A 144179-nucleotide genomic window follows, 5' to 3' on the forward strand; every position below is an offset into this window, starting at 1 on the left:
CAAAAGAGTTACCTCTGTTAAGTTTGTCTTCTATTTCAGGCTTCTTACAAGATCTAAAACCCTGATTTTAGTCTCTGCATGTAAGCAGAGACTTCTACTTAGATGTTTGCCCTACAGCCCATGTAGGAGTCCATATTGATAGAAAATTATACGGGAGGGGCAGGGCTTGCCATTATGTATGTTCCCAGTCTCTCCTCCATGACCATGTGAGAAAATAATGTCTAAGTAGATGCTAATTTGTCAATGTTTTCTCAGCAAAGGATAGTTCCATCATAAAGTAGAAACCTGTGTGTTCTAAGTAAACTAAAACATTTACCCAAGGCACATCTTGTCTCCTGTCCTCTGCCATTTCTTTCTATTTACTCTTTTAAATGCATGAGGTAATTGCTGTGGGGAAAAAACTACATTAAATAGGATTCAATTTTATTTTTAAAAAATGAGCTTTTGAGGAACATTTATTTTAACATTTCATAGTTGAAATACAATGAATTTGATCAATAATCTCAAGTTTACAGATTTTTACCTACAATTGTGCCTGCATTAAATAAAATGTATGACTCAATGTAGTATCTTTTTCCAGCAAACAGTGCATTTTCTATAATTTGAAATTGTGTATATGTAATTACAGCTTGTTAAACAATGGAAAATTAATAAAAAGTTTTACAATGAATTAGACATGGAGAGAAACCATGGGCATAGTGATACATAAAAGCTCAAGTACTATGACCTGGGAGCACTTGACTAAATTTCTAATTTGTCCATGACATTAACAATTTTTTTCAATTTTCAATCTTTTTTCAATTCTAGGACAATGTAAGCACTATTCATTCTTTTTCTTCTATTAATAAAAAAGCTTTAAGGATTGGACAATAAATCTCAAGTCTTAATTACCTAACTGTAAGTTGGAGAATAATAAGAGCATCCTACATCAAAGAGATGCTGCAAAGAAATTCATTAGTGTTTGTATATTAGAAATGTATTGTTAGGTTTTATTGTGATAAAAGCTACATAAGAAAATCAGTAGGGCTTCACGGTAGAAAACAATCACAAGACAATTGTGTTATATTTTAGGCCTTTATGAAAAGATTGAGCTACATATTATTCAAAACCCATCCAGTGCTTTGAATCTTTACAAAATGATGAGGACTAGAAAAATCATTTTCATATAAACACATTTTCAAGCTTTTGATGTATAGGATCTTATTTATTGTACATATCAACCCGATATGCTTTAATTAAGTTATATCATTTTTTTTTCTCCAGCAACATAGAGAGGAACTGAATCTGTAAGTTTTAAAACAGAATGAGATGTTTAGAAATAGCTGATCGCTGCTGTTGGTATCATTTTTGCTAAATACTAAATAAAGACATTTGGGTTGGGTGATAATTACTTTATTGGTTGAAACATGCATATAACTCCAGATATTATGGCCACCAGTGCAGCAATAAAAATGTTATGAAATTTTTTTTTCCAAACCCTCAGAAGATAAAAATACTCAAATTCCAGGCAAAAAGAAGAGAGAAGTAACCCTTATAAGAGGCTAAAGTAGCGTTAACGTGAGTACTAGAAATCATTTTGTTATTTTAACATCATTACAATTATAGACCCCTTTAAAGATATTTTTTCTACATCATTGCTTCAGAGGACCACCCCAGTTTTTAATCTCTATTTTGATACAGAAACATAGGTAAATGCAAAAAAGCAACAGAAAATACCAGATGTAGGTTGAACTGAGAGGAATTGCAGTTTTCATAGCCTTATGTATTTATATGGATTGGGAGACAGTTAAGAGAAGGAGATGCGAAACTGAAACAACTGTTCTTTCAAGAAAGCATTATCTACTTTCCACTGTTACAATACTGTAGCATAAAACAGTGCTGAAAAAAAATACCTTGTTATATAATCCATGGGCATCTTAGATTTTTTTGTATAAAGTGTAAAGCCTTCAGGATGTGTGAACCATCCAGGCATGCAAGAGAGCTCACCGGAGCTCCATAAACATTCTAGTTTTGCATCTAGGCTTTGGGTGTTCTGGTATATTTGGCAAATCGCTCTGCAAAGGGGGTGGCTACCTCTTACAGCTCTGCTAGTTTGCTTAAAATACATGAATTGTAAATGTTATTCTTATCTCCTGTTCCTAACCATGAAGTATACCAATTTTTTTTTAATATTGTGCTGTAAGCCCCACTGTTTTCCATGAGTGACAATCTTGATTCTGAAATCACTGTACTGTAACAAAATTTCTAAATACGTGTGCTTCATATTTTTCTGACAAGCACTAGAAGGCATACCTCTGATTTAGAAAGATACCAGTGAACCATATTTGCTAGCACTGAGACTTCGTTATTTTAAAAAATGAAAAGAACCCCATACAGTCAGCAGGTAGCCAAATGTATACATGTTTCATTAAAATCGCTTAATCCTTAAATACAAAAGCACCACAGATTATTGCTCTAGGGAAAAAAAATGGCAAGGAAAATCTGAACACCCACAGTAAAAACACCACCATATGCACCAAGACTTACATTTCTGAAAGGCAAATATATGGAATGCTTGTACAATTTTACAAATACTTTTTTTTTCCAAAGTTGTGTTAATGATTCATTTTTTTCTTAACTTGACAACGTTGGGAATTTCTAGAAGCATTGATACGGAAGGAAGAAGTGTTCATATATAGTTTTATCAACTTATTGTAAGTCCTAAAAAATTAGCATTTACAAAATACTTGATAAAAATATCTTTTAAAAGTTGTCAAGAGGTACATAAAAACATCCTCAAATGTTCATGTCATTTCACATGCACTTGTCATCTATTGATTCAATTCTGTGCCTGTAAAAGGGAAAGGGGAAAATGTTATACCAGTCTGCTTTTTATAAAGTAAGACAAACCCTACTTCATCATAGCTAAACAACTTTTCAGCACTCGCCACCTTTCCTTTTGCTACAAAGATCTGAAGCAGATAAAACAGGTTATTTAACAACTACAGTATTATAGACAGAACAACTATAAACACTCTTAAAATTGACAGGTTCCTGGTTTGCAAAAGCCATAGAAACCTTACCTGCTAGCTTCCATTGTTCACAATGAAAAGCACCACACTACTACCTGTTCCTATTCACTGCATATGCAGAATGCTCTACTGTACCCTTAACTTTCACTGTTTCAATCTGCCCTTTTACTGACATGTGCTGGGTGGGACACCTCTGGATGTTGAAACACTAACAGTTGAGCGAGATGCGAATCTGTAATAACATTACGGGGCAATAAAAAAAAGTATTATGAACATGCTTTCAACGGCTCAGAAACTGAATTGTAAAACACACTGACTGAATCAGCAGGATATATAAAGTACCTCTTCAGCTTTACTGTCACCGTTTTCAGATGGTGTAGTACCTTCCTTTGCAGCTTCCTGTTTTTCATCCTTCTTCCCTTTAGAACCTTTATTAGCCTTTGTTCCAGGTTCCTTCTGATAACAGATCAAATGTACAGAGTGATTTATTATACAATGGAGAAAGCACCCAAGTAAAACTTCTCTCCAGAAATAGTACAGGCTACTTGCTTTTAACTGTAGTTCTTTGAGAACACATTGGTGCATGTTTGTGGACATAAGTTTCTGGAGTTATACAAAGCCACAATCAATGTTACAGAGTAGAGAAAATTTTGGTGAAAGCCCACCCTACCCTTTGATGCACACCTTCAAGGTATCTTTTGCTGTCATGTCACATTCAGGGTTGGAACTCTGATGTTATTTAATTTGTTGTGTTGTTGTTGTTGTTATTATTATAGCTGGAATAGTGTGGACTTTAGTTGAGTCAAGACTATGAAGGCTCCAAGAAGAAACCAGCATAGCAAATGGCAGGTAACAACCTGTTTGGGTAGTATCTAATAACTAAATGAGAATCCCTCATCAGGAGAGAAATACAGAAATGGTTGACCGATGAGATAGTGGAGCTCTTTACCTTCATAGAGGAGACATCTGCTAGAGGGCAGTAAACAGTCAAAATTTTGCTGATTGGCAAGGATTACAAAATATTTTACAGGAACAACAAATGACTAGCTTCTGAGACCTCCCATATTTTTAGTAGAAGAATCAGGTTGGTTGTATTTCCCAAGAAACTGAATATCATAGCAGTATACTTATCCTGATGTTATAGAGTATCAATAGGACGACTGGATTTAGGTCTGACGTGATGGACTGTGACTGCAGTAGCCAGCAGTGCCTCACAAAAACACAGTTCACATCCTACTCTAACTTGAATCACTATGGTAGGGAGTGGAATAGTAGGGGTGCACAAAGAAATGGAATTGACCCTTGCCAAAGTTTTCTCACATCTAGGATGTTCTGACTGAGGCTCTGCCCATAGATATATACAGAATCAATGACAAAGAACCATGTTACTTTTACAATTAAAAATCAAGTCTTCAAAAAACACCAAAATGCTTTTTAGCAAAACTTACTGATTTCATTTGTTAAAATGAAATCTATGTGATTTGTCACGGCTAGAAACTTTTCTCTACCATTAAATCTGAAAGATGTAAAAGTACTATACTTTGCCCATGATCGATTGTACTTCCCCCCCACCCCCGCTTTTAGCCCACTTCCAAATAGAAAGGGAAAAGATGCATTTAATATGTTTCTGTCATGGGAACATGCTTCTCTCTTTTGTATACAAGAAATGAGATAACTCATGCTTTTTTTTCTCCCCACTTCTCCAGAAGACAATGAAATGGAATATTTTATTATTGTTGGTTAATCTTGCCCATTAAAATATTATCTAATGTGGGATTATTTCAGCATAGCAAATAATAAATGGGAAAGGGTAGAGGAAATTGATTGAAAAGAACATGGAATACACTGTTGGGTGAAATTCTAAGAAATAATCCTCAGCAACATTCCCAGCCTGTAGCTTGTTTATATCTTAGACTAAACACACTAATGTAGGATTGGATCTGGACACTGCCTCAATTAGATAGAGACTTCAGACCCAAGGAAGAATGTTGCTGCACAATGGAGGCACACTTTTCTCAATTCCACTGCACTCCTTTATATCCTACTTCCTGGAGACCTTCTAAAAAACAGGGGAGATGGGTTTGAGCTGCAGGGATGGAAAATTGGTTAAAATCACCCTAGACCATCCTTTCCACTCAGAATTGCTTGTTGATGGAAAAGAAGCTGAATCCAACTATTTGTAAGCAAGGACTGAAAGAAAATGGGATCTATTTCCAGGTCAGTGGGCATAAGATTACACCCTAAAGAAAGTTGGAATGGTGTCATCTCAGATTGAACAACTACTCTATGATACACATTTTACTGAGCTAAAAGCAGGGAGACCTGTTTCTTTATAGACATACATAGGATTCCACTGTGAGTTCTCTTACACCACGAAGGCTATTCTAACCAACTTTAACTATTTTTAACAAGGTGATTGCTAATATTTCCTGTTGGAAGACCTCATTAATCCAAACTAGATTTGTGGGGTTAGAGGTCTCCTTCCTGCATCATTATTATTGGTGCTTTCTCCTAAAAATGTTTCCTTATGCATGGTGTTTGGACAGAAAGGAATGCTCTGTGCTCTTCTTCCCTATGCCAACATGGAAAGTGCTCCAGCTAAGCATATGTATAGAAAGAGCTTTGATGTAGAGTTTGGGAGGAAGGTGCAGAAGGTAGGGTAAGTCAGATGTGGGACTGAATTTAAAAAGCTGTAAGAAGAGATTAGATATAGCATTGAATTATCGAGGGTAGACCTTGCAACTGTTTCATAAAATATGCTTTTCATTAATTATGAGGTTTTTATCACCATATTATCTCAAACCAATTACCTTGTCATGGCTACACACAAAACAAATGGCACTGTCAACTGTGATATTTATTATGCTTATATCCTGCCTTTCCTCCATGAGCAAAGAACTAAGTACAATTTTCTTCCTATTTTATCTCAAAAGGACCTTCTGATGATAACTGTCTCAGCAACACCCAGTGGGCTTCCTTGGCATACTTCACATTAATACACGTTAATTATCCGTGTACTAGACCCATGTCCTTCCTGGTTGGTCAAGGCCTCCTGAGAGGTGACATGCAGCTGGGTCCAACCAGTGGTGAATGCTTCCTTGCAGGAAGGGATGCGTCCACCTGCCCTAAAGGAAGCAATAGTCTACACCCTCCTCAAGAGGTCATCCTGGACCCAGCAGTACTGGACAATTTTTGTTCAATTTCCAATTTTCCCCTTTAGGGGAAAGTTGTTCAGAATGTGGTAGGCCTGTAGCTTCAAAAGGCTCTGGAGGAAGTGGATTATCTGGACCCACTGAAGCTGAGTTTCAGGCTGGGATATAGTATTGAGACAGCATTGATTGCACTTGTGGATGTCAGGTGGGCCCAGGCAGGGGACAGTGCATCCATCCTGGCCCTTGTTGATCTCTCAGAGGCTTCTGATACCATTGATCATGGTGACCAGTTCAGGGGATGGGAGTGGGTGGCATAGTTCTTTGGCAGTTCTCCTTTCAAGGTCAATTTGGCTTTTTGGGGGGCGGTGGGGGCAAGAGGTCTAGCCCTAGGCTTCTGCTGTGTGGAGCACCACAGGGTCTTAATTAACATGAAACCACTAGGTAAAGTCAGGATTAACTATCATCAGTATACTGATGATAATCAGTTGTACATCTCTGCCCTAGGCCATCCAAGTGATGCCACTGAAGTGCTTTCTCAGTGCCTGGGGGCTGTGCGGGTCTGGATGGGAAGAACCGGCTTCAGGTCAAGCCTGAAAAGACTGAATGGCTGTGAGTTTTAGGGTCCCATATCTAGTGATTTTCCATCATTAACTCTGGATCAGGTAACACTTCCCCAAGCAGTGTTGGTGCGCAATCCAGGGGTTCTCCTGGACTTGCAGCTTGTGCTTGAGGAGCAGGTGGCAGCCGTGGCCAGGAGGATTGTTATACAGTTCCATCTTGGCCACCAGTTGTGCCCATTCCTAGACTGGGAAGCACTACTCAAGTCACTCACGTCTTAAGTCACCTCCTGACTGGACTATTGCAACATACTCTCCATGGGACTGCTCTTGAAGAGCGTTTGGAAACTTCAGTTGCTCCAAAATGCAGCAGCACATGCAAAATTGGATGCACCATGATACATCCAGGTACCACTATTGGCACATGAGCTGCACTAGCTCCCAGTGGGCTTCTAGGTGCAATTCAAGGTGCTACTTGTCACCTTTAAGGCCCTACGTGACATGGAGCCAGGTTACTTGCAAGATCACTTATCCCCAATGGTTTCTGCCCATCTCACTGGATCTGGAAGAGTGTGCATGTTCCAAGTCCCATCGGAAGCAGTGTCATCTGGTGGGCTGCAGGAGGTGTGACTTCTCTGTCATGGCACCTATCTTGTGGAACAGCCTTCCTCCAGTATATGGACAGCCCAACCCTGTGGGCCTTCCAGAAAGCTGTGAAGTCCAGGCTTTCCCCCCAAGTACTGGAGCTGGGATGTTGATGGAGCTCTGGTGGGGATATGGTTTATTTGATGAGTTGGTAATGATTTTTAGGGGCTGTGACCCAGTTTCTTTTTAACAATTCTGTATAGATGGTTTGCTTTTATTTCTATTCACCACCCAGAGTGCCTTGGGTAGATGGGCAGCTAAATAAATTTGCTAAATAAAATAAAAATAAATAAATAGCAACATCTCTGTGGAGCATTCATGAAGCAAGCCTCCATTCTCCCTTTCCAATTCAATACAGAGTAGTTGGTACCTGAAATAGCTTGTTATACAGCTTCAGGTACTCACAGGAAGAAAATACAATTATCTATTATTCCTGGGGTTATTTTGCCTATACAAGAGACTATGATATTTTTGCTTATGTGATATACATCTGATGGAAGTTATTTCAGTAAAATAATTACTCTCCACACGCACTTTTAATTTGTATATCCTATGAGAATTAGATGTGTTTGGGTTCTCATAAAAAAAAAGAAAGAAAGTTGTAATGTTGTACATTTACATCAGCAATAAAGTATTATAATATCTTTAACTTGTAAAAAAAATGCAGCTAATCCATTTTCCATAGACTTGTCCAAACTCTGAGTCCAATATGGAATCTCTTCAGTTTGCAGAGTCTTCAGAAGAGTCAATAGGCTCTTCAGTTATGATTTCATAAAGCAGAATAAATTGATTTATTGGTCCCTTTTCCACAATAATTAGTGTTTTCTTCTTTGAGTATGGATATAGGTGATCCTCACTAAATGACCACTCATTCAGTGACCATTCAAACTTATGATGGCACTGAACGAGTAGTACTTATGACCAGTTCTTGCACTTACAACTGTCACAGCATCCCCACGTTCACGTGATCCTGATCCAGGCACTCAACAACCAGCTTGCAATTATGTTGCAGCATCCCATGTTCACATGACCACTGTTTGCAATCTTCTTTGCCGGCTTCCTAAAGCAAAGTCAATGGGGAAGCCAGCAGGAGGTTGCAGATGGTGACCACGTGACATCACGCTTAACAAAGGCATGGGATTCGTTTAACAACAGCAACTGCAAGTGCTGGAATTTCTGTCACTAAGTGATGGAATCACATGACATCGTGCTTTATGACGTCACTTAGTGACGGAAATTCCGGTCCCAATTAGCATTGATAAGTGAGGACTACCTGTACAGTTTATGCCGTTAATGATGCCTTACATGGCAATAATTTCTACAATCCAGTATTATTATTTCCAATGTTAACAATAATTGTGTTTTAAATATTGATGGAGAATAATGGAGAATAATCTCCTGAAACAATGATCAGGTGACTGGAGAAATCCAACTTCTAGCCTGTATGACTGCAGTGTTCACTGAGTGATTTTAGGCCAGTCTCTTTTTCTCACCTCAACCTACCTCAGAGGGTTCTTACTGGGAGGATGAAATGAGGGATGACCCCTACACATACCTCTTTGAGCTCCTTATACAAAAAGAAAGACTAGAGCAGACCAAAAAGGATGATTAAGAACCATATGAAAACATTCATTGTGCATGGTAAAGAAATGTAAGCGTTTTACCTTAGCGGTTTTTCTTGGCTTAGCCTCAGGTTTTGGTGGGGCTGGTTTCTAGAAAATATTTTCAGAAAATTCAACCATTAGCACAAGTGCTAACAAATGTCAATCCTTTTCCTCTCCTTATTGTGATAAGGAAAGAGCTAATGTCTGTAAACAGTGTTCTCCTTTGTGAAAATTAGCTTCTATACCTCATCAGAACATTTGAAGTTTCTTTCCCTACAAATTATAAACGCATTGCAAGAAACTCTTCCTAGTCATCTGAATTGGGTGTATCTCTCTCTCTAGCTCACCAAATATTATTTCCTGTAAAGGAAATAAAACCCCAATCAACAAATATTTATTGGATTAGTGGTCATTACTGTGAACTGACTGGTTATGAATGAGCCTGCACTTTAACAAATCAAATTTAATGTGATCGGTAGCATCTTCCAAATATCCTGAATTTTTTCTCCAGCCAGAGGGTCTGTGGAGGTTGTATGCCCCAGTGGGTGTGCATGTCCCACATTATGTCCACAAGAACTTCCCATGTGTCTTCCTCAGAGTGAGAGGGTTTTAACTTTTTTCTTCGTTTAAACTTTTATGAAAGTTGAGCTGGCCTATGTGTTTTCTTTCTTTGGGACTACTTTCCCAAGCATTTCTGAGACCTAGACTGGCTCACGCAGAAAAGCCCTCCCTTTGCCTCATGAACTGGCTGCTTGCTTCCTGGCTCTGTGTTAACTGGGGTGGGGGCGCTTGAGTCAGAAAGCTGGGAGACAACAGCACCTATAGTTGCAACTGTTTTATTTTGCTTGAAAGGGGTGGGAGAGAGAGATAAAGAAAAATTAGTTTGGTTGATGCTGCCACTAGCTGCCAAAAGGCAAAGAAAGAAGAAGCAGGAAGAAAGCAAAAATTAGAAACAAGACAAAAGGAGTTTACCATTAATGGATTTTTCCTAATCTGCTGTGGATAGCCAGGGCTCTGAGGCAGCTGTTTTGTGTTTACTTGTCTTGCAGCCACTGGTCATCACATCTACAAAACAACCAAGTGTTCCCCAAGAGCCAAAAGGGTAAGGGACCTCTGCTCTAGCCTCTGGCTAGTGACACCTTCATTCAAAAGAAGGAAACAAACCTAAGCTGGCGCTTAGGAAGAAAGAGGCAGAGGTTTTAGTAAGAGATACGGCTTTTTGCAAATCTTAAGCAGAAGCAATATTGATTAAATGTGCAGGAGAGTTTGGGTTTTTTCCCCCAACAAGTTGTGTTCTGCATGCATATTTATAGGTATGCTAAATGTTGTAACAGTGTCCTACATGTCTAGGGTTCTCAGCTTCAAAATAAACTTCAACAGAACAAAGCTGCTTTGGGACTTCCCAATGTTCACGGAAGAGAAAAACACAGCAGTCCTCAGTTATTCCAGACATAAGAATTAATCTGCATTATTCTCTTTTGTGGGTAATATTTAAAAAAACAGAACAAAACAAATTAAGGTATCATTATCTTACCTATCTCCATATGGCATGACCAACGCCAACTTGTATGGATTGGAATAAGAGATATTGTGGCTTCATATTTACAGAAACAGCTCTTATAAATACTTACAGCTGATAATCTTGCAGATCGTCTTGTTGGCTATAAAAGAGAAATAAAATTTCTTTGTAGATTCATGGTACTTGGTAAAAGGGGATTTTGGGGGGGTTGTCATTCATTTGCCAATGAAGTAAAATGTACATCAAAAGCAGCAGAAGCCTTTCTTATGTTATGCCAAGGTGTTTACAGCTTGTGGAATTCTTTTAGATACATGCAATATACTTGATTAGGATAACTTAATGATTACATTTTGAAATTTTATCTTCCATTTTTTTTCTCCATTGTAATGGAAATATCTTGTGGTGGGATCAGGGCTAAAGATTTGACAGACTGTACTCAAAAGTACAGTATAAATTGACAGTACTTTAAATCACTGTTTTGGTAGCCAAATAATATTCATTGTGTGATTTCTGGAGCTTTCTAAAAATGAAGATGTCAGATTTCATTGTATTAACGTTCAAACACAATAAAGATAATGAATATACAGGTAAATATTTTGCTTAGCTAAACAGCTTCCCCACCTAACCCAGGGCGCTCCAAATAAGATTAGACTACAACTCCAGGCAGCACAGCTGTAGTCCAACATATGTAGAAGGCACTAGATGGAGGAAGGGTACATTAAGATGAATACAGATAGACCCACACACACAAATACACAAACATCTCACTACCCTTGAAATAGAATTTGGATTCTTTATACCATAGTCTAAACAGCACTGATGATTAACACCTGGTACTCATGACAATAGACATTAGTAAATATTTTTTTTGTTTGATTTACTATTCCCTTTGGGGTGCAGCCTATAAATTTGAAAAGTTGTAACTGGATGCTGGTATTGCATGTAAACTTACATGGAAAATCTTGGGAAATCAAAATGAGGCAGGAGGATTTTAAAGATTTGCTTTAGGACATTTTAGCTCTAAAAATAAAGGCCAAATACCATATTATAAACATGGATCACTTCATTTTTTCTCCTGTTTTAACAAAAAATGGAACATAGACTGGAAGAAGAGCTTGCCTATAGATATGTCTTATTGGAAGAATAACAAATTGCTATATATGGGTGAGAAGGGGAAAACAAGCTCATATACAACGGGGAAGGTGTTACCGTGTGCTGTCGCACTGCTTAAGAGACAGCTCTCATGCTGCCAACTGTTTATTTGCACACAATAAGCAAATGAATCACTGTTAGTGCAACTCCTCTGCCCCAGTGTCAGTGATAAGGCTCACCAGGAACACACCAAAAGGAAGGGAAGTATACCACTGTAAGATTCACAGCTTTCTGCTATGCTTCTGGTTCCTGAATGCGCTATATATTGTCAGAAACAACATACTGCTGCAGAAGCTGCTGGCCACATTTCAGAATATATTTTAAGATATACTGCAAAAGAATTTGGAAGTTTGGCTTTATTGTTCCAACTTATTTCCAGCACTGAAATATTCACACGTGGAAGGATCTGCCTGTTAATATTGAACAAAATCACTGGAGGCACCATTCTCCAGGATTTCAAATACTGTATTTCTCAGTGTGTCACCTCAAAGCCTTCTATCTGACAGTCAGAGGGTATGACTAAAAAAACAGACTGAACCTTGAAATTCAGTTCTGCCAGCCATGGGTTTTATGCTTCCTTGCTATGTTATAGATGACATTCCCTAGCTGGGTGCCTTTCAGATTTGTTGAGAATGTTGAGAATTGTAGCTATCAAGCTGGGATAGGCTATTACAGATCTTCCCTTTAATGCTCTGAATTATGAATGTTTCTTATTTCTAGAATTAGATTAAAGGTCTCACTGTATGGCTTGTGTATAGTGTCATTTTTTCTGGAATAGCATGTGATTTTAGCACAATTATCCTAAGTACATCTTTGCAAGTATCTGATTTAATACATTTTCTTCCTAAACATAGTTACAAATTGATATTTTCATTCATTATCTATAGAATAGACTACTGGGTTGGAAATGATTGCCTCTGACCCCCAGGAGAAACTATCCAGGGCCTAGAGGAACCTGCAGGGTGAAGGGAGGAGACATCCCTTCTTACAAACCCATTCCATAGATAGTATTCTTAGGAAGGAAGCCTCTGCTTTTAATTCACATTAAAATAGCTTATTTTTTTTCCTAAGTCATTTTGAGAACTGGTTTAAGCAGAAGTGACGGGGTAAACAAATGTTTTACAAAAGATGGTAACCAGTGAAATGTCCTATATGTTGCCACCTTGGCAAATATTCCAGTACAATACCTCAGAATTTGTATTTGTGAGTCTTTCCCTTTCTTTCTGGGTCTGAGCAGTCACCGGATATGACAGCTGTTCTACCAGTGGACTGATGGTGCATCATTTCCCTACTTCTTGAAGTCATGCAAATATAAGATTGCTTTCTAAAATACACTTTTCTTTCTAAAATACACTTTTCTTTCTAAATAAGTGCATTTAAATCTAGCAGCATGCAGTCCTTGGATCTTAAGGGAAAGATTGCATGCCAGTTTCTCCATTGTAATGAAAATAACTTCATTGTAGTTGAATGGACAGCTTATGTTTACACAAATGTTTACAGTGGGGATCTGTATCAGAGTGAAAGAGAATTATTTAACTGTATCAAATTAATATTCAGCTTATATTTTTTTAAAAAAAAAAACAATTCACTAGTTGTGGCTAGCTATTACACATTCCAAAAACAAAATAAAACTTTTCTTCCTTGTGGACATCTTTAAAATATATGAACACAAACAATTCAGCCTAATCCAGTTAACATCACAAATTCTGACATTTCTAGTTTCCCACAAGTACATGAAGTTTTTAAAAAATGATCCCTAGAGAACACTGACTGGATTAAAAAGAGAGGCAATTCATGGTTAATTATTCAGAACAATTGCTTTGGTAAATTAAAATATGCTTTCAGATTGTCAACCTTTTTTAAAAAAAATAAAAAGCATTCATTTCAGCTAATCTGGAAACATTTTCTTAGTATATCCTGGTCAAATATGCCCATTACTACTAAAGGCAACAGCAGTGAAATGTTCTTTAATGAAACATTAGCTGAAATATAAATCTGCCATAAAATGTATTTCAACAGATCTAAGGAAAAGTACAACCTAGCAATGAGCCCCAGTGAAATAAACAGGAGCTGTACTGGTCTGTTCCCAGAATGTAGGGTTAAAAAAAAAATGTTTAAAAAGAAAAAAATGCCTAAGCAAATATTAACTAGGGCTTTTTGATGCTTAGTCACCTGAATGGATTTCCTATGAACTAGAAATATTTTTTATGGTGAAGAAGTTTTACATGTTCTGATCAAGTCCAAGTTATTTTCTAGACTTGGCTCAAGCCCCACTTATCTGACTATTGCCTTGGTAGCAATCTTCCTCCTATCCTTCAAGGCCATTCCCAATGCCCTCTATACATGTTACTAATGAGATCTTTCCAAAGCGAGCTTTCTTTACTTCCACAGTACATACAGGATAACATGCAATACAGTCATTTACATGGGTATTTCAGGAGAAAAAGGGAACACTGCACAGATCTTCAATATACGCTGTTGTGTTACATACTATACTGATAGCACATACAAGCATTTATACTTTCCATGGAAAAGCCACTTAGGTAAGTATATAAACTGGGCTATATAAAGTCACATTCTAACAGCTATTAACATAGAAAATTCATTTTTTAAGAGGTTCTAGGTCTCTCTGCTGCCTCTTACGCAGTATTCTACCCAACATCCCTACTTCTCTTTGTGCATATAGAGGTAATTTAGAGGCAAGGGTAATCTTAGGTTGTGTTGGCCCTTCTGCAGAGTAAATACAGTTGTACTGTATAGAAATTCTGCTTATTCAAGACTGTCTTTTATTATTACGACTGCTGCTACTATTTTTACTAAATGGAACTTCTGTCTCATTTTCCTTAAAATCAATTTCATTTATAATTGGAAACCTTGCAAACAAATGCAGCAGCTATATTCTCCAAGAAGAGAAACAGAGAGAGATGGGGTTCTTAAAAAAAAAAAAAAAAAGAGTATAACAAAGAGCAAAAAACTACTTCAAGCTATTCCCAAAAGGTTCCAATATGGGGGACAATTCTAAGCGTAAGAAGCAGATTCCACATTTAAGTTGCTTCAGCAGCAGACCAATGGAGTGAACTAACATTGTACCAGATGGGAATGAGCTCTCTTGCAGAGCAGACATGCCCTTGGAGATAAGAGCACTCTACCTCTCAGTCTTGCTTGCTCATTCCTTCTGATTTAAAACAAGGAAGCTATAATTTCAAAAAGGAGTTAAAAATAGCAGCAGCTTACACTAAGACTTTAGTAAAACTGTATATTCTATGCAGGTATTAAGATACTATGTGAATGTGCAAATAGTTTTTTAAAGTAATCGGCATTTGATCCTGCCCACCCTGACTGTTGTACTGGTATGCAAAGGATCTCTACAGGACAATATAAATGTTTTTTCTCCTCACATCTCATGGCAAACCTGGGCATGTTTGAGGGCATCCAGCCAAAGCTGTGACATGGTACAGGAGGCCTATGATTGCCCAGGATGACTCAGCTCCCATGGATATAAAAGGAAAAATCATATTCCATCATTTCTTATACAGGTTAATACTCTTTGACAAATATCTCTATATCTTGGGATTTGGGAGCAAAATACTGATTCAGTGAGTTACACATGATGATTCTGATTTATTGCAAAGGAGCAAAGGTACCAGGACATAGCTGCTTGCTTGCTTTCCCTTGGCTCTTCCCATTAGCAGATGCAACTAAATTATTTTATCTATGAGTTCAGTATTGTATCTGAACTGGAAATCCTGACTTTTTCTCAGGACAAGTCAAGAGCACCACAACCTTGCTTGATCCCATTACTTTCAAACTGGGCCTGTAACTCTGTATTAAGAATCTACAGTATATCAACATCTGAATGGAGGAAACTTTATAGCTTGCACTTATAGTCATCATTACAGCAACTCTCACTTGAGACAAAGTTCAGCATTCTTAGAATCTTAACTCTTTCTCTTGGTCTCTCTTTTTAAATCAAGCTTCTGACTCTAATGTGGGGAACCTTACTGAATTTCAGATGTTGGGGGCAGCATCACTTGGGGGGGTGGCTTACTGTACTGCCAAAGGTGACTGCCCCACCATGTGGGAATTATTGAAGAAGTTCTTCCTGCCTGGGAAAGAAATTATCCCTCCAATCTGCCCACTAATATGGCAGACGAACTTTGAGAGGCCACTTGTGAACAACTCTTGTAGCAATCCTAACTGACAGGACATCTGCTCCTAACCACAATGATGGCAAAATGACAAAACATCATGACATTACAGTGCCACCTCTGACATTTCAAACTTGCATCACAGCATTGCACACAAGTCTGTAAGGGGTAATGTTTGCATCACAATATGTTTTGTCAGTTGCTCACTCCTGAAATTGCTTATGATTTATCTATCAATTAATAAATGGAAGAAATTTAGAATCCATGAAAATGTGTATACCCTACATGATGTAAATTAATGGATTATGGGTGGACTTTTTTATTTTTTGACCCAGAACATTGTTTATCAAAATGTTACATTTCAAGGAAGAGGATTTGCTTAAGTATACAAAATATATGAAGTGTTAACCAGCTGTCATGGAAGTGCCCTACACTTTATGAGATAGACTGAGTATGGCCAGAGACAGATGCAGTTGTTTGTGTCTTTTTTGTTATTTAGCCATCAATAAAAGAAAAGAATTGGAAACAATCACACTTGCCTCTTGTTTTGTTAGTTTTGCTGCATCCTTGGCTTCAGCACCCTCTGGGGACTAGAAAGGAAATTATACAATTAAGTCAAGTATATTGCATTCTCCTTAGTTAAAACAGACAATCAGAAATATAGAACCAAATGGAAATCTTACAGGTTATATTATTTCAATAAAACAATGAGATTCATGTAATTCCATCCTTATTTCTAATGAGCCAAAGATCACCGGAGCATTAGATTATGATAAACTGAACTGTTTTGAATACATACATATTCACCAGAGATTAGCAGCTTTTTATTTTTAAAAATAGTTCTTTAAAAACAGATTGAGTGGCAGTTTTAAGTAGAACCATTCAGTTATATGTGTACCATATTCTAGCTTAATTTTGACCAAGAAAAAAAAAATGTTTTGACCAAGGTACTAAAACATAAAGGTGCAACTGTCTGTCTCCCATCCAGCCCTCAATACTGTATGGAAGCAAACAACTACCTTCTTAGTAATGCCACAAAATAAAACCTGTAGATACTGAAATGAAATAAAGGAAAACTAGGTTTAAATTAGTGGGTCTAACTACAACTAGGCGTATGTAAATCTAGATTCTTATTGTTAGAATAATGTTGTTTGGCTTGGGAATTTTATGAGAAGCCCTTGATGCTTAGGTGAACAAATAAAACTTCCAAGACTCTTTTTTTTTTAAATAAAAATGTAAAAACATAATATTGCACTAAAACTATTTCAAAGCAGTAAAAATGTGAAACTAGCAAAGCCCCATCTGGACCTATGCCCCATATATTGATGGTACAGGAGGATTTACCCAACAATATGGAAAATAATTTCAACACACTATAAACTAGGCAGGAAGGGGCATCTGCAGCAACAGTCACTGGCTTCCAAATGGGGGGCATGACTGGACAAAGTAGATACAGATAGTCCTTGTTTAGCAGTTGCCTCATTTAGTGACCACAGTTACAACGATGATGAAAAAGTAACTTTGCAACCAGTCCTTGCATGTATGACCTTTGCAGGTCTGTAAAGCAAAGGAAAGCTGAAGTAAGACTGTAACAGTCATGTTTCACTTAGCGACTGCTTCACTTAACAACCACGTTGCCGGTCCCAATTGTGATTGCTAAACGAGGACTACCTGTGTTGCACATGTGTAAAAGGGGCAGGCTACAATCGCCTGGTCATACCCATCATTTTGAAGCAGTGACCATTGGTGTGGATATACCTTGGGGCAGGGAAACATAGGTATCTGGGCTTCCCAAACAATGTCTTCATCACATTTTTTTTTTTTTAATCCGCACTCAATCGTGACCAATTCTGCGGCGACTGCCTGGACGAGTCCCTGCAGTTTTCAAGGCAAGGTGTTTCAGAAGTGGTTTGCCATGGCCTCCTTCCTATAGGGGAGCCCAGCTGGTGAGCGCAGGAGGCGGGGTTTCTGTTGCTTCACGCCTTTTTCGGGCGTGCGTGGCTTCCGCGCTACTGGCAACTTGGTCCTGTCTCCCGTGCAAGCTCTGCCAGCATTTTTCCTCCCACCGCGGTGAGAGTCCCCATTTATCTACTCACGGAAGTTTTCGAGCTGCTGGGTTGGCAGGAGCTTGGGAGGAAGCAGGAGCTCACTCTGCTGCGTGGAGCTGGGCTCGAACCGCTGAAGTGTCAACCATTTCTGGCTGGCAACTTTCAGCGTCATTAAGCCGCTGCGCCACCGCGTCCCCTATATATGTAATATATTGTAATGTAATATGTAATAGTAATAGTAATGTAATATGTAATAGTATATGCAGGATTTTTTACGGAATAGTTATTTAAAAAATAAAGAATAAGATGAAAAAAGATAATTGAATTCCACACTTCATGTCTTAATCGGCCTTTCCAGGTTTCTAATAGTTGCTGGAGACAAACTAAAACAGCCTTCCCCACATAATGCCACGCAATATATTGGAACTACAACTCCCAGAATTCTACAGCCAGAGCATGGCACAACTGTAGCTCTATCTATCTATCTAGCATCTTATTTCCAATTTTTTTTTTTTTTTTGGTTTTGGTTTTGGAAAATAAAATCCCACATTGGCTGCTCAAAATCCCAAATCAGCCAATGGTCTGTAAGTTAGAGTTCCTCCCAAAACTTAAAGCAACCCACATTTTCTCCCCACAAGCCAGTGAAAGATTTCTCAGACATAATTTTTTACAGGTTGCTAATACAGGTAGTTTAAGACGGAGTTCTGTTCCCAAGGTCTGTCCTTAAGTCAAATTTATATGTAAGCCAGAACAGTATTATTGTATAATACTGTATAAGTAGTATTCTGTAATTAACTTGAACCATTGTGTATTTAATTCGAATCACTGTGTATTTAACTGGAATTTTACTACAGTAGGTTCCATTCTTAACTATGGGTCGTCTGTAACCTGGGCATTCTTAACCCGGGGACTACCTGTAATGAGTCTTCTGGTAGAAAATGAGTTTCAACTTGAAATGTTTTGATCACAATCCGATCTGTCACTGCACTGGCTCAGTTGGACCAAATCTGAAGAGTTCACCTATACAGATGCTATCTGACACCCAAGACTATTCTTACCACTTTACACCTTTATTCCAAGTAAATGTGCTAAAGAACAGAGGTTCCAGCCTTGTGCCTAACTAGATGAATCATTTAGCTACAGGCAAGAATGTACTCTTCAAGAAAAACACTTCCTCTTTTAAAGAATGTGCTGTATATGATTATGCATGTTTATCTCTCTCTCTGTCTGTATATGTGTCTCTCTGTGTGTATCATTAATATGGCTAATAGAAATTATCCAAATCTCTATTTTTTAAATTATCCAGTTTTAAACAATTTGTTTCAATTTTATTAAATTCATTAATCTTAACAGGAATAATGGAAGAAACAAATGTTTTAAATTAAAATACACCAGCATATTACTGAAGCCTAAAAATTTAAAGTAAAACGATTTTATAATATACCTGCTGAATCAATTAAGAATCTTACAGTGCAATGTACTGGGCTGGGTTAGGCTCTGCCATGTCCTCCCGACAGAACAAGATGCATCCTCACCATGGGAGGTGTTTCCGATTTGCTAAAGAATGTTAGTGTGGAATGCAAGAGCAGGCATGGTCTTCCCTCTTCCCATGCCCCAAGCCGATATCTGCTTTCAGAGTTCTGGACCATCTGAGGTGGGAGAGGAGACTACAAAAAAAGAGGGGAATGACAGGAGTTTGCCCACCTACCCATTCACTTCTTCCCATTTTTTGCAGGCAGGTACATCCACAGGTCAAAATCTATTCAGGGAATCCTCCAACCAGTGGAAAAGAAGCTGAGGAAGAGAATATCAACCCCATGATAGTCTGTTTAATGCAAGGCTTAACAATAAGAACAACAATTTAAGGCCTTGCATTGTGGCAAATGTTTGGTGCAAATGCCAAAGTTGAGGGCTGAGAGCCGGAGGAGGTGAAGGGTGAAATTGGATTCTCCAAGACAATCTTATCTAATTGTAAATTATTCTTTTGCTGTATCTCCTGAATTTAAATGCAATGTTGCTATGGGCTGGTGATGAGACAAAATGTATTGATAAGCCTTGCCTTATTAACTGCTCCAATTACCATTCCTGCTGACTGAAGAGAAAATATTTCCAAATCAGGCCAAGAGCTGAGCAACAGCTCTGAAATTTTATCTGTGGAAAAATGATTTTAAAAATGTAATTGTCATATACTTGACCACCCTCTCATCCTCTTTAACCAGTGGGTCTGAGGGAATATGTTGGACTTTTGCATCCTACAGTTCAAAGAAAGTCTATGTTTATAGTTTTACTTTGTTCCTTTTATTCCCTTCATAATTGCAAAATTAAAATGGCTTATAATGTATCATCTAGCACAAGTTTATTTTGTCAACTTGATTTGACATGCTTTTTCTAAAGCAGACAGAACATCTAAAAGCAATATCAATAACTAGGTTCTGTGTGAGATTCCGATGAAAAGCTTTCCAAGTTTTGGTATCTGCTTCAAAAACCTGTTCATAACCAAAGACTACCCTTAACATATATCCTGGCAAAAAGTTTGCAGAGCTGATGGAGAATTACTACACGTGCAACATATGTCATAAAAGAAATTTGTCTCGCAGATACATACTGCAGGATTTCAGCCACTGACATGAACATATGACAAAACTGATATAGTCCCAATTTTCTCCATTTTGACATTCAGGAAACAAATGCTTCTTAACACGGCATGTTTGGATCATAGATGGGTGGAGTTCTGTGTTGTCTGAGCATCACAATTCAGTCAGTGGTCTGGGGTGAAACTATCCTTCCTTAAGCAACCATGTCACACAAACTTTACAAGGATTAGGACTGCTCAACACTCCAGGCCCCAGTCATCACAAGAAAAATCAATCAGAAGCATTTCAACCACACCACAGCCCTATGATAGAAGTCTCTGAAGTCCCTGAGAATGAAAATGGATGTTTCCAAAATATTGTGGAAGAACAGATGGGCAATTCTGTGGTATCAAATAGCAATTGGCATTCTCCCTATTAAACTAATTCTCAGAAAGAGTATCAAAGGCAATACAAAAGCCCCACTTTAACATGCTCACTAAAAACTAAGAGCTAGGGCAGGGGTCGGGAACCTTTTTGTCTGAGAGAGCCATGAACGCCACATATTTTAAAATGTAATTCCGTGAGAGCCATACAATATGTTTAAAACTAAATACAAGTAAATGTGTGCATTTTATGTAAGACCAACACTTTTAAAGTACAATAAGTCTCTGAATTCTTTTTAATAACGTTGTTATGCTGTTGCTAACCAATGATGAATAAAGTACTTCTTACCATTAATGCGACTTCTGGTGCTGCATGGTTTTGCTGATGGCTTTGTAGTCTGGTTGATACGTGGTGAGGTTAAGCTTCATGCAGGTGTTGAGACTTCCATCCGTTAAACGTGATCGTAGGTTGGTCTTAATGTTCTTTAGATGTGAGACTGCTCACATGCATACGTAGAGTCAAACATTGTCAGTACAGCAATACTCACACGATGCAGTGTGTGGTATGTGACGGGAAGCGCGTTCCAAGTTTTGACAATCAGCTGGTCCGCGGGTTGAAGTTTTTTCATTTCTCCCCACTTGTGTTTGCTCGCCAACTCTGCTTGCTGTCGTGCAAGTCTTTTCAAATCTTCATTCAGTGACTTGAACTTATTCACCCACATGTCTGAGGCCTTCAGGTCAGCAGCTTGTAGCTCAAAATCTCTGATGGAGACACCGGGGATGTAACTCAGGTCGGCGCTGTCCACTGCACACTTGTGTGGATGGATGATGAACTTAAAAAGACGAGTGCGCTCACGAAATTCTCCAAAGCGCGCTTTGAATGACTGCAGGAGATTAGATGTGAAGCCCGCTAGCTGCTGAAGATCAAGATGCTGAGCAGGGTCACTTGCTGTGCATGCATCTTTAAAGTCTCCCAGTTTTTCAAAGTGTAGTAAACGACCTGTTTCAATGTCAGCGATGAAGACTTCTAGCTTGTTTTCAAATGCAAACACTGCTTGTTGAAGGGATAAGACTGTATTTCCAACGGCTTGCATTTTCACATTGAGCTGGTTCAGATGTTCAGTCATGTCCACGAGATAGTAGAACTTTAGGAGCCACTCAGTGTTAGCTAACTCAGGATGCTCAACGTTTTTCATTTCAAGAAAAGTCCGGATTTCGCTCAGACAAGCCGCGAAACGGCTGAGCACCTTCCCTCTTGACAACCAACGCACATTGCTGTGCAGAAGCAGACCAGGATAATTATTCCCAACTTCATCCAGCAGTGTTTTAAACTGGCGATCATTTAAAGCTCGGGCAACAATAAAGTTGACCACCTGAATGACCAGCGACATCACCTCACCAAGCTGCTCGCCACACATCTGAGCACAAAGCGCCTCCTGATGTAGGATGCAGTGAAAACTTAGGATGGGTCTCTTTTCATGTTCACGAAGAAGCGCTACGAATCCTCTGTTTTTCCCCACCATGCACGGAGCACCATCAGTACACACCGAAATAAGTTTATCCATCGGTAGATTTTGTTCTTTAGCGAACTCAGTGAAAGACTTGAATAAATCCTCCCCTCTTGTTGTCCCTTTCATAGGGAAAACAGCAAGACTTTCCTCACGTAGTGTGTCACCGACAGCATACCTTGCAATCACGCTGAACTGGGATAAATGGCTTACGTCTGTTGACTCATCCAAAGCGAGAGAAAAGAATGGTGCTGCATTTATGTCCTTCACTTGTGTTGCCTCAATTTGATTTGCCATCATGATGGTACGATCGTGAACAGTTCTTGCCGACAGAGGCATGTTTTTTATTCGTTTGATTATCTTGTCTTTATCCGAAAAGTCGTCAAAAAGTTCATTGGCAACATCAAGCATGAATGTTTTGGCATACTCCCCATCTGTGAATGGCTTTCCGTTTCTCACAATTGCTAAAGCGCCAGCAAAGCTAGCTGAATTCCAGTCACCTTGTTGGGTCCAAACATGGAGTTGGTGCTGACTAGCTTGCACTCTGCACAGTAGCTCTTGACATGCTTTCTTCCTGCTGTCCCCCGCAGGGTGTTTCGATGCAAATGTAGTATGGCATGTGTCGAAGTGCCGCTTTATATTTGACCGTTTCATCGATGCAATTTTATCACTGCATATTAGACACACTGCAGAACCTGCTCTCTCCACAAAGGCGAATTCCTCTGTCCATTCCTGCTGAAAAGTACATACTCCTCATCTTTTTTTCTTTTAGGCATCTTCTTCAATAAAAGGGTTTCTGCAATTAGCTAGCTGACTGAGGTGAGGAGGATACCACCCCAGGTAGTGGTCCGTGGGACAGGGCAGAGGTAATGAAGGCAGGGTAGCCAATTGCGGGTGTAGCTGGTGGGATGGACCCTTACAGGCCATCAAGGAGGTTAGGCCCAAGCCGGGGGCTCGATTTTCGGCCACTGGTGGAAAGTGGCACTGTGCCTGAAATATGTCTCATACCTCGTTGGGGCCACAAACAGGGGGCCAGCCCAAGATGAGGACTCACCCAACAGAGCAGGGGCAGCGGAAGCAGGATGCAAAGCGGTGCACCCGGATCGCACTCGCGTGGGCCGCCAACAGGAGCTAGGCTGAAGCCGGGGCCTCAATTTGCGGCTGCCTGTGGAGGACGATGCGGCCCGTTCGGCCGCGGATGCTGTGGGGCAAGGTAGGGTGAGTCCCAAGGATGCCGGATGCGGATGCGATGCGGAGGAGGGGGCGGCCTGCGCTCAGCGGATAGAAGACGTGTTCTAAGCCTTACCCCGTTATTTTTTTATTAAAGATTTGGCAGCGAGCCAGATGCAGCCATCAAAAGAGCCACATCTGGCTCGCGAACCATAGGTTCCCGACCCCTGAGCTAAGGCATACAAGTTCTAACCCCCTTTTCCTTGCAATAAACCTACTTGATCTGAATCTGTGAGAATCTTTTGTCAGATTTTGGCAGTGTTTCAAGAGACTAAGCAAATCTTATGATCAGTCCTCCTCAGGAACAGCCCCTCTGATATAATGCCCATTTGAATTCCCATTTGGGAATTAGCCCAGTAGCCAGAGAGCTGTTGTTGTTTGTTGTTTGTAATAGCTACTGTTATAATAAAGATTTAATTCTACAGATGTGTGAGTTTCTGGGAAACTTTAGCTAAGTCATACCTGCCAGAGGGAAGCCTGGCAGATATCACAGAAACACAGGCCTATGAATCACTTGGCACCCACCAAGCACCATGTTGTAATATGCTTTCCGTTACAGAACTCAGAACTGGGTTCCTCTGGGGCAAGGATGCGAACACGGAACAATCCACTGCAGAAAACCCAGATCCCAAAAGCTTTAGGTGAATGCGCACTCGTCCCCAGCTTTAATAATATCTATTATGTAGTGCATTCAGCACTCTCACACAAGATTTTGTGATGTGGATTTACCCCCGTGCACACAGTTCTATGAAAGGCACCTAAAATTCGTAACGGGTCAGAACCAACCATCACTCCAATGACAGAACAGAGCACAAATTAACATTTCACTTATCCTTGGACTCAAATGTAATACCATCTCTTCCCACATTTTCCTTTCTGTAATGATAAACTGGCTTTTTGTCTGCATATGTAAGTGAGCATTATTTGCTTACATGCTTTGCATTCCCACCCTAGGAAAATTTAGCTGATAATGAGACTCTGACACTACTATAAAGCACCCATCTCATGAAATAGCTGATGGGAGGGTCTTTCTTCGCGGATCAGTGGTGGCTGATGACTCTCTAACAGTTGCCCTTCAATATTATTTCAAGTTAAAGGCAAATGGGATACTTGAAGGCAAGATGACAGTCCCTGTATAACTTCCTCAAAATAGATGTCTCATGTGACATACTCACTTGCTGTATATTTCATAACATCTATGAAAGCCATAGGGATGTGTTGCAGGCCAACTACTTGATTAATAGCCTTTAAGAGCACTGTTGTATGCTTAGCACAGATTACTGCAGTGTGGTCATGTGCATTAATCTTGGTTCCTCTTATTCCCCATCCCAGTTTGCGCTCTGTCCCCATGGAGTTTTATTGCTGCTGCCTCTCTTTCTTGTTAAACATTTTCTTCTCAGGATTGCAAAAATAATTTCTAATAACCCGTTTCAAGAATACTGGCTGGACAGTTTGTGTGGCAAAGGAATGGGGGTGGAAGATGTATCTTTACTCCTTCTGGCCATTTGTCTTTTGCCCTTTATGGCCATAAGGAGGGGATAGTGAGGTGGGGGATGATGCTGGGGAAGAACGGAGAGGAGCTGTATAGTCAGAGTTGGGGGAAAGGTAACTGAAATGGAAGGCAATACTAAAGTAGGCAACCTTTATAAGTGGGGACTGCAAGGTACTTAGATCAGTACTTAAAAGGTCAGTTCTTCCATGACTTCCTGTTTCCCCCTTTTTTCTTCTCTTTTTCTTCTATGCCTATTGCAATCTGCTTGACCAATTGGGAAGGGGCTGGTGATATCACAAAGCCTTGCTAATACTCTCCTGACACAAGGGCTCATTGTGTGATTTTACATTCCCGCAATGGCAATGATCATTCATAGTGGACAGAGAGCTGAAGCATCAAGCTGGAGCCAATTGTTTGGGGGTGTCTAGCAGAGAACACACCACTAAATTCTCTACCCTTGTTTGGGCAACCAAATTACTGACTTAAGTTCCAAGTAATGGTTCATATTTAAAGATCTCCAGTGTGATTGGAGAAAGTATCTACACTCTACAATTCCTGCAGAGTTCTCCACCATGTCCCACATCACTCCAAGGGAGCCCTAACCCTCAGATCCAGTTTGATGGGTGGTGTAGAGAAGCTGCAAAGGGAAGGCTTGGAACGCCCCATGTTATAAGCCGAATACCACTTGCGGTTCCCAAGATAAAAGCCAATGACTGCAGTCACATACAACACTCAGCCAAGATGTTTTAAACTGTGATTTTTTAAATGACCCAGAATTCATCTTGCAGACGAGCAAATAATCATGACTTATTGGGCAAACTCATAAAATATCAGTTAAATGAAAAAGTTTCAAAGACAATATATAACCACATTTTAATGACTATGCTTGGGAAACAGCTATTTACCAAATGTTCATTTTTAAGCGCCCTAAAATTACATGTTACTACATCAATACATTTAATGTTTTAAAGCAGGCCTGCACAATGTACTTTTTTAAAAAATACATTCACCACCCCGAAAGATGTGCTGCCAAGTGCCTCCAAGCCTCACTGCCATCGCCAGCTCCAACACTGCTGCTGCACCACTAGCCACAGAACAGCTGATCGGCACAACAGGTATTCCTTTGAAGCTAGGAGGATTTTTAATTTATCAATATGGCCTTTTCCCTTCTACAAGTTGGGCAGGCCTGTTTTAAAGGGGTTTGGTCTTGATTTCCCTTCCTCTAAAATCTTAACAGTGTAAGGGAAATGAACGCTACTGGATTATCTTGCCTCAAAGTATTTACAACTAAAAAAAAAAAAAAAAAAGAATTCTCAAACAAAGCTTTGAGAAAAACACATTACTTTTGTTTCATTCAATATTTTCCATTCAAATGTTTCTGGCAATTGGAAAAATGAGAATTTTTCTGATTTAAGACATTCCAAAGTTTCCCAGGAAAATTATGACTCAAAACACTCCAGAAAGCCTACATAACTGGTATACAGATCAGCTCCAATTAAAGGCAACAATAAATAAGTACGCCCTCCATTCTGGCAAAAACAGCCATTTCTATTCCAGTGCCAGTTTCTACACTATTTTCTTTTGCGGTACAAATCATGAAAAAGAGTGGTTTCAAACAAGAGTTCTTATTTTATGCAATAATAAATCTACATTGTTCTCCTCCATTTTATAACACATGCTATTAACATTCTCATAAAGATCTTGTACCATGCCAGACATCTGGTTTGCCAAGTGCAAGTAGGATTAACAACCTCTGGAAAAGCAAGAAAAAAAATTCCTCAGGATTATATAATTTTTAATTATGTTTTATTCACTAGTTTTAATATGTTCGAAGGATCTTTTTACAAAAATACTGAGGCCAAATTTGTAGGCATCAGCTTGGGCTTGGCAGATTGAAAATCGTACAAATTCAGTAAACAGATTTAGATTTTTTTCAAGCCAGACTTAACAGTTATTAGAATGGCTATGCTAGAATAAAACACTATATATTTCTAAAGCCAATGGGGACATCCCCAGTTTGCTGCCTTAAAATTCACCTTTTTCTTCAAATGTGAACCTTGCAGTGAGGAGCAGATATGTTTTTTGAGGATATACAATTCCGTAATTATAGAAAACAAGTCAACCTAAGCTTTATATTTAGCACATACAGTGGTCCTGAAACATATGAAGTCCATGACAGTCATTCAGGACAGATAATGCTATGATAGCATTTTAACCCTTATGTTGGCTTTCCCTCATCTGGTGCTGCCTCCAGATGTGCTAGACTGCAGTTCCAGTCATAGCCGGCCAATACAGTGCTGCTATAGTGGTGTTAATTTGGGATGGTAAGAGTTATAATCCAACAGTTCTGAATGGCACTCGATTAAGACATGATGATTACAAATTCTTAAATATTTCTATATATCTAACAGTCTATACATTTGTTAAATGTCTAACAAATATATAGACACTATTAGATACATAGAAATATTTAATATATTTTATATTTTATATATAAATATATAACATAACATAACTATATTTATATAAAAAAAATTCCCCTTTCACCCGTATGGGTGGTACGTGCCTTCCTCAATCTTGGGTCCTCTACCGGAGGCCTGGGAGTTTGAGGGTTCTGTGCAGTATCTTAGCTGTTCCTGGCACTGCCCTCTTCTGGACAGAGAGCTCTGATGTTGTTCCTGAGATCTGTTGGAGCCACTCTCCCAGCTTAGGAGTCACAGCCCCAAGTGCTCCTACCACCACTGGGACCACTTTGGCCTTTACTTTCCACATCCTCTCTAGTTCCTCCTTCAGGCCCTGGTACTTCTCCAGCTTCTCATGCTCCTTCTTCCTGATGTTGCTGTCACTTGGCACTGCTACATCTATCACTACCTCTGTCTTCTGGTCTTTGTCTACTACCACGATGACTAGTTGATTGGCCAGTACCTGCCTGTCAGTCTGGATCTGGAAGTCCCACAGGATTTCCACTAGCCCTGTTATTCTCCACGACCTTCTATGGAATCTCCCATCTGGACTTGGGGGGGGGGGGTCTAGCCCATACACTGTGCAGATATTCCTGTACACAATGCCAGCTACTTGGTTGCACCATTCAGTATATGCTGTTCATGCCTATGTCTTACACCCTGCCACTATGTGTTGGACTGTCTTTGAGGGTTCTTTGTACAATCTGCACCTTGGGTCTTGTCTAGTGTGGTAGACCCCTGCTTCTATGGATCTGGTGCTTAGTGCCTGTTTTTGTGCTGCTATGATCAATGCCTCAGTGCTGTCTTTTAGTCCAGCCCTTTCCAGCCACTGATAGGATTTCCCAATGTCAGCCACCTCAGCTATTTGTCGATGGTACATCCCATGCAGGGGCTTGTCTTGCCATGGTACTTCCTCCACCTGAACTTCCTCCCATGTCTGCTGCTGCCTGAGGCATTCTCTCAGCAGCTCATCTTTGAGTCCCATCTTACTGATGTACTGCTGGATGCTCCAGGTTTCATCCAGGACAGTGGCTTTGACACTCATCAGACCTCGCCTGCCCTCTATCAGCGGCTGGATAGCATAGTGGTTAGAACACCGCCTTTGATGCAGGAGACCACGGTTCAAATCCTGGCTGGTACCTACCTTACCAGTAGAGGTCCTTGGGCAAAGACCCCCTAACGCTTCACCTGCCTGCCTATAATATGAGAGTGACACAAACTAAGAGAGTCATTCCAGCTCGGATGTCGCCTGGACTAACAAGGTCCGCATCAGATGTTGGGGAACCAGGACAATCTGATGATAAGTGGTCTACTGGAACAAACCATACATGGACGAGACTAGAGAACTTGGAATTGATATAATAAATATATATTTATATATAAAATATATATTTTATATATTTATATATCTTATATTTTATATAGTCTTATGCTTCAATATATATATATTATCTCTCTCTCTCCCCCTCCCTCCCTCTACCTCTATTTTTATCTCTCTCTGAGTCCTGCAAAATCAGGCCATAGGTCCATCTCATTCAACGGACTGTATCAAACAGCAGTCAACTGGATACATTTGGGAAGTTCACAATCCTGGACAAGGAGATAACCACCTTCCTCTGTTGCTTCCCAGAAACCAGCACCTAAGCCATTCAGGGGTTAGTAAACAACCATCAACATTAGTAGCCACTGATAGCCTGGTACTTCATGAATCTGTCCAGTTCTCTTTTAAAATCATCCAAACTGGCTGCCACTATCACAACTAGTAGTAATGAATTCCAGTTTAACTGTGCATGATGTGAGAAAGTATTTCCTTCTGTCCATCCTGAATCTCCCCATGGACCCTTCTGTTCCTTACAGGAAGGTATCTTGCATCACTTCTCTAATCTTTAAAAAATTAACTCTTTCTCTATGTACATTATAACGATAATTAAAAAAAAAGAAAATTTGATCCATTCTCTATGAACTTTTTCCAATCCTATTTCAAAAATCCACAAGATGTAGTGCAGTGGTTTGCGGCATTTGTTGTTGTTGTTAAGAAAATCAAGTTAAAAGCCTGAAGAACAGAGACTAGGACAAATAGCTCTCCAGAATGCAGCTTTTCATTCTGTGCCCTACAAGTAGCAACTCAAAACCAATGGTCATGGTTTACTTTTTTATGTTAACTATGCATGCTGTATTATTATTTTTCTACAGCAATATAAGGTTATTATTAAATATTTAATGAACTATAATGCAAATACAAATGCATTTATACTCTAAAAATACATGCTGGACGCAGAATCATAGTTTTCTACTTTTAAAGAAGGTAATGTCAACATCATACAGTGACACTTTCTTAAGATGATAATTAAACAAGCAGTAGCCATCTGGGTTGATATTAAATATTAAGAAGTTAAAAATAATGCCAATCTGCATGTATAGTTCATAGGTAACAGAGAAGAAGTAACGACTGTAGAGTGCTTTGTTTTCTTGGGTTCACAAATAAAGATGGATTGGATGCTGGAGAAATAAAGAAAAGAATTAACTCTAGGAAGGAAAGCAATGACAAACTTAGACAAGATAATGAAGGATAAGGATATTTCTGTGCACTGCTTTATATCTGAAAGCAGAAAGATGCTTCAGGGCATGCAAGGACAGGAATGTCGATATCACTGTCTGCCATTCCTTAACAAGTGTGTCTTTTCCCAGAAAAAGGCATGGCTTCACAGCCCTAATCTCTATGCCAACAAACATCAGAGTAATTAAAGCAATAGTTTGGGGCAAACTGGAATTTTGCAAAACTGTGGCCAGCTTTCAAGTTTCAGGATTGCTTCATCAAACAACTTCACCACAACTGCAACACAATCTCAGGAAAAGCTATGAGCTACATTTATGCTACTGCATCCCCCCCCAACATTTTTTTGCAGATCAAACCCAAAAAACACATGCACTTGGGACTAATATCTGAACAGCAACAGTCATGGCTTACTTAATATCCAGAGTCCACAAGGTCTACCTTGTTGTTGTTGTTGTTTAGTCGTTAAGTCGTGTCCGACTCTTCGTGACCCCATGAACCATATTGCGCCAGGCCTTCCTGTCCTTCACTGCCTCCCTGAGTTTGCTCAGTTTCATGCTCATTGCTTCAGTGATGCTATCTAACCATCTCATCCTCTGCCGTCCTCTTCTCCTTTTGCCTTCAATCTTTCCCAGCATCAGGGTCTTCTCCAAAGAGATCTTTCTTCGCATTAGGTGGCCAAAATATCTGAGCTTGAGCTTCATTATCGATCCTTCCAATGAGCAATCAGGGTTGATTTCCTTTAAGATTGACTGGTTTGACCTCCTAGCAGTCCAGGGAACTCTTAAGAGTCTTCTCCAGCACCACAGTTCAAAGGCATCAATTCTTCGGCGCTCGGCCTTTTTTATGGTCCAGCTCTCACAGCCATACATTACTACTGGAAAAACCATAGCTTTGACTATGCGGATCTTTGTCGGCAAGGTGACGTCTCTGCTTTTTAATATGCTATCTAGGCTTGCCATAGCTTTCCTCCCAAGGAGCAAGCGTCTTTTAATTTCATGGCTGCAGTCTCCGTCTGCGGTGATCTTGGAGCCCAAATAAATGAAGTCTGTTACTGCTTCCATTTCTACCCCTTCTATTTGCCAGGAATTGATGGGTCCAGATGCCATGATCTTAGTTTTTTTAATGTTGAGTTTCAAGCCAGCTTTTGCACTCTCCTCTTTCACCCTCATCAAGAGGCTCTTTAGTTCTTCTTCACTTTCTGCCATTAGGGTGGTATCGTCCGCATATCTGAGGTTGTTGATGATTCTCCCTGCAATCTTAATTCCGGCTTGTGATTCTTCCAGCCTGGCATTTCTCATGATGTACTCTGCATATAGGTTAAATAAGCAGGGTGACAGTATACAGCCTTGTCGTACACCTTTCCCTATTTTGAACCAATCGGTTGTTCCATGACCGGTTCTAACTGTTGCTTCTTGGCCCGCATACAGATTTCTCAGGAGACAGGTAAGGTGGTCTGGTATTCCCATCTCTTTAAGAAGGTCTACCTACTGGTCCAAATTCTTTCCAAGCCTGTTCTCAGGATTGAGAGTAGCTTTCTACAACCTGACAATCTCAAAATATGGTTGCAATTGCAGCTCCTAAAATTTTCATCTAGCACAGCTTGGCTAGAAATTCTGAGAGCTGCAGGTCCAACATACCAGGAATGAACCAGAGTAGAGAAAGCCCACATAGATGGTGAATCAGGTAGGCTGTTGGAATTAGGGCTACCACCTGGTGATAGCTTTTAATGATATTTAATCATCAGTCAGAGTGATTGTTGCTGCTTCATTTTTTATTTTCAGGCTGGGCATTATACAAGTTCCAATCTCAATAGAACTGGAGATGAAAACTTAAGGAAATCAATTCTAAATGATGACCAAAATAAGCAGACTTTATAAAAAATGCATTCATGTTAATGTAGATTGTATCAGAAAAGTAATATATTTCAATTAAGGTTGCAACTCATTAAATCAGAATTGCAACCCAATTAAATACATTGTTAATCGATCACACAAACGATGAATGATTATTCTATCACACAAAGTGCATACAAGTAAAAAATAAGTTAATGCAGAGGCCCCTTTCTATGAACTGAAAGCCTCTTCAATGGACTGAAGAGCTTTTTCTGACTTAAATTAAGTCAGGGATTAAAATTCAAAACTATGTTCTGTGAAAAAAACATTGCCTGGTGCTTCATGTGGTTTATTATCACAAGAATGCTGCAATCCCCTGCATGAACTTTTGCTCCATTTTATATTGTGTCTTTTGTTAATATTTGCACATTATTTCATGGAATAGTGCCATTATCAGAACTTTTTCTGTTCACATTCTTTGGATCCACTCAAATATTTTTGAAGCAAGAAGTTCTCTGTAAATTATATGTAATGGTGTTCTTCTGTGAAATAATATAATAAAAGAGTCATGACTTTGACCCTTTGTGGGAGCTAATTCTCTTTTCCCCTGCAAAGCTCCCCAAATCTGCCCCCAAAGATTTGGGGATCTTCCAGAATAGTAAAGAAGGTAGCCTATGAAGCTGCAGAAGAAAAGAACATTCAGTGAAAATAACATCTCTTCTCTTTCCATTAGTGGAAGTTAAAACTAGATCTAAAGTTATTCAAATAAAAGGAGGACCCCTTTGGACATCTTTACATGTGTCATAGCAGGCAACCTCTGAAAAAAGACATTTCCCTTGCATGCAAAGAAAATGAAAACCCCTCTTTTAAAATACTGCTTGCTGTGGCATCTGAGGAACCATTTTGCCTTTGAGGGGCAAAATGAAGATGAAACAACTTGGTGAGCCATTGTCATCCAGCTCCCATAAATGGCTCTCCTTTCTGCAATGGTCACCAGAAGAGTCTCTGAGGAACCATGTTGTGGTAAGAGGTGAAAAGAAGATGGTTAAGCTTGATTTCAAGAAGAGAAAACAGAAAAAGAAAAGCAGAAAAATAAGAAGAGGAACAGACAGAGAATAGATGCAAAGGAAATGTTGGGGGGCGGACTTTCTATCTGGGGAACTAAACTAGTATTAATTAAGTAAATCAGTATTAATTGTTTTATTTATTGGTTTTTATTGTGTTTTCTGTACATTATTGTTTTTCATATACTGTAAGCCTGTAAGAGTCACAAGAGTCGGCAGCATATAAACGTAGGCAATAAACAAACTAAATACAGCACCTTCTTCTTGTTTTATACCCCTCCCCCCTTCTCAATGCATTTCCTTCATTCTCATTTATTTCAGATTGCAAGCCTGAAGAGTGAGAACACACTAATTAGGGGGGAGGAGATTTATTGTTTTTGGGACTTGCATATTCTGATCAAATAGAGCAGCGGAAGATAAGATGTAGGCCAGCTAAAGGCTGCATGCAGTATCAAATCAGGGTTGGCGTACTATCTGATATGCCTTTGCTTTTTTATGCTGTATTTTTATATTTATTCTCATGTCAAGCAAATATCAACATTTTCATTACAGTAATATAAGCATGGCAGGAGATAAAATATTATACATAATGCTACAATCCTCTTGTTTTCCTGGAAATATTTCCTGGAAATATTCCCAGCACAAATGTGCTCTATGAATAATAACTCTGATAATGTGAGGTACAGAACTGGAGAAATATAGACCAACAATGGAAACGGTTATTGCCTCCATATTGTCCCTGTGGGCTTACTGGAAGCATCCAGCTAGAAAGAGAACAGTAGAGTTGATGGATTAATTTAATCCAGCAAGGCTATTTTTCTGTTCTTCATTTGTACCCATACCAATCTCAGTTGTTCAAACTGAGGTACCTTAGAAGACTATACGGATGCCTAATTCTTGAACTTCCTTACCATTAAATAGAACATTTGATAGAACTTTTTACTGTTTCATAACACAACTTATGAGGAAAACCATAATTTATGAGAGAAAACTGCTACCATTCAGAAGTTTTTTATAGCTACCTTTCTCACTTCATCTGGGAGTGAAAATTTCTACCTATAAATGTCCATGGCCAAGAGATTTCCCTGAGTTTTCCCAACTGTGATGAGAGCTATGTGGTCATCATCCTACCTGCTCTTGAACTGGTGTCAGATTGCTCCAGAAATTGTCCTTTTTCTCCCAACACAGTTTGCAATTATTAGCAACCTCACAGCACTCTCTTTTCTCCCAGTTTGGCTTTCTTTGGTTATTTGGTATGAAATATACACCATGCTTGCTTTGATCCTCTCAAGAACGACCATCTAGAAACTGCAGTAAGAAATACAGAATATTTACGTTGTTCATGAGATTCTGTAGAAAGCAACTGCTTTGAAGTATGAATCTTTAGCGGATAATTAAAAATAACTAGTTAAAAGTAAATGGCAATAAGTAGTAGGCAGTTGACTAATAAGCAGCTTGTCAGACTGTATGATAAAGGATAAGTTTGTATCTACAAATGTTAGAATAATTTTGCAAGAATTTACAGACATTTATAACCTATTGGGTCACTTTACCCACACATATAGAGACACAAACACTCTAGCCAAACATAACTGATTCTAATCTTTTCTTTGAGAGACAGACCCTTGAGTATAACTAAACAAGCTCAACCAGTTTTACCCTCTTAATTTTGCAACTGTTTTTTTTTAAAAAATCAATCCATGCTCATTACTGGTCAGCCATGCAATTAATATTTCAACACAAGACAGGTAGATATGTAAATCTAAATAAGAGTAATAAATAAGAGTAATATCAAAAAGCATATACTACATATATTTAATAAATAAGATCCTTTCAATAAACCAAAATGAAGTCTGCTTATTTTATGCAAGAAGTTTTAAGTCACATATAGGGAAATTGCAAAACCTTAAGATCCAGCCAAACATTTTGTTTGGAAGTTATTTTGAATGTCATATGCTTCTTCAATAGCCAGACTAAAAGGCATTAAATGACATACTTTCTGTATTACTCCCAGGGCCGACACTTTTATTACATACCAATCAATATCCAATCATACTAAAGCATTCGCAATTGTTAACGAGAACTTAACAGCCTAAAGTTGCAATATTCTACACATATTCTTGGGATTACATCTAACGTGAGACTTGCTTCTGCCCAAGAATGTTTAGGGTAGCATTATGAGATATGTTTGTGTTGAAAATTGTAACTGACACCTTGATTTCCTATTTACAGAAATCCAAAGTAGGACACATAATCTTTCTTGTTAACAGCAAAGCCATCAGAAGGCAGAGGGGCAATGAAGCCTTTCTCTAGTGTGCAGAGTATTCCCCTCCTTCCTGCAAATTGGTATGTACAAGAAGGCTCTGCTCACTCTTTAAACTCAGTATGGTTTAAATTCAAGGCCTGATCTTCAGGGTAAGAACTGTAAAAACAATAACATTTGCATATTTTATTTGTGAAATCCTTGCTTTCCTATTTAAATATAAAATATCACAGTTGTTAATTTTCCTACAAAAACCTGTGGGTAAAAAAAAAAAACTAAAAAGAAATCATTAATAGCTAAGAGATTGGTAGAGCAGAATTTAAAAAATCAGGGAGCATCTGAAACCAGTTTTATCTGAAGAAAAGCAGATCTTTTTTTTTTTTTTTTGCATTTCATGAATAACAAACTCCATTTGTAATGCTGAACCATAATTTAGCATAGGCTGATATCTCCTATCTCCTTTTCCTACCTGGTCAGGAAGATGAAATCACCAAAATTCAGTTTTACTTTAGCAAATTCCTGATTTGTCTTAACATACTAACTAGGATTTTGGGTTAAAAAAACCCTTGAGTTTATTAAGTAAGCAAGTAAAACAATCCAGAGTTTGTTGTTGGGCTGATTAACAATTGACTAGAGAGTTAGGTTTACACTACACTGTTTTCAGATAGCAAATACCTATGTTAACAGGCAAAGTTAACTATTTTTTTTCTTTCACGTACGTACAGCTATTTGTCACATGTGAATGGCTGATGAAAGAATATTATTCATACAACATTTGCACAGTGATCAATCATAAGGCTGATCTCTTAGCTAACAGTTGCTTTACTTTCAGCATTACGTTCTGCAAGGATTCGAAAACATGTAGAAAAGCAAATACCATACTTCTGGGCTATAAATACCACACTGAAACTAGTTTACCTACTGCTCATTCAATATTTTCTTTGTTTTATATGCTTCATTATATGACAGTGCAATAGCTAAGCATATATGTAGAAGTTTGACTGGAAGATCCCAGAGCAGTTTATTTCAATTGTGTAATAAAGAGCTCCTGCTTTGCACAAATGCTTTGCATTGCTTTTCCAGTCCACTGGTAATCACTCAAATTTAAATATAAACTCAAATTCCATTAGAGTTGAAAACCTCTGGTTTAGATTGTTATATTTCCCTATGCAAATATATTGTCTGCATGTCTATTCATTCACAGAGGGAGTATTCTTCAGGCATTATAATCATATATAAACTCTAAATTAGGGGGCAGGAAAAAAGCATAGCAACTCAATGCTATCTCAAACTTCACATCACCCGCTACATTTGAACAATGAATATATGCAGTGTAGAACCTTCTGTAGACATTCCCTTAATGTTCTAGGATTTTAAATCCTGCAAGGATTTAGACACACAAATACACACATAGATAAAAAGGATTCAGGAGAGGGCGGGATACTGGCTGACAGAAGTCTGAAAAAACAAAGATAAAGATTTAACTTTAAACATTTGACCTTTGTCTTTGGGTCTAGTCATGAGATATAGTCCAGCATCTAATAAAACTGTTCCTAAAATGCAAAAAACCATTTGGAACTTTATCTTGCATAGGTAAAGTTAATATTTTTATTATTTATTTATTAAAATTATATGCCAGTATGATATGACAGTATGAAGGCTAGACTAACATCTTCTAACATAATTTGCATGCAGAGAAACCTCTGACAAGGAAGCACTATAAAAAACAAGGCTTTTCTCATGTGGACATTGTATCATCCTAGATATCTATGCTATATACTCTGTCTGCACTTCTGAAATGAATCTCCTATATCCTGCCTTCCACAGGTCTGCCAATATTATTTAGTCCCTAAGAATCACAGGCTTCCTCTTATACCTAGAATAACAATATAAACTTCATGTATAAAGCTAGAAATGCCACAGGACATAAACTCTATACAGTGGTACCTCTAGTTACGAACGCCCCTCCTTACGAATTTTTCAAGATACGACCAGCTCCGGCCCCAAAAATTTACCTCGACATGCGAAATCCACCTCTACTTATGAACCGGATCCGCGGCCATTTTCCCTGCTGCCATGCGGTCACGGCTTCCTGTGGGCAAGATCGCAGTAGCAAGGAGACGTTCGGTGAGGCTTGTGGTGTGTTTTATGGCGTTTGGAAGGTTTTTGTGGCGTTTGGAAGGTTTTTGAGGTTTAAAAATAAAATGCATATGTTTCAGAACTGTTTAGCCATATTTACATTGAACCTTATGGGGGAAATTTACCTCGGTGTGCGACCAAATTCGGAGGGCGGATTAGCCGTATTTACATTGAACCTTATGGGGAAATTTGCCTCGTGGTGTGACCAAATTCGGAGGGCGGAACGGATTAACCGTATTTACATTGAACCTTATGGGAAACTTTACCTCGACTTGAGACCAACTCGAGTTGCAACCAGAGTCACGGAACGGATTACGTTCGTAACTAGAGGTACCACTGTACATGTTGTCTCAGATCATATTCTAACACCAAAGACTAAACTCCTATTCATAATTACATCCCTTTTAACTGGCATTGCTCTTCCCCAACATTAATTCAATTATACATTTATACATCAACCATTCTGGAATGCCACTTGTTCACTAATAAGTACATGCACACACATTAAAAACCATATAATTTGTGGTGCAGCAACAACTATCTGAAGAAAACCTGAAGATACAAAGTCAAAATCACAGTGGGAACATGGAACATAACAAGCATGAACATGGGAAAGCTGAAGACAGTGAAAAATGAAATAAATTGACTACATATTGACTTTTTAGGCCTCAACAAATTGAAATGGACCAGAATATTTTTGGACACTTTCAGTCTGTAGATCACACTGTTTATTATTTATTTCAGGATATAAAAAACAAAGCAGGAACAGCATTGTTTTCATAGTCAGGGAAGATATAGCAAAGACAGTGTTTGATACAATGCATTCAGTGACCAAATAATGTAAATTAGACTTTGCAGATAACCGTTTAAAATTATTATCGAAGTTTATGCTCCAACTACTGATGCAGAAAAAGAGGACAAATTTTATAGTCTAGTTCAATGAGAAATTGACAGAACATGCAAGCAAGATGTGCTGCTTGTGGTTGGAGACTGGAAAGCTGAAGTTGGAAATACAGGTAGTCCTCGAGTTATGATGGCAATTGGAACCGGAATTTCTGTCACTAAGTGATGTGGTTGTAAAGGGTGACCCACCCCAATCCAAGCCATTCTTGGCTTGGTCCCTCCCAGCCCCAAGTCTTGGTAAGGTAAGATACTGTCTCCTCTTCAACTCCCCTCAACTGCCTATCTTCCCCCCAACTCTGCCCTTTTGGCTGCCTTGTACTCCGCCACCTCTGCTGGCCTTGCTGCCCTGCACTCACAGGCCTTGCCAGCCTTGCTGCCCCCCACTGATCTTTGCTGTCTTCTTCCTGTTGCTGCTGACTAGGTACTCCTGGCCATGCCAGGCCTTCTTCCTAAGGCCATGCCCACTCCTGGCCCAAATCACCTGCAGCCTTCTTGCTAGGTTTTAGAAGTGTCAGAAGTGACAGGAAGAAGACAGTGAAGGCCGGCAGGGCCAACGAGCACAAGGCGGCCAAAAGGGCAGAGATTGGGGGGGGGGAGATAGGCGGGTGGGGGGAGTTGAAGCACCTCTGTGGTCTTAAGTGTGCACAGGCTGCCAAGTGCCTGAATTTTGATCATGTGACCATGGGGGCACTGCAATGACTGTAATTTCTGGGATTGGTTGTAACTACCATTCATTTAGCGCCACCATAACTTCAGTTGCTGAACAAATGGTCGTACACAAGGACTACCTGTAACATAGAAGAAAATGTAGTTGGACTGTATGGCCTAGGAAACAAAAATGAATCAGGATAACAACCTACCAGTTTCCAACAATATAACATTTCTTCACTGCTAACACATTCTTTAAACAACCAAAACAATGTCTACATACAGGGTCATCACTAGGTGGAGCCCAGAGAAATTGAATTGATTATATTATTGGTACAAAAGGTGGAAGAGCTCAGTTATAACCACAAAGATGTGGCCAGGGGCTAACTATGAAAAATATCAGAAACTGTTCACGTGCAAGTTCCAAATCAAGCAAAAGTGGAAGAACAAAGCCAACTGATATGATATTGAGTACTGTATATACACCATTTTCAAGGAGAACATCAGGAATCCCTCTGAGGTCCTGAACTCATTGACAGGGAACCAGAAGAACCACAGAATAAAGTCAAAGAAAGTGTTAAGGATGAATATGATACCAGACTGAGAAACAGAAGAAAGCAAACTGGATATCAGAAAAAAGAGTAAAAATTGCCAGGAAGAAAAGAGAAGCTTAAGCCAAAAAAGACAAAGGCCTCATGAAGAAACTTTTTTAGCTTTGTTGTACACTGCCCAGAGTCGCCTGTGGTGAGATGGACGGCTATATAAATTGATTTAATAAATAAATAATAAATAAACTTAGCGAAGTATTTCAGAAAGCTGTGAGAAGAAACAAGAAGCTGTATTACGACGACATCTGTAAAGACAGTGATGACGGAAAGAGACCCAGAAAAACAAGCCAAGTCTTCCAAAAGATCTCCAAGCTCAGAAGGAGGTTCCAAACTTGAATTGGTATGCTAAAGGACATCAACAGACCGATAGTAACTGATTCAAAAAAGACAGAACAAAGATGGAAGGAATATACTGACATCCTTTAAAGATGTCAATACTCAAAATACTTTAGAAAATAGTCTTATTTACAAGAACCTCTTGTACTAGACAATGAAGTTAGATCAGCACTCCAGTCACTGCCAAATCAGAAAGCTACAGGAATTTATAGAATATCTTTAGAAACATAGCAAGCAACAGAAGAGCCAGTAAATACTCTAATCAAACTATGCCAGCAATTCTAGAGACTAACACAGTGGCCAACAGATTGGAAGAGATCAATCTACATACCAATACTAAAGAGTACTTAATACTTAACAGTGTGTGTGCGTTATCACACTCCTAGCAATATAACACTTAAAATAATCCAATGCACATTAGACAACTACATGAGAAGGGAAATGCACACTAGATAATTGAGAAAGCCAAAGAATACCAAAAAGAATTCAATACGTCATTGATTATAGAAAGGCCCTCAATTGCGTTGACTGCATCAAGCTGTGGAATGTGTTTACAAAAAGCAGGAATCTGAAAGGTCCGACACTACCTACAATGGAGAAATGGTTGGTGAAGATGATGGAACTTGCAGAGATGGTTAAATTGACTTCCTTGATTAGAGAAAAGACAATATCTACATTTATGGCCGACTGGAAACCCCTTATAGACTTTTTGCATGAAACAGAAAAAATGTACTTATGATTTGTGGTTTTGATCATTAGAAAAAAAAATAGATAATAGGAAAAAGTGAGCTTCTCTCTCTTTTTCAGAGAGATTTATGACTATTGGGCTCAGAAAATAATTTTAGAGTTATAGAAAAACTAGATGGTGTCATTAAAGAGGAACAAGTGCTATCGAATAAAACTGAAATTGATTTGAATGTGTACTTAAAAATGACAGCCTATAAGAAAGAGATGGGAAAAGATGAAATAGTGGATATACAAAAAGATGAAATAGTGGATATACAAATGAAACAGGTTGATGACTTAACAATTAAAAAAAGACACACAAATACTAAACCAGAAGAGTGATGTGGATAACTCTTTATATTGGATTTACAAAAGGGACTTGTTGAAGTTGTTAACTATTTTGTGAGAAGAGACAGTGAGAATATAAACAGTGACGTGGATAACCTATTTATACTGGGGTTACAAAAGAGGCTTGTTAAAGATGCCAATGATTTTGGGAGCAGAGACAAAGAGAACATGAAAAGAAAGCAGATGTTTGGATATTATTTGAGGGTATTAAGATTGTTGGGGGAAGAGAAAAGAATACAAAATCAGTTTATTTGATCAAGGCTAAAATAAATGGGTTGCTATCTTAGGTAATGTTTAATGGATTTATGCTGACCAGGACCAGATAACAATGTTTTAAAGGCTTGTTTATTTGAAGAGATGAAATGAGGCAATTTGTTTAAATAGAAAATGAAATATAAATGTAAAAGGAAGGATTCAAAGTGGGTTTATTAAATATAGTTTGCAACAGTTATGTTATTTCTGATAACCTTTAATGGACTTTTGCTGATTAAGATGGAGTGATGAGGCTTTAAAGATGTGTTTATAAGAATGCCATGAGATATGCGATGAAGAGATTGTTGGTTTTACTTTAAGAGATGGTGATAAGTTGTTAATGTTGATTATACTTGCTGGGAATGAAGGGGGAGGTTTCTTCTTTTTCTTGTTCTTTTGCATTTTTTATTTTTTTATTCTTTTTTTCTTTTTATATATTTTAATCTTATGTATGCTGTATTAGTTTTATCTGTATAATATAATTTTTAATAAAATTATCATTAAAAAATAAAGCAGTATCTCTAGTCCCCAGCTTCTTCAAGTACACCAAATTATTTGGTGATTAATGAGGTTAAATACAAATGAGAGATCCAGAGTACCAATAGGGTTGCATTCCCCTTCTCTCTCTTCCAGTATGAATGAAAAGATGGCCAGGGGCATTTGTGTGCCAAGTCTGGGTCTCAATTCAGAATAGGATGAACCAAAATTTCTTCTAAGAATTCTAGTCCAATAAACCCACCTGTCAATTCTTCATCAACCCACATCCAAAATGTATAATAACAATTCTAACCATGACCTGTTCTTAGCTTTCTATGGAAGGGTATCTCAGCTATGATATCTGAGCCAATATACACATTATGCAGAATGACTGAGGTTCTGGCACAAGAGAGCATCAAACAAGGTTATCCGGGATAAAAATAAATCTAAAGCAATTAGAATCATAATGCAGGAAAAATAATCCACTAAATTCAATGCAAGTAACTCTCTGGTAAATGTATATAGTATAAGATTATGTCTTAATAAGAGCCAAATCTTTACCCAGATCTACTCAGAAGTAACTCATGAAAAGATTCACATCACATGACTGTAGGCCTTAAAATATTTCAGCACTAACTTGAAGTTTCAACAGTAATAATAAATATTTTCAAAATTGTAATTCACTTCCCAAAAAGGGAAAGTAAACGCAATGGTAAATAGGAAAGGAACATGCAATAACTGTATAAATTATTTCCAAACAAAAGATACAAATTCCTTCTATGGCTGTTGAAAGTCTAATAAGCAGCTTACATTTTTCAAAATAGTATTTATTAAAAGGAAGCTTAATATACTGGATTACTAATCAAAATGGCTAATATTTCACTTTTATACCCAGTATGGCACATGAATTTATTTCTGTATGAGTCATGCATAAATTATATACTTTTGCTGTTTCTTCATTGGTTTTATCCTGACACCATTTTTGTGTTGTATTAATTACTGTAGTGTAGAATTAATACATATATATAAAATTAAAGGAAAAGTGCTACATAGGTAAAATAATTATTAGTACAAAAATTAAGGATTTTTAGACAGCTCAGCTTATTAGATGGCCAAAAAATGCCATACATAAATAGCCACACAAACTTATTTTTATTCTCTCTCCAAAGAGACAAAATACAGGTAGTCCCTCGATTAAGACTGTTCAGTTTACAGACAACCCATAGTTAAGAACAGAGCCTATTATAGCAAAATCTGAGTTAAATACACAATGATCCGTGTTAAATACACAATGGTTTGAGTTCATTACACAATTCTACTTATACAGTATTATACAATAATACTGTTCCAGCTTACATACAAATTCAACTTAAGGACAAACCTTGGGAACAGAACTCGTTCTTAAACTGGAGACTACCTGAGTGTAGAGGAAGACTCCCTCCATTATAGTCAGTTATTTTGTTGCTTGCTTTTTTGTTAGTCTTCTATAGAGCCACTAGTGCGCATTACATTTCACAGAGGACACCAAGCACATCTATGCAACTCAGGGTCTTGCAGAAGTTACGGGCGATGACTCCCACACACCCTTGTCTTTGGCCTTGTTGGCTGGGACTGATGGGAATTAAAGTCCCACAGGTTTGGAAGACACTAAGTTGTATACCCCTGATCACAGGTGAGCAGAATCTTACCCTTAGGAGTTTATAATCTCAGCTTCAGCACAAGCAACATGGAAGCTGGTCTAAATTTGAACTGAATAAGCCACTGCTTTAACTACTTACCTTGTTCATATTTTTTTGAATGTATATTCTGCCTTTTTTCCAGGAACTCAGCTAGAGTACACAGAATTTCCTCCTCCAATTTTTCCCACAACAACAACTCTGTGGGGTAGCTTGGACTGAGCAGGAGTGACTGATCCAAAGTCACCCAGGGAGCTTCCATGGCTAGGGGTGGCCTCGAAAGTGGGCAGCCCTAGTTCAGCATGTAGGTTTAATTAAGGACTTGCATACTTCACCCCACATTCACAGCCTTTCAACTGCTCACACATTTGGGGGAGCCATTTGATCGTGTACCACCCCCTCTGATTATTCCCAAGAATCAATGTGAGGTTAAATAATCTCTGACAACTTCACCCTTGGGTGACAGCTAGAACTTATACTGCCCAGAGATTGCCTCTCAACTTACACACTCCGAGTGACAGAAAAGGCATTTTATACCAGCAAAGCCAAATGTGACTAGGAGAGCAGAAATCTCTATCTCCGGAACAGGGAGGAGAGACAAGTGTGCAGCAGTCGCTGAAAAATCCCAGCAACAGTTCTGCAGAGGAAAAAAGCACGAAGCAAAAGGAAGGGAAAGGAAACCGAGAGGAGGAGGAGGAGGAGGAGGAGGAGGAGGAAGGGAGACATTTAGGCTTCTTCCTTAAACTCTCTCTACCAAGCCTGCATTTGGAGTAACAGTTGCAGTGGCTCCCTCCGCATCTCGAAGCTGCAGAGCTCCTCCCAAGTGCCCATCTCGGGCGCCCCTGGGGCTCTTTGGAAACTCTTTCCCGCTGCCCGCCGCCACTGCTCCGGCTGCCCAAGGCCCAGCCTAATCAGCCGCCAGTCCTAGGAGACCCAGGAGTTGGTACATACGGGTCTGTCACACGGAAGGCAAGGAGAAGGGTAGTTAAATATGGCTCTTCTCTTCCTTTACTTTCCGCCCCCTCGCTCTCTCATGTTACCTTGGAGCCACCACCATCCCCAAGGGGGCTCGAGAGAGGTGCGCACGAGCCAGAGTCACCCAGGGGGCGGAGAGCGGACTCCGTGCGCGTACGTTTCGTAAAGACGCGCGCAGGCACACACTCACATATATGCACGCACTTTGCCCAGCTTCTTGCTCGGAGTTTGCAAGCCCTGGCGTCTCCCCAGGGGCGGGAGAAGGGCGAGCAGCCGCAGCCTCCACGGGGGAAAAGCGCGCTGGATGTTCCTGGGAACGAGATGGGCCTGCGGAGACTGACACCGACCCAGGCGCACAGGCGGGTCTTCCCCGCGTGCCCTGAAGACATACGCACCGCCGCAACCATATACGGTACAAATGGAAATGTGGCCACGTTAAGACAACACGAGAACCTGGCGTCCTATTATTGCAACAGGCGGTTAAGGCGGGGGGCGGGGGAGAAAGACAGACCTCGCCGCGGCCTCCCAAAGTGAAATCAAGCCCGCGACTTCTAAGAGGGCAGCCAGCGGGTCGCGAAAGGCTGGCGGGGCCCGATTACATTTTTGCCATTTTTCTCCCCCGCCCCGAGCGTGGATCTGAATGCGAGGTCGGCGGGGGCGAGCGAGCTGGACGCGGCTCTGGCGTTACCTTTCTCTTCGGCATGGTGTTCCCTCCTGCGGGCAGCTGAAGCCAAACGAGGAAGACGCGACTGGTTGTGCTCGTCGCCGCACCAGCGTTGATCTCTCCCTGCAGCCCCTCGGGAAATAGCGCGCCACCCGCCTTCCCCAGAGCTGGCAGCCCGGACGCTGGGTTGACCCCTCCCCGGGCGACAGCTGAGCAAGGGCGGCCTCCGCCTGCCGACACCGCCGAGCGCCCACCGCTTCGATGGAGAGCCGGAGAAGCGGGTGGGTGGGCACGGAGAGGTGTAGCTCTTGCTTGCGATTGGCTCCCCAATTCGGTACAGCCCCCCCCCCGCGCCCCGGTTTGGGAATAGAAGCGAAGGAGGGGAAGTCCTTGCGGTTCAGAGGCAGGACACGCTGGGGCGAGGCGGGGTCCCGTGATTGGCCAGCAGGCAGCTCTCGGATGCTGCCCAAAGGAAAGCGGAGAGGCTGGAAGCGGGAGAGCCACGGCGCCGGGAAGGTCGCCAGATCGCTCAGGGTACGTCCCCTCCGAGTGGCGGTGAAGCGAAGAGGGCTTTGCGTAGAGTTGCAGTCCCTCTCCCGCAGACTGCCTAGGGCCCGAATAGGGTACGACGTCCCACGGTTTGCTAAGAAGATTAAAAACCTGTTTCGTTCTTTATTTTCCAAAGCCAATCTCCGTAATTGTGATATCACTTTGTATAAACAATAAATGCTATTTTAAAATGTTGCTAGGGTTAGTAGCCTGCACTGTGTTCTATGAAATGTGTTTCTCAGTAAACCTTTCGGGTAGCGGTGAGACGGTGGTCCGGCCCAAAAAATATTTCAAATTGCGTCATCGTTTGCAAAGAGAAATTGCTGTGTTTATTATTTATTGTCAGCATATTTAAGATGACGCAGAGATAGGCATTAAGAGACTACTTTATTGATGTTAGGTAAAATAAAATTACCGAATCAGAGCCATCCCTTGATTTAACCAACCAACAAATTAGACCGGCTTCTGAGTAGGCACTTGTCAGCCAACAGCAGCACCTATCTGAGTTGTCTGCACTCCGAAGCTAAGCAGGATGAGGCCTGGTTAGGATTTCAATGGGAAACCCCAAGAGTGCATGCTAGACTGGGAAGTTAAGAAAAATGGAAAGGCCAGTGGCTGTGATGGAATGTATCTCCGAGGAGGAGAATGATGTGGGAGATCAAGGCTATCGGGGAGGAGGCAAGAGGCAGCATAGTCCACAGGGGGAGTGTGGGAAGCATAAGAGGTTCAGGATAGCCACTCCCTAGAATCTCCCAGGGTATATCCACGAGTTGCTGTAGTGTAGATTTAGTTTGGCGAGATTCTGTCTATAAGGTGTAAGCTAATAAAGGGACTGGACTGCACTGGACTGGACTGGACTGGACTGGACTGTTCTTGGGCTGGGCGTGACAGTGGAAAAAACCTTCCACATGGCCTTCAAGACAACAGTGTAAGACACATCTTTATATTCCACAGGACTATTGTATGATCACCTTGAATAACACTTAATTCATTTTAATTTTTCAAGGGAGAAAAGGGAGAGGAGCAGGGCTCCATCATAGTCCTTCCCTTATAACTAGGAATTACTCCCCCTCCCCAAGTTTTCTCTGCTTATTGTCAACTTCTGTTTTGCAATTTGCATGTGTGTGAACTGCTGTTTTCCTGCCTTGTATGTTTAGGTTTGTGGTTGTTTTTATTTATATTTATTCTATATACTTATGCAAATATTTGAACATTTTAGTGTAAATAAGATGGTGCTGTTAATGATAATTTTATCATTGTTATTATTGTAAGAAATTAATTGGTACTCTATCTCCAATACATCACTTCACTGACTTTAACTCAGTAAGTTACAGACTGTGCAGGCCTACGGTAAATGAAATTCATTGTTTGTTTCATACTTGCACATATTCCTGTCCTAGATTTTTAACAGTTACCACCACAGAAATTAATAATGGAGATAGAACTTCCTCCTGCCTTCCAATGGAGCTCTCAATACTTCCTGTCCCCTTTCATAGGACTGTTCTGATGCCAAGAGTACCTTAATGGGTAATTAGTTTAGTGTCACATAAGCTTTCTTGGTTGAATCCTCTTTCACTGGATGCAGTAAATGATATCCTCAATTAACAGATTGGGACGTGCTACAAAATGCCGCATTTTCTCTGCCTGTTCAGGTTGACAGCCAATCCTTTCTTCTTAAAGGATCTTGTGATCTTGACACTATTTTGTTCGATAATCAAGTTATTATCCTTTTTAAAATGTTAGCACATTTCTTATGGTCAGCTCAGCTATCTTTGCTGTCTCTTTAACAAAAATAATCTTGTTTAAGATTATTTAACTCAGTCATTAAAATCTTACGTCTTTTGTCTTTTAGGTCATCTGACTGACCAAGTCTGTTTATATAACCCTTTTTAGTCCAACCAATAACTGACAGTTTTATTTATACTATAATTTTTTGGTGTACAACACTCAGCATGATCCATGTCTTGCTGGGAAAACAGGGGAAATAATTAATATTTGGTTTAAAAATATTCCATTAATTCCAGGATCTCAAGTAACTATTTCCAGTTTATTTGTAAGCAACCAAGCAACAATTACTGCTTCTTTTTTGGTAAATACAGATTCTGCAATAATTGCTGAGAGGATAATATTGAGATAACATCTCTTTTTGGAGTTTGACTATGCAGAGGTGAATGGGGAAAAATTCAAGTTTAATTAACAGTGCAGTTCTGTGCAGGCCTCAGAAAAAACTTTCTTTGACTTCAGTTGACCTTACTATCAAGTAAATATACATAATAAGTTCCCAGTCTAGGAGCCTCCAAACATGTTGGGCTACAAACTCCATAATCTCCTATCATGCTGGCTGGGGCTAATAGGAATTGGAGACAAGTGGATTGACTTTTTCTAGACAATAGTATATTTGTAAGGATGATGAAAGTTGGTGTTCATCACAAACAGCAAACAGGTGGAGAAAGCCTACTGTACAATATTGCAGCTAAATTGCTATTTAATTAAAGGAAGACACTTTTAAAATATACAGGTGTTGATCTTGCCTCCCTCCAACCAAGTGGAATTAATTGAATTGTCTTAGAAGCTTCAGGCAGGACCTGGTTTGGCACAGGTTGTGTAAATTGCTAAAAAAAGTGACTGGAAGCTCTGGGCTTTCATTATTTTTTAATGGTAATTGTATTAAAAATTACAATTAAAAAGATAAAAACAAATGCAAACTAAAAAAAAATAAAAGAAAAAGAAAAAACAAAGTGCAGAAAAGAAAAAAATAGAAAGAAAAATAGAAAAAAATAATATAGTAAAGAAAAAATTATATAAAGAAATTACTTCCCCCTGTCACAAGTATAAACAATTTTAGTAGCTTATCGTCTTCTCTTAAAATACAACAAATGATCTCTTCTTCCCATATCTCATCTCTTATCTATAAACAAAGCCTTAAAGCCTCGTCATTCAGTCCTGATCAGCAAAAGTCCATTAAGGGTTACCAGAGAGAATAACGTGTCTATTTTACCCTTGGTCAAATAAATCAATTTTATATTCCTTCCTTTTACTTTTAACAATAGTGATCTTTAGTCCCTTCAAATAATGCCCTAGAACTTGATTTCTTTTTATTTTTTCTTTGTCCCTTCTGACAAAATTTTTCAAAGCTTTAACAAGTCTCTTTTGTAAATCCAATATAAGAAAAGTTATCCAGGTCACTTTTTTGGTTTGTTATTTGTATATCCCTTTTAATTATTAAGACTTCAGCTGGTTTCATTTGTATATCTACTGTAGCTTCTTTTCCTGTATCATTCTTGTAGTCTGTCAGTTTTAAATCCACTTTTAGATCAGTCTCAGTCTTGTATGGTAAAACATATTCCTCTTCCATAACATCTTTTAAACACAGTCTTTCTATAGAGGTAGACACTCTTAAAGTTAACTTCTGGGTCCATTGTTCAAAAATATCCTTCAATATGTCCAATATTAAAATATTTTGCTCCATTCTGTCTTAATAAATCAAATTTAAGTGACCTTCTCCTTTAATTGTAATCTTTAGTTCCTTCTGGTTCCCTCTAGTGTCCAAGTTTCAAAGTCTCATCCTATCATGTTTTTTTTTAAAGAGTTTTCAAAACAAAAGCATTTTCCCACAGGAAGGATTCTTATAATTAAATCCAAAATCTTTTTTCAAATCCATCTGGACCCTTAGTCTGTTTGTAACTTTCCAAAATCAAAGTTCTAATTACCTTTTTGCTGTTTATTCCAAAAGGAAAAAAAAATTAAGTCCTTAAAATTGTATTTAAAACTTTTTTCACTAAGGATTGAAGGAAACTCAACCAGTGCTGTAAAACTTGCTGGTCCCAAATAGCTGAAAAGCAATTAACAAGCAATTTCCAAAAGTGATCAGAAAAGAAAGTATGTGAACCCAGTGTCTTTTGAAGGTGCCGACCATGGTTTGAACAAAAAGATGGCTATTCCCTCATCTCCCAAAACTCTAAACCCTCCAGAAACCGCTGTCTTGTGGTCTCCTTGCAAGGAGCAACAGTATGGAGCACTTGCGGGTGATCTCAAGTCCTCGCCTTGTCCAGAGAGGAATTACAAAGAGCCAGTTTACTCACCAGCTCTTCATTCCGCTGCGGTCATCAGCTCCATCTTCAGTTCACCATTTCTTCCCCAGAAGTCAGTTCTTGGACTTTCATTAAATGATTCTTCTTTGCCTGTGTTTCTAATTTCATTTCCTTAATCCTTTCCCATCCTCGTCCTTGAACAAAGTAGATTCTTGCCAAAATATGCTGTATATTTTCAGTACCATCTGATCCAAGATAAACCCTGAAAGGCCTACCCACTGAAAATGAATAGGGAGAAACAATATTCTGCAGAACTGCTCTGTGAAGAAAAGTAGGGCTAGATATGCAAAACCACACCTGGCTTTACCATTCAAGCAGACTGGGAGCAGCATAATCCAAGGAATTCATCCCATGCCAAAATAAACACTTGCATTTGGGTTGTATCAGGAATACAGGTACTGTAGATGCCATAATGCGGTAACATAAAAAGGTTTGGAACACAGCGTTGGGTCTTGAGGAATGTGTCTTTGCTCCATTCAGACCAGTCTTTTCTGTGCGATCCCCAGAATGTCCAGTCTTGGAGGATTTCTAGAAGTTGTAGTCACAGTAAATCTTGAGGTCACCAGGCTTGGAAAGGCTGGCATAAATTTTTTAAAAAATGCTGGAAATGATATGCAATAGATGCAGTAGAGTATCTATTAAGAATCCCATGTGATTTGGCCAGAAAGGGCTTTCCTGGTAATTGTGTGAGAACTTTTAAAAAGGTAGATATTTCAGTACTTCAATTTTCAGCTATTAAGAACTCATCTATTTTGGGGTAGTGTAATAATTGGATGGTGGAACTGCCAATCAGAGCAGAGGATTACACGATCCCTCTTCCTACTTTATATTCTGAGGAGAGGAGGGAAATTAGGAGAAAGGGATGTGGGAGGTATGGGTTGAAGGAGTGGAGGTTCGGAGGTCTAGCCTAGAAAGACTTTAATCTGTTAGGGAGACAGGGTTAGGAACATACAGCTAGCACGGGGAGGTATTGACTGGCTATAGATACACTGTAGAGTTAAGTGAACCTGTTCATAAACCATTCAGAGATATTTAATAAAAGTTATTTTTTTAAAAATGTAACCAAGTGACAATATTCAATATATCCCCCCTGCATTCTACTTAGTCATGTTTCCTCAGACGTATAAAGAAATACAGTAAAGGAGAAAAAGAGATGAATTTCTAAATCAAAGAAGGAGCGGCTTAGTGGTAGCAGCAAGACAAATAGATTCCGTAGATATCTCCCATAGTTTATGGAATTTCAGTTTATTTTAAAGAACAGAAAAGTAATAAGAAACGGACACCCACAACTAGGAAGGTACATAACAGGGATTAATTGAAATTTTACACCACAGTGAAATAAGATTTTCTTTCTCTTTTTCTTTTGGATCTTTACAGACAATACCATCATATTGTATTATGTTTCTACACCTTGAATTAAGGATTTCAAAAAACCTTAAAGAAGCCTCATTCAGTTAGTGTCCTGTTCTAGCACCAACTGCAGAAAGCAGTGGAGCCAGGGAAGCAAAAAACCGAGACTACAAAATAAAATTGTCAAGCAAACTGAAGGATGAATCTTGCTGACAAAGCAGCACGGCATCTACAAAATTATGTCCTATGTTACTTACTTGAAGACTTCTTTTTAGAGGTAAACAAGCATTTAAAAGATGTTTTCCAATAAAATTGTGCATGTGGACTTTTAAAATGGCTGTGACAAAAGACCTGACCTAAGGCTCTTAAAAAAACAGTTTTAAGAGTTGTGGGATAAATGACAACTCCTGTTACAGATGAGTAACTACTTAGAAAAGAGGAAGCAGAAATTAAGAATAAAGAATAAAAGAACAGTTTTTAAAATGGTAGGATGAAAGAAAGGAATCAGCATAGAGAGCAGTATCTTTTAAGAGACAGATAAGCCGTACCTAAAGTGGATAGAGAAAATTCTTTTCTCTCTCTCACAATAGTAGATCTTGCCCGCTGAAACAAAACACAGAGACATTCAAGACCAAGAGGAGGAAATGTGGTTTTTTTCCACATAGTAAATAATAAAACTTTGGAATTTGCTCTAGCATTGTAATGGCAGCCAATATGGATCGTTTTGAAAGAGTCAAAGACAGGTCCATGGAGGAATAGGCTATTAGTGGTTGCTAATATTGATGGCTGTCTCATCCAGAATCCTAGGCAGCCCACCTTAAAGACTGTTTGCTGAAAAATGACAGTAGAAGAGGGGCTCTCGTCAAGGCATTGATTACTAGGAAAGTTTTAACATGGCATGTTTTCATATAAATATTAATTTGTAAAAGAGGCCAGTATTTCTAATCATCATTTAATTCATAATTCAGGAAAGGACAGGGCAACCTCAAGTCCTGCAACCATATGTGGCCCTGGATTCCTCTCTTACTATAATAGCCAAACATTCACAGCAAGATTGCCCACTATTTCTAGTTGAGAACTGAACAAAAACAGTGTAACAGAGGTAACATAGAAAAACAAAAAACACAACCCTAAGTTCCTAAACCATGGAAAATAGAGAATCTTGGCCTTGATACATCCCTGCTCTTTTCCCATTGATGCTTGTCTGACTACTGCCCTTGCCTACTGAAAATTAGGCACATCCCCAGCTACCTATTATTTAGACACTGCAGGAAATAAGGATTTTTCCATAACTTAAACCTTAGAATGTGCCTCACAGCTATGTCTAGGCTAATACAGTCAGTTTCCGATGACATTCAGGTCCCAGTGCTGGAATCATGTTTGTGAGGAGTGTGGTAGTTTATATTTACAGATAGAAACCAATGCCTCACACTTGCTCTGAACTTTTTGTTATTTGCTAAGTAAGGAAGAAAGGAATACCAGAGTGTTAATCAAGATACTGTACTTTAATGTACTAGATTTCTTTTCTGGATTTTTTTTTTCTGTCTTATACATGCATGCAAAAATATGCATATCTAAGCCCTTTCCCTTCAATAGCAGGAGTTTCTATATGCGAACTGGGTGAAATTTATATAGCATTCCCCAGCTTTCCATTACTCATAATTTCTATAGCGCTTCCAAGTACCATTGCTTCATTGCCAGCGTTTTTTCTAAATTCAAGATTTTGATGACTCATTTTCCTCTCAGCATCCCAAAGTTTAGACACAAAAGAGGAACGTGTGCATTAATTAAAATCCCTCTGTAGCAATCTACTTATAAACACATTTCTACAATTCTTAGAGAGGCAGTATAAGAACCTCTTATTTCCTTTTGATGAATGTATTGTGAAATGTGCAAGATCAACCACCCTAGAAAATGCCCTTTTGACATAGCTGTGGTACAGCCCTGTTGAAATCTCGCCATGCTGCTCTTCTGGAAGACAGGAGATAGATGCTCCTAGTGGTCCCTTGGTCTCCTATCAGGTGGCACAGGCCACCGAGTGCCTCCCTTCAGCAACTGGTAGAAGCTCAGTACTCTTTCTAGCAGGGAATGGGGAAACAAGCATCTGCAGCAGTTCAATCATCATCTGCACCCAGACTAATCTTTTTAATGTCATGTTGGTCTTCCTGAGAGGCAGGGGACCTTAGTCTTCTATGAAACCCAAAGCTGCCCTCCTTCAGCTCTGCTGTCTTATATCAAGTTTATCACCAAAACCATCATGTCAAAACTGAGCAGAACAATTATACCAACGTGGGAGAAAACAGTGGAAGCTGGAGGACCCATCTTATCCAAAGCCCTTCTGGATGCATATCAGCAGGGTAAAAATGGGGAAGCAACTTACTAGCTTCAAAGCATGATGGTTCTTTCACCCATTTTAGGTCCATGTTTGAACGCAAGTGTCCTTTGAATCTTGAACAGCCCCTCAGTCTCTCAGACTACCTTTTTGTCTTTTCCAGCTTCAGAGTAGGAGGATTACAAACACAGGCCACCTGTTTTCTTCTCCACTCTTAGAAAGGGAGACCTGACAGATAGTGTGGCCCAAGAGATACATGGCAATGTTTAATCCTTTCTTCTCAGTTAAATTGGAGGATCTCCACTATAACAAAGAAAACAATTTACTGGTGGTATCTGAGAAAGTCATCTTTACTCTGATCAGATTGCCCATATCATTTCAGAATATTCCACATAGGAATGTTAATTTAGTTTCACCACATTCTTTCCTTTCTCTGATTTATAAACCATTCTAATCTAGACATAAATCGATCTTAAGCTTGACTCAGCTGACCAGGAGCTGAAAATCACACGTGGAAAGTTCAGTAATAAAACTACCTCTACTCAAAAGTATCCATAGATGTTCAATTAGCTCTGGGGATTTCCAAAGAGCATAGTTTCCTTTCCTCAAAATCAGACATTTGGTTTCTTAGCCAGATGAAGGTATAGATTTAAAGCCTTTCCTCACTGCCAGTCCTTAAAAGTACATGTATCTTTCTATGATTAGAACTGCTGGTATGATGTGCATTGTCCTGACTCTTTTCACTCTCCTCTTTGTTTTGTGGTGGATATTTTGCAGTCGTATATAGACCATGGTAGGATATGACTTTAAATCACAGCTCAGGGACAAGACAAGGCCAGCATCATAGGACCAGGTGATAAAAATTCAGGTTGCCAAGCTATTCAGGTGGTGCTGTAAATGATTAGTGCTCTGAATTTACACCAGATCTTCATGTTGCAACACCATTAGAGGGAAGTAGGATGGTAGTTCACTGGTACTTCAGCATCTCTTTAGGGTTTAATTTTACTAAGCTTATCTTTGAACCAGACTTTTATTTTCACTTCTGCTTGCTTTTGGACTTTGTGGCACCTTTTTTTAAGGATTCCGTACTGTAATTAAAATATGTGGAGATTTCTAGGCTAAAAAAAAACACACATAGAAGAGGAAGGAGGGAAAGGGGGCAATGGCTTGATCTTTATTCTGCGATAAACAGAGCAGTGATTCATCCAAATCTTCTCTTGTGGGAATCTCCGCATTTGAGGGCTTTTCATTTGAGTACTCCCTCATCTTCCTTTCACCATCACCCTGGGCTGAAAAGTAATTTCCCGTTCAGAACAAAAGAGAAAAAGTGATTTTTCAGAGAGGAAAAGCAGCTCCATGTTATGACTTATAAAATGAAATTTCTAAAAAGTAGCCAATTTACCAGTGGGCCCTCTATATGCATTGCTAGAAAAGTTTGTAGAAGTTATAGAGCTGTCTTCAGTAATATGTAGACTTGGATGACCTGAGTAAAGTGGTTTACACAGACAGCATTTATTTGATTACTATCCTATTCAGGCATAACATTTTTGTTCAAGAGACTGAGTGCTAATAAGAATAGGCAGAGACTTAAAAAAAGTAAAGGAACATATTACTGTAGTCTTCTGAATTGGATCCAGAGAAGTCTGCACATAGCTAGTGCAAGAGATTTTGTTACCTGAGGGGAACAAGAAGTTGATGTCTCATTTTACTTTCCATGAACAAGGGGTTGATGGAACTTGGAGTTGAATCTACCATCAACACTACTGGTAGGAAGATATCCTTCCCAATACTTCAGTGTGGCAGGGAATTTTGGACAATTTGGTCTAGGCGTGTGACACACGCAGCTTTGTCTTCCAACATTTTGCTTTGGTTTCCTCCCTACCAGCATCTGCTCTTTGAAGCAGTTACATCATTCTAATTAATTGTAGGGCTAGTTCTGATATAAAAAAGCAAAACAAAATCAGCATCCTCTTGGTCCAGCAAATGCACTAATATTAAGCTGTATGCCTATTTAGAATCTTTATTAAATTCTATGTGTAGGGATGATAGAGCTTCAGTATTGCCAAGAATATTATTTGTTGGTTTTAACAGAGCATTTGTTTAATTCTTCAGGTAAAAATAGCAAAATGGCTGTGTTCTATAGTCATATCTAAAATCATTTGAAAATAAGCATAGTGAAACCTCTTTTTAATGGATTTACTACAGGAAGGGAAGAATACATCATGGCAATTTTACATCATTTGAATGAATTATGTAAATGACATAAATCACCATGGAATTTGGTCTCTTGAATGCAAATTATTTTGTATCTATGTCTGGTAAATTAAGGTTCCACTCTATAATTGTTAGAGTAGTGAAAGGAAAAAGATACACTAGGATATTTTTAGACATGTCCTATTGTAATTTTGTATTGAGAAGCAGAACAAATGTTTAGAGAGTTTGTTGCACAAAACAAGGATTAGTTTTAGGGTTAATCATACTGTAATAATATCACCTACAGTTTACATCTATATTTTTGGGGAATGAGACTTATTATGATTATGCTGCTTGTTGGACCTGCTTGGAAAGCAAAAGTGTAACACCTTTGAAATCTTGGCATGTAGACTAAATCTGGATCATTGTTTCATGCTTCAAAACTGCCAAGCAATTTAGTGATTAATAGGTAAGCAATTAAGTTTTGATCTCAGATCCCATGAGAATCTAATGTGATGGATAACCCAAACTTGAAAATTGTGGGGAAGATATTCTGTTGGAATGCTTGGGCTAAACAAACAAGGGATTAATACTTTAAATCAGTTTCTAACACTTCTAATTTAAAGCTTTTGAGAGATTGCATTCTGAGTTTGACTTAGCTCCAATACAGGTAGTCCTTGTTTAGCACCTCCCTCATTTAGCGACTGTTCACAGCTGCAACAGTGATGAAAAAATAACTTTATGACCAATCCTCTAATTTATGACCTTCGCAGGTCTGTAAAGCAAAGGAAAGCTGAAGTAAAATCATAAGCACAGTTGCTGTTTCACTTAGCAACTGCTTCACTTAACAACCAAGTTGCTGACCCCAATGGTGGTTGCTAAATGAGGACTACCTGTAGTCAGTTTAAAATATGTACAATTGAGACATGAATTTACTAAATAGTATGGCCTGGATGCTTTGGCACCCTCTGTGATAGCTGCAATCTTAGCTTCTTTAAGAGAGGTATTAAAATGTGAAATGAAGGTCAGTATTAGTTATATATTTGAACCATGAAATGATAAATTGGAATATCGAGTTTTGGAGCAACAGTGGCTCGACGTGTTTAAAAATTTTAAATATACTTCTTAGGATTTAAAAATGGAATTAATTCATCAGAAAATATTTTGTGTTTATTGGACCCCCAAAGAATGTTTAAAAAGAGATGGACATTAGGATATTTTTATGTAATTGGAAAGAAAGTTATTCTTTTGATTTTAAGGAATGGATCCGGAATATGAGTGTATTATCTATTTTTGAAAAGTATGTGTGTTCTAGACTTGAGAGATGGCATGTTGTTAAGTGGTCTAGAGTTAATTATCACCTTAATGATTGAATTAACTCCATGTAGTTATTTATAGTTATTATATGGGTCTTTTTCCTGTTAATTTGGGATTTTTTGTTATGTTTTGTCTATGTTGTTCACTATAAGTTAATTTAATTATATTTCTTCATAGTATACTCACTGTCCTTTTCTGTTACTGTTGATGGCAATATAGGGTGGGTTGTTGTTTTTTTTTTGTATTTCATTATTTTAAAATAAGTAATAGTTTTAAAAAATGAAAAATAGTCTTAAAAAACCTACGTGCTGTACAGGATAGATCATCATTACAAATACAAAATGCTCCTGGATCTTTAGTTCCAGCTAGTAATTGATCAGTTAAATGGTTAGTTAATTTCCTATTAGCAGATGACTCATAAGTTTAGCTCCCCCAAATCATTAAACAAAACTTCAGATTGTTCTGCATATCTTTTTGCTGGCACCATATTATTTGGTTAAATATTAGAATTAGATTCCCAAATAATTGTATTGATTTGTGATATCATTCACAGATTCAGTTTTACAAAGATTCCCGTGAAAGGGATCTGAGTTATCACTTCCAGCAGCAACAACAGTATCAAATCAGAAACAGGATGTTTCCTACGATATAATTTATAGTCTTGAGCATGTAATACACTGTCAGTGTGTATGTCTGTGTGGTTTCTGTGTATATGTGATTTATTTTGCAAACTATGGAATGGTTGTGCTTGTTGAACTTACTACTATGCATGTGTTTTAGACCTTAATAATAATAATTATTTGGTATTAATTAATTGTTTTTAGCCTTGCTTTATGCCGCCCAGAGTCACTGCTTGTGAGATGGGCAGCTATATAAATTTGACAAATAAAGAAACATGTCATATTCTGTGAACAAGTAATTACATACATTAACTTGATTTTGAGACAGGTTTTAATAATTTCAGATGTCTATACCTATATCAAACTGATGGCTGAAAAATGTAAATAGATTCAGTTTCTGCACCATTCTTGTTGCTAAGATATTGTTCTTAAGTATTGGAAAGATAGATAAATTTACGATCCCAATTACTCAGTTGACTAAAGACCTGATGTTACTTGCTACTTATAAATAAGTAGACTATGAATGGCCAATTATAATGAAATATGGCCATCCTTTATTGAAACAGTTGTGTAAAACTCTATAGACAAGCAAGAATGCACATATATATAAAATTTCCGTTTTTCCTTTTTTGTTTGTTCTGTTTAGTTAAATAAACACAATTTTTAAAGAAATGCTGGCATTCATTTGAGCTTTGTTGAGTTAATATTATGTGGGGATGCAACTGATCAACGACAATTATTTTTAGAGGGGGGGGAGATGGTTTGTGGGGAACATATCCCTTTATGAGCTAGAATTAGATTCAATCCTAGGCTTATCTAATATTGTAGGTAATCTGAACCTGCAAAAAGTGATCAGTCCCCATTCATAAATTTATCCCAAAATATGCAGACTCCAATCCTAACCCATCTAAGTGCCAACCATTTTTTATTTCAACACTTCCCTGCCATCATTTATAACCTGATCAGAAATGAGATTACTTGCTTACATCCATTTTTAAATTAAATATAATTAAATTTTAAATTCCTTTTAAAAATACCCATGATTTAAAATACAAAGAAAAAGAGGGGAGTGATTATTTCCTGATTGTGCAGCTGGTTTTCTTGTAGGATTTACAACTGAAAGCAAGTTTCTGCTGAAAACCAAACGGAATAGCAACTGTGGGGAAATGCCTTTATCCATGATACAAGGAAAGTTAGCATACATTTCCCACTTCTAACCTAGTTTACTGTTCTATTCCTCTCCATTCACATTTTACAGAAATTTAAGCAGGATTTGGGTTGGCAGTATGACTGCAGCTGGAGTTTAATAGTACTTTCCTTGATAATGGTTGTATTTGTAGAACCCATTGAGCCACAAACTAGCTAACCATATTTTAATTCAGTTACTTGCCTTTAGTTTTTGCTTATGGGTCTGTGAGGTTAAATTTTTAAAAACTGCTACATTAAATATGGCTAAGCAAATTTCACAAACACAACCATTAAGAGCTGGGGTTAATAAACAGAGTATGGTTAAAACATTAAGACGTTTCAGCCAAAAGTTTAGATGAATGTAATAAAGTTCCAGGAGAAGTTTCATCATGCAAGAAAGAGAACTGACATTTTTCTTTTTCTTACAAAGACCAACAGCAGAATGGAACTAAGTGAGCTGTAGCCTTTGTGGAGGTGGACGACTGAAACACAGTACAATAAAAAGACTGACAACTCTCCTTGGAATGAGCCTTCATTAGTACCTTGGCAGTTTGCCCATGTGTTTCCAAAAACTCACATTTGGTGGGTTCACACTTTTTTCAGCATGGCAAAGAGCTGATGATTGCAGAAACACGCCTGCCTCTCCAGCATACAAGCAGGACTACAGGATAGCAGATGAACTTCACAGTTTCTCCAGTGAGGCAGAGAACTATTTGACACGTTAATCTAGTTAAAATCCTTACACCAGAGCCTCCTTTCCTGCTAAACTATTTTGTACTCATAATATTTTGAACAATAGTGTAAAATCCCTTGTTTTGAGATAACTATTTATTTTTAGAAGTGAACACTGTGAATCCAGCAGGCTCCACCAAAGCCTAGGACAAGGTTTTGACAATTAGACAACAATATTAGAATTGTGTTATGTGCCACAAATTTCAATTACAAAGCATTACACTAGTGGCTTTCAAGGTGTATAAAAGCGTGAACTTCATTCTGTTTTTTTTCCTAACTTTCAAATTAAATTCATATTTCTGGATTTTAATGCAAATTGAAGAGTCTTTTCCTTGTCTGGAAAGTACCATGATGGCCATGATAACACAACATAAACAGGAGCCAATTCAGTGTGGTGATTCAGCTGTTGGACAAAGACCTGGGAGACCCAGATTCAGATCCACCTTTAGCCATGGAAAGTCATTTAGGACCAATCACATAGTTTCCCAGTCCAACCCATTCACAGGGTTATTGTGGAAAAAAATTGGAGGAGGCAGTGCTATGTTCACCACCTTGAGCTCCTAGAGAAAAGGCAGGATAGAAATCTAACAAGCACACACATAACTTTTGGTGACAAAGGGCTGCTGTGTGAGATAAAGTCTCAAACTGCAGGGAGATACAGCCAGTCAATAAACCCTTTAGAAAGTACTCATGCATAAATATTACATAGTGTGCTTTACCTTCTGTTGTTTGAAACCCTTGGTCCAGAAATATAACTGATCATATCAACTTTGTCCTATCCTTCAAAATTTAAATGCATGCCAGCCAGTCACTTCTGCTCTAAATCATCTTCTGTCAGATCACAAAACTGAACTTTTTGGTTTGAGCAACTTGCAAAAAAATCCTTTAATTCACCAAGTTTGATTCTCATTTCTATATGTTTTGTCACACTTTCCTTTAAAATGCATGCTAATAGGAATCTCCTTTGGGCCCAGTGATGTTCAATTGGACATCAGCCCCATACAGGACTAGAGAATGATACATAACTGTATTCTGTGTTCAGTATCCTCTAGCACCTGGAGGTGTTAACCTGCAGTATTCTAGGTAAATGCTATGCAATCATTCTCCTGACCATCCAAAAAACTTTTGACTGAAAATTTGTTAGCACCTTCCTGTCATAGATCAGATTAACTTAGCAGGCTTCTGTTTGAAATTGCCCACCTCAACAAAAGTATTTCCGGGGTTTCAGTTCTTTCATTATGCCTGTCCCTTATGTTCAGAACCTGCTTCTCCTCTGCCAGTTCTCATAAACAAAGAGGAAAACAAGATGGAATTATTTTGGATTCTAGACAAAGGAGAAAGACGTTTGAATATGTGATTCACTGAATGGGCTACCCCAACAGAGTGACTCTGGGAAGCAGCAGAGTTGTGGTTTGTTCTGTCTGAAATACCTGTTTCCCTGAACTGCCTCCAGACTTCCCAGACAATGATCACCAGGAAGAAGACTCCTTACTTCCTGCCACATTGGTCTTTCCACTTGCTGTGCCAAGACAAAAAGGGGGCACATCATCAATTAAACTTGTATGCTGCCCGACTCTAGTCGACATCCAGCTTCATCTAACTCTTCCATCTCAGACTTGTCTTTTGAGCTTGATAAGCTGCCAGGTCTGTGCCCATGAAGAAGGGTAAGTGACTCTGACAGAGGTGGTGGTACAATGGAATGGGGGTTTGACTCATAGAAAAGGAAGGGAAGGTCAAGCCATTACAGAAAAGATACTTGAGTCCTGGGGAGATAACACAAGAAAGAAACTCAGAACAACTTTCCCTTGATTGTGTTAGGTTACATGTGGAAATAGAAAAAGTGCTTTGACAGGCTTTCAAGATTTTGTTACAATACTCTAAATGCATTAAAGTATATTCTAAGACTCCTAGTGATTCCTGTTTCCTGACCTTGCCTACTCTGAAGAGCTGACAATAGATTATATGATGTCAAGATTGTTGAATAAGATATAATGGCCGAGTTTGTACAGAACACTAATTCATACTGAACATTCATCACAATAAACAAAGCAAAAGCAAACAAACCACCTTGTGACTTAGATCTGTCTCATGGGAATTTAAGCAGCATGGGAATTGCATGTTTTGCCCCATCTCACCTGACTTACCTAATAGGTTGCTATTGGTATTCCACATGCAAAGAAGTGGAATAAAACAAGATTCAAAAAGAGCAAAGTAAAAAGTGTTCCAAATTACATGAACACATGGACTACAGTGATGTAAGTATGTGAGTAGATTTGTCACTGTTGTAAACACATGCAATTGTCATGAGATCAAGCTACCCTGTTCCCCATCTCAGGTCCTTGGAATAAAGTGGAGAAATATTTATGTTAGCAAAAGTAGCAAAGTACTTATGTTTGTTGGAATCAGAAATACAAACACTTTAATAAAAATATTTTTGTAGAAATCAAGCTTATTTCCAGGAGAAACTTATACATAAAATATAAACTTATAAAAAACAAATTAACATTTACATAATAAATGTATTTTCAGTCAGTACAGAGAAATACAAGAGCAATAGTATGTGTGTGTATAATGCAGACTCTATTTCTTCTCAGTGATAATTTCTTAAAATAAAAAATACAAAATCGTTAGTTTTGCATTAGAAATGCAAGGATTTCTAGTTGTTTCTGAAGAAGTACTGATAGCAAAAATGTCATCCTACTATCTTGGTTCTAATTGGAAGCTAGAAAATATCTATGATAAACCAAACCCCACATGTGTGAATTCTGGATGATTACAGAGTAGAATACTAAAACTCAGGCTGCATAAAAGCCTTTTGTTTTGCCAATGTGTCACAGGAATCTTTCCTTAGAGTCCACTGCACTCTTTCTCCAAATGCTCAAGTAGCCTGGAGGCTAAACTAGCAGTCTGGGAAACTAAAAAACTAAACGCTACTTGGTACTGCCTGAACCCACAATTTCTGCTAGTAAACATGACACCTCAACATTGAGACTAGCCAAGAGTAATGAAAATGAGAACGATGCAGCATGGTACTGTTGGAAATGGAAAGCTTTGCTGCTTTCCTCTTGTAGAATTACTTCTCAACTAAGTTCTGTGGTAACTGAGAGCCTTCTCCTTTGTATTTCCATAGCTCTGAACCTTACTCTAGCACATTAATGTTTTTCTTGCCTTTAACTGCAGTTACTTGGGATCTTGTGCCTTGCTTAAGAGATAATCAGAAAATAATAAGAACATGATTATCTGTCCAGATGGACTGGATACAAGCCTTAGGTTTAAAGAGTTCTACACATTCATAGTAATGCACCCAGCATCCTTCTCATTCGTTTTCTGTGTTTAGTATGGAGCATGGAAATGAAGTTCCTGAGTCTGAGGCAATTGTCTGTAGCCAAAATGAAAAACAAAACAAAATGTAGATCTAATTGCCGGCTTCAGGCATAGGCTAGCCAACTCCTTTGCTCATCTTTCTAAATATTTTTCAACTGAATATTCTATATTGATATAGACATTTGGTGCAGCCCACTAGGAACATTAGCATAATCACCAAAGTTGCATTGCACAAATACTTCATTTGCTAAATTGATTATATTCATGTCAGTAATTCACAACCCAGTTATTGTATTGTAGTTTTTTAATAGAGCTGGCATGGTACAATTAAAGTGTAGGTTAATTTAATGGCCATACATTTTTTGTTTCTCTATTAAACATTTTTCTCATAAGCTTTCCAACAGAAGATATGTAATAACAAATTACAACATTCTCTATATTGCCATCAAGTCTTACAGTCAATTTTATTAAATGACCGAGGCTGATAAACATCTATTAAATTTAAAACAAACATTTAGGCTTATTATGCAAAACTAGAACATAAATTAAGGTTAAAAGGACAATCCAGTCTTTTCTGCATTAATTGTTTTGCCTGCACCCTCAATTTTAAAAACTTAAGATTCTCCATAAAGGAAGCACTCTCTACAAGAGATACTTAACAAAATGGTGGTGGAAAGATGCTTTTAAAAAGAAAGGATTCTTGGCTATATCTTTGCATGGATAAATTCAAAAAGCATCCCCATTTATTTGGTTGTGCTACTGAGGTGTCAATTTGAAGTGACTGATGAAAAATATGTAGAGAACACTATTTTCTTCCAAGTAGAGGGACAAGTGATTCTATTAATAGAATAAAAACAGGAAGATAACCATAGTCAAGTACATCTTGTTTTATCTGTTAATTGTCACCATTTTTGCTTAGGGCACTAAATAGAAAGCTGCATTCTTGATCATTCCCCAAGCTATATAACCTAATGTCAATCACTTCATATTTATAATATCTGATAAGTATTTAAAACTATAAACATACTAAATATATACTATTTACATATTTTACAGAATAAAATCACTGCAATAATACTTCCTCAATGTCATCTTCTAAGCAATCAAACGCCTTAACTGCTGGTCTATTTGCTGTGTGTTGCAGTCGGTGTCTTTGGGGATTAAAGCTCTTTCCTTCACTAAAAAAAAGATCAGTGTCATTTTTAATGTTGACCATGGTGCCTTTAGCCTGAAAACCACTGTTTGTACTACTGTCTTGTTGAAAATCATTTCTCTTAGGTGGAGTGATTGTATTGACACTGCTACCAAACAGCTGCTCCATTAAATTAGACTTTCTCTCTTTCTTAGTATCAAGACTTACATTTTCCTTAGCGAGTTCATCTAAGAAGTCAATTTTTTGATTAAGCCAGCTTGGCCTCCCTGACCCTTTCCCAAAGGAAGGTACATAACTACCAAATATCAAATCATTGCTTGCACATGTGATGTCTGTAGGTTGCTGCTTCTGGATTTCTTCTTTGGTAACCATACTAAAGTGGTCAGGTTCTGGTAAACCATTAGACAATTTCTCTGTTGTCTCTGACAATTGGTATAGTTTCTTATTTTTTTCCAATATATAAGGTACAGTGACAGTATCTGTGATAATTTCTTGGGAAGCAGTCTTTATATTGTTTTGAGTTTCCCTGTCGATTTCGTACATCTTAGCAAGCAGAATTTCTTTTCGTCTTTCCTCTTCTGTTCTGTCATGATTTAGTGTCTCTTTTTCTAAAATATATATTTCTGTCTCTATCTTTACTTTTTCACTTTCAGGCAAAATACTATTTTCTTTCTTCTTTCTGTCCAATTCTTCTTTCTCCCATTCTGTAGGTTAAAATACAACATTTAGATCTATGTATTGGTTGCATTTACACATGATGCTAAACTATAGTTTAGTGTGACATACATGAGTTGCAAGAAAGCCATGGGGACATATTGTCTCTTCTTCTCCAACAAGGCTGGGAAGAGATTCAGAAGCTTTATCCTTTCCCACAGTTGCAATGTATCTTATCACCTAGGGCAACAAAGTGCTACTAACATCATACAGTGGTTCCTCAAAGTCTGTGAACCCTTTTGAATTTTCAAAACTTCTGCATAAATGTAACCTAAAACATGATCTGTTCTCCGCGCAAGTCCTAAAACTAGATTAAGAGAACCCAATTAAACAAATGAGCAAAAACATTATACTTGTACATTTATTCATTGATCCAAAGTTACATCTTTGTGTGTGGCGAAAGTATGTGAACATCTAGGATTATCAGTTCATTGGAAGGGAAAATTATTGTTAAGTAATGATTAAGTGCAACTGCATAATTCAACTTCTTAGTTATGATTTACAAGTACAATATCCTTGATTTCTAAAAAATGCAAATAGTAGTCTTTACCTATTAAGGACAAGCAAATATGCAAAGTTGGTTTTTAATAAAATAATTTTCAGGCTTTCTAAAATTATCTACATGCATGTGTATGAGTAGAATGGACTTGGATGTTAATAATTCTATTCATCATATAAACATATTGTAATAGAAGGACAAAAACACCAATTTCAATGGAAAAGTAGATGAACACACACCTACAAGCAAAGATTACTCAGTTCTTTAATTTGGGTAGTTCAGATACATGTACCAAAATATTTATGAAAGTCATAATAGATATCTAGTCCATCTCCTGCCTAGTGCAAGAAACCAGTCGTACAGCATCCCCAACAGATGGCCATCCAGCCTTTGTTAAGATACCTTCAGCAAAGGAGAGTCCACCACCTCCCATAACTGATCTTATCCCCTTTTGAACAACTCTTACATCAGAAAATTCTTCGGATGTCTGTCCAAAATTTGTTCTCTTGTAATTTAAACTCATTGTGACTTGTCTCATCTTCTGGAACACCACAGAACAACTCTGCTCCATCTTCTACATCAGAAGAGTCAAACATGTGACCCGCAATAATCCTGAGTGTGGCCCGAACCAGATTAAAATGCAATTGGGAAATATTTAACAAAATAAAATAAAATTACAATAAAATGTAGATACTACATTTTAAAACTAAATAATAATAAATTAAGTCACCAAACACCATAAAACTCTGGATTCACGAGGAGTCCTGCACACGTTCACCACCTCAGCTCGACCGCAGCAGCAAGGATTGCTTGGTGGTGCTGCAGCGCAGACTGAGCAGGAGCACCACATGACAGGAGTTCCTTCTCAGTCTGTGCTGCAGCAGCGCTAAATAACCTTGCTGCTGCAATTAAGTTAAGGGGGCAAGCTTGTGCCTCTACCCCAGAACAGCAGGCAGGCAACACTCTACTGGTAGAGAAGAAGGAAAGAATGCAGAAACAATGAAAGTGAGAGGGCGATCTAAATCCTTTTTGTATAATCCTTTTTTTTATTTCATTACAATATGAATTCCAATTTTCTTTTCCTGAGGAAAGGAAAGGAAAGGAAAGGAAAGGAAAGGAAAGGAAAGGAAAGGAAAGGAAAGGAAAGGAAAGGAAAGGAAAGGAAAGGAAAGGAAAGGAAAGGAAAGGAAAGGAAGGAGCTTACAAAATATTGATTGTGGTTATCAGTGACTAGTGAATTTACATTACAATCTGCAAGCATGTATGTGTGGAGCCAGTTTGTGTTGTGGTTAAGGTGTCAGATCAGAAACCAGGAAACAGTGAGTTCTAGTCCTGCCTTGGGGACAGAGCTAGCTGGGTGACCTTGAGCCAATCACTTTCTCTCATCCGTAGGAAGAAAGAACTGCCAAGTCACTTCTAAAAAATGCTGCCAAGAAAAGTACAGGTGGCCAACATGACTTGAATACACAACTTTCAAGCGTGTATGTGATATACTATTGTACTTCCTAGTTTCTATATTAAGAAATACGTAAGTATTTTAACATGTCACAATTCCAAGTTTTTGCAATTTACTCATATTCTCATATTGTGGCGTACAAATTTGTACTTGGTTTGGGAAAAGCTGAACAAAACCATTTTTTTCTGCACATGGGACATCAGAAATTAGAGGGAACATTGCAGGGAGGGGAAAAGTGGAAGCAGTAGGCAAGGAGGAAGCTCAGAGTGGGGAGATAGACAGAATTATATCTAGTTCCTAACTGATTTTAATGTGTTGATGTATTAATAAAAAAAGAAATATATACATGTGTGGTTTTTTTAAGTCAATATGTGGCCCGCAGGGATCCTTTTGTACAGCTTCTATTTGAGTTTGACACCACTGTTCTGCATGACAGCCTTTCGGATACTTGAAAACAGCTATCATATCTCCACATAGCCTTCTCTTATACAGGCTAAACAAACTCAACACCGTTAACCATTACTCCTAAGTTTCATCTTCCTAGTCTCTCACCATCTTGCTTACTCTCTTCTATTCATGCTCCAGTTTGTCAAAGCCCTCCTAAAACGTGGTGCCCGGAACTGGATGCAATATTCTACTGGTAGGCCAGGCCAGAAAACAGAGCAATAATTTCAGGAATGCTACTGTTGTAGAGTATAATTGATTGGCTGACTATGTGCCATCAAGTCAGTGTACCTCTTAGTCACCACATAAATATTATCCACGATGATCTGTCCCCAGTCTTCCAACAGTGCACCCATTACCATTATAATTGAGTTCATCCACCTTGCTCCTGGCTGTCCTTTCTTTCCACTTTTCCCAGCATTATAGATTTCTCAAGAGAGGTGGGTTTTCACATAATGTATCTAAAATATAATAACTTGAGCCTTCTCATTGGTACTTTGAGAGAGAACTCTGGGTTGATTTTATGATCTGTTTGTAATCTTTCCTATCCGTGTATTCTCAGAAGTCTTCTCTAACACCAAAGTTCAAAAACATCAATACTCTCTAAGGTTATGTCTATACTCCTCTTCTGTTTCTGTTGAACTTCACTCTGCTGGTTTCTGATCATTGTTCCAATCTATCAAATTCCTCCTGAATTGATAGTGTCCTCTAAGCTGTGTCCTATCTTTGGATCATCTACAAATTTGACAATTATATTTTCCATCCTCTCATCCAAGTCAGTTATAAACATTCTGAATAGAACAGAGTCTAGAACAAAGCCTTGCAGTACACCACTTGCCACTTCCTTCCAGTTTCAACTAGAACCACTAGTGTATACATGTTGGATATGATTGTTCAACCAGTTCTGCATCCATCTAATGCACAGCAAAGTCCAGCCCACACTTTGTCATGTTCTCTATTAAATTTCCTGAGAGAACATTTTGTTGAACTTAAGATACACTATGGTCACTGCATTCCTGTAATTACTATAAAAAATGAAGATCAGGTTGATTTGGTATAACTTATTCTTGATAAACCTATGTAGGCCCCTGCCATGCAATGCATTATTATCTAAATGTCTACAAACCAATTCCTTAAAAACCTGTAGCAGAGTCTGTTGTAATCTGGGCTCCATATTTTCCCTTTCTGAACATTTGCTCTTCTCCAGTCCTCTAGCATTACACTCATCTTCCACGATTTCTCAAAGATCAAAGAACCAGGTTCTGAATATGTCACCCATAAACTCCTTCAAGACTCTTCTGGTCAAGGACTTGTTCATGATAGCCAGACGCTTCCTTCCAATCTTTAACTACCTTAGGTTGGCCACTCCCTCCTTGAGTCAAGTATTTGGCTTAGATCCGTTTGAGCACAATACCCCTTATGGGGGAAAAAGGCCAACACAAAGTAGAAATTAAGGAGCACGGCCCTCTCCATGTCACTTGTTATTGTCCTACAATATTTTCCTAGTAGCATACCTACTTCTTCCAAATTTAATTTAAATTAATTTATTCAATTTAGGCACCAACCTACTTCAGATGACTCTGGGAGGCTCACAATATAACAACAATAAAATACAATATGAATAATAAGAAACAAAATAAAGAACAAGAAAAATAAGAGCAACAAAAATAAAGAACTATTGACATAGCCAAAAAAATTCTTTGAATGTTTTGAATAAAAGCTCTTTGAATTGCTTTTAATTGCTTGCAAACCTAAATTCCTTTCTAACTTTCTTCATGCAAATATTACTTGCAAGTATACCTCCTTGGTGATTACACCCATCTTCCATTGTACAAAACCTTTTTAACTCTTGGTTCATTCAAAAGCTCCTGATCCATCCAGAGTTATTTCCTAAGCTACTTCCCCATTTATTTATTTTTTCTCATTGGAATGATACATGGTTTTATTTCTGGCATCTTATTTTTGAGAAGGCCCCAGCAATTTTGCATTCTCTTTGACTGGGGGATTTCTGTCAATGGGTCTTATCTAGTACTTCTCTAAGGTTGTCAAAATCAGCACTCCTGAAATCTTGTGTACATGTATCCTCTTGTCTCTTTTTTCAACCTTCTGGAAAATAAAACAGCAAGACTATCAAAGAATTTTTGGAATCTTGCAATTTTGGCCAAGTTGGTTTTCTAACAGATATCTGGGTAGTTGAAATCTCCTATTATTACCATGCATTACCATGCATCTTCTTGAAAGTTCTGTAGTAACTCCAGAAGGCAGTTTCCAGACCTTCCTGGCTTGGTAGTCTATAGCACACCTCACGATAACACCTTTGTTGTTTCCTCTTCCTTGAATTTTTATCAAAATGCTTTAGAATGGACCCTTATGCTCAGATTCCTGGATCTCAATACATGTGCACATTTCCTTCAGATATAATACCACACCTCTTTCCCTTTTGTCTAGCCCAGAAGTTCCTAAAATTTCTTGGTTTGTTGCGAGTCTTAAAAGTCTAATTTTTTCACAGTGGTCCTAGGCCAAAACTCTGAACTATCTTTTTTTTAATAATAATTTCTACTGAAGTTTATAAAAAGCTAATACAAACTAAGAAAAATATAAAAAATAAAAAAGTGCAAAGAGAAAAAAGGGGGGGAAGGGAAAAAATATAAAGAAAAAAAAATATAAAGAAATGACTTCCCCCTTCATCAAGACAAGTACAAATAATTTCAGTAACTTTTCACCTTCTCTAACATTTCAACCAAAAATCTCTTCATCTCATATCTCATCTTTTATCTATTAGCAAATAATAAAGCCTCATCATTCAATCTTAATCAGCAAGTCCATTAAGAGTTACCGGAAATAACAATATGTATATTTTTAACTTTAAACAAGTAAATCAATTTCATATTCCTTTCCTTTCTTTTACACAGTAACTTACCATTTTCTCTTAAAATACAACAAAAAAAATCTCTTCTTCCCCTATCTTATATATATAAACAAATATTTAAAGCCTCATCATTCAAACTTAATCAAGAAAAATTCCATTAAGAGCTACCAGAAACACCAATATATTGAAAATCTTGATCTTTAATCCCTTCAAATAATGCCCCACAAATTAATTTATCATTTTCTCTTCATCTCCTCTCAGAAACTCCTTTGCAAGTTTAACACTTTCCTTCAATTTTAACATAGTGTATAATTTTCTCTAAAAATTCAACAAAAAAATCTCTTCTTCCCATATCTTATCTATAGACAAATCTTTAAAGCATCATTCAGTCCTGGTCAAGAAAAGCCCATTAAAAGCTACTAGAAAAAACATCATATATATTTTAACCTTGATTGAATAAGCCAACTTTATAATCCTTCTTTTTGCTTTTAAAAGTCTTGATGATTATCCTTTTTTAAGTAGTGTCCCACAAACTGATTTTTTTTTTCGATTCTCTCTTTATCTTTTCTCAGGAACTTGTTCGTAAGTATAGCACATCTCTTTTGTAGATCCAAAATAAGGAAGTTGTCCAAGTCACTCTTCTGAATTGAAATCCACACATCTAGGTCACTCTTCTAGCTTATTATTTGTATGTTCCTTTTAACTATTAAAACATCAGCTGGTTTCATTTGTAAGTCCTTGTTGTCAATATCATTCTTGTAGCCTGTCATTTTTAAATCCATATCCAAAGCAGTCTGATTCTCACTTGTATCTGATTCTATCTCCTCTTTTAAATCAATTTTTATAATAGCAGACAAACTTAAGAGGAAGTTCTGAGTATATTGTTGCCAAATATCCTTGAATTCTTCCAGAGTTAAAATGCTTTTCTCCATTCTGCATTAATGGGTCTTCTCCTTTAATTATAACCTTTAGTTCTTTCTGGTTGCCTCTAGTAACCAGCCTTCAAAATCTTCTCTTATTGTGTTTTTCTCTAATCCACAATATTCCCATGGAAAGGTTTCTTACACTTAGATTCAAGATCTTCATATATTTTTAATAGGATTTTAAACAAACCACAGGAAGGATTCTTATAAATAGTTTCAAAATCTTAGTTTTCCAGTCAATCTGGCCCCTTAGTCCATTTATAACTTTCCAAAATCAACGTTCTAATCACCCTTTTGTTGCTTATTTCTGAATTTAAAAAATTTCTTTAAGTTCTTAAACTTACACGAAACTTCTTTCAGTGGGGACTGAAGGAGAATCACTGTGATGAAACTCGTCTTTCTACAAGTTCTTAATATCCAAAAACCAATTTACAAGCCATTTTCAGAAATAATTAAGAGAGGAAGCGGGCGAACCCTGTGTCTCTTTGAAGGCTCCAAACACCCATTTGGGCAAAGCTGACTCTCCCAGCTCCCAGAGCTCTAAAACCCATCAGAGACTGCTATTTTACAGTCTCATCACAGGGAGCATCTGTATGGAGCACTGTGGGCAGTCCCAAGTCCTCCCCTTTATCTGGAGAGGAATTTCAAGGGGCCAATCCATTCATCAGCTCCTTGTTCTGCCGCGGATGTTGGATCTGCTAAAATTGAAGCCATCTTCAGTCAGCCACTGCTTCCCTGGAAGTCAGAACTCTGAACTATCTTGAGATAGTAGTTTGCATGGTGTCCAACAGATGTTGAGTATCCCTTTAAAATTTAAAATAACCTTCAGTGCCCCTGTGAGTTCACTGGGGTGCCTTAGGGCACTGAGTAACACAGTTTGGGAACCGTGGCCCAAGCCTATTTCATTTATTGTTTGATTTGATTTATTAACCAGCCCATTCCAGATGAACAGGTTGTGTACATTTTTTTTAAAGAAAAGAAGTTAATATCAACAACAACAACAAAGTCTGGAACTGAGGACTCTATCTAATTGGCCTTCAAGGCTTTCTAAAGGAGTATGTTCTCTCAAACAGCTTCAGTTAGTCTGCGGCCAGCAATGCACCAAGCACATGCACTGGACAGTCAGCAGCAGTCAACAACACAATGTAGCACCTATCAAGACATAGCAGCAACAATTAGTCAGCAATCTCTCCTCCCTCCTTGGCTCTTCCTCTCTCTTTTGCCTCTTCCCAAACCTCAGTTGAACTTGCCTGCCAAACTCCTCTCTATCTGCTCACTCCCTGTTTGCTTGTTTCTTTTACTCCACTGAAAGTTTACTTTTTTATTAGACAATGGGAAATACATAAAGTGGGGTTGGAAGCTCATCGCAGTTATTGACATTTAAATTCACATGTCATAATGCAGCAAATATGAGAAATGCCACTTTACTATCCCCATGGTGAATAGAGAACTGAAACTACCATTCTACAACATTGCTATTGCTATATAGTATCCATCCTCGTGCTCCTTGAACTCTTGGCACTTTTGATACCATTGACCATGATATCTTTCTGAGCTTGTTCTGTGGGTTGGAGATTGGGGTCACCATTTTACAGTGGTTCTTTTCCTTTCTCCAGGGCCAGTTCCAGCTGGTGTTGGTTGCCAGGGAGAGATCATCCCCAGGCTCCTCCTTTGCGGGTGCTGCAGGGTTCTATTTTCTGTCCCCTTCTTTTCAACATCTACATGAAGCTGCTGGGTGAGGTCACCCGCTGGTTTGGAGTTCAATATCATCAGTATGCTGATGATACCCAATTGTATCTTTTGACTCCAGGCCAGCCAAGTGAGGCTGTCAATTTCTGCTCCAGTGCCTGGAGGCTGTGCAGGTTTGGATGGGGAGGAACTGTCTCAGACTCAATCCTACCAAGACTGAGTGACTGTGAGTGTTTGGGCTGCCCAGATCTAGGGATATTCCAACTTTGACTTTGGACGGGGTTGCACTTCCCAATTCAAGGGTGGTATGCAGTTTGGGGTTTTCCCTGGACTCACAGCTGCTACTTGATGAGCAGTTGGCAGGTGTCCAGGAAGGCCTTTGCCCAGCTTCATCTGCTGTGCCAGTGATGCCCTTTCCTAGATCAGGGAGTCCTTCAGAAAGTCACTCATGCCCTGGTCACCCCACAGCTTGACTACTGCAATGTACTCTACATAGGATTCCCCTTGAAGGCCAATTGGAAACTTCAGCAGCAGTGTGGACAATGGTGGGCATGCCTTGGTATGCCCATGTAACACCTCTGCTTTGTGAGCTGTACTGGTTGCCAGTTTGCTTCTGGGTGGGACTCAAGGTGCTGGTGACTACCTTTAAAGCCCTACCTTGCATAGGGCCTGGTTACTTGAGGGAGCATCTGTCTCCCATAGTATCTGCCCAGCTGGTTTGATCTGGCAGGGTTGGCATGCTCTGAGTCCCATTGATTAAACAATGCCACCTAACAGGACCCCAGAAGCATGCCTTCTCTCTAGTAGTGCCTGCCCTCTGGAATGAGGTCCTCCCCCAAGATTTGAATGGCTCCCCTCCTACTGGTATTTTGGAGGGCCCTGAAGATGTGACGCTTTGCCGAGGCCTTTGGTGAGGACAACTGATGTCCCTTTCTTCCTTTTCCTTGTTCCCATCTAGGTTTATTTTCTCCGCCATCTTTGTTCTTTTGTTTTTGTGTTTTTGTACTGCTCCTTGTTTTTAAATGTTTTTAATAATTGGTAAACCACCCAAAGTTGCTGGGAGTCGAGGGCATATAAATTTAATAAGTTATTGTTATTTATTATCTCTTTCCTTAAGAGAATCCAGAGGCATGCACAGAAACAAAAATAATGAGACCATCTCAGTAAACTCAGTAAAACAAATTATTAAAGAAACAAAAGTAATAAAAATGCAGCATGTAGCTATGCAGTTAAAACAGTATGCACTTAAAAAGTAGTCTGCTTCTGAATCGCTACCTTGAAAATGTTCAGTGAACAAAGACTCAAGTTTTAATTTCAGACTAGGTAACATGGGGATTGGCCATATTTATTCCAGGAGAGAGTACCATAACTGCATGACATAACCATCTTAGTCCTACTCACTACACTGCAAAATCCACAGGTAGAACCATAAGCAGCAGTTCTCTAGTTGTTCTTGACATATGGGTTGGGTAGTACTGGGGAGGACAGGTGTTTTCTAGGTACTTTGGTCCTGAGCAATTTAGGTCTATGTAGACTACCATAATTACCTTGAATTGAGCCCAGTACTCAGAGAAGGTAGCAGCATCTAACAACTACCCATTTCAAAAACAGCTAAGGAAGTCACTCCTGATTAGTACTTAGTTAGATAGCCACAAGGAAATCCCAAAGCTGTAGGCTTGATAAGCAAAAAACAACCAGAAGAAGGCAATGGCAAGCCACCTCCATACTGCTGCCAAGAAAATGAGATGGATGTGTCCAGGTAGTTACCAGGAATTGTACTTGACTCAAGGGAGCCCTTATCTTTTGCTCAGAGGCCCTCAATGCAGTGCTTAAGGATCTGCATCAGTGGTTCTTAAACTGTTTGACCCAATTACCTCTCTTGCCAATCTCGAATAATGTTATTACCCCACAAAACAAAACAAAAACCAGACTCTGTTGTTTTACACAAGCATCTTGGCAGCGGCAGTCCCAACTTGGATCCTCAACTCACAAACAAGCAATTACAAGTTGCTCCAATATCCCCAGGATATGTCCAAATCACTCCATTGGGGGTGATTACCTCAAGTTTAAGAACCACTGATCTGTGTTAAGGATTCCATTTAGCTGCCCCACAACAGTCACACGCACACATGCTCAAAATACGTGTTCAAAATATTGCATCCTAAAAATAAAAGTGATTTCCTTATCATCTGAGAAGAATAACCATTATATAAGCAATACAGCTGATAATAATTGGGGGAAATTTATATATAATATTACATATGAAATTTCCATATATAAATCCTACAGATATAAACATTTCTGTTTTACCATCTCTTAGTTTCTTGGCTCTTTCTTCCAATGCCTGGAGTTCTTGTTCATTTTTTAGTCTCTCTTCCCTTTCTCTGTTCTGCTCCTGCTTCAAATGTTCTGCTTGTTCTTTCCAGTCTTTAACTATCTGTTCCTAAGGATATAAATGTAGAATGGAAGGCTCTTCAAAAACCATTTGGATGAAATTAGACTGTATACTGTCATTTCAGTTAATCTGCAATAAGTTTCCATTAACTAAAAATATCAGCAAATTATGATCAAAATACTCTTAGTAGAAAAATGAAATCATTGGGGCCATTTTTTCATTATATCTGTTTCCTCTGGGTAAATCCATTTTACTACTGAACTTAATCTTACAATTAGATCAGTTTGTTTCACCCAAGATCATTTTAAAAATCGGAGTTCAGAGATTCTATTTCAAATACAAGCTTGGTATATTTAAAGACAATATGGTACCTGGGAGAAAAAGATTATCTAGTGCAGGCTCCTTGCCTACTTATGGAAGATGCTACCACCTGATATTCAGGATCCCTTTTACCTCAGCCACCTTGGCCACAGTCTATTCCATTCACTAAGGACTTCCAGTTCTTCAGAAAGGCTTTTCAGGGGCATGAGAAGGACTCCCACTCAGAGAAGCATGAAAGGATGCTGCCTGCTTCCTCTACATGACTTTTAGCTGGATTCAACTCACAGAATTTTCAGATCTTAGATAACTGAAGAAACTTGGGCATTCCTGTATTTTATCAAAAAGAGGCACAGCCTGAAGTCTCATCCAACCATTTAGCAATTCCCCCTTCTGTTAGTAAAATCCATGTGCAACAAACCAATATCCCTGTCTTAATTTTAGTCAGTTTTAAGTAAGTTTTAAAAAATGCATTCCAAAATGAGATGGTTTAATAGTTTTTATTATAGTAAGCATTCCTTTGTTTCTGCTTCCTCCTCTTTAGGAGTCATTTCACTGAAAAGTTCATACTAGCTTGGACTTTCAATTTACAATTACCTTCACTTTAAACACAAAATTTTTCAATGACACAGTAAGAAGCTGATTACACAGAAGACAGAGAAAGGGAAAACATAGTTTAAACTCACCAGTTGGAGATGCCCATCCTCTTCCTTTTTCTCTGGTATTTCATCAGAAATGAAGTCTGGTGGCAATGGAAATTCTATTGGGGAAAAGTATCCAGTAGTCTGTACCCCTTTTGTGTTCTGTACTTCTCTTGTAGTATTTTTATCAATAACTGTAATAAATATATAATTTGTACCACATTTTAAATAGTTTTATTTAAATAAACAGTTTCAAAAAGTTAAAACCTACTTGTTTTATTATTACTGTGAATGATTTAAATGCATACCAAATGCAAGTCCATTAGAACATCAGTAATGAAATATGGAGCTATAAGATGTTTGGAATGTTTGCTTTGATCTCCATTGACAGCAATAAATATTTAAAAACCTCTTATTAAGCCAACTGCTTCACACATAACAATGCCATTATATAATTATTTATTATTCTTTAATCAAGTAAGAGTTGGTTTGCTTCAGTTTTCAAATGCAAAAATTAGAATAAAGATCATTTACTTTTCAAATTATTAAACATTGAAAGAAATAGGCAATGGATTCAAATGGATTTCCTAGGAATACAGAATTATTGATCATTACTGAGTGATACATTCTTTAAAGTAAACATGCCATTATTTTGTATATAACAGTTAATATAGTGTTTACCTTTTTTTCTTGGTGTAATATCAACATGTTTTTTGGGTGAATGTTTTAACATACGATTAGCATATATATTTTTTGCATCTAGTTCTCTCTCTTTTTCCTAATAAAAATAGAAACACACAAGTTGTCAGAAAATTAAACACTTTTTACATTTTAATTTCTATAATGCCCAGTTGTAATGGTATGTGGGAATGACCTTGGGAGATGGGAAAGAGACTGTGGTGGATAGCAACAGAGAGCAAGGCTATCAGGAAGGAGGGGGTGCATTCCAGGAAGGGAAAGGAGACAAAAGACAACACAGTCCACAAGAGGAGCGTGGGAAGTATAAGAGGTTCAGGATAGCCACTCCCTAGAATCTTCCAGGGTATATCCATTAGTTGCAGTAATATAGATTTAGTCTGTCAAGATTCTGTCTACGTGGTGTAAGCAAATAAAGGAACTTAACATGACTATTTCACCATTGTTCTTGGGCTGGGCCTGACAGAGATGCTGCCTAGGGAACAATCAGATAAGGGAGGGCATAGCCCGCAGCTGCTTAATGGGAAGGGAAAGAGGCTCAGAAAGAAACCTAACTTCTCAGGCAGTAAAAGAGATGGTGGCAGATTTGTACTATCAGAATTGCAAGTTTCTGTTAATGTAGCCTCACAATAAAACAGAATTAGCTCATCTAGTTGTGTTTCCTGTCTGGTATACCTAGAAAGGCAGACTATGATCTTGCAAGTCCAATAATACAATCTCCCACTATCTCTTTTACCACCTGAGAAGTCAGGGAGGTTCCTTTCGCTTTCTCTGCCTGTTATGCAGCTGCGGGCTATGCCCTCTCTTATCTGATCGTTCCCTAGGCAGCATCTCTTCCTCCCCTCCCCATCTTCCAAGGTCCTTCCCAAATACCATTACACCAGTTAAGATTTTTGAGGATATACATACAATATTTGTATTTCAATTTTTATAACAATGTCTTGAAGTTCAGTATATGAGTAACCAGATGTTTTATTACTTTGGTGAGATGATATAATATACCCTCTCTGTTCTGAGGCAAAATTAAATAACTTTCAGGTGTGGGATGGGATTATATAAGATTATGTGACCAAAAGTGTATTCCACTGTTCAGTTTTACAGGCCATGAATGATCTTGTGAAAGGAAGGATATACTTTGACCAATCTTGAAATGGGTCATTTATCAAGCTTTTACAGGGAGATGCATTATACATCTACAGCCCCAGGAAGACAACTTTGGAATAACATTATGTCCATGTTGCAGCCCTAATATGACTAAGGAGCCCAATAATTTAGATGAAACCAGAAGACAATCTTATATCACAGAGATTCTCAAACTCCATCATACCCTGACTCCCTAAATCAATCAAATGAATTTGTGTGACCCTCCCCATGAATAAAATTTAATGATTTCATTGGAGTTAGGGTGGAGATATCTTATTTTTAATAGTTACATGTTGATCTTTATACAAAATAAAACAGTGAGAGAACCTTACAACTTTATAAATTAAGCTTGGATAAAATAAAATTGGGATTTATTTTTGCTTATTTCTGAAATTAAAATCATGTTTTTAACAAGAGGATGAGTTTACTTACTTTTGCATAAGTCCTGAAATCTGGAATTCATTTTGAAGACAGTCACTGTCATTCATTAAAGTTGAATGGTAGGGGAAGTTTACTTCCTTGCCTTAAATCACCTTCTCTTAAAATGCTCCAGCTTGCAAAATACTGGTAGGCTATACATTGCTTTTGGTGCTTACTCCCAACAGAGCCATATTGAAATAACAACCACAGTCTTTGCCCCTCCTCCCTTCTCCTTTTGCTTTAATGCCATCTGCAGAGTGGACATCAGGTCAGTCAGGATTTTATATAGAAATTTGATACCCTTCAGGCATGCTTATTCCTCCTTTCAATGGCAAAAGTGGTGCCTTAAAAAAATAAAAGCATTTGGGCTTTGTACAGGATTCTGAACCTTCACATACTTTTGCATTGAACTGGTAAGCTTGCTTGGAAAGAAGCACAAGGAATGGACTTTCTGGAAACCCGTTGCAACCCACTCTTTGAGAAATGCTGTTATATCAAAAACTATAGTCCAATTTTCCATTAATAGTTATATTGAAGGGTGTGACCTATGAAGTTTATTTGGATGAGAAGATATGTGGTAAAGATGTTCTATGCTAGAAAATGGAAATGTTTACCTTTAATTTTTGTTTTAACCGTTGGACTTCCTCTTGGATAATCTTATTTTCTTCTTGGGCTTCATACAATTTCTTTTTCTCAGAATGCAATTGTCTCTGGAAGCTGCTATTGCTAAGATCAAGCTTCTTCTCAAAATCCTGCAATTCAGTATAATAGTAAAATTATGATGTATTTGGTAAAAAGGTTTTTAAGGGACAAAACCCTTAAACAGTTCCTTAGTTTTTATTCAATACTTTTCTAAAATGAAATGTTTCATTTCATTTCATGGCCCCTCTCAGCCCTATCACCTTAAAATATTAAAATTTATTAAGAATTTCACTAGATTTCTCTTATTGTTGATGTCAGTGGTTGGATACAATATGTGATGAGTTAGAAGCTGACAGTCTTGTTCTTTTCATCATGACAAAATGTCAGCCAACTTCTGATGAATTGAAAGGTGATGTAAAGGTGCATAAACTCACCAATATACCTGATAGGTCTGAACTTCAACCAGTGCTTCCAGTTTATCATAGGGTTTGAACAAAGTTGCATGGTTTGCTCTACCTGGACAAATGCTACAAGTACAAAGGCAAAAAAATTCCATCTGCCCTCTTTTCCAGCTCTGTATTATTGAATGCTAACTTAATTTCACACAGGGTGAATTTCCCCTGACCAAGCATTGCATTTTAGAGAGAAAGCATATGGTCACATGTATGACCTTAGAGAACTTGATGACAAGTTCCGGATCCTACATTAGCAATACAGTATTAAAAATTAATCAATACCTGGTCAAGAAATTGTCCTGAAAGTATAGATTTTATCATGGTGGTAAGAGGGAGGCTAGAAGTAGGCAGAGGCTTCTTGCCTGTCTTATTTGACAATTATTCATGTTATTCTGTTTTCTTTCTTTTTTCATTCATTTAGACATTCATGCTACAGTTTTTAACTCATGGTGGATGGTAAATAATAAGTCGAACAAAATTAAACAGAATTTTAACAATAGAATAAAAACAAATTATAAGCATACTACCATAAACATAGCCATAAAACAGCTTTAAAAACACCTGCAAATACAGAGTGACAATGTATCCTTAGAGATTTTATCCCTTTGAGTTTGATGAATGAAAGGCCCTTAAATAATGGAAGGATCTACTAAGAGAAGTTTGGGGACTATTCTCACCAATTACCTGTCTCTCTGCATTACCTCTATATAATTCCAGAAAATTCCCATCCTCGAGAACAAGTTTTCTCAGAACATAGGGAAGCTGGTAAAAACTACTTTACTCTTTTCTATTATTGGGTGCACAAAGTAGCTTTTCTGTGAACTCAGCTCCTCTTCTACAACCTTAAGAATCCAGTTAAGGATTCTAATGAATTAGCAGTATGTCAAAAGGAAAGGTGAATTTAAAATTTCTTTTAATTTACAGTGAAATTTTATACATATTTGTTTAGAAGTAAGCCCTATTATTTACTGACTAGGATTTTATATCTGTGAATTATAATGACAATATTAGTAAATAACATAAGACATTCCTGGTTCTTTGTCAAATTCAAAGAAATCACAGTAAGTTGGCCTGTTACAGTTCTATTTTGTTTTTTTTCCTATGTAAGTGTGTAAATATGGCATGTACCCATAGAATGTACATAATAAATCTTTAAAAATTCTTTTTTTAAGCCCCTCACCTTAATTCTCTTCTCGCTATCATCCAATCTATTTTCTGCAAGTGCCAGCTTCTTAGCCAGCTCTTCACGTTCAGGGAGATGCTTATCCTCTGCAAGTTTTTTCAGTTTTTGCAAACTACCTTTAGCCTTGAATAGCTCTTCTTCTGAAGCCCTGAGTTTCTTCTCAGTTGTTTGTTCTCTTTCTTGTGATTTTCTTAAGCGCTCCCTTAGTATTCTCATCTCATCATTATGCCGTGCCAGAAGTTGAGAGATTTCATTTTCTGTGTCTTCAAACTTATGGAGGGCTTTCTCATGTCTGTACTGAAGCTGCTTTAGTGCCCTATTTTCTTTCTGCAACTCATCAAGTTTGACATGCAGCCCAGTCAGTTCATTACGAAGCTCGTTAATTTTCAGCAGCCTAGCAGAAAGCACTCTTTTTGTAACAAGACTAATATCTTTGGCAGGAGACTCCCTGTTGAGGCTCTGGGAGTAAAAACCCCAGCGGTTTCCTCTCTTGCTGGGTGCATATTTAGAGGAAAGTTGCTTTGTGGCTGCAAAGAAATATAACAAGGTTAATGTTACAATGAAAATCAGTGAAACCATACCAGGCCTGAATTTCTCATATGTACAATTTCTCATAGCTTGCAAACATATTAACAATCTCTCAAATATTCACTCTGAAATCAGCAAATATTAACTGTTGCACTACTTATTTTTTTAATTCTGCTTTCCTGGAAGCTTAAATAAGTCTTTTTAAAAGAAGATACCGGTCTAACAGAATTCAACAATTGGACACAGTAAAGGAAAACACTGAATCCTTCAAATCTATTGTAAAGTTTAAAAACAGTTATGGGTTAGGGTAAGAGAAGAGAGAGGCAATAAAGTTGGACAAAGGTAAACAAGGAGGAAAACTAAAAATAGATAACTAATGTACTGTATCTAAAATAAAACTAGTACCATATCTAGTCTGCAAAAATCTGAACAATCATTCAATGGCAGTACATCTAGTGTCATCTGAGTTTTTGCAGTCCAAATACTATTGTTAACACCTTGTGACTAGCCAAATATTCATTCTGTAATTGAAAACAGAGGAGCAGCTTTGTCAACCATTTTAAAAAGAAGCAAATTATATTCTGTACTGTCTGTTCATGCAATATTATTGCTAAATAAATGTTTAATTTGTCATGAACAGTTGATCTTCTGAGTGAATAAGAGATGCAATACCCATTCTCTCTGCTCTCCTATATCTCAGATACCATACTATCAGGTAAAGGAAAGGGGACATTTATACCCGACTAAATTCAATTAATACATATAATTACAAGAACAAAAGTATGGTTCCAATTTAATTACAAGGAAAAAGCAAAGCCAGTGTACTTCCTGCTCAAATAAATTATACTTTTTAATTTTTAAGTATGAGCTAAATGTTAATCTAGCTCATACTTAAATACAAGTATACACGTTAATTACAAATGTCAGTTCAGCTATGCCATATTTCAAAGGAAATAATTTTATTTTCATGTAATTCATTTAACACTGCGATATATATAATAAATTGTGTTTTATCCACTACTTACCATGATAATCTGCATGGCTTTTCAAGTTCTGTATCTTATTACTTCTGTTTACAGTACGTATAGACTGAGTGCTGATAGTTGGTGAGTGATCAGATGCATGAGATGAATCATCATCAGAGTAATACGAATTACTGCTTTTATCACTGTCTGATTTTCTGCTGTGTCCAGAATCCAGACTCCTTCCTCTTTCCTCCATAACAAAAAATAAAATGCTCCAGACTTTTCCTCAAATAGTCATTTTCCAGATGAAGACTCATACACAGTCACTGCTGGCTTCTTGTCAATTCATTACCTAAGTTTAGAAGAGTTGCTGACTTCATTTTGGCAATCAATATTTCTCATGTATGTTTTTATCTGAATTCAGAGAGGAAAATGGAAGCTGATTATAATAACCATTTAAAATGACAGTAGTTAATAATTCCTTCATTTAATGTTTAATTGAGTCTTATTTATGTACATTTGTGAAATGAAATTCTGGAGATTAGAGTTTGTTAATTACAAACTGATATTAAACATTAGCATTTTATCATGACTGGTAACACAACAGAGGAATTTCCTCAAGGGAAAATATTAAAAAGCATATGCAGAAGGGCAGCATATCACTTGAAAACAAATACTTTAATAATAAATAATTCCAAAGAAATTGATATATGAATAAATCATGGACAATATGAGAACATTCATAATTTTATCAATTATTAATTTATAAATACATAAAAGTCTTTTGATTTGAAAACAGCCAAACATTTTTTAAAGTTAAGCAAATATTTAAGATGGTCTCAACTAACTGTTTTGTTCAGTATTTTTAAGCATCACAGTAAAGACAAATCTAACCCGAAAAAATATGGTCTTACTAGATCAGACCAAAATTAATCTAGACCAAGCATTCTCCTTCCTATAATGATTAATCATAGGGCATGGTGGTGCTGCTATATCCTTCATGTTCCCAGTGATTCTAGATTCTATGCCATCTAGAACACAGAGGCTTCACACTTTTTATTATTGCTAAATTTGTTCTTCCAAAATTTGCCTACTCAAAACCTTTACAAATAAATCTAATTGTACACAGGACTTTGTATAGTAGTGAATGGTATAAAATACATCATATAAACATTAAAAATCTTGGTAAGCACTGCTACTCAATGGAGAAAATACTAAGCTAGATGAACCAATATTCTGACTTGCTATATGACCACATAGTCTTTCATGTCCTTTCATTCTAATATAAGAAAGAAGACTGTCCATATTGTTTAGCATATGAAAGTTTGCTATATTATATTTTAGTCACTGAAACTAAATGTTTTAGAAGCTTTAAAGTGTCCACCTATGACATTTCAGGTGGATGTAGTTCCTCACTCCTTGCCACTTACTGTTCATTTGTTCATTTCTTTAGTACAGTGTGGTACAATTTCCTATCTTTAAGTGAATGGATGTGCATCTTCTCAATTTAATGTTCCCCCTCAAGCCAGATGTAAATTTAACCAGAAAATATGAAACGGAAGTCACCTTTGTAGACTCCAGTGTTTTGGCTATAATTCAGATTGCATTTAATCTAAAAGTGCTTCAATAAATTCTCTCTGATGCCTTTTGGAACAATTCCTGCCTGTAGCATGATTATTTCACCCTCAATGTTTATTTGACAAAATAATGAATTGGGAAGCTGTTATTAAAGAGAAATTGTGTAGAAACTAGACTGTCTTCCTCAGTAAGTACATCACACAGAGATGAAAAATAGAGATCTAAGTTTTAACACATCAGTGTAGATTGCAACGGAAAGAAGTGCTTTCAAATTGAGTTCATAGTAATTTGTAGTAGTCACACACTGATACATATGTATATGCCTCATTTTAGATTATATCTATCATGAAAATTTTGATAATTAAACTTAATTTACAAATGAAGCTAAAGAATAATTGTAGAGATCTAGTAAGTATCTCTAAGCAAAATTGTATATGGGAATGTATTTTTTCCACATTTACATTTACAAACTATCAGAAATAATGTTTTAATATTACTGTTGTAGTTCTAGGCCATTTTTTTTTTGACACGTTCCAACTGAATTTAGTAGGATGTTCTTTTGATTATACCAACATAAAGCAGCAACCATAAAACACAAATCCATAAGTTACCTATAACTGAGGAAAGCTTTCAGAAATAAAGGTACTAATGCAAATGCTCTCATACAGAGAAAGATTTTACAAGTATAATGTTGTCCTATTTACATTATTAATTTTAAATTGCTTTGAATGTTGTGCTATGGATGTGTTTTTATAAAAGAGTGCATTAACATTTCCCAGTAGAATGACATCTCAGGGTGAAAGTATCATGTTATGGAAATACAACATTAAATGTAATTAGTTGTAGTAAAGATGCCCTCAACTTGAGCTTGATTCCTACGGACTACAGCCATGCAGTTTTCTTGGCAGCGTTTTATAAGTGGTTTGCCATTATGTTCTTCTAGAATCGTTTCAATTTTCCAATTTAGCATACAGCCCCAGAATTGCTAGGCAGTTTTTCATCTAATTACTTGCCAGGGCTGATCCTATTTAGCTTTTGAGATCAGCAAGGGTTGGCGAGGTGGATAGGTGCTGCCACCTGCTGAGGCAACTAGTTATAGGCAGAAAATAAGTAACATTTATTTGGGGGAAAGTCCCTAAATATTTGTAAACTCAACAATCAGAACTGAATTCTATTTAAACCAGGCAAATCATGCTACTCTGCACGTTTTTGTGGCATATTAAGAAAATCATTTGTGATTAAGATATTAAATTATTTAAAAAGTTATTTTTTCAGTTCTTTTAAAAGACTTTTTTTATATTGCACTGAGAAATACTTAAACATTAAACATATATTTAGGAAAAGTATGATTTTCTAATATTAATATTATTCCATGTTGTAGGAGCAAAGTGAAATTTACTACGAAAATGGTGATAAATGTAATATCAAGATGAATTTCAAATAAAACTTCTAGTACCTTTAAAAAAAAGTACTAGTAGTAGCCTGCCCATTATTAGTTAAATTAGTCTTCTAGAATTACTGTCTTGCTACAGTTTTGCAAAACAGTCAAAGTTACAAGATAATAAATATTTAAGAGCACAGCAGCCCAGCCTCAGAAAAATCGTATCACAAACTGGGATGAGCCAGTGGTTTCTTGCTGGTTCTGCACATATCCATGTAGACCGAAACAAAATAGTTTTGCTGATAGGGAGCTGAGCGCAAATATTACTTTAGACTCTCATAGGACATAGCTCTCATAGGAAAGGAAGGGAAGCAGATGTGCTGGTATCAGTATCAGATGCAGACTGACATTAAAAGTGAATTAAATGTTCTGAAACACTTGCAAGGAGAATTCTGGGAAGGAGAAGCTGGGAAATGGAGGGGATAGCTGGCAGCTACCAAGGCTAAAATGGACTTAGGCAGCTCTAGTGGCTGTTGAAGATGCGCTGCTAGTTTCGGTTCAGAAAAAGGATGGCTTTGGGTCCTAAAATAGATTCGGCAGGTTTTGTTCTGCTGAAGGCTTGTTAATGCATGTGCGACCCAAAGTCCACAAAGTGTTTGAGGGCGCAGTCTGGGGAAAGAGTGCTGAAGAAGAACTGGTATGGGACACGATATACTCATGACAGAGGACCTTCCGTGCGATTGAAGATGATGAAAAAAGAAGATGAAAGTTCACTAGATAGATGAAGACCAGCTGCCCCTTCATCTGACTGAGAGAGAGAGGAAAGATCGCAGCTAATACTTGTAGCTGCTTTTTCAACTCTGAATTGGGAAGAAAATATAGGGGTAGAAGTAGTATTAGAATAGAGCACACAGTTACTAAGTTTGTATCATAAAATGCACATATTTACATGCTTAGAGTTGACCAGGGCTGAAAGTTCAGGAGGAAAAATGATCTCACTTTTATTTTTGAAATACTGTCTTATCTAAACAGGATGGAGAAACTATTGATAATAGCATGCAGAGAAATTTGAGTATAAATTGTACTTGCAAATCTTGATAAACAACTGAAACTGCTTTTGCTTTTATGAGTAGTTTGAATAAAAAGGAAAACTGAAATATTGTTTTGAACTGTCTCTTTTCAATCAAATTCTTTGAACTCTTAGACATAACGGTACTCCAAAACACAAACCATATTTAATTACTGTGGCATTAGATCCTGATCTATTTAAATTCTCAAATAGTGTTAGGGTTTCCAAGAATCATTTTTATCACCTAAATAAGTTTTTACACTTTACAGGTTAAGAATACAACTCACTACATGAAATCAAACATAGTGTGTCCGTCTTTGCCCAGTTTGATACTCTGCCAAATTTTAAAGTAATTTCATCAGCCTAAAGAAATATTGTTAGTTTTAGAGGCTGATGAGTTGTTTTGAAATTGGTGTTACTTTAGCAAGTATAAGGACTTTTACAATTAAAGAAATTCTTGATCCATTGGCTTTAACTATCCTGAAATACTTTCATTTAATTATTATCATTTTAATTTCAACACAGATGTTAAATCCTCAAGGTTATCTACATTTCCTTGAGTACTATGAGAACACACCATAAATACTTGTGAATAAGCCAAGAATTTTAGATGCCAAAATACACCCAAAAAAATGGGTTTGGCTTATCCACGGATGGGCTTATCTGCGTGTATATACAGTAATACTTTTTTAAAACACCCATATATCCTGTATATACTGTACTTGCGTATAAGCCCATCTGTGGATAAGCTGACCCTCAAATTTTTAACTGAAATACCATGAAAAATGGATAATCTGTGGATTACCCATGGATAAGCCAATTGTGAAAATTAAAACATACAAAAATTGTGATGGTCGGCTTATCTGTGGGTGGTGCATTTTTCATGGTATTTTGGTTAAAAAATTAAGGGTTGGCTTATTCACGAGTATATACGGTAGTTTAAAATTTAAATAGATTTTGGTTAGACAGGGAAGCTAGTAAAACCCCAGAATAAGAAAATGGCAAATCACTCTGTATGGAAAGCTGCCATACAGTCACCAGTTGAGTTTGACTTGATGAAATCTTTAATGTGCCTAGACTGAAATTAAGTTTATACCAGCTACAACAGCATAGTAGAATTTAAAGTCATGAAAATCTATTTCTAGCCTTTCAGAATCGGTATATCATTTTTCCCCCTACGGGTTTTATTTTCAATTATGTTCATAGCAATATAGAACATGAAGTACTTCAATGTTTGTTTCTTCAAGAAACTGAGTAATAGAATATAAAAAGTGACTAAAAGAGACATGCAGTTTCACTTGCTTACTTTGATGCAATTTTTCTCCTACCTTAAGATTCTGGCTGTAACACCAAATTCTCAGGCTTCAATTCAAGTACAAACTTGATTAAATTCAATAAAATTTCAGCTTGATTCAACAGCTTGTGTACTGGACAGATAGTACAACAATGGATCAGTTCTTACAGGGCAGCAAAGAACTATTTTGCTCTCTCTAATGCAGATCTAATGACTTTGAGAGTATATGACTATCACAACAAAAGCAACAATATTTGCTTTTCATTATACATATGCATACCTATCCATGAAGAAGAGAAAAAAGCCAGGTAAATGATGCCAAAAAGCAACTTGGAAAATATATTCTTTCCTTTTAAGATATTACTTCTTTATTGTCTAGGACTACAAGAGGAAGGATTAAGTGATAACACTAGACATTTTTACAGATTTATAACGCATGAATATAGGAAGAGAAGATGGAACACCTCTCAGAGATAGTCACATATCCTATGATATTTTTACTTTAAAGAAATTTATTTGATATTAAAAGTGATTTTAAAAATATCAGTATCCCAACATTCTTATTTTAAGCCCAAAACAAAAAGCAATCACCTAAATAAATAAATAAGGATAAAAGCAAATTTCATTCAGTCCAAGATTTCCACCATGTTGAAATCTCAAAGGAATCTTTTGGGGACATTTTACTCCATGAGATATCAAAATGAAAGCAAGGTCCACTTTCCTTCTCATCTTAATGTAAAGCCGAAGTACTTTATACTAAATATTCTGGAATAATCCATATAATTCATGTTTATTCAGAAGTGCTCAGTGAAATTTATTTCCTAGCAAGTCTCTTTATGATGATAGCATTTATATGATAAAAGTGCATACTTTAATGATTATGTATCTAACTTCCCATCACCAACAATTTTTAAATATAGTTCTACTAATCAAGTGACCAGCCAACAAGAAAGAAAAGACTTGTCCCAGTAAAAGCATACAGTTCCTAGGAATTGTGGAGTATTCACTTGAGTGTACCTAGCCAACCTGAACACACCTAGTAAGAATGAAAATAGAAAAATATCACACCAATAACCAGATTTTCGTGATATTATAGAGGATGATATATCCATTTTCTCATCAACCAATTTTGAAATGTTACACGGAAAACAAAAGACCATCAAGTAATTAGGGGGAAAAACGTATCCAGAAGATACGTTTTTGTTCTCATATTAACCTTCCGTGGGGATCACTCCTTTCCAAAAAAACTTCTCAGCAAAACAGTGATGCCTTGAGACTTTTGAAATACTAATATACTTTGGTTGCAAATTCTGGTCTCACTAACTAATCCCCACTGAACACAATGAGATTTGGCTGTGAGTAAGTACACCTAGGATTGTGTTACTTTGCAAATATTTCAGGTCCTTGAACTATTATCTTTAATTATCCTGTGTATATGTAAACATAGAGCTGTAAAGGGGAAAAGTGAACAGTGGCTGCAACATGCAAGAAATTCTGCTTAAGACATTTCTACACAAAGTTCAGTTGTATGCAACAAGTAACAAATTGAGGTTTGTTTTTTTTAGATTTCTGTCCCACTTTTCCTTTTCCCAAGGTGACATACTTGATCCGTCTCCCTCCATTTTTTCTCCACAACAACCCTCCAAGGTAGGTTCGGCTGGGAGAGAATGACTCCAAATTACCCAGTGAGCCGAGGGTGGACTTCAACCGTAAAAATGCACAAGTCAACTGGGTTGGGGAGGCAACCGACACTTTGAAGTGCCACCCAAACACTCCTCCTATCTACCACTGATACCCCAATAAAGCTGCCTGGCTTTACGGAGCCACCAGTCCCTTTACAGCACGTGAAAAGAAAACTGACCTTTAACAAAACGAGGGCACGGGGTGGGGGCGTTCAAAGGGACCATTTCCAAACCTGGAGCAGAGCGTAACAGTGAGACAACACGACCGGCCGAGCAGCCTCGCCCTGTAATGCCCGCCCGCCGTCCCCAGTTCCCGCCTTCCTCGCAGCGAGCCCCTTCCCCTACCTGACTCCGGGGGCTCTACGTCCCCCATGACGGAGCCAGACGGTTGCCGGGGCTCCCTTAAAGGCGCCGCAGCGTCACCAAGGCGTCCCAGAATATTTACAGCAGGTTCCAAGGTAACGCGGGTGAAGAGGAAAGCAAAGGGGCGGGAATAAGAGGGAAGAGGGGGAGGAGGCTCTCTAAATCTGTCCTATTGGCCGCCTGCTTTGCCAAAAATCCTCACCGGAAAAACCAATCTCCGCGTCCGATTAGTCCGGAAAGGGCGGGGAAGAGAGGAAGCGCCGCATCCTTTCCATTGGGTGGAGGCTGTGCAGGGAAGCTGTCCTATTGGTTCCTGCGCCGGAAGATTCCGAGAGGATGGGAAGTCCTCTGGGCCCGATGAAGCGCGCGAGTGTTCATTCTAGCTCGGAGGGGAGTGGTGCAAGCCTACGGGAGGTGTAAGTCTAGCGCCACATTCGCATCTCAGTTATCTCGTGGAGTATCGGTTCAAAATCCGTAACACTGAAGCGGGACTAGCACCACTTTCTTCACAACCTTTTCAAATGTGCTCTTCCTCAGCAACCTTAGAAAATAAGGTGTATTTGATCAATATTTATCCGCGGAGATAAATTTTAACTAACAACTTTCTTCTGAGACGTTGTACTCAAAGGAATGACAACAAAGAGCCATGAATTTAAATCGCAGTGAAAACTCGATTTAGTGGACCTCAGTGCAATGGATTTGACATGCAATAGTTAGGTTTTCTGGGACAAATTAGTGTCATTTACAAAAGACATAATGACATCCTGATGCAAATGACACAAATCACTGCAGTGCTGTACTTTCATATTTAACGGACATTTGTGAATAATAGAAAGCCTCTCTCCAGTTAGTACATTAAAAATGACTGGTTTACAAGGCATTGATGTTTACATCAATTTATAGATGTCATATAATAGAGACAATCTTAAAAATTGCAACCTTCTGCTTTTTGTTAATGTGGAATGCAGAGTTGAAACAAATCTTTTATTTTCATCCCAAATAGTACAAGTTCTATCTTTTAAGAGTATAAAGATATGCAAGCCCAAATAATGTGTCCACAATTTATTGTATAAATAAACCTAGAAATACATTGACATTTTTGCTACTGTTACCATTTCTTGAACTTGACTATGAGACATATCAACAGCTTGGATCAGCAATCTAATTATATAAAATAAGGAAAAGCCAGAATTTAAGTTTAGAAATATTTCCAGCTTGTAGAAAGAAAATAAAAAACAGATTGCTCCTCATGTCCTGGGTGGCATTCAGCAATTTAATCCATTTTGGTTTTGAACCAATTCTTCATACTTTCTATGTCCATCTCTTCCTCTCTCTTCTGTCCTGTGTTTTTTATTTGTTTACTTTGCTGAGTGTGTTATATGATTTGCTCATTCTCATGTTGGGTTAAAAGTCAAATTGTACATCATAGTCCTTAAAGCAGTTATGAAATACACAAAACTAATGAATGTTTACTTTAAAATAAATCCCACTTAATTTAAAGGGGCTTACTAATATCAGTGCATATTAGCCCCGTTGAGTTATTTATGACTTCCATGTAAGTAAACCAAAGTAAACCAAAGAAATTAAGGCATACATTAAAAAAAAGGAAACGACATATAATTCATCTACTTTAAACCAACACCATCCACCATATATCTCCATACTTTTTTATCCTTGCAAGCTACCTTTGTTTCTATCATGTCCACACAAACCTTTATATTTGTTTTTTGTTATTTAAACTTTTACCCTCTCTCTCTTTTTGAGGGACTCCACAGCACTATCCTAGTATGACAATCTCAGTCTTCCTCTGCCTCTCCCACTTATCTTTCTTTTGTATCTTTCTTTTTTGGTTCTATCCTCATTCTCCCTCTGTAAACAAACTGCCTCAATGTACTTCTCTCATACAGGTAGTTCTCACTTACCAACAGTAATTGGGAGTGGGAACTCCAACTCCAAGCCACTAGTCATAAGGCGCAACATCACATGACCATGTCAACTTAGGATGGCAGTTCTTGCAGTCTCAGTTGCCATTGTCAGGCAAATCCCACATAGTCACAGTGTCCTGTGGTCACATGATCACCATTTCCGATCTTCTGCAGGCTTTTCCACTGACTGCTTGTCGGAAGTCAGCAGTGAAGATTGCAAATGGTGATCACGTGACCGTGGGCCATTGCAATGTCGTAATTGCAAGCCAATTGCCAAGTACCTAAATCATGATCACTTGACCATGGGGAAGCTGCAACAGCCACAATTATAAAGACCCATCATAAATCCCCCTCATTCAGTGCCATTATAACTTCAAACCATCACTAAACAAGTGGACATTAAGTGAGGACTACCTGTACTGATTACTCTATTTTGTGTTCAGTCCATGTTCATCCAGCCTCCATTCTTGACCATATTTCTTGTTTTATCACTTATGTTTGTAAGTACCCCATTCCCATTGCATTCAACTTTTTTTAATAAATTTTATTAAATTTCAGAAAGATTCAAAGATACAAAAAGTCAAAAAGAAAAGAAACATCAGAAAAGAAAAAATATAGAAAAAGAAAAGCAACTTCCAACTTTCTTTGGTACAGGTATAAATGTAAAATACTCACCTCTTACTCTAATATCTAAAGATTTACATAGTAAAAAATCATTTTTAGCCTAGCATTCAGAAAGATCATAGAATCAATCTATTTCAACAATACATATGATTAGTACAAGATACTATACCATAATACCATAAATATCCATGCCATCCAAATCTTAAATCATGTCCTTCTAATTCCAATAGCCTCTTGTTTTATTTATTTGAGAATATACTGTATGTAGCTCAGGGTTGAACTGTGGAGTCCTTGGGGCTCTTTGAGCTTGGTTGTTTTCTTGCAAACATTTTGTTACCCGGCTAGGTAACATCTTCAGTGCTAGAATGGAGTGGGGTTTGCTCTCTGTTTATAAACAGTGGCTTGCCCTGCCAGTGTTGGGGGAGGGGGAGTTCTCCTGGTACTTCTTGATTAGGGTATTGTTTACTGCTTGATTGTCTGGTGATAATCTTGGTGTTAATTTCTGCTTATCTGGGTGATGATTGCTGGTGAGGAAGTATTCTGCTCTTTTGTTTCCTTTTTATTGCCTCTTTTGAATAGTATGTAGAGATTGTTTATCTCTATGTGCCTGTTGATGGCTGCCTTGTCTGAAAACCAAGCTTCCAGGAATTCCCTCGCATTTTTGGATTAACTTGGTCTAAGATGCTGACAGTTTCCCAGTTAAAACTATGGTTAAGTCTGTCCATATGTTGTGAGATTAAGGAGTTTTCATTGTGTCTTCTGACTGGCTAGTTGGTGTTCATGGATGCACTCTGCTACCCTTCTGCCTGTCTGTCCTACATAGTGGTTATTACAGGCTTTACTTTGTATGTTGTTGATGACTCCTGTTTTTTCTTCTTGGGCTACTCGGTCTTTTGGTTTACTTAAGATGTTTTGGAGGGCTTTAGCTGAGATGCCATGTGGTTGTAACAGTCTGTTGGTTGTTTCTGAGATGTTTCTGATGTATGGCAGTGTTATCCTTTTCATAGCTTGTGTTGGTTGTGTTGTAGTGGTCAGGCACTTTTTGATAAAGTTGAGTGGATGTCCATTTTGTTGGAAGATGTTGTATAGATGGTCTGTTTCCTTTTTCTGCTGTTCTGGGTTGCTGCAGTGCATTTGCGCTTGTTTGAATAATGTTCTTATGCAGCTTCTCTTGTGGGAGGTTGGGTTGTTACTTTGGTAATGGAGTACTTGGTTGGTGTGGGTTGTTTTCCAATAGACGAGTTTCTAATTTGCTGTTGTTTCCTCTGCTGATGAGGATATCCAGGAAGGGCAGCATGTTGTTGTTTTCTTCCTCTCTGGTGAAATTTATTCCGTTGAAGATGTTGTTGATGGTTTCATGTGCCTTCTCTAGTTGTTCCTTTTTTATTATAACAAAGGTCTCATGTACATACCGGATCCATACTTTTCGTTGTATGTGGGGGAGTGCTATACTGTAGCTTCTAGGCATTGCATTACAATCTCTGCTATGAGTCCTGACAGTGGTGATCCCATGGGTGTGCCTCTGATTTGTTGGTATATTTGTCCATCAAACTGAAAATAGGTAGTGAGGCAGAGGTTGATGAGGTGCATGATTCTGGGTATTTCGATCTTCCTGTATTTGGTTAGGTTGTGTGTGTTGTGTACTACTGCTGACATGGATTCTTTCGCTAGTTCTGGGTTTATGGATGTAAAGAGTGCTGTGACATCAAATGAGACCATAATTTCATCTCTATCTATGTGTACATCTTTGATTTTTTTGGAGGCACTGTAGTGAGGAGTTGATAGAATGTTCACTCCTCTGTGAGATGTCCAAACTTTTTTGTCAGTTCTTTCGCTATGTCGTATGTTGGAGTCCCTGGTAAAGATACAATTTGTTGGAGAGGTATGGTGGGCTTGTATATTTTTGGTCATCCATAGAAACGTGGGAGAATGGGTCCATTGCTTTTCATCTCCACTGTTCTTTTGTGATATGGCCTTTCTTGGTTAGGTCGTTAAGGTTTCTCTTGATCAGGTTGTCTAGTTTCTCTATTGGGTTGGTGTTAACAGGGATGTAGGTTTCTTTGTCCTCTAATGATTTTTTGGCTTTTTATAAGTATTGTGATTTATCCATGATAACTGTGGTTCAGCCTTTGTCTGCTGGGAGGATGATGATGGTTTGGTCCTTCTTTAGGCTTTTGAAGGCTGCTCTGTCCTCTGCTTTGAGTTGGTGCTGATTCTGTGTTCTTTTGATTTGTGGTATGATTATCTGCCTTATGTTTTCTTGCATCCTTTTTGTTTGTTTGTTTGCTTGCTTGCTTGTTTCAACAAACTTGCTTGTTACAACAGGCTAAATACTATTCACTACTCTTCTACCCACTCTTACACATTTTAAAATTTCCCAATCCATCTTCCTGTCATTAGTAAACATTCATCTACTTGCTCTATTTTTGTCATTTATATATAATTTGCAATTGTTCACTTCATTTTCCCTGTCAGATCAGAATTATCTTGGCTTTGACACATCAATTTTCATATTGATCCTCTTTGTTCTAACAACAGCGGTAGCGTTCTTTCTATCATTACTACTACTATGTAGTTTTTTATAGGCAAGTGAAGATTCATCCATTGGTATCTATACAATCCGTCAGTATCATTAGAAAGATAAGTGTCATGTCACAAACTCCATCCCTAACAGAACATCGCAAAACATGTAGAAAAGGGGCAGAACTTGGATCATGATGCTCATTTTGTAAACTGAGCTGGGTTCCTACCACATATTAAGGCACTGGAGTTTTGCATTGTTTACATTGAATTTAATTATTTATTTTCCCTAAATGTGACTTGTAATCATATTCAGTCTCAAGGGGACAGAACAATCTTGCGCCTAGATAGCTCGGTGTCTCCTGAACTAATTTTAATTAAGTTGCATTTTCTTAACCTCCTCCTTCAACCCAAGTTGTTTTTTGATATAGACTTGCAATAATAAATGCCTTAAAGTAATTGATTGCTCCAGTTATATAGAGTACATTCCCCCTCCCATTTCTGCGTTAATCTGTCAATTAAATAACTGCATGGGATTGGGAAGTCAGTCTTCTAATTTATTTAATTTTCTTACATTCATATCCTATTTTTCCTCCAAGAATTTCAATCTGGAGCATAGAGTCTTACCCCAACAAAGTTTTGTTGAATTATTTTCTTGACTGGCACAAAGCTTTTAATTGATCTGAGAACTTCCAGGGAGACTTTTGTATGTTTTGCTAATATGAGTGGACTAACTCATTTTATCCACTTTCTTAAACCATTGTTTTCTTCCTACTTTCTGTCAGGATTCAATTAATACTGTACTGTTGTTTACATATTTCTGGCTTGTCCTGTTGTATGAATGCAGCCATTGTGGTTTGTAAATTGTATTATATGGTTTAATGTATGTGAACTCAGCCAGTTGTGGCTTATTCAACACACTGTGGCTTAGCATATGATGTGAACCAGCCAGCCAGGGTCATGACTGTGATTAGTGTTACTTTTGCAGCTTTGTGGAAGCTTCTGAATGGATGTGAATCTCCCTGCAGTTGACTATGAATCCTCTGAGTGGAGCTTCAACACCGATTCAGGCAGTTGTGATGAAACTCAGCTTTGCTATAGCAATGTGGTACATACCAGTAACTTGTAGATTACTAGCCACAGAACTTACCTCAGGGACATATTGCAGTTTTATTTTAAATGGTTAGGAATATTGATTTTAAGGAAAAAATATAGGGCACTTTTAGTCACCAGTCTTGCCCCAGTTTATTTTATGTATTTATTTAATCTATATGGCCACCCATCTCAACAAATGACTTTTACCTGTTGTTGCACTTTTGCAGCATTTCATGAGTGTCCTTGCAGCTGTTCCCTGAAATTTCAATTATTGAAATTTCTATAATTTCAAAGGAGGAGGTGGAGGAGAAAATAAGGCCAATGTGGAAATTAGAAAACTATCATGCTCTATGTGTTTCCTTGCTGCAGGAAGGAAGAGGAAAAAGGTGAGTTGGGGAGAGGAGCAAAGCCACTCCTCCCAACACTCCCCTATACCAGGTGAGGTGGGGCTGGAAGCATGGCATGGAGACTTCAGATGGGAGGAGGGAATCCCAGGAGGCAGGTTTCTAATAGGAAAGCAGCTGTTCCACAGCTCCAAAGGAAATACTGCAAAACTGCCCTCATAGGAGGCAGTACTGAAGTAGAAGCTGAGCTGAAAGTTAATCAGCAAAGCTTCCCATGCCCCACAGAAATCTGAGGATATCATGGGGATACAGGAGAAAGCATTGGCCCTGCCTGTTGAAGGGATCTTAGATAAGTTTGCTTTGACTTCACAGGCAAATTTAGCAGCTTGAATCATAGATCTTCAAAAAATAGATAACAATTATCCTGGTTACCCTTCTGTTGTGGCAAATGTATTACACTTTGAATTAAGTACATGTCTTCATCTTCAGATCTCCAGTTATCAGGAACTGTGTCTCACACATATAATGATTTGTCTTTAAAAGTTTTCATAAACAATACATTGAGAGTTTATCCAAGTGCAGTAAGGAAAATGTTCCTCACAGCTTCATGATATCCACCACATCACAAGGCTAGGTTCATTAGACATTGGCCTCTTCCAGACAGGAGTGTAAATCCATCAATAGAGAAAGATGACCTACATGGTGTTTTCATGATACTGCCACCAGTCATGTAATCATGCCTGGTTTCTTCCTGCTTCACTTGCATTGTTTTAGACAAAGCAGGAGGAGATTATGACAAGACACAATTGTATATACCCAGCATTGTAAGTATCTAGGGGGTGAGGGTAGTTTGGGTTTTCTCACACCATTGATGGCCTGCATTTTCTATCTAGCTCAGTATCATCTTTCTGAAGGTCTTGGCTACAGATCTTTTCCAGGCCTGATCTTAAATTCAATTAAGAAACTAAACACAACTGAATATATTTGTAAATATTTTTTGTAAAAGTAGAATTGACAAATTTCAAATCATTTAACATGATGGTTTCTACAGAACTGGAGAATTTTGAAAATTGTTTCAGTGGAAGAATGGCATATTATTGTGGAATTACTTTTTTTAAAAAGCAAAAATGAAAAATGATGGAGGATGTTGTACTTTCATGAGAAAATCTGAACCCAATTTTCTAACCAATAAATTGGTTTCCTAACCAAGGAGGATGTGGTTTCCTTGAATCTATATAGCTACATTTTGCTGGTGACCAATTGTTCATAATAAGTGTCCATAACAGTTTATTTTGCAATGCTAACATCACAGTTAATTATCATATCTAATAGCCATTCCACTGTCTGTAATCCAGGTCTGATAGCCAAAAGCTCAGTCTCACTTTATTGGCTTCTAAATAAAGTCTTTCAAGCAAAAAATAAAGTGTGCATGTGTGTTTATGTGTGTGCTTGTGAATATATACATATGACAGGTTGCTTACATCGACCAGTTGCCTTTTGATCAATATTTTTTTAACTGTATAGTCTGATGGCAGAAACAAAGTTCCTAGTTTATAAATTATAGAAATAAGTATATGGGTAGGATTATGGCTCAACAGTAAATCAAAGAAAGGAACCTTTCTCATTGCTTCCCCCCCACACCCCCCGCATGCACACATATCCAAGTTCCTGTGCCACTTTTCTCCTATTCAGGATCACATCTTTCTCACATATTGGGATGTGCATTTCTGTTTTTACACTCTGTACAGCTTACTTCTAAACAGCATATGAGTGCTGAGTATGTGTGAATTTTTCTATGAAAAGGGGGGGAAGTGTTAGATTCCCTCCCATCCCTCACATGATACTCTCAATCTGGATCAGTCTGCTGCTTTGTTGCAATTAAATAACTTTTTAAAACACCTGTTGGGGGAAATATACAATTGATGTAAGATCTGATTTGCCCTTAAGATACCTGTGAGGAGCCCTATTAATTTTGGATGCAGGTGTCTAAGCTCATCTAACAATGGATGGTTGGTAACTTGAACATCCTAATTTTAGGAGTTAGAATTGCCTGAGAGCATACATGATAGATGGAAAATGACTCATTTGGTTCAACTAGGCCAAGGGGAGGGGGGTAGTCTCTTACATTAATCTCTGCTAGAAATAAAAAAAGGAAGATGAAAGCTGACTTTGCTTATAGCAGGAAAACCTGTATCACCCCCAAAATTTGGCAGAGGGAGGAATCTCTTGGAGTACTAATGCTGAATACCCTTATTTTTTCATTCAGTGTGTGTGTGTGTGTGGAAAGCTTTATAGCACAGAAACATCAAAAATTTCTAGTGACCTTATCTAAGAAAACAATTCTGGGTGAGTGCTGAAATCCTGAAACTTTCTAATTCTTGGAGCGGGATGGATGCTTATAAAAATAGGTTTCGTTCTGTTCCATAATTGGATGTTTATAGATCTTGTTGGAGTCGAGAGAAATTGCCAGGTTGTTTTCTCTTATTTTGGTAAGTATCTTCATGGTGGCTCAGCGCTATACACAGACATGTCTTAAGTTAATATTTGCAAAGTAAAGCGCAATTTTTAGAAATATAGTGTATTCGGAAAGTATTCAGACTCCCTTCACTTTTTAAAATTTTGTTATGTTGCAGCCTGATACGACAATCGTTCAAATTCATTTTTTTTCTCATTAATCTACGCTCAGTACCCCATAATGACAAAGTGAAAACAGAATTTTAGAAAGGTCTGTAAATTTATTAAAAAGGAAGAACTGAAATATCACATTGGCATAAGTATTCAGACCCTTTACTCAGTACTTTGTTGAAGCACCTTTGGCAGCAGTTACAACCTCGAGTCTTTTTCGGTATGACATGACAAGCTGGATTGGGGGATTTTCTGCCATTCTTCTTTGCAAATCCTCTCAAGCTCAGTCAGGTTGGATGGGGACCATCGGTGGACAGCCGTTTTCAGGTCTCTCCAGTGATGTTCAATAAGGTTCAAGTCAGGGCTCTGGCTGGGCCACTCTATTCACAGAGTTGTTCCTAAGCCATTCCTGTGTTGTCTTGGCTGTGTGCTTAGGATCGTTGCCATGTTGGAAGGTGAACCTTCAGCCCAGTCTGAGGTCCTGAGCGCTGTGGAACAGGTTTTCCTTGAGGATATCTCTGTACTTTGCTCCATTCAGCTTTCCCTCAACCCTGACCAGTCTCCCAGTCCCTGCTGCTGAAAAACACCCCCACAGCATGATGTCACCACCATACTTCACTGTTGGGATGGTATTGGGCAGGTGATGAGCGGTGCCTGGTTTCCTCCAGACATCACGTTTCGAATTGAGGCCAAACAGTTCAATCTTGGCTTCATCAGACCAGAGAATCTTGTTCCTCATAGTCTGAGAGTCCTTCAGGTGCTTTTTTGCAAACTCCAAGCGGGCTTTCGTGTGTTTTGCACTGAGAAGAGGCTTCCGTCTAGCCACTCTGCCATAAATCCCAGATTGGTGGAGGGCTGCAGTGATGGTTGTCCTTCTGGAACTTTGTCCCATCCCCACACAGGATCTCTGAAGCTCAGTCAGAGTGACCATCGGGTTCTCTGGTCACCTCTCATACTGAGGCTCTTCTCCCCCGATTGCTCACTTTGGCCAGGCGACCAGCTCTTGGAAGAGTCCTGGTTGTGCCAAACTTCCATTTGAGAATTATGGAGACCACTGTGCTCTTGGGAACCTTCAGTGCAGCAGAAATGTTTTTGTAGCCTTCCCCAGATCTGTGTCTTGCAATAACCCTGTCTCTGAGCTCTGCAGGCAGTTCCTTTGACCTCATGGCTTTTGCTCTGATACAGTATGCATTGTCAGCTGTGAGGCCTTCTACAGAGAGGTGTGTGCCTTTCCAAATCATGTACAATCAATTTAATTTACCACAGGTGGACTCCAATCAAGGTGTAGAAACAGCTCAGCAACTATCAAGAGGCACCTGAGCTAAATTTCAAGTGTTGTTGCAAAGGGTCTGAATACTTATGCCAATGTGATATTTCAGTTCTTCCTTTTTAATACATTTACAGACCTTTCTAAAATTCTTTTTTCACTTTGTCATTATGGGGTACTGAGTGTAGATTAATGAGAAAAAAAATGAATTTGAATTATTGTAGTAGCAGGCTGCAACATAACAAAATTTTAAAAAGTGAAGGGGGTCTGAATACTTTCCGAAGGCACTGTATCTAGTGAATAGGGTGGAAGAGAGATAATTTTAAATGCCAGCAAAGCTGGTAGATTTAAATTTTTTTTTATTTATTTATTTATTTATTTATTTATTTATTTATTTATTTATTGTCTGCGCTCAGTCATTGCTGACCCTGCAGTGACTGCTTGGACGAGTCCTTGCAGTTTTCAAGGCAATTGTTTTTCGGAAGTGGTTTGCCAGAGCCTCCTTCCTAGAGCAGAGCCCAGCTGGCGAGCGCAGGAGGCGGGGTTTCCATTGCTTCGCGCCCTTTTCGGGCACGCGCAGTTTTTCGCGCTTACCGGCAACTGCTCCCGACTCCTTTTTGCAAGGCGCCGCCAGCATTTTTCCTCCCACCGGAGTGAGAGTACCCATTTGTCTACTCACGTGAGTTTTTGACCTGTTGGGTTGACAGGAACTGAGGAGGAAACAGGAGCTCACCCTGTTTAACGCGAAGGCTGGACTCGAACCGCTGAAGCGTCGACCATTTCTGGCCGGCAACTTTCAGCATCATTAAGCCGCTGCACCACCGCGTCCCCCAGATTTAAAATATGAAATATGAAATAATGGAGAGGAAAGGGATCTTCTTTGTTACCTTGCCTGCCCTGTGAAAAAGCATTCCCTCAGAGATTTAAATCATCCCAACCGTGTTGGACTTTTGCAAGGCGTTAAAGATCTGGATATTCCCATAGGTGTTTGGGCTGGGAAATAAGTGAACACAGCTTGGAAATACTGTAGCTGACTCTTCTTGATGTCAAAGAAAACGGAGTCAGACAGATAGCATGTTCATAGAATTCACTTTTCCTGTGTTTCTTCACATATTTGGAAAGAGATAATCAGATTCACTGGATAATTGTCATTTACTCTGCTTGGACAGGGCTGCCAAATTTATGACTGGAAAGCTACATTTATTATTCAAGGATGCTCTTTGCTGTAAGCCTGCATGAGCCTCACTAGATTTTTTCCAAGTGCCTGTGCAGGGTAAGCCTTGCAGTGGCAGTCTACGGTGTACTTGAATGAACTGTCGGCATGTTCTGTTGATGATTAGAAAGCACTTTTCCAAGTGGATGGTAGAGAGCGTCCACGTGGCTCCAAAAATGGTGTCCCCACTTCCGTCCCTTTCCATTTTGCTAGGGCGGTGTTTTTTCCCCAATGAGTCACTGATGATTCTCCACTGGATTTATTTAGTCTGGTAACTGCGGGTACAGTTAGGTGTGCTACATTTATTATTTAAAACTGAAATACAGTACAGGCATACCTCGTTTTATTGCGCTTTGCTTTATTGTGCTTCGCAGATACTGCATTTATCAAACAGCATCGCATGCTGCAGAGAAATCTTTCGTAAAAGGAAGAGTCAATCGATGCAGCAAACTTCATTGTTATTTTACTTTAAGAAATTTTTAAATTAAGGTATGTACATTGTTTTTTTAGACATAGTGCTGTTGCACGCTTAATAGACCTAATTATAGAGTAAACATAACTTTTATATGCATTGGGAAACCAAAACATTTGTGCAACTCGCTTTATTGAGATATTGACTTTATTGCAGTGGTCTGGAACCAAACCTGCAATATCTCCAAGGTGTGCCTGTTGTTCTTTAGCCATTTTTCTAGTGCTACTTTTCTGCCCTGTATTCAATAGGCAAGCTATTTAAAAGCATTATCAACCGATGCATCTATTAATAATCTGTTTTACATTTAACGTGATGACAGTACTTAAACCATTGTGATTTCCAGAGAGGGCAGAGGAATGGCCTCTGGGTGATACAAATCTCCTATCTGGGCAGAAAGGAAACGTCACTGCCTAAGGTCTCTTTGGAATGGTGGGGAAAATGCTCAGAGCCATTGCTAGTCTCTTTGCAATGTTCTGAATGTGAAGATCCTAAGAGCAGAGTAGAGGGGTACAAAAAGGAGATGGTAGTTCCTCATGTTGCCCAGACAGGATCTGAACTTGGGCTGAGCAAACTTTTGTTCATCACAAGCCACATTTGACTTGTATGGGGGAAGGGGAAATCCACAGTGAGTATGGCAAAGTTGCAAACAGACAGTGCTCTCTCACATGCATGGGAAGGGCCAAAATGTTCTAATTATTTTCCTCAAGGGTTTGGGAGGAGACTTTTTTTTCCTTTGCTTTGAAAATCTTGTTAAGTTCTTTGATCACATAAATGGCACCCTGAACTTCACTGCCTGGTATGACTGGAAGGAGAAGACAGAAGGCAGAGCACCAAGATTGCTTGTTGGGCTGGAGGCCTGCTGAGAAAACACACAGAAAATGGAAAGTGCTTTGCCAGGATGAGATGGGGCAGGGGGCAGGGAGGATCAGGATACATTGGCCCAGAATGCAGTTGTGCGAGTGGTGCCGTGTTACTCATGTGTTGAGATTGCTGCAGTAGTTTGGGGCTGGTTTCCATGCCCAATTCAAGGGGATTACTATGGTGCCTTAAGTCTTATATAGCTTAGGCTCAAACTATTCCCATACATTCAGCCCTGCTGCATATTCTTTGGCTCTCAATGAGACACCTCTTGCCATGGATCCATTTAACATTAATAATCTTCTTTTCAGTAGCAGAGTGTATATTATGGAATAATTAAGAGGTGAGTCTGATTATCCCTCCTTGTTACAGTTTAAGAGTGGACTAAAAATTGATTTAAATTTTGGAGAAATAGGATGACAGTCTTGCAGGGGAACAGCCATACTGTTGCTACTCTCACTTGGTGATCTGTGTACTGCTGGTTTTCTACTACCTGTAGAGGACAAAGAGTACATGCAAAAAAATCAGTAGCTGGAAGTCATGGGCACTAGATCTTGTCTCATAGTGGGTGTCCATGAAGAACTAACTGATAAAGAGCAGTAAAACCTGCCTCACACAATACACTAAGCCATAGTTTGTTTAAGCATGGCACAGTGAATAAGCCACAACGACACTAAGATAAAATCAAACTATGCGTAACAGTTTACTGCATCCTTCCCTGATTGTGTGTCTTCCAGATAAGCAAACGTCAAGTTCCAGAATTACAAGTAACGGCCAAGCTGGCCAGGAACCCTAGAGCTCAGCTTAAGCTTAAGTAGTGTCATGTCATTGCTATGCCCTGTTGGTGGGGTGGAGCTACAGTGGCTGAAGCAATACTTTCCCTGTCTCCTGTCGTAGCAATTTGCTCTGCTTATTGCAGCCAAATTTGCAATGAGCATGAAACTGAGCCAACTCAGAGAGGCAGTGAAGGACAGGAAGGCCTGGTGCAATATGGTTCATGGGGACACGAAGAGTCGGACACGACTTAACGACTGAACAACAACAACATTGCAGCCAAGCCATGATCTTGCAAGGTGAGGATGCTTGCATCTTTTTGGCCAGATGTGAATGAAATAACAAATCTTGCAGCGCTTTAAAGGCTGTTAAATTTCTTATGACGCAAGCTTTCATTGATTGTTGTTCATCAGATACATGTGTAGGGATTAATTCAAGCATCAGTCTGACTTGTAATACAATTGGAATCAAGGGTACATCTGAATATGTTAAAGATCAAGAATTTATTTCCACTTTCAAAACAAACTTTCTTACTTCTTTCACACCCAAAAATAACATCTAGTTATCCACCAACTCCAATTTGCTTTGGGTTCTTCTAGACAAGCTTTTAAACTCGGGAAATTACATCTTCCATAGAACATTAGAGTGTAAGTAGGTGCAGTATATGTACAACCAGACAATGACTTCTCTCTTTGCATTGTTGGGTTTTTCCCCCCCTCATCCCTTCTTTGCCTTTCATCTTTTCATGAACAATCTGTTAAGGAGGTCAGTGAAATAGGTGAATAGTGTTTTTGACTGATGGGACTAGGACCCAGCTATCTGGAAGCACCCATTGGCTGTGCAGGACAGGCTAGCAGTGTTTCTCAACCTCAGCAACTTTAAGATGCATGGACTTCAGCTCCCAGAATTCCCCAGTCAGCATGGCTGGGGAATTCTGGGAGTCGAAGTCCAGCATCTTAAAGTTGCTGAGGTTGAGAAATACTGGACTAGGCTAATGTGGTTGGCTGGGCTCAAGTGTGTCGTGAGAGCCTAAGCAATTGGATTCAGTGGGCTTTGGTCCAGTTAACCATGAGTTAGATGCCCAATCATTATTCAATCAGACAAGGTTGTGAGTGCATACTTGTAGCCCCTTCATCCTACAGTTGTCAGCGTCAGTTGATATTTATCTATTCCACTGGTTTGTCACTGAGATGGTTTTGCTTTTTTTCCCCCAGTAGTAAAGCGATGATGTGTATTGCTGTATTTATTGGTATATCACCCTTCTCTCATTTTAACTTTAACGGAAAGGAAAGGAAAAGAGTCGGAGTCTGTCAGCTTCTCTTTATGCCAGGGCCCGTGAAACTACACTTCCCAGACATCCCTGCACTCCGCACCCTCCCTTCCCCTCGCCTCCTTCTCTTATCTTCGGAATCCTGCCGCATCTCAGAGTCACTCGCAGCCCTGCTTATCTGCCGCGCGCCCTGCGACCGCCGGCTGGTAGGGCGGAAGGGCTGGGCGCTTAGGAGCGCGGCAGGCTGGGCAGACTCTAGGCGAAGCGACGCAACCCAGAGGCGCGGAAGGCTCGCCGCTCCTAGACTTTGGCAGAGGGAGCCGCCGTGAAGCGAATGTAGGGAGGGAGGAAAGAAGGGAAGATGGTCATTCGGGTTTTCGTCGCGTCCTCCTCTGGTTCCGTGGCGGTGAGTGGAAAAGGCAGGCTGGGGAGCGCGAAAGTGCAACGAGTAGGCGAGGGGGCCACCGAATTGCGCCTCCCCTGCCTGTTCGCTTGTTTTTTCCTTCCTTTTTCTCTCCGCTCAGTGGTGTCCTCAAAAATGTTGGGCCGGACTACAACTCCCATCACGCCTAGCCCCGCACGGCCCATGGCTGGAGAGGGTAGGAGTTGTCCGTCACGCGCGGGGCGCGAGGTTAGGGAAGGCTGCGCCTTCGGCAGACCCCGGGGGGCATCGGCGCCAGGTGGCTGTCGAACTCGCCATCCGATCGAAAGCAAAAACGCGCGAAATCTTTCGGCGGGGAAGCGGCGGAACCGGGAGAGCGATTTCTGCCGAGGGCAAGAAAGTCTGTAACTCAGGAAAGCGGCGGAGTTGCTGTTCATCGCCAATTAACAGCCTTTCGTGGTCGCCTCTCTCTCGCTTTTTCCCAGTAGAGAGAGGCAAGCGGTGCCTTCGCAGCCTCTCCATTGCAGAAGCGCTGGGGCTGGGCGGGCTTGAATGCATGTTGCAGTTTACTAATAAGTGTTGTTTACGTCTGCCGCTGGCCCATTTCCTTTAATTTTGTAATCTGGAAGGTGAAAGAAAATAAGGCGTCAGAAGTACTACTGGCGTTGTTATCCTATTCGAAAAATGGCAGCGACCCATTTTAAAATGAACAGTTAGTAATTAATAATGCTCTATTTTCCTTTTTTAAAAAAAATAAAAAAAGGAATCCACATGGAGAAATGGGACTGTCAGGTGTATCAGAAGCCCTTATATGTTTATATGATTTATATACCTGCCCATCTCTCACAAGTGACTCTGGGCAGTTTACAAGATTAAAATGCAAAACCCACCACACATAACCTCCAAAGCCCAATGATAAACAATAACCCCACTCAACATCAATAATACCAGAGCTCATCTAAGCTCATAGCAGAGCTTTGTAATTATATGCATATATTTGAGTGTAAATCACATTAAATGCAATGTATTATTGCTACTTCAACAGCACTTTTCAGTCAACACTTAAACTCAAAATGATGTGTTTCTGATGCAAGTCAAATTTAATTCTTACTAAAATCTTGACATTATACTATAATCCATTGAAGGAAGGGGAGAATTTACACTAAAATGATTAAAAAATACATACTAAAATACAATTTAAACCAACACTCACAGCTGTTCAAATAAACATTTTAGCTTGGGAGCATGTGCTGTTTAAATAAACTTCCTCTGTAAATGTGCTTAAATTTCAGCTGCATGTCTAGTTGACTTATCCATGAGTTTTTTAATCTTTCTTTGGGTGGTCCCCACCAATATTTTTTTTCTTTTTTTCCTCAGTACTTATGCTTCTGCAGCCTCAAGATACTCTCAGATCTTTAGATACCTCTCTCCTGCGCAGACACAATGATACTTTGGCTCTGTAAGGACTGTCACTCAGAGAATGTGGGATTGCTGTTTCTATATATGATCATGTGATTTCACTCTCATTAACGCTGTGAAGTTTACTGTCTTTTGTACAGTAATAGCATAGATCAGCCTTCTCTGACCTTCCATCCTGCAGGTATTGTGCAGTTTGAAATCTAATGTATCTCAAAGGCACCAAATTGGGGAAGGCTCCTATATGTATTGTACTGGTAGTTATAATCCCTAGGACTTTCTGCCGCTGTAACTAATTTTGCCATCTCTAGAGGCCTCTGTACCTCTATTTGAGTTAGAGGTTTATATTCTTATCGAGGTAAGCATAAATATGGATCTGCACAGGCTTTTTATGAGAGTCACTGAAGGGGATTTTCTACGGTAACTGCTTCTGCTTCTGTATTGGTGACACTGAACTTTGCCTTCTGCAAAACACACATATGCTACCTCTGTGGACTCTGCAGTTTCTGTTAGAAGATCTTTAGCTGTGTGGTATTTGCATTCAGTTCGTGTAATAAAGGCTGAGGCACAGTGTGGTTTGGCACAAAGTATGTATCATGCTAGGTAGCTATATGTTGACAGCCAATAAGTAATTATGCATTTCAGGAGCCTGCTGACTAACTATTAGATCTCTTTAGAACCTGTATAATGAGTAGTCACTGAACATTCATAATAAAAGCCTCCCTCCTAGTAAAACTGTCGGTCTATTCTTAGCAAGTGGTTTATAGTAATACATCATCAAAATGTTTAATCTGTGTCATATATTTAAAAACAATGATTAAAATAACCAAGAAACTGAAGATGCTGTCCATATCTCAAATAAAAAACTGGGATTAAGTCCCATGAGGCTTAGTGGGGCCTATATTTGAGCAGGCATACATCAAGTTGCACTATTTATTTGGGACCCTGTGCCCTTGTGCAAATCAGGAGATCCTTTCTTAAGGTTAATTACTCATATCCTGGGTGCCACATCTGTACCATTGTATGCATAAACTACTGAAATAGGCAAGTTATTCTCAAAGCAAAGGAACTGTGGATGTCTAACAAAGCGGTACACGAGTAAACTTCATGCTAGAGTATTTTTTCTAGTTGGTACACTGTGGAAAGTGGTATGGCCCTAATAACTTACTTTCACCACCACTGTTCCTTCTTAATAAACAATAGGTTCTGAGAAGGGCTACTGGCAACTCAGCAGCAGTAATAGTGCAACATCTATAAAAGAGACCATCACCTATATCACAAGGCATAGCATCAGGCTACACCATTCTGCTCTTCCCCCTTAGCAACAGCACAAATGATGGAGTACTTTGCACACATGGAATAATGATGTGGAAGCCATATCTGTCAGTAGATAATGAAGAGTGGATTTCACTTCTCTGCCTTTCAGGTATTCTTTGTGAGCACTCTAGTGTTCATGTATCAACTGCAGAAAGCTTAATTTCTTGCCTGCAATTAGTCTACAAGGACCTTTACTACTAAGTCTTCACTCTGGTAAGCTGGAGGGGAAAAGCTGTTCTTTAGATGTTGACACTTGAGGTAATTCCATCTACCTCTGCTGTCTCCCCCAGGAAAAACTAGATTCACACATTATGTAGTTTGCTTAATGTTAGCTTAGCATCATGTTGAATGAGCCTAGCAATTGTGCTTTATAGTGTGTATAAATAATTTCGTATTATATATATTGAGACCATGGCTTAGTGCAATGTGCCAAACCTGCAGTTATATGGAGAGCATGCAATACCTATAACCACAGAATAGTTTTATACACAACCTCTACAGTATGAACAAATTGTGTTTTGCAAGCAGCACTGGTCCTGCACAAAGAGCACATGGTAAATATGTAACATAAGCAAGGACTTTTCTTGTCAACACATCAATAAGTGGCTATTATTACAACAGTAATAAAAAGATACCCAAAGACGATCAAATACAGAAAAGTAGACTAACTTAAGCTTGCCAACCAGTAAGTAGGTTTTCATCTGGAACAAAATGAGGGTGAAGCTGGCCTCAACTACTTCTGTGGGGACAATATTCCATAAAGGTGGTGTCATATCTTCTTAGCTATTAAGTACAAGACAATTTGAGAAGGGCCTCCTCTTCAGAACTTAAAGTATAAGTTGATGCAGGGAAAATGTTCCTTCATATAGTTGGCACCCAAACTGTTCAGGGTTTTAAAGGTAGGAACCAGAGTCTGGAATCAGCCACAAAAGCAAGTACAGGTAGTCCTCGCTATCCAACCACAATAGGGACCAGAATTTAGGTCGCTAAGTGATTTCATCGTTAAGTGAAATGGACCTGATTTTATTTATTTATTCAATTTATATATTTTATGACCTTTTTACGATGGTCATTAAGTGAATCACATGGTCGTTAAGCAAATCCAGCCTCCCCAATGGACATTTTTTGCTGGAATTTGCTTAACGACCATGTGATTTGCTTAACAACCATCATAAAAAGGTCGGAAATCGTGATCATGTGACCGTGGGGATCATAAAACACTTTTCTCAAGGTCATTGTAGCTCTGGACCATTGTTAAACAGACCATTGTTAAATGGATGATCATTAAGTGAGGACTACCTGTAAGCAAGCAGTGGAGCTTGCTTAAATTTACCATACTCTGTTTCCAAGTGGTTGTCCTAATCAAATCTGAAGTTTCTTTGTTTCTGTCAGGAGGCTAATCAAAGCATGGACTACCATGGATAAGCTATTTTAACCAGTAACAGCCAATGCCAAAGTTGGATTGAGGTTTATTGGCCCTCCATCATTCAGTTATTTGCTAAATACTTCAGACAGCACTCATTTGATTCAGATAGCAGAAAGAGGTGATATTGCATGCATGTAGAAGACACTTCATGTCCTTGATGGCAACACATTGCTATTAAAAAGTAGAAACTTGAAGGATCCCAAAGTACAGTGGTACCTCGAGTTACGAACGCCTCTGCTTACGAATTTTTCGTGTTACGACCAGCTCCGGCCCCAAAAATTTACCTCGTGTTGCGAACCACCTCGAGTTACAAACCGGATCCGCAGCCATTTTCCCTCCCATGACACGTCCGCGGCCATTTTCCGCCCCTGACACGTGGTCCGCGGCCATTTTTCTGCCCCGACACGTGGTCCGCGGCCATTTTTCCGCCCCTGACACGTCCACGGCCATTTTTTCGCCCGACACGTGGTCCACGGCCATTTTCCGCCCCTGACACATGCGCGGCCATCTTTCCGCCTGACACGTGGTCCGCAGCCATTTTTCTGCCCCGACATGTGGTCCGCGGCCATTTTTCCACCCCTGACATGTCTGCAGCCATTTTTCCGCCCCTGACACGTGGTCCACGGCCATTTTCCGCCCCTGACACGTGGTCCACGGCCATTTTCCGCCCCTGACACGTGCGCGGCCATCTTTCCGCCCCTGACACGTGCGCAGCCATTTTTCCGCCCCTGACACGTGGTCCGTGGCCATTTTTCCGCCCCTGACACGTGCGCGGCCATCTTTCCGCCCCTGACATGGGGTCCGCGGCCATTTTTCCGCCCCTGACACATGGTCCGCGGCCATTTTTCCGCCCGACTCTCCCTCCAAGCAATAGCCGCCTCCCTGTCCTCCACGCCAGAAGGGATTAACGGTAATTACATTGAACCTTATGGGAAAATTTGCCTCCTGCTGCGACCAATTCGAGTTGCAACCAGAGTCACGGAAGGGATTAAATTCGTAACTCGAGGTACCACTGTATACATGTCATGGAGTACAACAGATTTCTCCCCTCCCCACCACCTACCCACATATATTCCTCAAGATAGGAGTGGAAATATTCTCATAATTAACCTAATAAAACATTGTGGTCAAGAATAGGCTGTCACTCCTTTCCATCTTCAACAAAATATTGGAAAAACACATTGGAAATTACTGAATTGACAGTTCTCTTCACTTAATAGAGGGGCTTCATTTCCTCCAGTACATTATTATTAAGTAGTCCCGGGGTTAAGAACACCCGGTTTAAGGATGACCCATAGTCAAAAACGGAGCTTGTTGTAGCAAAATTCAAGTTAAATACACAGTGATTCAAGTTAAATACACAGTGGTTCAAGTTCATTACACAATACTACTTATACAATATTCAATAATACTATCCTGGCTTACATACAAATTCAACTTAAGGAGAGACCTTGGGAATGGAATTCATTCTTAAACTGGGGACTACCTGTACTCTAGTACAGTCCTATTATACATAGTATATAGATAAAAGAAAATGTCAGGCTTGTGGAATCTCCTTTGCATTTTATTACGACCTTGAGGTTCTATGTTTACTCAGTGAAAACATGGGGAAGCTTTTAAATTGATTTAAAAGCCATGCCCCTTATTACAGCATAACTTTTTGCGCATCTGATAAAATGGACTCTAAAGTGTGAATGTTTCTGCCATTTTTTAATTTTTAATATACTATAAAATGTATTTTTTCCTACTGTGGATTAATATGGCTGCCCTTCTGGGATTTTTTTTAACTTGGAAATACTCTCTACATTATTCAGGGACCTTTCTTCCACAAAAGTGTATTGAGAATTACAGCAGAAATTCATTTTTAGCAAATGATAGAAGTTATCAGTAAAATTGTTGTTTGTACCATAAATTCAACAGGATAGCAAACTTTAAGGAATAATAGACTCTGATAATACTGGCAAAATGCAAGACTTCAATCTCAGCCTGCAGTCTTTCATCCTTGATTGCCATTGCTACTTTATTATATTGGATATAGAGCTCTCTTCAGGATGAACAATAATCTGTAGGATGAGACATCTTTGTATAAGATGTATCTTGTGTGAGAAGTCTTGCCGCCTTGGTCTCTAAGCACTAAGGTTTTTCTATCTCCACATCAATCATATGGTAGATGATTTCATTACTTACTGGCATTCATTGGGAGATGGGGACAGATAGTACAACTTGTAATTTGTATCATCAGAAATAATGGTGCCAGATATATGTTTAGAAGGGAAATAAAGCCCATATATTTCATATACTCAAGATTTTAAGGACCATGCCTTGATTGGTAATGTTTTTCATTATTGTAGTTATTACTTTATCCCACCTTTATTATATATAACTCAAGGCAGAAAACATACCTAATCCTCCTCCTGTTCTCCCCACAGTAGTAACCCTTGAGGTGAGTTGGACTGAGAGAGAGTGACTGGCCCAATGTCATCCAGCCGGCTTTCATACCTAAGGTGGGACTAGAACTCAGAGTCTCCTGGTTTCTAGCCTGGAGCCTTAACCACTACACCAAACTGGCTCTCAGTTTATTGAAATATGATACATGAATTTGATCAGATTGTGTGGTTTAGAAAATATTCAATATAGAAAGTTAAATATTTTGAATGTTTTTCCTGGCTTCTGATTGCACAACATAAATATACTCCCCCCCCAAGCATTCTTAACCCCTTTCCTAAGGCAATTAAATTAGTTTTGCAAGTTCTAGAATTCACATATGTTTTACTTCATTAAAAAATGTTTCAAAATTCTAAGCCAGAACTCAAACACCTCTCTTGAGGAACAGCTGGCATGTTTTTGCTCTTATGTTACCAGTCCCTGTCTGGCTGATGTACATTTGAGTCATTTTAAACTGCTTAATAATATTGACATTTGCTTACCCAACTCTTGTCATCCATCTGCTGATTGTGCTTCCAGATTTAGCTCTTGAAAAAAAAGGTACCAGCATGCAGAAATTCTAGATCTGTGTCTTCTACCAGTTGCTGAGCTAATTGTCCTGTTCAAACAAGAGTGCGAGATGCCAACAGAAAAGTGTCATTTTCAGTAGCTCCATAAATTTTACTAATGTACGCTCTGCATGCAGTCAGATGTAAACTTTTAAAGCAAAAGCAAATAGTGCCTTTCAATATAGTGCCTTTCAGTTTTTCATATCAGAAACCTTGAACTGAGGTTTTTTGTTCTTTGTTTTTTTTTTTAACCATTAAGCTCTTAGGAATAAAATTTATACAAACAGGCTAGTTAAATTTGCAAGCCTCAGGTGCTTGGATGCCTTATTCAGCCTAATCTCTGGATTCATTCAACACTCCAAGATGTGATTTATTTGGTTCCAGCTTCGCAAATTTTGCAAAGTTTACATTGTGATTTGTAAGCCATGATTTATGGTTATGCATTGTGTATGAGCTCAGCCATTGTGACTTATGGAAAAAATGATTAAAACAAACTACGCTGGCATAGTGCTGTGTGTGGAGACTTAGAATATAAGCTATTCAGTCTGGATACTGCCGCCTTGGCTTTTGTGCCTTCGGTTCCCTGACTCACTATTAGACATCTTCAGAACTGTTCGTCGATCAGGTCACACCTCGCCACCAACGAAGTGTTCCTAAGCTGTCTATAAACTGCTAGCATTTAGAACATTTTTGTGAAATATACTGTACAGTGACTTCTAAACAGCCAGGTGGTGAGTGCATCACAACCTGTTTTTAACAGGTAGTGGCCAGCTTTCCCTTTTAGCTCATTTGTGTCCCACTTTTCTCAGTTAGTCAGCACCACTGATCTGCAGAGCTGTGCAAATTCTTTGAAAGAATGATGCAGAACATGTAGAGGGTGTGCTGCTTTTTGAGCATTTAAAGCAGCCTTTCCTCTTTTCAGGCTTGCATGGTGGCTTCAGAAGCTGCTCCTGGCTGTCTCTGCCTATGGGGTGCGTCTACAGCTGTTTTGCTTCATATTAGCATGCAGTGAAGCGAAGTGCCTGTGAATGCACTTGCATGTGGAGATAGTCAGGATTAACTGAACAGCTGGGACAGACTGAACAAAGATATGATGGCTTGATCAGTTCAAAATTATGTGCTTCGTATGCACTCCCATCTCTTCTAAAGCATCTCTTTTGAAGGATTGCACAGCCCTGTTAGGGGGAACCATTTGTAGGATTCCAAAGCCCTCTATTCTGAGAGTCTTGTAATATGTATAATACAACATGATCTCTTTTTGCACTTGTTAGTAAATGACATGAAAACTGTCTTCTTGTCTAGCAGTTTCCTGGATGACACAAAGTTCATTGAGTAGAATTGCAAGTTCAGAATGTCATTTTGAAAAAGCAGATTGTTTAACAAAATGAATAATTTGAATATAACCGAACAACACATTCTGGATACAGTCTGATAAAACAAAATACTGGGAACTGAGAAAGGCATTTTCTTCTTTAGAGTATTTTTGAGACAGTTGAGCTGGATCTAAATACCTGTTGTGTTACAAATTATTAAATACATTTTTACCAATAATTAGATGCTAGTAGTAATTAGAGAGCAATATATTTCTCTACATGAATAAGGAGTTTTGGATTTAGGATTATGCATGTTTACCAGAAAGTTAATAAAATGTGTTACTTTAGCATATTTACTTTGATTTGCATGTAAAGCTCTTTGGATTGAAGGTGTACCGTATATACTCACATATAAGCCGTACTCAATCTTTTGGGTGTATTTTGGAAGCTAAAATTCTCAGCTGATCTATGAGTATATATATTTCTCAGATTGTCTTTATGAATCTCTTAATCACCACTTTGTGTCTTACTAGCCATTTAAGTAGGGGGGAGTAGAGACAATGAAATGTGGCCTTCTAGATGTTATTAGACTTGAGCATTCATTGTTCCTAACCATTAGCCTTGTTGACTAGGACTGATGTAGTTCACTTCAACATTCTTCCTTCCTGTGGGGCCTCTGAAGGCACATTCTTTATGAACTGTAAGTGGAAAACTGCTTTTGGTCAAGACAAGGGCAAAGAGGGTAAAGTAGAATTTACAGTCCATACGAAGGGTTAAAAGAGACGTTCCTTCTGTTCCCTCTGTTCTGAAAAAGAAGAAACAGTGTGTAGGAACTGAACAGTTTGAGCCATCTAAAGTTGAGATATGCCCTCCAGACATTGAGCTTTTTGGTGGGATCCTTGTTTCAAAGATACCAATTTCTCTGGATTATGTCTGTCAACTGCACACACTGTACTTTTGCTAGCAAATTAATCACCAATTGCTTTCTAAAAACAAAAATTGGAGAGCATATTGTAATATACAGTGATACCTCGGGATACGAACGCCTCTGCTTGCGAATTTTTCGGGTTACGACCAGCTCTGGCCCCAAAATTTTACCTCGGTTTGCGAACTCCGCCTCGGGGTACGAGCCATTTTCCGCCCGTGCCACGTGGTCCGCGGCCATTTTCTGCCCGTGCCACGTGGTCCACGGCCATTTTTCCGCCCGTGCCACGTGGTCCGCGGCTGTTTTTCCGGCCCTGCCGTGTGGTCCGTGGCCGTTTTCGCGCCGCGCCAGGCTGTTTTTGCGCCGCACCGCGCCGCGCCGTTTTCGCGCCGCGCCGCACCGGGCCGTTTTCGCGCCGGGCCGGGCCGTTTTCACGCCGCGCCGCGCTGCACCCGGCCATTTTCGCGCCGCACCACGCCGCGCCCGGCCGCTTTCCGTGTGGTCCATGGACGCCAGAACGGATTAACGGTAATTACATTGAACCTTATGGGAAATTGCCTCGGGTTGCGACCAAATTCGGGCGGAGGGCGGAACGGATTAACCGGATTTACATTGAACCCTATGGGGAAATTTGCCTCAGGGTGCGACCAAATTCAGAGGGCGGAACGGATTAACCGGATTTACATTGAACCCTATGGGGAAATTTCCTTCGGGTTACGACCAACTCGGGATACGCCCAGAGTCACGGAACGGATTAAGTTCGTATCCTGAGGTACCACTGTATCTCCCCACATAGCCTCCCTCTGTAGTGCCTTTGAACATCTGCCTTGGGAAATCAGCATCCTCTCCTGAGATGTTCGTATTGAGGCAGTTGCTATAGCAAATAGCTACTGAATCCTTTCCCCCCGCCCCACCCTTTGAAGGTCCTTGGTAAAACTTTCATAATGAGTAATGTTGTTTTGATAGTCCACTGTATATCCCACTGAGTAAATTATGAGTTGGAGAAATGGTTTTCAGTGTCTATTGCTTTATTATGTTTCATAATGGTAACTTCCCTGAATTTCAGTTTTATTTTTTTTTTAAATGCACTTTATGTGGAAACTTTAAAAAGGCCATACTGTTTCTGAATTCTTATAGGTATAGCTTATAGGGGGCTTGCATCTGTGGAGATGGCTGGTGGGGTGATGGGTTGGCCCCCCAGCATCTTGAAGGTTTTTAGGGCTAAAATTTATAGGGGGTTTTTAGGATATTTTTAATGTATGTTTCTATTTTTAATTATTTATGGATTTTAGCCATTGTTGGGGGGATTGGTGCTTTTTCCTTTTTTGTTATTGTGAGCCGCCCAGAGTCACCTGTTGGGGGAGATGGGCGGCATACAAGTTTAATAATTAATAAATTAAATAAATAAATAAATAAATAAATAAATAAATTACCCCCCTCCCAGCTGGAGAATGTGATTTTCCAGAAAGCTGATCTAAAATGCTAATGGAGGGGAATTAGAGGAATTTTTTTTTAATGGGTACAAATAGGTATGGTTTAGGGTCTACATCAGTATCCTTTTGTGATTCCCAGAGTGAACAGGGTCAATTACCTTGGGGCTTTTTTTCTGACTAGGGACTTGAATGGGGATTAAGGAGTGAAAAGAGTCCTTTAAGCTTACAACATGCTTACAACAAAGATCGAAAAATTCAGCACTACCCACAATGGAGGAATGGTTAGTGAAGATGATGGAGCTTGCTGAGATGGTGAAATTGATGTCTTTGATCAGAGAAAAGACAGTATCTACATTTATTGCTGACTTATGGACTTTTTGCGTAAAACAGAAAAAAATGAACTTATGACTTATGGTTTTGATGATTAGACAGGATGGATTATAGAAAGAAGAGAGTTATATTGTAACCATAGAGCAAGAGGTAAATTTATAATTTTATAACTGCTGTAAAGATGTTTGGAAGCTATTTCTTTGTATCTTCTTTCTTTCCTATTTTTCTTTTCCTTTCTTTTCCTTTCTTGCACTTTTAGCTTTCTCTTTGATTTCTTTTTCTTACTTTATATTAATTTCTATTAGTTTTTATCTTCCTTTTTAAAAATCCTTAATAAAAATTATATAAAAACAAAAGCAAAAAAAATCTTGCCTCTTTCTTTGGAGTGCAGCCCTCTCACTGATGGAAATTGTGAACTCCTGCTTTAAAATATTTAGCCCACTCCCCACTTTGAGGGTAATCCAGAACAAAATGGTCTAGGATAGTGTTTATACTTTGTAATCTGTTTCCTTGTTTCTGCAGAATCATCCAGAATTTCAGAGATTCTGTGTTTTATTACAAAAGAGCTCACTGCTGGCTGATTAGACTGTTTGCTTTCAGTTGACTCTTCCTACTAGCTTGAATGGCTGTATGAAGCAGAACATTCTGTTTTAGCCATCCCAAGCATCCTGGCTTGTTTCACTTTTTATCAGCCAGGATCTTAAACCAGGTGTTGTTCTTTGTGTATAAATCCTGGAGCTCCAGTTGAATGACACTCTGCACAGGCTATTCCTGACTTCTTACCTGATTGAATGGGAAGTAAGATTTTGACTTCAGGATGCTAATGAACACTATAGTTGGGTAGGTCTTTTGAATGCTTAAGGGGAGAGATCTTTTAGGTTTCACTTCTCAGAAAAAACTTAGAAGCTAAAATGCAGACTAGACCTATTCGTTTAAGCTTAAAATATATAGTTTATTATTACTGGCACTCTTAATGCTTTTGCTGATTAGATTGATTGTTGAATATTTTTTATAATTCGGTTATTGTTTAGGGATGAGAAAGGGGATGAAGGAGGTGTTTATTTTTTTTAGTAATAATGGAGAAGGCATTAAATTACTGTTAATACAGATACTTGTTTGGAGGGAGGGGGAAGTCATTTTCTTTCTTTCTTTCTTTCTTTCTTTCTTTCTTTCTTTCTTTCTTTCTTTCTTTCTTTCTTTCTCTTTTTGTTTGTAGGTTTTTTAGTTCTGCATTAGTTTATATATAAACTTTAATTGAAATACTAGAAAAAACCAGAACTATTGGGTGGACACAAGCTTGTATTAAAAAAAGTATTGCCTTCAGTTCCACCAGTGTTTCATTTGAAAATAAATTGCAAGACATTAATCTTAAAAACATCTAAAGAGATTAGTCCTTTAAAAAAACAATTGGATATGTTAAAAATATATAAACAGGTACAAAAGAGAACATGAAAAAAAGAGTAAAAGAATATCATACAGATGAATAAACCGGGATATTAAAATGTTATGGGGCTATAGCTTTCTAATATATTATTAATTATTAATATATAGGTAAATATATTGTATATATTATAACACATTAAAAAACTGGGATTATTCTTAAAGAATCATCAGATTAAACTTTGCCATGATTCATTTACACAGTTGGCCTGGTAACAACTGGCTACCTCTTAGTTTTGCCTTTCTTTTTTCCAGATCAAAAAGAGGCAGCAAGACATTGTGCAATTTCTGGAAGCCAACAAGATTGACTTTGAAGAAGTGGATATCACCATGTCAGAGGAGCAAAGGCGATGGATGTATAAAAATATTCCTCAAGACAAACTGCCTGCTCAGGGCAACCCTCTGCCTCCCCAGATCTTCAGCAATGATGAGTACTGTGGAGTAAGTAACTTTCAAAGTTTGTGGTTTCTCCATTTTGTTACAGAAGAGAAACTAGGAGTGTGTTGGACAATAACTCCAACATCCACAGATAGCATGAATATGGACGGCATCATGGTGAAAGCTGCCCAATTAGGTCCCCTCTCAAGTGCTCAGGAGGGGTTTTCAGATTATACCAAGGAAGGATGGGATAAAGAAACACCTAATGGCTGATTCCCCACTATAAAACCCCAACAATTTCTGAACTGTTTCTAGTCTTAGATGAAATTTAACAAGCTTGGTGGAAACCAACAGGAAAGAGAAGCATGGCTATACTCTGCTTGTTCCTTTAAAGCAGCCATCTCTGAGAAGTTTTGAGTGTATCTGAATACATACATTCCTGGTGTTTCTTGCTCTTCTGAGATGTCAAACATCCATTGTCCATAAAATAAAGACAAGGTGATTCCCAATCATTTATCTCCATCAGAATCATTATGAAGAGTAATATGCTCCCCAGTAGGTCAGTATATAACTTTTTGTTGGGTCAAGTTTCAGCTTATTAGAGAACTTGCTGCTTTATTTTACTCTGTGTTCCTCTGTTGTACCATCATCAGTTAGAACAGTGATTTGGATATTGGAAGCTGGTTGGTTGCCACTCGATTTTATTAGTCATCAGCCAGGCTGCCCAAGCATCATCTCCCAAGGAGTTCTGAAGGGATGTCTGTCTCTTCCTTCCAGTAATGATGGGAGAATATTTGTTGGCTCTATCTGTGGTGGTCTGTGACCATAATAAAGATTTGGTTTGACTTGTTGGTTCTCTCTTAAATCCCAAGGAACAGCTTCAGTTATGTGAGTATCTCTGTAGCCCACAAAACTAGAGGCACAGAGACGGGATCACAAGCTTCAGTCTTGTGATCATTAGGTCATGGGAAATATAAATCTGATTTCCAAAGTATTTTTGGTCTTTCTGTACAGAAGCCAAGTGGTATACTTTTCTGAATAAAGCAGTCCTTTAACAGAAATGCTTTATAGACAATGAAATTTAGTTTGAAAAACCTCCCAATAACTATCTCAGTAATAATGTTAAATTTCTCTCTGTTAAGATTTCTTTTTCTGTATGTTTTCAAGTGTTGTGGAGAAAATGGAGCAAATATCCTTGGAGATTTTTTTATGGTTGAGCAGAAATCCTGAAGTTGCTACTTTTGCTGATAAATATATAACAATCAGCAGCCGGCTACCAAGGACAAAATATTACCCTGATTGAGAATGCTGACAAAACTGTTGCTTTTTTTTACATACAGTGGGGCAAAAAAGTATTTAGTCAGCCACCAATTGTGCAAGTTGTCCCACTTAAAAAGATGAGAGAGGCCTGTAATTTTCATCATAGGTATACCTCAACTATGAGAGACAAAATGGGGGGGGGGGGAATCCAGAAAATCACATTGTCTGATTTTTAAAGAATTTATTTGCAAATCATGGTGGAAAATAAGTATTTGGTCACCTACAAACAAGCAAGATATCTGGCTCTCACAGACCTGTAACTACTTCTTTAAGAGGCTCCTCTGTCCTCCACTCGTTACCTGTAGTAATGGCACCTGTTTGACCTTGTTATCAGTATAAAAGATACCTGTCCACAACCTCAAACAGTCACACTCCAAACTCCACTATGGCCAAAACCAAAGAGCTGTTGAAGGACACCAGAAACAAAATTGTAGACCTGCACCAGGCTGGGAAGACTGAATCTGCAATAGGCAAGCAGCTTGGTGTGAAGAAATCAACTGTGGGAGCACTAATTAGAAAATGGAAGACATACAAGACCACTGATAATCTCCCTTGATCTGGGGCTCCACGCAAGATCTCACCCTGTGGGGTCAAAATGATCACAAGAACGGCGAGCAAAAAGCCCAGAACCACACGGGGGGACCTAGTGAATGACCTGCAGAGAGCTGGGTGCAAAGTAACAAAGGCTACCATCAGTAACACACTACGCCGCCAGGGACTCAAATCCTGCAGTGCCAGACGTGTCCCCCTGCTTAAGCCAGTACACGTCCGGGCCTGTCTGAAGTTTGCTAGAGAGCATTTGGATGATCCAGAAGAGGATTGGGAGAATGTCATATGGTCAGATGAAACCAAAGTAGAACGTTTTGGTCTAAACTCAACTCATCGTGTTTGGAGGAGAGAGAATGCTGAGCTGCATCCAAAGAACATCATACCTACTGTGAAGCATGGGGGTGGAAACATCATGCTTTGGGGCTGTTTTTCTGCAAAGGGACCAGGATGACTGATCCATGTAAAGGAAAGAATGAATGGGGCCATGTATCGTGAGATTTTGAGTGAACACCTCCTTCCATCAGCAAGGGCATTGAAGATGAAACGTGGCTGGGTCTTTCAGCATGACAATGATCCCAAACACACCGCCCGGGCAACAATGGAGTGGCTTCGTAAGAAGCATTTCAAGGTCCTAGAGTGGCCTAGCCAGTCTCCAGATCTCAACCCCATGGAAACCCTTTGGAGGGAGTTGAAAGTCCGTGTTGCCCAGCAACAGCCCCAAAACATCACTGCTCTAGAGGAGATCTGCATGGAGGAATGGGCCAAAATACCAGCAACAGTGTGTGAAAACCTTGTGAAGACTTACAGAAAACGTTTGACCTCTGTCATTGCCAACAAAGGATATATAACAAAGTATTGAGATGAACTTTTGATATTGACCAAATACTTATTTTCCACCATGATTTGCAAATAAATTCTTTCAAAATCAGACAATGTGATTTTCTGGATTTTTTTCCCCATTTTGTCTCTCATAGTTGAGGTATACCTATGATGAAAATTACAGGCCTCTCTCATCTTTTTAAGTGGGAGAACTTGCACAATTGGTGGCTGACTAAATACTTTTTTGCCCCACTGTACATACGTCCATACATACATGCATACATATAGTCGTGTGAAAAAGAAAGTACACCTTCTTTGAGTTCTGTGGTTTTACATATGAGGACATAATAAAATCATCTGGTCCTTAGCAGTTCTCAAAAGTAGGTAAATACAACCTCAGATGAACAACAACACATGACATATTATACCATGTCATCATTTATTTTATAAAAAGAAAGCCAAAATGGAGAAGCCATGTGTGAAAAACTAAGTACACCCTTACTGCTTCCATAGGTATGAAGAGGCTAAGTAGCAGCCAGATGCTGCTAATCAAATGCCCTTGATCAATTGATGACCAGCAAGTGTGACTACCTCTATAAAAGCCGAAGTTTTAGGAGTTTGCTGGTCTTGAGCATTGAGGTGTGTGTTAACACAATGCCAAAGAGTAAAGACATCATCAATGACCTTAAGAGTAGCAATTGTTGCTGCCCATCAATCTGGGAAGGGTTATAAGGCCATTTCCAAACAATTGAAAGTCCATCATTCTACAGTGAGGAAGATTATTCACAAGTGGAAAACGTTCAAGACAGTTGCCAATCTTCCCAGGAGTGGACGTCTCAGCAAATTCACCCCAAGGTCAGACAGTGCAATGCTCAGAGAAATTGCAAAAAATCCAAGAGTTACATCTCAGACTCTACAGGCCTCAGCATGTTAAATGTTAAAGTTCATGACAATACGATTAGAAAAAGACTGAACAAATATGGTTTGTTTGGCAGGGTTGCCAGGAGAAAGCCTCTTCTCTCTAAAAAGAACATGGTAGCATGGCTTCAGTTTGCAAAGTTGCATCTGAACAAATCACAAGACTTCTGGAACACTGTCCTTTGGACAGACGAGACGAAAGTCTGGCCATAATGCACAGCGCCACGTTTGACAAAAACCAAACACAGCATATCAGCACAAACCTCTCATACCAACCATCAAGCATGGTGGTGGAAGGGTGATGATTTGGGCTTGTTTTGCAGCGACAGGACTTGGACACCTTGCAGTCATTGAGTCGACCATGAACTCCTCTGTATACCAAACTATTCTAGAATGAAGTGTGAGGCCATCTGTCCAACAGCTAAAGCTTGGCCGACATTGGGTCATGCAACAGGACAGTGATCCCAAGCACACCAGCAAATCTACAACAGAATGGCTGAAAAAGAAAAGAATTAAGGTGTTGCATTGGCCCAGTCAAAGTCCAGACCTCAACCCAGTTGAAATGCTGTGGTGGGACCTCAAGAGAGCTGTGCATGAACAAATGCCCAGAAACCTCAATGAACTGAAGCAATGTTGTAAAGAAGAGTGGGCCAAAATTCCTCCACAACAATGTGAGAGACTGATACAGTCATACAGAAAACGATTGCTTCAGGTTATTGCTGCTAAAGGTGGTTCTGTAGGCTATTGAATCATAAGGTGTACTTAGTTTTTCACACATGGCTTCTCCATTTTGGCTTTCTTTTTGTAAAATAAATGATGACATGGTGTAATATGTCACGTGTTGTTGTTCATCTGAGGTTGTACTTACCTACTTTTGAGAACTGCTAAGGACCAGATGATTTTTATTATGTCCTGATACATAAAACCATGGAACTCAAAGAAGGTGTACTTGCTTTTTCACATGATTGTACATACATACATATACTTGCTCTCTTGTTTAATTCTTAGTGAGCCATAAAGTTGAAAGATTTATTTTTAAAGAAAGTCACTATTCTTTATATTTATATTCTTTATATTCCTGGAACTATTTCCTTAAATGGACAATGATTGGTCTGGTTGATCATAGAAACAGTAGTGTTTTTAGAATTGATCCAAGACCCCACAGTCTCAGATTTGGTTCAGGGCCTCACAGTTTATGAGGGCCCTCAAACAACATTGACAGACTGGTAGCAATAATATGCAGTTGTACTAGCTAGTCAAAATGGCAGCAACAGTTCACCATTTGTAAAACAAAGCATTTCTCAAAATGCAAGCAACAGCACCTGAATCAATCATCTTTGGGGGTGAGCAACCAATGAGGGTACTAATCCAGCAGTAGGCTTGCCCCTTTGCAGTTTATTGGTCACATTTCTTCAAAGGCAGTTTCTGATTGGTTTAGCTGTGTGCAGAATTTTTTTTTTTTAAACACATGATTTCTACAATGGGTGAAGTTTTAATGCAACACTTGTGCAACATATTGACCCTGGAGGAAGTGGAGGCATCAGAAAACCAAGTTATTTACAAATGCTTGTCTTTCAGGGAAGGAAAAAAAAGCACGGCAGTAAATGTTTGTCAAGCTTTGTTTTGGTGAGAGTAGCTTGCTTGAGTGTGTTTGTTGCAGCTGCACACATCGTTGAGTGAAAGCTCCTGATCCTACATAAAAGGCAGATTGCCAACTGATAAATAGGCTGCAGGTGGTATTTTACAATTGCAACTAGACACAAAACATGCCCTTGTTCAAAATGAGACAGGGCTGGCAGAAAGAGCTCCCAGAGGTGGAAGCTGCAGATAGTTAGTGGGATGTACATAAGAACAGCCAAAGATAATTAGCAGGCAAGATTAAACAACAGCTGCCCATTCTTTCACTTGTTCTGAAACAATAGTCATCTTTGTCTGCATTAGAAGGAAGGTTGTTTGTGGTAATAGAGCTCCCATTAACCACTCGGGCAATAGCTTAAGGATAAAAGCGAGTCCTCCACCATTTCTTTCTCTTACAATTGTCCACTTAGGTCACTGATTTCAAAAAACAAAGCGATACAGTAAATGTGAACTTCTTGCTGCCGTCTAGTGGTCAGGTGGATTTGGGCCCCCCAGAATTGGTAGCCCTATTTTTAGCCCTCTGCTACTTGCATCTTGATTCTGCTTTTCTTCTGCCTACTGGTTCTCTGCTTTTCTTCTGCCTACTGGTTCGTTTCTTATGAGCTGCCTTGAATTCTGTAGAGCAAGAGTGACACATGATGGTCTAAGGCAGTGGTTCTTAAACTCGGGTAATTTGAGCATATCCTGGGGGTAATGGAGCAATTTGTAATTGTGAGTCAAGGATCCAGTCTGGGACTGCCACTGCCAAAACAACAGAGTCTGGGGGTTTTGGGTGCGGGGATAGTGATATGAGGTAATGACATTGTTTGAGACTGGGAAAAGGGGTAACTGGGTCAAAGAGTTTAAGAATCACAGTCTTATGGTGGCATACCTTCCGGAGCCATCTCCTGAAGGTCCCTGGAGTCCCCCACTGCCCAATTATACCACTGGAACGTGGTGAAATGCCTAACCACTGAAAATCACTGGGGTCCCTGTTAAGAGAGAAAAGTGTACTGCAGTGATTCATGTTTAACTGTTTCTGGTTGGAGGATGTTTAAAAAGATTTTTTTTTCATGGTTCTCACCTGGCTGTGCCCTCGCTTACATATTCAACCAGCTAAGTTTTTACCTTCTCCCCCCAGAAAACAAACAAAAAAATATGTGTGACTGTCTGCCAGTGAAAGACAAACCCATCCTAAGTATGTAGAAAGGCAGACAATAAATTGTAGAAATAAACATCAAAAAGCTAGAGGGCATGAGTTTGTCATATACATGAGAGAATCTTTTAAAAAAAATGTTCAAAGTGTGATTAAAAAAAGAAATTCCTGCAAAGGTAAACTTAAAATATTTGCCAAATGTTTTGATATACCAGCATGCCAAAATGAACCACTTAGAATAGTTTCTCCTAACTACTAATGTAGTGCTATATCTCTGTATTCTTTTCAAATGCATTCCCTCTTCCAGCCAATCCTTTATTATACTAATGATTTATTGACTTTATATATCTTCCATGGAGGGAAGGTATTACTAGCAGCTTTACATAAAAGCCTGCTTAACTGCATGAGTTACTATAAGGTAAAAGATTTTAGCCCAAGATGTTCACATATCAGTAGGGAAGACTAGACCTTTTGATTCCTTTAAATTTCCAACAAGGGAGTTCCTAGTCAGAGCATAAGGCTGTTAGTGAAAGAGTAAAGCAATAAACAGGTTAAAAATGATGCAGGTGTGCTTCTAAACACTCTAGAAGTTTATTTGTTTATTTGTTGTGAAAACGTCAATGCTTGAAAACAATGCTGAGAAGAATCCTTTTTTTTAAACATGGCTGGCTGGGGAATTCTGGGAGTTGAAGTCCACACATCTTCAAGTTGCCAAGATTGAGAAACACTGCTATAGACAGTTGAATTCAAGTATGTTAATGTGATGTTCAGAGACTATGCAGAAGGGCTGTCTGTAGTAGATTCTAGCCTGTCTTGCTAGATTCTAGCCTCTTCCTGGCCAGGAGCCAATCCAACAGGAAGACATCTGGCCAGGACAGCAGTTTTTTCTCTCCATAGGTAAGCAGCTGTCACCAATTTTGGTATTGGACAGAAGTGCATCCACTGGGGCAGGGTTGGGTTGGCCAATCAGCCACATGCAGTTCCTTGGCTTCCTATTTGCCTCCCAGAGGCCTCCTACTTTATCCTCACTTTAATAAGTCCCAAAAGCAAAAAAAAATGGGCCACATTCTGACCAGTGCTGTATGAGCATTACAAGAGGGACTTTTTTTTCCCAAGGAGCCTCTTTTTATTTTTGCAGCAAATATTTTATTTATTTCTATTGTATTTCTGCAGCAAACAGGTCTTATGACTGGGTAGGGTTTGAACCTGAGCTTAGCCAGCTGTAGTTCACTGAGCTAACCACTATAAGTTTTGCACCAGCTCTTTTTCAAATCAGTGTTAAGTCTTTTTTATGTTAGTGAGGAAAGGAAAGAATTTGGCTAACTCTGTTGTGAAGGTTATATTTTTTATTGGACCATTCCTATTTTTAAAACATTACTCAATCTGTAATCTAAAGGCTGTGTGTATCTCTTAAGTTATTTTATGTGGCATTTTAGCTGCCATTAGAATAAAAAAGATCCTGGAATTCCTTTTTCCTTTTCTGTCTGAAATTCTTGGGTGCCTAAGCATAAAAACTAAGCTTGTATACTCCTATATTCTGTTCCCCTCTCATCCATAAATCTCTTCACTTCCTTTTGCGCTATCCTCCTTCACATCACAACCTTTTTTATGAGCAGTAGTACATACGTATATTCGATAATGAAGCTTAAGCTCAGATATTTTGGTCACCTAATGCGAAGAGAGATCTCTTTGGAGAAGACCCTGATGCTGGGAAAGATTGAAGGCAAAAGGAGAAGAGGACGGCAGAGGATGAGATGGTTAGATAGCATCACTGAAGCAATGAGCATGAAACTGAGCAAACTCAGGGAGGCAGTGAAGGACAGGAAGGCCTGGCGCAATATGGTTCATGGGGTCACGAAGAGTCGGACACGACTTAACGACTAAACAACAACAAAACATATGTATATGGTGCTATTTTTTGTGAGAGCGCTTAAGAGAAATAGGGCCAATAACTTCAAAGGGGCTTCAATATTCTTGCTTGAAGAGTGACATGATAAATGCGGAGATATTATTGCAGAAATAAAATTGTGGGGGAGCTTATTCAAATATAAAGGCTGCAAAAAAAGCTGGGTCCTATAGCTTCTGGCTTTGGTCACACCAGTTAAGTCATCAAATGCTTTTGGCTTAATGTAATGTGTGAACTATGCTACTATAGTTGTTCAGCCTCTATATATATGTATGTTCAGAACTTGGCCTTGAACACATTTGATTTCGATTTTGGGTTTTTGTATGGAAGAAGTAAAGCAATGAGTGGTTTAGGAAGGGCATAAAACAATGATGTGTGATATCTCCTTGCTTGCTTTATAGATTTATGAATAAATGTAGAAGGAATGCTTGTAATGACATTAGAAGTCAGAGATGTGAACATGGGTGTACTTTTGTATGCAGGCAATGCTGTATTGTTGGCTGAGAACCTGAATGAATTATAATGAAGGTTAAATAGGTTGTGTGATGCAACAAGCAGCATGGATCTGAAAATTAATATATCAGAAACCAAGATGGTTCTGTTTGATAGGGAAAATGAAGTGAATGATTGCAAATTATACAAAAATGGTGAAAAATTAGAGCAGGTTGATGAATTTATGTTTCTTATGTATAATGTTTCCAAATGGTGGGGAAATAGATGAAGACATTTTAAGATATGTAAACCAAAATAGAAACATTGTGTATAGGATGTGGTCTGATGCAAGGAATGAATGTTAAAAGTAAAAATTGTTGTGTACTAGAGTTTACTCCCACCTACTTTAATACATTGAAGTAAGAGTTGTATATTGCATGAATTACATAAAGCAAGCTGATGCAATAGGAATGGAATACAGGTAGTTCCTACTTTAAGAACGAGTTGCGTTCCCAAGGTCTGTCCTTAAGTTGAAATTGTACGTAAGCTGGAACAGTATTATGTATAATACTGCATAAGTAGTATTGTATAATGAACTCAAATCATTGTATATTTAACTCAAATCATTGTGTATTTAACTCAATTCATTGTGTATTTAACTCAAATTTTGCTACAGTAGGCTCCGTTCTTAACGATGGGTTGTCTGTAACATGGGCGTTCTTAACCTGGGGACTATCTGTACTCAAGAGGCATATTTGGTAAAACAAAAAGAAATAAGGTAAAAAATGAATGGGTGATGAATGAATACAAAAATAATAACCAGTATGATGTCTATATGATTTGGTCATATGGAGAGAATGGATTTCTCAAGCACAGTATATAAAAGGTCTATGGTTTGAGAGGAAAGGCAAGACCAAGAAAGTAATCATTGAATGAAGTTGATGAAATTTTCAAAGGGAGAGAGATGAAAAATTTAGAGAATAAAAGGCAATTTATGAAGTGGTGTATGGGTAGAAGTGAAGATATTTGAAAAGGTTAAAAAAGTATAGAGAAAGGTATTGGTGTAAACTATAGTTAAATGTCTATTCCTTTTTTCTTTTCTCCTGGATTTAATGTCTTTTATTGCATTTATTAAGTTTAATATTTTATTAAAATACTTAATTTACTTTAATATTAAATACTCTTCTTGCTCTTTGTCTGCATTTGGCATGATATTGCTAACCCTGAAAAAGAATAATGTATATGGACGTGTGTGTGTGTGTGTGTGAAAGAGAGAGAGAGAGTTCTCTATAATATAATGCTGAATTATAATCCAACCCTTTCTTATAGCAGAAATTCAGTGGAAGTTTTTCCTGTTAGAATAGAGTGATAAGAGAAATTATAATTGCTTCATTTCAAGAGATAATTTTTTTAAAGCACAAGAAGAAGCCTTTCAAAACAACAAGCATACACAAACTATTTTAATTGTATGTTAATGCACTAGACTCTTTATAGTAATACCAGATTTTAAAAGGGTGCAGTTAAAATTATTAATACAGGGCTTTAATTTATGTGAGAAAGGAGAAAATGCAATATTACATAGGAAATCATAGTTGAGAAGCCCTGGGAAGGAGAGCTATAGAACAATGCTGGGCATTCAGGAGAAGCTTAATATAAGTGTGTTTCTTACAACCTGATCCCTCCAGTTAATTTGGATTACAGTTTACATGTCTGGGAATTATGAGAATTATAACCATAATCCAAGATATCCAGAGGACACTAAATTGAAGAGGAGTGGGATAGAACATGTCCAACTTCACCTGCACCATAGCTGAAAACATTTAGAATCTGAGAAATCAAATGTTGATATGAAAGTCTCTTGTCTATGGCAGGCTTAACATGCTTGTTTCCCATATTGAAACTGGCTGGAAATTAAGCCACTTTAAGGAATTGCTGTCCACATTTCAGTCTGTTTTTCAGCTTTGAGAACAATGCTAACCAGGTGATCTACCCAATTAGGATAGTCCCCAACTGATCATTCCCTTGCTTCTTTACCCTTTCCACCCATTCCAGGAAAGCAATGACATGAAGTCTTGTGGCTTCCATTGTTAGACCTTTTGTGTGAGTTCCTCTCTTCTGACTCCCTCTCGTACTTGACACCTTCCATCCAGCATTTCTTCTGGTGCCCAGGCATTCCACTTCACCTTCCTTCGTGTAACTTGGGGTAGAAGGGGAAACTGGCAGAATAGTTCCTGGGCTGTATTCATCCTGGTGAGTCTTAATGGAGGAGAACCACTTTCACACTGAAGCTTGATGTTCAATTCCAGAAGCTTATCTGAATACCAGCCTTTGATAGTTTTCACAGAAGGGAAAAGGGTTATGGACAAAGGAAATGGGATGCCTATTGTTTCCCATGAGGGGAAAGCCATCTTTTGGATTTATTTCATTTGGAGGAAAGAGTCAATGTGCTGCAGTGAACCAATATTGACATCACAGAAACCCATGGCTATGTAAATGGTATGTTGGATTACCTAGAAATGGTGGGTTCACACATGCTAAGCAATAAACCGTGTTTTATAAACCATGATAGATGGGTTCACATGAGGTACTTAGTCAAGAGCAATTAGCTGTCAATATGACTTAGTGAAATATATGAAGCAATCACTGTGATTGGACACAGTATATACAAAATACTGGCTGTGCATCTCTTTTGCAAAAGGTATGAAGCATGCTTTTGTTCTGTAGTGTGCCAATATGAGATAAAGAAAACAAGTGCCATATAAATTTGAATTTTGTATCAAGGAAAGATTTTTTTTCCTCTATTTGCTATAGCATAATAATAGAAGTAAAACATAATTTTTTTAAAAAAACTAACTTAGCTATATCCTGCTATGGGTAAAATAAAATGGCAGTGATACATTCCACCCCTACCCCACTTAAAATAAATACTTTTTTGTTGTGTATGTGTGTAATCTGAAACGTGTTATGATTTTCAACCTGCCTTGAGATCTTCAGGATAGTGGGTAGGCTACAGATATTTTTAATAAATAAGTAATAAACAAATGCGTAAGATTTTAAAATTGACGTATCAGGATTTCACGGCAATGAGCAGACATATTGGATTCCTTTTAAAATGAAACAAAGCCCGTGCAAGATGACATGGGCTTTGGTGAACCTGCTTTTTATGTTCGTTTTCATGTTAAAAATCTGTTTTAAGATTTTGCTTTGTGTTTTGTTATTTCAAATCAGGAGGTCCCATCCTATCCGTGGCTAAATGGAGTTTGCACCCAGGTCACTCAGCAGAGCTTCAGAGTACAGCTGCTCAGTCAGGTTGTTTGGCCTGAAAAGTTAGACATTAAAATCAGAACTCAGCTCTGCTTTCTATTCCATATCAAGCTTGAAGACGAAACCAGAAGAAGCTGTAGAACTTGTTTCAAAGGTGTATGTGTGGCCTGTGGCTGTCTCTGACGCCAGGGCGTTTGGGTGAAATGCCAAAGCAGCGAATGAATGAGCAATGAACCTACATATAATTACATTGTTTTAAGTGAGTTTGAGTGGTTAATTATTAATACTTATACTTCTATATCCAATCTGGCAGTGAACAAGATGAGCAGATTAAGCAGCCATTTATAGTCCTTTGATCTGTACTGATCTGTTGGGCAGTGGAATTAGGAAGGAAAGTAAATATTTTATTAATGGTTTATACTGTCTTTTCATATCACGAAGAAAGCAGTACATTTTCAGGTGATGAACGCTGCATCTTACTCTTTTGTATGACTAAGCAGAGCAAGACGCTTTTGATGGATGAACAAAATAGAATTATCTTCAACTCTAAATTTAATTTAATTTCATGTATTAAATTTGTTTTAGCTGCCCACTCTATTAGACTCTGGGTGGCCTACAAAATCCAGGAAACAATAAAAACAAACACACAGGCATTCCAGACTAAAACAGAGCAGTAAACTCTACAAATACAACAGGGCCCCTGCAAATACACAGAACCCCAGGCCTGGGAACAGAGCCAGGTCTTAAGGACTTTCCAGAACCTCAGGAGATGGGGCACCATTCGTATCTCCAGGTGGATGTTACAGTTATTAGTTCTTAATATATCTAACTGCTTGATCACACTGCATTTTTGGCTTTGTACACCAATTTTCATAATGTATTGGATTAACTCCTATAATCCTTATCTTAAGCTGGCAAAGGATTGTGAAAATGGGTCCAATATATCTGGAGGGCACAGAGAGCCAGTTTGATGTAGTGGCTAGAAACCAGAAGATGGTGAGATAGTCCCGCTTAGGCACAAAGCCAGTTGGCTGTCCTTGGACCAGTCATTTTCTCTCAGCCCTGGGAAGCAGGCAAGGAAAACCACTTCTGAACAACCTTGCCAAGAAAACTGCAGGAACTTGTCCAGGCAGTTTCTGAGAATCAGACACGATTGAATGGATAAAAAAAAAAGAAAATCTGGAGGGCACACCCATGAATATATAAACATACAGAGACACACAAACTTATATTTACATATTGAAAGGTGAACATTTTAAAAGTATACTTTTTAAAAATCCTTTCTTTATCTTTAGGATTACGACTCGTTTTTTGAATCCAAGGAAAGTAACACCGTCTTTGCATTTCTTCGCTTGAAGTCTAATTTGGCCTCAAAGGTGAATACTTTATAAACTGAAGTTTAATGAGTTGTGTTTGGCATTTCAGTGTATTTTAAGTTTCTTCTATAATCAGGGTGAAATGGGGAAGCAACATAAGCCATTTTAGACAGCTGAACCTGAAAAAAATCTCTGTATTTATCTTGCTGTCATTCATGAAGAAGGAAATACAAATCACCTCAGTTACAGGGCTACCATATCTAGGCTGCAAAACTCCAGATGGCCACTAGATAGGAGTGAAGAACTAAGAGTTTTCTGTTATCCCTCTGCTGCCATCTAGTGGTCATCCAGACACAGCCCTGTTCAATTATATTCTGGTAACTCAGCTGATTTGCTTCAGCTTTTTGGGAGGGTTCATTCTAACAGATTTTCAAAGAAGTTGGAAAAGGCATATTTCTTGCTGGCATTTGTTGTGACTTTATTGATCCCAGTGGGAAGATAGCTGAACTCTGCCCTGGTTAGATCTCTATAGATGTGGAATCCCCATGAGAAGAAGCCTGATAGTTCTGAACCTGAGAGGAATGGTTGTGTTAGCTGTCCTTGAAATTTTGGGAGAGACTTAGTGGCAAATGAATTGACTTACACACATTTTTTTATGGAGAGAAATGGCTTTGGTTACCTGCATGCTCCCTTATTTTATCTATTTGTTATCTAACCTTTTCTCTGTGTCCCTCTGCTGAATGATGTTCGGCAGGTATCTACTAGGAACAGGACTTCTTGTGTGGTAGGACCAGTTTTAGAGAGCATTTCCTTAAGGGAGCATTACAAGAATGCTGGCTTTTAAAGAAGATCTTTGTGATTAATTGGTTTGGAGGGTGTATGCTTTATTTAATAGAATAAAAAGAAAAACTAACAAAAAGAGAAAAGGCTCAAATATGAGTTGTACTTGATTTGTTGGCAGCAGTTTCTGTTATTTTCTATTTTTAATTCCTGCTGGTCAATGTTTAAAAATTTATTTATATGATTTTGCTAAGCCATGGCCATAATAGTGCTTTTTTAATTATTTATTCTGATGCTTTATTATTTCACTAATTGATATTGTACACATGAAATTATTTTTATAACCTACAAAAGGCTTATTAATAATACATATATGAGTATATTTTTTAAAAATAGGAATTGGAACCTTAGGAAAGTTCCTTGAAGATTCAAGAAGCACGTTGTCTGGGCGAATGAATTCCTCGACGTTCAGCACGCTACACCTTCCCTTGTGGATCACTGTGATACAAGCCAATATGCACCATTGGTATTTTGCTTGCTGCTGAAGAGGTGAAATAAGACAATGGATACAAAAAATGGGCCGATCGGTGGTGTTGGGTGCTCTTCCTTCTTTGCAAACATATCTGTAGTTAATCCTGTGGATCATTGTTCTGATATGCACTATTATTCCATTTGAATGATGACTTAAGGTTCTGAAGATGACATATGGCAGCTGAATCAGATCATGCATTATATAGTATCAGAGATTCAGGTGTTTACACTTCGCTGAGTTGAGAATTACTGCAGGGATGATCTATTGTTTTAACTATGATCACAAACATAGAAGTTAGCCATCTTGAGTTGCAAAGATCTCATTTTCCAAAATACCAAAGAGAGAGAGAGAGAGAAAGACAGACAGACAGACCGACAGACCAATAATTCTCTTTGCAGAACATCTAATAGTTGTGCTATACGTGCTGATGTGTTTATTGCCGTAAATGGGCCTAGTATGTATTCCTAGTGGGAAAAAAAGAGAATCAACATACGGTTGGGATACAGCAGTACAGTGTATAAGCCTTTCTGCATAAATGCCTAACCTCAGCAAGGATGTCTTTGCTTTGATGTCCATCTAAGAATAATCTCTTTGTGCAACCCAAGAGAGACCAAGCTCTGGTATTTAAGAACAATCCCAAATCAACTGATCAGTAAAACTAGCAAAGAAGAAACACTAGCCATCTGTGTCATTCTGAACAATATTGCCAAATTTTATATTTCTGTATGATAGATACTCTTCTATCTTCAATTTCAACCATTCATGCTTATTGCTGTCACTAAGATTAATTGTAGAGCCAAGTTCAAAACATGGAATGCGCCATGCATAGTGAGCAACATCTGTACAAGATGGAAGCCATGCTCGGTCACTTTAATGGGGAAGTGGGTGGGGATTCTTCAAGAAGGAAGCATTTTCTGCCTATAAAATGTGATATTTCATATGACTGTGTTGGGTGAAGACAATATAGTATCTTCCACTTATAAGTCACACAAGAACAGATAACCCAGTGGTATACATCTCTAAATGTGTGGGAGTACAAGAAAAATAGCTCAGCCCAGGGCACTATTATTTGGAAGTAAGTCCTATTATATTCAATCAAATTTAGCCCCTGAAAAATCTACACTTATTATTTAGATTCCCAAACTCTTATAAAAAATCACACCTCTTCATAGTTTTGGAAATCAGCTGCCTTCTTGTCAAAGCCACTCTGGATTTTTTGTTTGTTTGCTTTGGCTTAAAATTGGGCAGCCGCTGTTAGGATGTAGCCACCATTTCCCCAAGGACTTCTCTATAATTCTTTAAAAATGATGGCTGGCTGCATCAAACTGCTTGGAAAAGGAAGTGTGCCTGTTGGTACAGAAAAAGAAATGCAGAGGGAAGCTGAGGGAGCAGAGGGGTCCTGATGGGATGGCAGAAAGCAACTGCCCTTGTTTGTCTTGACAAACTCGTGTCTTGTGATTGGTCACACCACTGTAGCACCCACTATGTGGCTAGAGAAGCTCCTTCCTCACAGACACTTTGTAAGAGCACCCAGGTCCTGTTTTGTTTTTTGTGTTCAAAAACTCCAGATGTGTCTCACCCCAGTCTTGCACTATAGAGCAACATGTAATCTTCCTTTAGATTAGGACGAAATGACTTGATGAAGTATGTTACTTCATTGTATACACTGAGTTTCTCCACTTGCTAGAGTTTTTGTTTTATCTTTCATCTAGATGTCCTTTCTATGAGCCTCTTGATAGGGCAATAAATTCAGATGTTATCCTTATATAGATCTGGGGTGCAAAAATCTGGAGGACCAATAGATGGTAGAAAAAAGCTGCCCCCTCCAAAATCACCCTAGCCCTTTGCTGCCATCTAGTGGTCATTGACTTTTCAGCCCAGATCTGTTAGCTGCATCCAGGGATTAGAGAACAAAAAAGAGGGAAAAGTCTAGATTTAATAGCAAAAACACAGGAAAGCATGATCTGTATTCAGTTATTCATTCAAAGCTCAGGGAAGTTTCTGAAGCATTTGCTATGGACAGGTATTTTAAGGAAGTGGGAAATTTTAAGAATCCACTGTGCTATCCATTCTACTATATACGTGCAAATCCTTGGGCATACTTAACGTAGGATGGGATTTTAGCTAATTTTAATTACAAGATGATATAAATGTTGGTTTTGTTTTGCTTTGGATTGTTTTTTTGGAAGAGGGAGCATATTAGAATGCAATAGCAAAAAGTGTCCTATTTTCATGTCTGTATCAGATCTCTTAAGCTCACTAGTGAATGCTGTTCGGTGTTGAATTAAATGTTTCGCTTTTTTAAATAAAAATTTGGTCAAACTTTCATTTTGCTTGCTATTAATGTCTCATTCTTTTTTTCTTTTAAAATCACTAAGTATTGCAATGTATCTTCTATTCTTTACAATTAGCCACCTTTCTTTTGAAGTTAACAAGACTCTTAAGTAGCTAGCTCCTTGGTTTATCACCCCCAAACAACTAGCACCTATATCAGGAAATAAATTGGGTTTGTTATTCGCTTGTATGTAATTAGCAATCCTGTTTGATCCATCTAACAGTTAAAACTTTTTAAGTATTGCAGGTTCTCTTTAGTTTTTTTCTTTTTTAAATAAAAAAATAGAATTGGGAATACATGTTTGCAAACATTAGGTTGCAGCCATGTTACTAGAAGAAGCGAAAGATAAATGAGGGCAGAGGTCATTTAATGGATATAAAAGGGGGGGGTGACTTTGAGATAATCACGTGAGTTCAACCCCCTACCCAGTACAAGAATCCAGTATTACAGTTGGTTTCCAAACATGTGTTGACAATATAATGTACTGTTTGGCCTATATTTTTGGCATCCTAGTCCTAAATATCTGTGCAAACAAGCTTTACATTGTAAGAGTTGTTCTGGAGGTTCTTCTGGATGTACAGTACTGTGCAAAAGTTTTAGGCAGGTGTGAAAAAATGCTGCAAAGTAAAAATGCTTTCAAAAATATATATTGTAATTGTTTATGTTTATCAATTTACAAAATGCAAAGTGAGCAAACAGAAGAAAAACCCAAATCAAATTAATATTTGGTGTGACCACCCTTTGCCTTCAAAACAGCATCTATTGTTCTAGGTACACTTGCACACAGTTTTTGAAGGAATTCGGCAGATAGGTTGTTCCAGACATCTTGGAAAACTAACCACAGATCTCCTGTGGATGTAGGCTACCTCAAATCCTTCTGTCTCTTCATGTAATCTCAGACAGACTCGATGATGTTGAGATCAGAGCTCTGTGGGGGCCAAACCATCACTTCCAGGACTCCTTGTTCTTCTTTACACTGAAGATAGTTCTTAATGACATTGGCTGTATGTTTGGGGTCATTGTCCTGCTGCAGAATAAATTTGGGGCCAATCACATGCCTCCCTGATGGTATGGCATGATGGATAAGTATCTGCCTGTATTTCTCAGCATTGAGGACACCATTGATCCTGACCAAATCTCCAACTCCATTTGCAGAAATGTAGCCCCAAAGTTGCAAGGAACCTCTACCATGCTTCACTGTTGCCTGCAGACACTCATTATTGTACCACTCTCCAGCCCTTCAGCAAACAAACTGCCTCCCGCTACAGCCAAATCTTTCAAATTTGGAATCATCAGTCCAGAGCACCTGCTGCCATTTTTTTGCACCCCAGTTCCTATGTTTTCATGCATACTTGAGTCGCTTAGCCTTGTTTCCACATCGGAGGGCTGGCTTTTTGGCTGCAGTTCTTCCATGAAGACCACTTCTGGCCAGACTTCTCCATACAGTAGATGGGTATACCTGGGCCCCACTGGTTTCCGCCAGTTCTGTGCTGATGGCACTGCTGGACATCTTCCAATGTCAAAGGGAAGTAAGCACAATGTGTCTTCTATCTGCTGCATTAAGTTTCTTTGGCCAACCACTGCATCTACGGTCCTCAACATTGCCCATTTCACACACTGTTGCTGGTATTTTGGCCCATTCCTCCATGCAGATCTCCTCTAGAGCAGTGATGTTTTGGGGCTGTCGCTGGGCAACACGGACTTTCAACTCCCTCCAAAGGTTTTCCATGGGGTTGAGATCTGGAGACTGGCTAGGCCACTCTAGGACCTTGAAATGCTTCTTACGAAGCCACTCCTTTGTTGCCCGGGCGGTGTGTTTGGGATCATTGTCATGCTGAAAGACCCAGCCACGTTTCATCTTCAATGCCCTTGCTGATGGAAGGAGGTGTTCACTCAAAATCTCACGATACATGGCCCCATTCATTCTTTCCTTTACACAGATCAGTCGTCCTGGTCCCTTTGCAGAAAAACAGCCCCAAAGCATGATGTTTCCACCCCCATGCTTCACAGTAGGTATGGTGTTCTTTGGATGCAACTCAGCATTCTCTCTCCTCCAAACACAAGTTGAGTTTAGACCAAAACATTCTACTTTGGTTTCATTTGACCATATGACATTCTCCCAATCCTCTTCTGAATCATCCAAATGCTCTCTAGCAAACTTCAGATGGGCCCGGACATGTACTGGCTTAAGCATGGGGACACATCTGGCACTGCAGGATTTGGGTCCCTGGTGGCATAGTGTGTTACTGATGGTAGCCTTTGTAACTTTGCACCCAGCTCTCTGCAGGTCATTCACTAGGTCCCCCCCTGTGGTTCTGGGATTTTTGCTCACCGTTCTTGTGATCATTTTGACCCCACGGGGTGAGATCTTGCATGGAGCCCCAGATCAAGGGAGATTATCAGTGGTCTTGTATGTCTTCCATTTTCTAATTAGTGCTCCCACAGTTGATTTCTTCACACCAAGCTGCTTGCCTATTGCAGATTCAGTCTTCCCAGCCTGGTGCAGGTCTACAATTTTGTTTCTGGTGTCCTTCAACAGCTCTTTGGTCTTGGCCATAGTGGAGTTTGGAGTGCGACTGTTTGATGTTGTGGACAGGTGTCTTTTATACTGATAACAAGGTCAAACAGGTGCCATTACTACAGGTAACGAGTGGAGGACAGAGGAGCCTCTTAAAGAAGTAGTTACAGGTCTGTGAGAGCCAGATATCTTGCTTGTTTGTAGGTGACCAAATACTTATTTTCCACCATGATTTGCAAATAAATTCTTTCAAAATCAGACAATGTGATTTTCTGGATTTTTTCCCCCATTTTGTCTCTCATAGTTGAGGTATACCTATGATGAAAATTACAGGCCTCTCTCATCTTTTTAAGTGGGAGAACTTGCACAATTGGTGGCTGACTAAATACTTTTTTGCCCCACTGTATTTGAGAGCATCACTTAGAGAAGGTTGTCTTAAAATATTCACTAAAGGTAGTTACTGTTAAATGGAAGGGTGGGGGAAATCCTGGAGGAGAAAGAAATGGGGGATTTAATTAAATTAGCTGTCAGGAAGTGTCTTCTGTGTGAAACAGTTTTGACAAAACAGACTAAAATTGGCTGCTATTATTATAAAGAACATTAGTTTATTTAATTTATTCTGTGAAGCAAACTTAAAGAATCCATTGTAACAAATATTACCATTAATCTTAATGCAAAATATTTACCCCCTTTACTCCTTGTGTACTGTTATCTTTTACTGGAAGATTTCAGACTTTTTCAAGGATAGCTGAAGTTTTCCCTCTTCTCATTTTCATTTGAAATTCAAATGATCAACCCAGTCTTTAACCAGCACAGTCTACTGCTAGTCTACTGCAGTGCTCTCTGCCTAGATCTATGCTTGAAGAGAACAGCAAGCTTCAATTGATGCAAAATACACCAATTAAGCTGCAGGCTGGAATCTGGTATTCAGATCATATCAGTCCCAGATGGAAAAATCTGCACGGATTGCCAACTGTTTTCCGAAATCATTTCCAGGGTCAAGATATTGGTCTCAAAGATCAACCCCGGTACTGAGAACTTCAAGAGAAATGCTTCCTTTGGCAGATTTCCCCAAACACAGACGCCTGCTTCCTGAATAAGTGAAAAGGAAAGGATGTTCTCCTGCATCACAAGTGTGAAGCTTGGACAATTATATGATTTCTATATGCAGTTTAAAGATCAGATTCCATTTGTTTAGTATTTCAGAAAGGACTTAAGCACATCTCTTTATTTTTAATTTGTCCAGCTTAAATTGTTAGTAGCAGAAGGGGGGGGGGATAAAATATTCATGGAATACCATAGAAAAATTATAATTTAAATAAAAATGAAGATACTACAGGGTACTTATTCACCTAGGCCACATGCTTGCAGAAGATTGGCCTGAAGTATCAAAAAGAGGTATTAACAACTGCTACACAAAAGTCAGAAGCAGGAATGTTGTCTGATTTGAGGTGGGGGGAGGAGCATTTGGCAAAGCCAAGATTTGGGTTCTTAGTTAAAAACACATGATCATCTCCATATACAGTAGAAGTATGTGTACATTCATATCTCCAAGTGACGCGTCTCTAACATCACAATCATTCCATTTACATGTATCCATATATGCATTAAACAACCAAGTGGACATCATACACCTTTGTCTTCCTGCTCAGTGCTAAACCATTCACTAAGCATTTCATTCAGATACATGCTGTACTTCCATTATATACTGTTCTTATTGCATTCAGCAACTGAACTTCAACTCCATATTTGTAGAAAGCATTCCTTTATTCCTGCTTATTCGCTTCTCATGTGCTTTCTCTAAATCAGCAGATGTGAAATTTTCCTTCCCATATTCTCAGTGACTTGCTGAAGTAGAAAAATCTGGGCTACACTTCCCGTGCTCAGCATAAACCCAGGCTGCACTTCCCAAATACTGTCCACTGTTACCTTTCACACAGAATTAATGAGAATTCTGCCAAACATTTGCAGGGCACTCTGAGTAAACTAAGGAAACACACTATACCCATGTTTTAATATTTCTCCAGTTATACCATCTATTCTGGAGCCTTCCATTCTTCAGCATTCTCCCAGCACTTATGACTTCATTTTCATTAAATATTTCTCAGACTCTAATATTATAGCATTCATTTCAGTTCTACTCTTTAACATGACATTATTGTTTCCGTACAAATATCTGAAATATTCTTTCCAGCATCCCTTCATGTCAGTTTAATCCCAAATCATTATATTGCTTTTAGTTTTAATTCCATTCACTCTGCTGGAGGCCCCTTGTTAGCCTACTTCACTCACGTCTGAAACAATTTGTTTATTTCCATCAAAATCTGTCTGCAGTTTTTGCCTCTTGCAACTACTCCATTCTCTCTTTGATTACATTCTTTGTAACTATATTTTTCTATATATGCACATTATACATTCTCTCGTCCTCATTTTTGCAGCATTCTCTTATATGCATTTTCCCACTTTCTCACTTCACCCAACATCTTTTTTCATCCTTCCCATTACAGTAACTCCATGCACTTCTGTGACCTCCATAAAATATAGTTCTCTTCATATGTTCCAAGCAGCTTCCACATCCTCTTCCCTCATGTCCATTCATTTTGTTGGGAAATTCATTTATCTTTTTTTTTTTATACAGGACTTGTTCTTTTTCTTCCTGCAGTTGTTCTTTTTCTTTCTTTCTTTTTTACTCCCTTTTCTTTCCTTTCCTTCCATGTCATTTTTTCTCAAGATCCATTTTTGGAGGTACCAAAAAATGGCCTTTCCTACAACTCATCACCCCTGATCACTAATTCTATGAATCCTTCCTCATAATGAAATCAATAATGCTTTTAGATTAATACTTAGTATTTCATTATGTGCTTGTATGAATACTGTAGTCTTTTGCTTAAACCTCATAACTCAAACAAACAACTTTTTCTAAGCAGATACTCAAAACCATTCTCAGATACTCAGCAACCAATCACATTCATTCTTGGGTCTCCAAATGGCCCAGTCACTTTGTCCATATCTTCTTTTCTCATTCCCACCCATTCATTCATGTCATCTAACAGAATAACTTTTTCCCCAGAGTTGCATTAATATAGTTCCTCTGTTACCTCCATTTGCTAGAGAGTAAGGTGAAACTATCACCAGCCTAAGAATTTCTACTTGCATATACAACCACAACACCTAGATGACATTTTCTGATATGCACTTTTTTATTCATAATTAAACTTCTCTGAATGTATTAATTAGTTTCACTCTGTGCTTTCATTTAGTTCTATTATATCCTTCCCTTTTCTTAGTTTCATAGACATACAACAAACCTTCCTTCCTTCCTTCCTTCCTTCCTTCCTTCCTTCCTTCCTTCCTTCCTTCCTTCCTTCCTTCCTCCCTTCCCCTTCCCCTTCCCCTTCCCTTCCTTCCTTCCTTCCTCCCTTCCCTTCCCTTCCCCTTCCCTTCCCTTCCCTTCCCCTTCCCTTCCCTTCCCCTTCCCCTTCCCTCCTCCCTCCCTTCCATTAGTTCATCAATTCTTTACCATTTATTCCTTTTACATTCCAAGGCACAGTCTTCCTTATCACCCATTATGGCTTTGGTCAAAGTTTTTACATACTCTAATGCGTTTTAGTAAGAAAGAGAAGGTGGAGGCTAGTTATCAGCCTTAGTTGTATCCATGCTGCAGGTAAGATTCCTTGATAATGGGAAAGACAACACTAGTAAGTTTTGACACATTTTACCCCAAAGTGCAACCAAAGCCAAACTTAGGCTATTCTATACAAGCTATGATCTTTATTCTAGAGATATAGTGTTATCCACATCTCACCAGCTAGGAGTCATATGCAGTGTACTGACACAAACTCAGGGTGCCCGTGTAATCACTGCAATGATTTTCAAATCTCTGAAGTGAGAGATCAGTGATCAAGACATTTAACTTTTAAGTGCAATGAGGCATCCGGCAGCACAATCCTGCTACCATTTATTATCTGCCCCGGGCTGTTGAATTGAGGGTAATTATTAATCTTAAATTAACAGCATGAATCTTTGCTTGAGTACCTGCAGAGTGCTTGTCCTTGGCTAGCACACTTCAACACTCAGATGCTTAATCAGCATTTCCACAGCCACGGCTCTAAGTGCCCTCTTGAGCCTTGTGTAATTTGCCTCTACGACATATGGATAGGATTACTGATGATGAATAGAATGCAGAGAGACACGGATTGTGCATTCTCATTAGTACAGGTGTTATGTTCATATTAAACACACATTAACATAAGTTTTGTGCAAAACTGTCCACGTTTTCTGTTTCCAGAACTTACCACAGTACTTTATCAAGAAGCTGCCTCGACAAAGCCTTCTTGATAACAAAATATAATATGCTGCTGTTTCAGTTCCAGAATACAGAAAAAGGCTATTTAGGAACTTTACTGAGAACTTCTGCTCATAGAACTCACATGCTTTTTCTTAGCTTAAAAAAGTATATTTGTTTCAGTTGCACAATTCTTGAATATTAAAACATTTGGCAACTGAAAGACATGAGGATAAAGTATAAGTTATTTTTTGTTGTCAGAACCCCTTTTTTTCCACCCTTCTTCAAGATCTGTCAGCAGAACAGAGAGGAATCCAAAGGACAGCAAAGGAAAAGCTGAGTTATACCACATTCAATCTCAACCAGATTAGGGAGAAGCCCACAATATTGATCAAACATTGTACCAAGCTGAGGGCTGAGCAAAGCAATTCCAACTGAATCTAATGGAGTGCCAAAAAAGGTTAATTTGGGGGCTGCAGAAGATTTAGATTCAGCACTGATTCTAATAGCTTAATGCTATTTTGGCTATTTAGAACTGACCTATAACAATTTATTGCTGAGTATGCACGCATTTACCCAAACACTTTACTGTCTAAGAAGAAAAACAACCGAAACCTGATTGAAAAAGTCAAGATCATCTGTTTACTCCAGGGCCTTCTGAGGTTGCAGCCCAATCACCTTCTCAACAACTTTCTCTAGAAGTAGAAGGTTGGAGACTGGATGAAAACTGTCCAGGGCTGTTGGGTCCAGTGGTAGCCTCTTGAGGAGGGAGCGTACCACCACTTCCTTCAAGGTGGACAAAATCACCTTCTCCCTCAGACAACATTGCATGGACTCAACCGCATGTCACATCCCTGGCAGCCTTCACCAGCCAGGAAGGGCATGGATCTAATAAACAGGTAGCTTGGTTAACAGTCTCAAGGACCTATCCATTTCCTTAGGAGTTACAGGTTCAAACTCTCCAGTTAATCATGCAAGACCATGCTTTTGTCACTTGACAGGATTTGCCAGAATCAACTAAGAATCTGAATGACTTTATCCACCAGATATCCAGGAACCACAGATGGTCTTGTGATTCAACCCTCCCCAGCAAGGAATGGATCACTTTGAAAAGGGCTGCTGGGCAACAGATGCAATAACAGTGAAAAAAGGACCCCAATGTTTTACTGCATTTATCACCACAGTGTAATCCCTTATATGGGGTCTTGCCCATGTTTAGTTGGATTCATTCTTTGTTTTTTTCTAACAGTGCACTTGGTGCTTTTCTGGTGTTTCATCTCTGGGACTGCCTCAGAAAACCAAGAAGCACCCCAGGATTGATGTACACAGAGAGCCGTGTAGGAGTGATCCAATCCACATGTCCATTTCAGGCCAAGACTGAGGCCTCAGTCAAACTATCTACTAGATCCTTGGGAAAAATGCCACATTCCCTCTGGAACCCCTTAGGGTCCATTAATTGCTTGGGACAGATTCTCTAATAGTTTCTACCACCCTGTGGGAAAGACAGGAACCCAGGAAGCTGAAAAGCAATCAAAGAATGATCTTGCCATGGCAAAGGACTGTAACTCTACCACCAACCTGGTGACAGAGTCCAGCAGTTCAGGCAGTTATGTCACTGTGTATCAGGGAGGCCAGTATAGCAGCAGCAAACCCATATTAGCTTAATTAAATTAAATTAACTTCAATCAGAGGGTCTCATACCCAGTTATCTGCAGAGCAGGTCTCTGAAAGCCATCAAGGTTTTCCAGATGACAATTGCCACCCCAACCCTCTACCCAAAACTCATGGCTGGCACCAGATAAGGCAACCATGTCTATAGCAGGGCTGTGTAGAAATCTGCATTTGTGGGACAAAATGTGATTCAGAGCATGCCTACATGTACATATATTGCCTTTGGGGAGTGCCATCAACCAAATGCACTGTTTCCTGGGATTACACATCATCCTGCAGAAGATACCCACACAAACCCAGGAAAAGGCTATCTGCTCTAAGGCGTCTCCAGCAGTTGCCTCTGCAAGGCACACCCACTGCACTTTGAAGCTGTTTTGCCCTTGGAATCTGCATCTCTGCCTAGCCTTGTATAGGACAAAGCATTCCTTCAGACAACTCAGATACTCTGGATTCCTGCAGCCCTGTTATTATTTAAGGAGGAAGAAACAGTTGTCCGAATTTATTCTGCAAAGGGGCTGCAACAAAAGTGCCTCCTCTGGAAGAATAAGCCACTCAAGAAATTGCACAAGTCTGTTTCTGGACAATTCAATCACTTGAGTGTACTTTTAGCATTTATAGAGTATACTGTACTTTTAGTACATTATACAACAGTTGTATACATTTACTCAAAGATCTTGCATTAGCCCTACCCTCTTCAAACAGGGATTACAATTCCTATAATTCCCGGTCAGCATAACCTAGGGTCACTTTGGAGAATGGGATCCTCTGTTTCTCAAAGAACACCAAGGTGGAAAAACTGTATTAGGTGATGTTATTTTTCTTTCTTTGCATGGTACTGACATCTAGAGGCCCACAAAGAACTTGCAGGATATTTCAGAGCTTTATTCACCAGCTAGTGTCGCATACGATACTGTGTAGGCTCAGAATGCGTATATGGTCTCTTATAGGTCCATTCAAGCCTACCTCCCATCAAAATAATATATCATTAAACAAGCGTGAAAATACACATTTATTACTTATCTAAAAGGGAAATGACACTCTTTCCACAATTTAGCTCTAACGTAGGAGAATCATCTAATTTTTTCTGAGAATACAGTCATGGAGGCAGGCGATGATGATAATATCTAACTTTCCTTAAGATTCCTTTTTTTTAATATACAGTTTTTATTGAAAATTTTAATTACAGTAATAAAAACGAATGCAAACTAAACTCAAAGAGAGAAAGGAAAGTAAAAAGGCAGAATAAAAAGTACAAAGCAAGAGAAAGTAAAAA

General features: G+C 38.7%; 3 protein-coding genes and 1 long non-coding RNA gene across 10 annotated transcripts; 2 read left to right on the top strand and 2 right to left on the bottom strand.

The window, feature by feature from the left end:
* Positions 1-512: 512 nt before the first annotated feature.
* On the bottom strand, positions 513-45373 carry HMGN3 (high mobility group nucleosomal binding domain 3). 4 transcript variants are annotated; one of them, XM_088137902.1, is made up of 6 exons: positions 44977-45373; positions 16328-16378; positions 10601-10630; positions 9030-9077; positions 3354-3467; positions 513-3243 (listed from the first exon to the last, which is right to left on the bottom strand). In XM_088137902.1, exons 1-6 carry the CDS (start codon positions 44989-44991, stop codon positions 3220-3222), a joined length of 282 nt encoding a protein of 93 aa, XP_087994028.1. In that variant the 5' UTR covers positions 44992-45373; the 3' UTR covers positions 513-3219. The 4 variants fall into 4 exon arrangements, with proteins under 4 accessions (XP_087994028.1, XP_087994030.1, XP_087994032.1 ...); XM_088137906.1 differs by having other exon boundaries at positions 520-2830; positions 44977-45371; XM_088137911.1 differs by having other exon boundaries at positions 522-2830; positions 3395-3467; positions 44977-45368.
* On the top strand, positions 44492-61382 carry LOC112541672 (uncharacterized). Of its 3 annotated transcripts, none has more exons than XR_015795662.1 (3): positions 44492-44700; positions 50970-51219; positions 59023-61382. It is a non-coding gene; the product is annotated as an uncharacterized LOC112541672 (long non-coding RNA). The 3 variants fall into 3 exon arrangements; XR_015795659.1 differs by lacking the exon at positions 44492-44700 and adding an exon at positions 45368-45486; XR_015795663.1 differs by lacking the exon at positions 44492-44700 and adding an exon at positions 45446-45575.
* Positions 61383-61725: 343 nt separating this feature from the next.
* LCA5 (lebercilin LCA5) lies at positions 61726-89287 on the bottom strand. Of its 2 annotated transcripts, none has more exons than XM_007436674.4 (8): positions 89131-89287; positions 81842-82195; positions 80286-80815; positions 78623-78760; positions 76431-76527; positions 75795-75943; positions 74706-74838; positions 61726-64505 (listed from the first exon to the last, which is right to left on the bottom strand). In XM_007436674.4, the coding sequence occupies exons 2-8, from the start codon at positions 82035-82037 to the stop codon at positions 63712-63714; spliced, it is 2037 nt and encodes a 678-aa protein (XP_007436736.2). In that variant the 5' UTR covers positions 82038-82195; positions 89131-89287; the 3' UTR covers positions 61726-63711. The 2 variants fall into 2 exon arrangements, with proteins under 2 accessions (XP_007436736.2, XP_087994060.1); XM_088137934.1 differs by lacking the exon at positions 89131-89287 and adding an exon at positions 88965-89116.
* A 14984-nt stretch (positions 89288-104271) lies between these two features.
* On the top strand, positions 104272-134425 carry SH3BGRL2 (SH3 domain binding glutamate rich protein like 2). The gene is made up of 4 exons (XM_007436675.4): positions 104272-104541; positions 117366-117551; positions 130765-130845; positions 131962-134425. The coding sequence occupies exons 1-4, from the start codon at positions 104497-104499 to the stop codon at positions 131974-131976; spliced, it is 327 nt and encodes a 108-aa protein (XP_007436737.1). The 5' UTR covers positions 104272-104496; the 3' UTR covers positions 131977-134425.
* The last annotated feature ends 9754 nt before the right edge of the window (positions 134426-144179 follow it).

The sequence above is a fragment of the Python bivittatus genome, unplaced genomic scaffold, assembly GCF_059951505.1.
Source record: "Python bivittatus isolate LINGU-HERP-01145 unplaced genomic scaffold, Pbiv_v1 ctg000020_np1212, whole genome shotgun sequence".
Taxonomy (NCBI): Eukaryota; Metazoa; Chordata; class Lepidosauria; order Squamata; family Pythonidae; genus Python; species Python bivittatus.

What these genes read in the sequence shown, in the direction of transcription:
- SH3BGRL2 (XM_007436675.4), top strand. Translation starts at nt 104,497, where the DNA reads ATGGTCATTCGGGTTTTCGTCGCGTCCTCCTCTGGTTCCGTGGCG. An exon ending in CCTCCTCTGGTTCCGTGGCG is followed by an intron (nt 104,542 to 117,365) that starts GTGAGTGGAAAA and finishes TCTTTTTTCCAG; the next exon opens with ATCAAAAAGAGGCAGCAAGA. An exon ending in GCAATGATGAGTACTGTGGA is followed by an intron (nt 117,552 to 130,764) that starts GTAAGTAACTTT and finishes CTTTATCTTTAG; the next exon opens with GATTACGACTCGTTTTTTGA.
- HMGN3 (XM_088137902.1), bottom strand. An exon ending in CAAAACTAACAAAACAAGAG is followed by an intron (nt 10,631 to 16,327) that starts GCAAGTGTGATT and finishes TCTCTTTTATAG; the next exon opens with CCAACAAGACGATCTGCAAG. An exon ending in GTGACAGTAAAGCTGAAGAG is followed by an intron (nt 3,244 to 3,353) that starts GTACTTTATATA and finishes ATGTTATTACAG; the next exon opens with ATTCGCATCTCGCTCAACTG.
- LCA5 (XM_007436674.4), bottom strand. Translation starts at nt 82,037, where the DNA reads ATGGAGGAAAGAGGAAGGAGTCTGGATTCTGGACACAGCAGAAAATCA. An exon ending in GGTTAAAACAAAAATTAAAG is followed by an intron (nt 76,528 to 78,622) that starts GTAAACATTTCC and finishes TATTTTTATTAG; the next exon opens with GAAAAAGAGAGAGAACTAGA. An exon ending in AGGATGGGCATCTCCAACTG is followed by an intron (nt 74,839 to 75,794) that starts GTGAGTTTAAAC and finishes TTATATCCTTAG; the next exon opens with GAACAGATAGTTAAAGACTG.